General features: G+C 47.6%; 1 protein-coding gene across 11 annotated transcripts; it reads right to left on the bottom strand.

Moving 5' to 3' along the window:
• Positions 1–5,928: 5,928 nt before the first annotated feature.
• On the bottom strand, positions 5,929–93,126 carry TNRC18 (trinucleotide repeat containing 18). 11 transcript variants are annotated; one of them, XM_032767774.2, is made up of 30 exons: positions 92,662–93,126; positions 90,312–90,643; positions 64,630–64,785; positions 60,180–60,305; positions 57,028–58,809; positions 48,534–48,636; positions 47,570–47,775; positions 47,090–47,236; positions 45,600–45,784; positions 44,189–44,612; positions 42,703–43,653; positions 41,864–42,036; positions 40,296–40,432; positions 39,817–39,945; positions 37,561–37,735; positions 36,175–36,538; positions 32,114–32,386; positions 23,532–23,750; positions 19,861–20,303; positions 18,669–18,833; positions 17,431–17,572; positions 16,421–16,538; positions 15,838–15,913; positions 15,185–15,293; positions 13,957–14,073; positions 13,323–13,487; positions 10,877–12,141; positions 9,807–10,043; positions 9,105–9,179; positions 5,929–8,450 (listed from the first exon to the last, which is right to left on the bottom strand). In XM_032767774.2, exons 2-30 carry the CDS (start codon positions 90,514–90,516, stop codon positions 8,244–8,246), a joined length of 8,874 nt encoding a protein of 2,957 aa, XP_032623665.1. In that variant the 5' UTR covers positions 90,517–90,643; positions 92,662–93,126; the 3' UTR covers positions 5,929–8,243. The 11 variants fall into 11 exon arrangements, with proteins under 11 accessions (XP_032623665.1, XP_032623662.1, XP_032623664.1 ...); XM_032767771.2 differs by having other exon boundaries at positions 41,864–42,039; positions 92,662–93,078; XM_032767773.2 differs by having other exon boundaries at positions 18,669–18,830; positions 41,864–42,039; positions 92,662–93,078.
• Between the last annotated feature and the right edge of the window lie 27,116 nt (positions 93,127–120,242).

Here is a 120,242-nt window from a genome sequence, read left to right as displayed (position 1 = left end):
CCCAGCCAGTGTGATGTCAGACAAAGGCCTCTCTTCATGCGCCCACCACGAGGCCTTTCCAAACAATCTGCTCAGGGGGCAGGAGCTGAGCAGACCCCGCCCTTCCTACCTGCAGCATATTCCTCTCAAGGGAGAGGTGGGCTCTGGGCAGAAGCCTGCTGCTTCTTTGCTACATCACAGCCGGAGCCAGCCAGACTTTGCCACTTCGAGAGGTGTTAGCAGCTTGCTAAGAGCCTAAATATGCCTCTGAAATAGCCTTCCATGGCAAGTGCCACCACAGATGCAGAGCATTCTCCTCGGGCTGAGCTCAGCCTGGAGCGAGGTGGGATATTGCTTTCCTTTGGCATTCACCAACAATGAAAGCCATCCATGATGCAGCAGCAGCCCCGCCCTGCCTCAGGGACGCCACAGATTGTGTTGGCCCATTGAGTCCAGGGGATGCCTGGGAGCTGGGGAAAGGGGCATCCGTTGCCTTTAGGAAGTCATCATCTGAAAACTAGCATTCAGTGCCTGTGCCACAGGACACCTGCACAACCGCCACACAACCAGGCCCAGGCAGGAGGTGAATGGTTATTAGGCTGTCTCCTGTCAAAGCCAAGTGCTAAAACACACCCAAGCACTAAATCATCAAGCCTCCTTCCGCAGAGCCTAGGTCTGAATGAAGGAGGTGGGGTTGTGGCACAAGGAAAATGGGAGTCTTGACCTCACTCTGCTGAGTTCTAACTCAGTGCCTTTGTGTAAGCCTGAACATGTTGGCTAAGCTCTCAGAGAAAAATACAACACTGTGAATTTAAACTGATTTAGTTAGACCTGCAGGAACCTCATTTCGCTCTAAGAGCAGTCTAGCATGGCTGAGTTTACACCTCTTCCGCATTTAGTTAAAATAAACCAGATTAGGAGTGTCCACACACGGGCTTTGCACCAGTGTAACTAAATCCATTTAATGGTACAATTTTCTCATTGGCTCAAAGCTCAGGCGGCTCAGGTGTGGGAAGGTGGCCAGGCAGGGAATAAGATGCAGCGCAGTGCACCGTAGAACCACAGATGGTCTATTGCCTTTGCTAGTGGCTGCACTCCAAAGTCCAAATTAATGAGCACAGTGGGTGCACGGCCATCCTGAAAGTCAGGTGTCTAGCATCAGCCATTCTACATCCAAGGTAGCCCCAAGTAGAGGCCCTTTTTAAGTTGTCTCCAGCAGGACCTCGGAGGCCGGTGATGGATTTGTTTGGAAGCTTACCTGACCCAAGAGAAAAACCTAGTGCTGTGAGACAAGGGCTCGAGGCTAAGCTCCAGGTGACCAGGTTCCTGGCACAGCTAGGTTAGCTTGTTTGAATCCCACATCCCCTGAAACAGGAACAGGTGTCTTAGCCAAACTGATGGGCATTCCCTGGGACATGGGAGTGAAACGCCATGGCTTAGCTGAGCTGGCCAGAGCAGCAGGGGTGGGAAGCAGGGCTGCTTACATGCTGCAGGCTGCCAACATTTAACCAGGGGAAATGGCCAGTCTCATTTTAACAGATGTCTCCTGTCCTTGTCCCTTCACCCCCTCCAGCCACTGCCCTGTCCTGTCTCATTCTAGGCTGCATGAGACTCACCCCATCCATGCAGTGCTGGCTGTTACTTGCAGCTTCTGATAGACGGCTACATCTGGCTCCTGTTAGGAAGTTACTGTGCTAATGGTTCTTTTCCCATGCTGAACTGCTACAAGGCCATTGTCCTTACTGGGAAAGCCAGGAGACAGTGAGGTGCAGCCACCCTGTGTCATCACAGGTACTGAAAATACATGTACCTTGGCCAAGGGGTAGGTGGGCCTAGCAGGGGTGCATTGGTCTCCATCAGCACCACTGCTTTCCCCAGCTTTCTGGTAGAAGAGTGTCCAGCACAATCCACCCTTAAAGTTTCTGCAGGAACAGCCCAGGCAGCAGACACCCCAGCCCAGACTGGAGGCAGTGCAGGACCAATGCACATTTCCCCAAAACCCCTTTCACCTTGTTCCCTCTGCCCAGTGCAGAGGCTCCAAGCAAGCGAAATGTTAGCTTGAGGGCTCAGCCTGGTCTTTCCTGGACCTGTTAACTCACTCCTTTCCCCACCTGGGGTCAAGGCAGCTGGGCCTGAAGGTCACTCTTGTTCCCTTTGCTCCAGCCACCATCTCCTCGGCTGCAGAGGTGCCCTGGATTACTCCTCTGGCTGAGAACAACCAAGGAAGATGGTTCCATCAGGAGCCTGGCACTAATGCTCCTGCAGTGGCCCACACCCCATTCATTGCACTGCTCCTTCTGCTGCATTGCAGGCATCTACCTGCCGCCCCCAAAACTCGCACGTGCCTCCTCTCTGCTCCCCACCCTGGGAGTGTTCCAGACGCAGGGCAGAGCATTCATCAGACTTGTGCTTAGAGCCAGGTTTGTCGGGTGCTGTATAATTAGACCATTGCACCCCTATGGATGCCCTAGTAAGGGCCACTCAGAGAGGATGTCAGACTCAATCACCTAAATCTGGCTGTCACAAATCCACAACGGATCTGTTCAGCCGTTCTCAGCTAACCCACCATCAGGGTGGACCAAAGCTTGACGGCACACTTAATAGACAGCATCAACTGAACCCAGGACCATTAGCACTAAGACTGCGTCTCTCCGAGAAACCTGAGCCATTGGCAACTGAAGCAGTAGGATAGCAGCGTACGGAGTAACAGCACCATGTGTGATAGTATCCTAACCATGCCATAGCAGGGGCAGTTCTGCCCTGTGTCCATCGTTGGGCTATGCTGCACCCTTGAAGGTACACTGTGCTCTAGGTATCTCACTTCATAGTGCAGCTCCTTGATAGGGTGGCTTCTGGGAGCCCAGGGGAACGGGAGATCAGTGTGGTGTGTCTTACTGCTTCTAGAAAACATTCGTTCTGAGTCCCAGAAGCCACTGCCCATTGGCCTACCCTCATTGTTGGAAAGAGCAGAATAGCAGAATGCCGCCCCGTTCTATTGGGACTCATCGACTGCTGAACCAAGATTGTGGTGGAAACAGGGCTAGTTCATTAAACTTCCATGTACCACCTTTCACCTCTGGCAATGGTGACAGAACCCAAGTGGTGGCCCAAGAGGCTACCTCGAGGTGCTGCACTGAGCAACAGTGACAGGACGACATAGGGGAGGAACCTGCATTAGGATCGTAAGATACTGAAGGAGGAGGATCCCTGGTAGAGGCCTGCAACAGAACGACAACTTTCATTTCATCCTCCAGACCCAAACAGAGTTGGACACCCTGGTCTGTGCTGAGACACAGGGAAAAATCCAGCCCTCCTCTCCAACAAGCTAGTGCTGCAGAACAGTTGCTAAGAGCAACCTCTCATCTTTGAGAACACTGGGGATGAAGTAGTAGTGTGGGGGCCAGGGGCGCAAGGCAGGGAGGGAATCCATAATGTTCTCTCCCTTCCCCCATAAATTATACGCAGAACACACTGGCAACACTGGCTTTCCATGTGCAGAAAAAGAAAATCCAATTTGGCAAGTTGCTATAGATTTCCACATGCCACAGCCATCAAGACACTGTTCACGGCAAGGGGGTGAAGCCTGGTAGCTTGTCCAGTAGCATTTGGAGATGCAGAGGAGAGAGGAAGCTGACCAAGACCCTGGTCGCATGGGTTCTCTATGGTCCTATTTTCACTCAGAGGTGTTTGAGATGGCTGAGTCCAGCGAGAGGCACCTGACTGATGGCAGCTACCTGCGACAAGCAGCCAACACTTGGCATGAGGAGTAAGGGCTGGGGATGGAATGCCAATGGCAGAGCAAAAATCTTCCATAAGAGGAGCTCATCGCAAAGGGTCCTGGACAACTTTTCCCATTCACCAGCCAGAGCATGGCCCTTCCCAAGCACATGGGGCCAGGCTGGGAGCAGCCCAAGTTCCATTGTCAGAGTGCAGACTGCATAGATGCCTTAGGGCACAGCTCAGAATCTGCGTTAGGAGGGGTGCATATGAGAGTCTCGAGCAGGTCCAATACAGGTATTCACACCAGTGTTTAGGAACCACTTGCTCTATTGGCTGCTCCTTGGTAAATCTTAGTGCACAAGCAAATACACGGACCTGGAGTCAACGAGCACAATTTTAGCCATCTTGATGGGAACGCCGTCTCCATCAAGCAAAGCAACTTGTGTTGGTCCCTCGGTGGCTGTTAAAAGCAGAGTTCTACACTGAGAAGTGACTTAGTAAAAATGGCACTTCTCACTCAGCAGGCCTGGCCTCCTGTGTGCACTGGAGTCAGCAAGTATAACTGACGCCTTTGTGCTTTACTGATTCAGAGCATAAACTAACTTCCTGCTGCCTCTTGCCTCTGCACAGCCAACACCGCTTGGAAGCAGCTGAGGATTCTATTCCATATTGAAATGTAGGGACCAGTTAGACTGGTGCAGAGTCCGTCACACTTGTGCAGAGGCATGGGCTGGCTGCAACTCTTGGCAGGATTTGGCCCACAGGACCTTTATGAATGGCGTTTATAGGAGAAGGAAAGAGTGCAGCTGGGCTGAGATCTTAGGCTGAGTTTGCAGTTGGAAGAGACCGCTCCCTGCTCACAAAGACTGAGGAAAGCACTTAAACATGCGCTTAGTTTTCATGGAAGCCCATGGGACTTAAGCACATACATAAAGGATTTTCCTAAACAGGGATGGATTCAAATATATGTGTGCGCGCTTCCTTGGAGTGGCACCAAACGGAGCACATGGGACCAAGAAGTCAGAGACAAGCAATCAGGCCAAGGGTATCATTGCTCAGAGCAGGAGAGCTTTCACTGCATTGACAAGTTGTGACTCCCACAGGGGGGTGGAGGGGGCACAATCTAAAGAGGAGGATGCGTGACCACCCCATGCATCTCTTCTACCCAGTGACACCCCCACCCCCACCCTGTGCCCAGTCTGGGGCTGCTGCGTTCTGCCCACCCCATGTTACCTGTGGGGGGAGGAGGGGCTCTGTCCTTCTGCTGTGCCTGCCTCCCCCACCACATGTTCGGCTGCTCTCCCAGGCTCAAGCTGGCTGCTCAGGGTCACTGTTCTGTGCGGCACAGCAGCTGCCTGAGAGAGCCTGGCTGGGGAGGTGACAGCAGCAACCTGCTGCCTGCCTGGGCTCAGCTGCTGGTGATGGGGCCAAGCATGTAGGGGTGTGGGGGGGTGCACTCTTGCTCCCTCTGCCCCTTTCTCAGGCAGTCAGGCAGGGAATCGTAGATCATTAGGGTTGGAAGGGACCTCAAGAGATCATCTAGTCCAACCCCCTGCTCAAAGCAAGACCAATTCCCAAATCCCTAAATGGCCCCCCTCAAGGACTGAACTCACAACCCTCGGTTTAGCAGGCCAATGCTCAAACCACTGAGCTATCCCTCTCCCCCACAGAAGTGGAAGGGACCTCGAGAGGTCATTTAGTTCAGTCCCCTGCACTCAAGGCAGGACTAAGTATTATCTAGACCATCCCTGACAGGTGTTTGTCCAACCTGCTCTTAAAAATCCCCAATGATGGAGATTCTGCAACCTCCCTAGGCAATTTATTCCAGTGCTTAACCACTCTGACAGTTAGGAAATTTTTCCTAATGTCCAACCTAAACCTCCCTTGCTGCAGTTTAAGCCCATTGCTTCTTGTCCTGTCCTCAGAGGTGAAGAACAATTTTTCTCCCTCCTCCTTGTAACAACCTTTTATGTACTTAGTGGTCCGCTGCTGCCACCTCCCCAGCCAGGCTCTCTCAGGTACCTGCTGCAACAGAGCAGTGACCAAGTGGCCAGTCCCACCCCTTCCACTCTCCACCAGGGCCTGACTGCCAGTTGGGGCTGGGGGAGAGGGAGGCAGGCACTTGACCCCATATGGCCCTGGTACGCATCGCCAATCTGCAGACGATAGGTGACCACGACGACAAAAAAAACCAAACACAACTCTAAAAAACAGGACAAAGAAAGATGCTTTGTTTTTTCCAATAGACTTTTTTCTTTTTTATGAAAAACGGTCACACGGAATTCTCCAACAAACATAATACCAAAAAAAAAAATTAAAAACAAAAACAGAAAACAAAAGACAAAAACCTGGCTCTCCTTTCCTCTCGATTGTCTGAAAAATCCTTGTGTTCCATAGAAGGCATCGGGCAGTAAGTGCTTTCTATTTAACATTAGCATAAAATCTCTCTCTCTCTCTTTAAAATTTGCTCACACAATTTGCTTCTACAAGTACAGTACACTTTCTGTGTGGCTGTTTGTGTGTACCTGTTCCCAGATCATTTACATTCACAATCCAACTGGAAATAAAAAATAATATTCTAAACGTCAGACTGTGTTCTTTATAATTTCATAATTTTTTCACAGTTTTAAAAAGTTTATATTTTTATATATATATATTTATATTTATAATTAAAAAGTCGAATCCATTTAAAGACTTATAATACAGAAGGGTTTAAAGAGTCTTTTGGTACATTAAAACTGTACAGTTTAGAAACATTAATATCCACCAAGTCTTGGTGAGCCGCGGGCTGGAGCAGAGGTGGCGGAGTTCAGCACCATTGTGGTTCTTTTAAAGTATGAGGGATCATCTTTTAGGGGGTGCCCCTCTGCTCTTCCCATCGAGGCTGCAAGTCTCTAGTACTCAGATAGTCTATCTACCATGGCAGATAGCTAAAAATCTGTCCTTGTAAGTATCTCTCCCCTGGAGCTCTGGGTGGGTCACTCTGCTCCCATCCACACTGGAACAATCTCAGTGCCCTAGAAATATGTAGTGCGAATCGGTTAGCTGCAAAGATCAGTGCATCTCGTGAGATTTCAGTTAAGTGCAAGGACATTGCGCCATGGTCTTGTTCTGCTCTACTCCCCATGCTCCCTGCATGCTGCCCGGAGAGCCGGGGCTGTGTATTGGTGTTCCCGGGTTGCAAACCTGGCTCCCTGAAGCAGCTGCTTGAAGGCAAGTGGCCAAAACTGAAGGCTCAGGCCTGTGAGAGATCAACAAGGTGGGTGGGGCGGCTGCTTGGAGGAGGGAGACTGACTGGTCTCAATGAGCCCCGGGGCTGACTGTCCACATGAATCCATTAAGCTGAATGGCCGCTCCCGATGACAGCTTGGTTCTGGCTCCCACTGTGGATATGCAGCATGTGTCTCCTGCACGGACACTCCTGGGGGCAGTTCTCATCTCATCCCTTTCGAGCAGGGAGCTGTGTGTCCTTCTGCCTGAACTGCAGGAGCCTCACACCCAGGGAGAGTGCAGCCCCTCAGCTTCACGTGAAAGCTGAGGGGCTGCACCTGTGTGAAAAAGCAGTGATGGGCTATGGCCTCCTTCGAGCTGGAAGAAGGGACTTCGTTGTTTGTAAGCAGGTTGCAGCAACTTCCCCATTCATTTCACCTCCTGAAGGGAGATTTTTGTTCGTTACACTCTACCCTGTACCCTCCCTCATGGATTACAGCCCTCTCCCTTCCCTTCCTCCCTACCCACCATCGCAGACATTTTTTTGGATGAATCTACTGAGTTAATCGATTTGTTCAATGAGAGATTCTGTTCTCTCCTTCTACCCAACTCCTCATAACCCAGAAGGGACATTGTCAACGGCTCTGTGTCCAAGTGACTCTGTGTCCATTCCTCCTTGGCTGTCCACTCGCATTAGCTCTCCATTAGATCCCAGACAGCAGACTTAGGAAGGGAAGCTGATTAAAGGTGCGCCTGCTATTTGAGCTGAGGCTCTTAGAGAGACACTGCTCCTTTCTCTTCCACCTCATACTTTCCAGAAAGTCATGTGCAGTTAACAAGGAAGGAGCTATAAAGGAAGGAGGCATAGATACCCTGAAGGCTAGTGGGTGTTCTTCCAGACAAGGTCATCCTCTGAGTTTTTCAGGGGGTCAAGCAACACAAAAGAAGCCTCCTCTGTTTTGATGTTATTCTGCTGGTGCAGGGATCTGAGAATCATTGACACTCCAAGAGCAGAAGGGGGAAGGAAGAAGCTGGTTAATTTTCTCTTAATTAAAACCATCCTGTTCATCCAAAAAAATGATGGGCTCCAATCTCCAATGCTATCCCAAAGGCATCTTCAGAAAGTCCAATGGTTGCTTCCTCCCCACCCTAACTTTCTCTCTTCTCCTTTTGAAGACCTGTCCATAGTGCGACACAGAAGTCATGAGCAGGAAAGAAATAAATCATGTTGTCTGAACAACATGTACTCAGATTCGCCACGCTCCTCTTCCAAAGGAATATCGGAACTCTCCAGGCAGATGGCACATGTCCCTGAATTCCCTCTTCCTAGACAGTCAGCAGATGACTGGGACGCCATCTGTATTGAAAATCATGCCTGTCGTGGGCTCGTACGTCCCTGCTAGGTAGTACAGATCCTCACTGTCCTGGTATTTCTTAGTCTTTAGCATCTGCTCATACTGGTCCAGACCAACCACCAGACACTTATGAGAAATGGTCTGGACATCATTTTCATCCACGTGGGAGGACTGGTACAGTGCTCGCTGCATTAGAGGAATGGGGAGGGGGGGAATAGAGAGGAAACGAGTCATTAGCGGACACTTCACATCACTTAGAACACACCCTTCCCTACAGATTAGGTGCCCCAGGCCACAGAAGGACCTGAGAGCTACACACACGGAGTGACAATGGTGGGACGCAGAAGGTTTATTTAATAAACCTTGAGGTTTATTTGCTGCATCCCCACAGTGAGACAGGCCATCAAATGGAACTTTGTGAAGGCTTTTACAGTTTGATATTTCCCCCAGTTTCAGTCAAATCTGGAAACTTGGTCAGCATCTTGCATGTTTCTCAGCCTCTCTGTAAACCTCAGATCAGTCTGGTGACATTTTGTCAGAATTTAAATGAAGTAAAACAAAGATGAGCCTGAATGACAGGCTGGTGCCAAACACCATGGAAATCTGGGGATGTTCACATATAGATCTTTGCAGGCTACCTTCCCCCCCCAGTAAGACGCTCGGCCAAAACCATGGACTTGGGGCTGACACTCATCTCAGCATAGAATTGGACCAGACCAGACCAGATGGCCTTTACCTCATTAACACTTGTTGCTCTGCTTATAAAATCAGAGCAGTCAACAATACATCACAAAACCTTCTCCAAGGCCTGGCCTTCTGCCATCCGCACCCTCATCTTACCTCCATGAAGTCCTTCCTCTGGCTGGATGCCTGCAGAGTGGTAGATAGGCTCCTCCCAGATTTCTGATCCCAACGCTATGCCGAGAAGAGTCAGCCAGGAAAAATGGAGAGGGAGAAAAGTTAAAGCAGGCAAGTTAGTACCTTTCAAAGGCGCCTCCCTCACTGAATAAAGATGTGCATTCCCACAGCCTACATCTTGACCTTGAGTCATCAGCTCAAACAGAGCCCGATTTTTAGAGCGACCGAGCAGCTGCAGCTCCCAGTGATGTCAATGGGAGCTGTGGGTGCTTGGCACCTCTGAACATCAGGCCCACACAGCCTGCCCCTACACCAAGGGCTTCCTCTCATTCTTCACATGTCAGACGGCAGGAATAAATCACTTTGCTCTGTGCACCCCGGGGTCAAACAGAAGTTTGATGGACTCAAGGCTGCTCGCTATGTTTCCAAGCTGTGTCTTAGAAGTATAAAAACCACCTCCCTCTCTCAAGTGGCTTTAGAAACCCCAGGCATGTCCATCCACTAATGACTTTGATCGTACAAAATCTCCATGTTCACCCTTTACTGGTCACAAATGGAACCAAAATTATATTTTGCACTTAGTTAAAAACTATGAAAGTCACCCGACCCCCGCCAGGATGAAGGTGTGAAGGAAGTTTTGCAGCGTGGCCATTAAATAAGGCGGGCAGCATTCGGTCAACATACCTTGCCTTCGTTGAGCTTTTTTCCAGGGTTGGTTTCTTCTGGGTGGTAAAACCACTTGACCCTGACTACCATGTTGTTCCCCCAGGACTCCCACATGCTCTGGATCCGGCCGATGTAGGGTAGGTTGGGCCGGCCAGCTGACAAGAAGACCGCGCAGTCTCCGATCCGGATGATCTCCTTGCCACGGACAATGGCCTTGTAGAACAATTTCCTGGCCTTCCCTTTCATTCCTCGTCTCTGTGAAATTAGGAGCGCAAAGCTGAGTGAACAGAATATCAGGTACAAACCAGTCTCACTCATCCCCCCAGCTCTGGGATAGCTTGCGAGCCCTGCCTGCATCCCACTACGGATAACTAGAGCACCAACCGTTACGCCCTCTTGTTGGGTCAGCCCAGTGGTATGGCAAAGCAACCCTAGGATACCTCAACAGTGAGTGGGTCCAGATGAAGCATGTTACCTTGGAAGATATGGCGAGTTGCCCCCTTTTAAGCACCCCCTGCTGGCTAACAGGGAGAACAGCAATGATGGGAGGCATTTATCCCTTTCTGGCTAGAGGGCCAGTGATACAGCCGCAAACGTCACAAATGAAATCGAATGGTTAAAGGGTGATCGGAGAACCCCTAGTGAGAAGGGAGTGGGGAGTATAGAGTGACCTGATTTCAGTGGGGTGTCTGCTCCAGCAGAAACAAACCGACAACACCTCAACACACCTAAAGATAATGTATCTGTTTATGGTTTCAGTACAGCTAGGAGCCAATGCTCATGGACAGAGGAGCCAGGCAGTCTCAACAGATGGATTGCAGCTGCTGCTGGAGGGTTTCTCCGGATGTCTGCTGTAAATCTGCCTGAAACATTTTTGATCTTCTTCCTTCCCGCCTGGAGTAACCCCAGTAACAAATCAGTTGGGAACGCACCAAATCTCACCACGGGGGGATGCCTTCGCCAGCCAGGAATAGGGTGGGGATGAAACTGCTGGCTTGGCAGGGGAGGAGGCAGAGCAGAAAGGTGACAGGGATTATGAAAACAAAAGGTCAAGAGCCAAAAAGAACTAGCCACAGTGCTATGCTCACCTGGGTGGGTTTGCCAAACCACTTCCAAAGCTGCCGTGCAGGGAGGAAGGCAGCGATCTTGGGTCTGTTTTCTACCGAAGGCAGCCTCTGCCGTTTGGCAAGCTCTTTGGTTGTGGGTAGATGGATCCCCTCCCGCTTTTTGGGCCTGCTCTTGTTGCTGCTCGGAGGTTGCTTCTGCTGTGGCTGCTGTTGCTGCTGCGGTGGCTTCTGGCCTTGAGGGTGAGAAGACAAGCGGGATTTTCCTGCCTGCTTGGTCTGCTTTGGAGTGAGAGCCTGCTGGACTGAGGAGCTTGGCTGGGCGTCAGCCACCTCCTCATCTGAGCTACAAGAGGAGTCTTCATCTGTGGTGGAAGAGGAAGAGGAACTGGAGCTTGATGAAGATGAGGTGGATGATGCTGATGACGAGGATGAGGAAGAGGATGAAGAAGAGCTGCTACTGCTGGAAGAGGAGGAGGAGGAGGAATTAGATGAAGACAGAGGTGTCGAAGCTCTGGAGCTGCTTGAGCTGCTGTCCTGAGCTTCACCTCTGTTCTTCTCGGCTTCCTCTTCACCCTCGGACTCCGAGCTACTGCCGCTGCTGTTGCTTTCAGTCTCCTCCGCGGCCGTTGCTGGAGTGGTTTTGACTTCTTGATCCTTGCCTCCAAAATTAGAAGCTGAAGATTCCCCCTCTGCTGCTTTAGCCCTTGATGATTTCTGCTTGGCTTCACTGCCCAATGCAGCAGGGTAGCTCAGCCCCAGGACACTCTTGCCATCCCTCCTGCTGGTTAGGTTTGACCCCTCCAGCATCCTCATGGCCTCCTTTGTTTTCTTGGTCTTTGGAGACATCACTCCTTCATGGTCCAGCTTGATGAGGATTTCATTGTCTAGTTGCTTTCTCTGAGCCTTGGCTGCCGAACCAAACTCCTGCGACTCCTCAGCAGGCCTTCCCTTCTTGGTTTTGGTTTTCCCGGAGGGGTTGTCATTGGAGCTGAAGGATCCCAGCGCCCCTGAGAGCTCACTGTAGGGTTCCGTTCCAAGAACATTGCTGAATGCAGGAGGCTGAAAAGAAGGGGGAGGTGGGCTATGGAGTTTAGCAGAGATCTTCATTTTGCCGGCTTTATTCCGTTTTTCCTCTGCAGGTGGGGGAGATCCTCCTGCTGGATTCTGCTGGCTTTTCCTTGACCCCTTCACACTTTGCTTGCTGAGGCAGATTGTCTTCTCTGGAGCAGAAGGAATGTTTGCTGAAGAATCTCCCTGGTCTGTCTCTTCCGGCAAGACTGCTTCTTCTGGAAAGGAACAGAAAGCAGATAGACTGAGACTTGCAAATATCACCCATATGACATTTTCAATAAGCCAGGATGGACTCCTTCAAGTCACAATAGTCGCTGAATATTCCCTGCACGTAACTCAGGCGCTGAGGCCCTGGGTGGGGAGAGGGATTTAAAGATTTCTGCCGTTCCTTCATGGCTTGCTTTTTTATCATATTGTCCACTCCAGCCAGTGACCACCTTAGCAAGGCCCTTTTTGAGGACTTAATAAATAGTACAGGCCAGTATGTCTGAGGCTAACACTAATGAACTGCTGACCGCTATATAGAGAACACGCTATGAGTTTCCTCTATCACAAACCAAGCTGAGAAAGCACAATCTAGATCTCTCCGATCTGTGCTATACTTACTGCTGCCCAGATACCGTGCCTTGAAATACAAGGTGAGATGGTGGCTCATTCAGTAGCATAATAGAAACCAAGGGTGCCTTAGCATGAGCCATCCTCCTGACACTTCTCATGCCAGCCATGTCTGGTGAGCAGTGCTGAGGGCAGCCTTAGCCTCTGGAGGGTACAGCAGGCCTCACCTCAGCCACGAGTTGCAGACACAGTAGGAGGCTGCTTGCTTTCCTAGCTGCAGGGAAAGTGCTGCATCCATAGGGTGGTGGAGCAGCTGCAATGTCAAAGCTGCTTTCCCTCCCTCTGCAAGCTCAGCCATTGAAACTGTTCCACCTCCCTACGAGTGCAGCGCTCTCCCTGAAACTAGGAAAGGGAGCAGCCTCCCAGTGCGTCTGCAATTCATGGCTGAGGCTTATGCCCATGGGAAAACAGAGTGGAGTTTCCAAATCTTGTTTGCAGCACTGAATTCAATAACCCCAGCTGGTAAATAACTAGCTCTCTAACCCAACCAAATCCCATGGACAAACTCCTGCAAGAAGGAGAGAAACTCAGTAGCTGCTCAACACTTTCCCTGAACTTTGGGTTATAGTGCTGGATGGAAGCTGTCTTCGAGGGAAGGATGAGGATTAGGAAGTTTAGCAGCAAAGACCAGATGCAGACCTGCACTAGTGCAGGTTGGGTGTTTGCAGAACCACCTAGGCAAAGGGATGCTACTCTAGAAAAGAAATGCTACATTACCGGATTAAACAGTTGGCACAAGGACTCACTGAATTGCACGTTAAAACAGGGTGAATCAACCTACCAGCTTTCAGCTTGATACTTGGCTTTCTCCCACGACCTTTGCCCTTGGCCACTGGCTCGTCTGACCCTAGTGTACTGCCCTCTTTTGCTTCCCCAGCATCCTTGCTGGACTTCCGGCTGCGGCGCTTGGTACTGGGCACCAAGAGGGCAGGGGAGGGCTCCGCACCTGTAACATCAAGTCACACCAATGAGCAATGCTGGTGCATGCCTGCCCACTAGTCAAACCAACCAGTACCACACCGCGCCAAAACTGCACGTCTGAATTTTTAAGCAGCAGCCGTTAAAAAGAAGCTTATTGCTGTCCCCAGATTTTTGCTGGCATTACACAATGCCTATGAGGGATGCGTGTTAAGTGCTATTGGGAAATTGCCACCTACTAACACCAGGCAGACAGGGATTCACCCCATCACTCCACAATGGGTTCTCCTTCCAACACCCAGCCCTAGAAAACTCAGTCCTGATCCACATAGCTTAGGACACACTCCTGGAACAAAAACAGCGGCGAATTATCCCTGGAATCTTACAGGATAGTTCCCTAGCATGGGAAATCTCCCTTTTGAGTAGGTTTAAAAGGCGGCTGCTCATGGGCCCTGGGGGAACCTCACGCAAGACCCAATTCAGGAGTCCAGACTTACACTGGATCTTGTAGTCAGGTGGTAGAAGCCGAATATGAGACAGGGGGATCCGGCCAGTGTCCCCATCATCAAATTCCACCGTTATCAGATCCCCGTCCTCCTCCAGATCAAGGGCCCCTGTGGTTTGAGGGGAAACCATTAGAAAGAGAGGACTGGGAACACACACAGCTGGAGCAGTAGAGTGGAAATGGGACAGACCCTGGCACTTGGAAGTTATGACGGATGGAGGCAGGGCCAGTTTCAGAACCTGCTACTAAGCCAGACCCATTTGGGGCGAACAACCTGTGATCCAATTACACACCCCGTCCTCAAGCGCAAATCTACTCTTTCAACACAGTCATCCCGATAGCTTAACCACATGATTCCATCTCATCTCTTCTCACGCCTATTCACTTTTCGTTTGCACTGACGTCCCTTCATTATGGCCTGTCCAATAGCCTCAGATCCATCTCTGACTGGATTTTGCCGCCACCTTTCGCTATCGTAAGCCACCGCTTATTCATCTTCCCTCCCAGATAGAGAATCACTGTTTCATCCCTCTCTCCTTGTATCAGTCTCCCCAGTCTGTTAGTCATGTGCAATCCCCTCTTACGCTCTCTTCAGCTAGTGCATCTTGCACTCCAAGGGCTGCATCCCAACTGGCAGCTTCTTCATTTATGGACACTTTCCCGGCCAGTCAACATCAAACCACGTGACCAGGGCATTGTGGGGAAGCAGGAAGTGCTTTGCAGTCAGCTCACAGCCCTTCCTACTGCTCTCTTTACAGGCACTTTTTATGGCTCAGATTTCCAAAGAGGCCAAATGGAGTCAGAAACTCAGGGTACGATTTTCATAAGTGCCTATGTGACTTAGGCGCCTATGCCCCATTGAAAGTCAGCTGGACTTAGGCTCCTATCTCACTTATGGGATTTTGAAATTTATCATCTCCCCCTCCTAGGCTTCTGTTAAATTTCAATGGTATTTAAGCACCTAACTCCCTTAGGCCTCTGTGAAAATCCCAGCATAAGTGAACAGTAATATTGGCCCGCGAGGCAGCTGTGATGATTACATACCACAATGGGGCTCTTTGCAGAGTCGGGCACTACTCCAAGTAAGGAATCTGGCCTGGCAGGGCTATCACAACAGACTTTGGGGCTGCACTGTACTATTCCTCTGATTCTCCTGAAGTTTTGTGCTAAGATACTCCTGGCTTGCGAGTGTAAGAGGGGCAGCCATGATATGCTCTTACCTCTGACCACGGTCCCTGGGTAGAGGCAGCGATACTGCTGGCTCCAGTAGGCGGCAATTCTTGTTCCTTCAGGCAGGAACCTCACTGAGGGCGGCTTCACGTCAATAATCTGTTTGGGGTGAGACAGCAAGTTACTAACACGCCTGAGGCCTCTATGATCTTTTGTCCTCCACACTAGTGTTCCTGGAGACTGACTGTCCATGGACACTGCTGAGACCTCCCCAGGGATGACTTCCTGGACTTCCTCCTCTTCAAAAGTGCCTCTGCTGAAGGCTGCAGAGCAGGAGAAGGGTGACCGCTATAGGAAAGGGTCACATTCCTCCATGTAATACAATGCAGTACAGCTTGGAAGACTCAAAGTCCTACAGTCTCTGGCAGGACAGGGTTAAGCCCTTGGCCCTAGTGTGTGTTCGCCCAATGCCAGCGATGGGAAACTGAATCCACAATGCCAGGAAGGGAATTACATTTGCCGAGGCACATAAAGCAATCTGTCTGGGACCTGCTCCATGCTGATGGGGCATCCGGGGCAGGACTGGGGGCACCGCTGCAAGATGCAACTACCCACCAGACAAGGAGAGATTTTCCTTTTGCCTCCCCCATCCCTGATACGAAAATCACATTGCACATGTGGAGAGTAAAATGGCCCAACTTACAGCTTCCTGCAGAAGCTGCTCCAGACAGTAGATATGGGGACGATTTCCCCTCTCCCCTTCCACCATGACTCGGTATCTGAAAACACAAGACCCCACGGCATCATAAGATATCAGAGCTTAACAAGAAGGACCTGCTGTGCCCCAATAACCTTTCTCTGGGCTTAGTTCCAATGTCCTACCTTCTCCAAGCCCTATCATCTTCCACCTCAAAATCCCCAGTTTAGCCAAGGCTGCATTCTTCCAGCTGAGGAATTCACTGGTAAACTAGGGTAGCTCATTATGATAAATTCCTCCTCCCAGCCAAACACAGCTACTGCCCCCAGCTTTGCAGCTCTCAAGAAACATCTGCAGCTCATCAGTATCCAGCTTGCTTGGCACAGAATCAGCTGTGCTGGATCACACACCAGGTGCTAAAAAGACACCCCCCCCCGCTGGGTCTCTGGCGGAGCTGGGGCTAAAACCCCACTGTGCACGAAGGACAGGGCAGCAATACTGTGTGTACATGCCCACGGGAGCCCCCAAAGCATGCGCTATCCCCCCGCCATAACAGGGTCGATCAGGGAGAGGCTGCCATTTTACTCACATGTCAGGTGAGTGCACGGTCTTCACGTGTCCGGCATAGAGCAGCTTGTCATCCATGGGAATGAGGACACGCAGCCCGTCCTTCAGTTCATCTTTGTCAATGATACAGGAGCGGGGGGCTGCAGGATCACGTAGCAAGACACAGAGTTAGCGGCTTCATCCAACACAACTGGAAGGGACAGATCCCATTGCACAGGGGTCTGCTAAGAACCAAAATAGGCCATTCCACAGCTTCCGACAATACCCGCCATTCCCACTGGCCTCAGTTACACTGTCAGCTGTTTGGGGCAAGGGCTGTCTTTCTTTGTACAGCTCCTAGCACAATGGGCCCCTATTCTCAGCGGGCCCCTAGGCACTTTGGTGATACAATAATAATACCAACAGGCCAGACAAAACCCAGCACCTCGTAGAGATGTAGAAACTGGTAGGGGGGCTTTCAAGGAGCAAGTGGGCGGCTCTTTACTGGCTCATAGTTCCTAACGAGGGGCTAACGCACAGACCAAAACCAGTCATCACTGGGCTCTTGTCGGGTGAAGGGTAAAGGCAGATCATGCAAATCCCTTTCTCTGGGTTATCATCCTATTGCTCCCAGGTGAACACAGAGCAGATACCCTGCCTGATTCTCCAGGCAACCCCGGCTTTGCAGCTGCCCTGACTGAGGCACAAGGAAGGTCAAGGGACTTGCTGGGGGCCAAAATCCTAGTCAGTGGTTCAAATGGGGATTAGAACTCATAGCCCTCTTGGGACCCAGTCCTTGTTCCAACTGCTTGTGAGCACAGCCCACCCCAATGACTGCTGGCACGCTCCTGCGACTGTTGGCCAAGTGGGGGATTCAGGGCACACCGAATGAGAGCTGTGCTCCTCATCAAAGCGGAGCAGCATCCCCTGGGCACGCTGCTCTTTATCCAGCTGGGGAAAGCTCATCCAACTCTCCCAGCCATTGCTGCCGAAACACCAGGCGTGTTTAGAAAAGCTTCCCCTCCCCCGACAGCGACAGCCTCCGGCTCTCACCTGGGGTAGGCGCCCGCTCTACAAGCATGCTCAGGGGGAGATTCTCGTCCTCTGAGAAGCTACTGTCTTGATTGGGCTCAAAGTCCTCTTCGGCTGCCATGCTTTCCATCAGCTTGCTGACTGCGCCGCCCTTCCCTCGGTTCTGGAGAAGGAAACAAAAGAGCACATCAGAAACTTCGGCCACATCTGGGATCGAGCCTCAGGGCTCAGGAGCCATTTTAAAAACCCTCCTTCTCTAGCTCTGCAGTTTCCTTTCTAAGTGATCCCCATTAGACGTGGAAGGTTCCATGCCGGAGGCCAAGATGCAACATCCCTGCAGCAGCCCTGACTCTACGCCTGCCATTCTCCCTCCCGGAGTAGGTAACCTGGCCATCCAGGACACAGTGCAATTAGGATGCAGACTGCCTCAGCATGAACCACCGCAGTCAACAGGCCCTGCCAATGCCGTACCCAAAGTGATAGTTGCCTTTTGGTAGCTCATTGAGTTCTTTGCTTTGTTTATTTGCTGTGTTTATCCCCCACTGCTGTCGTCAGCTGAACGAGGGCTCCGAGAGCCCTTTCATACGTTCGAGCTGCATTTCTTGACCTGCCTGGACATTAAAAGAAATGTTGACGTGCTGGGTCCCTCAGAACAGAACCAGGCAGCCGTGGGACTGGCCTGCGATACTTGTGATGAGAACCAGAAAGAACAGTGTTTCGGCTGCTGTTGCAGAGTCCGACTGTGTCCCTTATAACCTGGACCTGGTGAAGAGGGACTCTCTGGGGAAGGTGGTAGTTCAGTCACCACTCCCATTCAAGGGGTCTTGAACTCTTGCCCACTGGGCCAGCAACATCCCTCAATGCTGCTCTAACGTGGCCACGTTCTTCCGGGGCACAAAGTGGAATTTGGTTGGCAAGTCCTGAGCTCCCTGAACTGTCATCTGGATGTACCTTCCCTCGGGCCTGAGAAAAGTCACTAGATGGTGGTGTTCTACATTCATCTGCATCTTTAGGCTTCCTGACAAGAGGAGAACTTGAAAGAAATAAAGTCTGTCTTGCCTGTAAGGGTGTTTCCGTACAACCCTTCCTGCCCCAGTGTCGTTAGCGAGAACATTTTATAGTGCTACCAACATCCCAGCTCCCAAAAGGGCGTGTCTGTCTGTCTGTCTTCCCCCCTCACAATGCAATATGGCAGGAAGGAAGCAAAGACCCAGCTGTCTTGCTACAACCTGACATCAATTTGTGCAATCAACCCTCACCTCTTTCTTCACCTCCTTTGCTTTCACCTTGGCTTTACTCTTCTTGTTGGAGCTCAGGGAGTTGGCCAGGCTGACCCGAGCATCGGAGGGGGAGCTGGAGATGCCAGGGGGAGACATGGAAGAGGAGGAGGAGCAGCAAGGGGCCTCTTTACCCTTCTTCCTCTGCTAAAAGCAAATACAAAAACAAGCCCCGCCCATAACAAGGCTTGATCAGTAACACTCACTAGCCAGTTACAGAGGAAAGATGGAGCAAAGGGGAGCACAGCAGTTCGTATTCAAACAGAGCTACGAGTAAAGACTCCAGCCACGACAGGGCAGAGCCCAAGCAGGCAGCTTGCCAGACTCTTGCGTTATTGAGGCTCTCACTGCCTCTCTGGCACTCGGCACTCAGCATCGACATTCCAGCGAGAGCTTTTCATTATCCCAACCTGCACCCCCCCCCCGCTGACGAATTCTTCCTCCAGAACTTCTGGAAAAGGACCCCACCTGATGTCGTGTCACAACTTGTCTAATTCTTCCCATAATCCAGTCTCCCCAGTAAGCTGTGAATAGGCCAAATTGGAGCCAAAGGAACCTAATGCTTCAGCAGACTCGTTAGCACGTGATTGGAAAGGGAGCACTGCTATTCCCCGAGAACGTGGGATCTAGGAGGTCACTGGGCTAAAGGCAAAGCGCCTCGAAGGCCATGTGATGGGCGAGGGAGGCAGAGGGGACCAGACCTGGGGAGACCTGGGGCGAGACAGGAGTTTTCCCTCTGACTGTAGTACAGGGTTTCCGTGGTGGAGACAGAGCAAATTTTCCAGTCCCCAGTTTTACAATGGGGTAGAAAAAGGATTGCACGGCTAGCCTAGGGGTTACATCCTGCCCCATTGAAGTCAATGGGAGTTTAACCACCACTTCAGCAGGGACAAGACTTCCCCCAGAATCCCTAAACCAAGGTCCGGTATAGTCAGGCAAGAGCAGTTAGCCTGGTCCAACGTTAAACTGGGCAGTAGTGGATAACAGGGAGCTCCTTTATGGGCAGTGGGGAGGGTGTTTCCATGCAGCAGCGATGAGCTGCTGAGATGAGATGGTCATTAAACTCACCTCCTTCCAAGTGCCAGGATCAACAGGATTAATCTCCCAGCCCCACTCCCCTGCAAGTCAGTCACGCCCCCTGCTCTGTGCCCCACCCCAGCAAAGCAGCTCCTACCTTGCTTAGCTCTTTCCTTTCCTTCCCTTTGCTCCCCTCCTTTTTGGGACTTAGCGGCGCCCCCTTCCCGCAGCGGCTGGGCTTGGAAACAGGGGTGGATCTCGTTGGCGTGCTGGGCGTCGGCCCAGATGAGGAAGTGCTGGCGTCGTGGAGGAAGATGCGCTCGCTCCGGCGCCGATTCCACAGGTCGTCGTCACTCGCCTCCAGCCCGAACTCGAAGCTCAGTTCCTTGGTGGATTTGAATTTTTTCAGCTTCCGGCCTTTCTCTGCCCCCATTTTGGCTTTGTCAGCGCTCCCAGGGCTGGGGTCCATGCTGCTGGATGCCTGGACGGGGGTGGCACTGCCTTGTTCCATCAGCCCCTTTTTCCCACGCAGCAGCCCAGAGGGAGATTTCTTCCGGATCTTTATCTCACTCTCCGAGTCAGTGTATTCAAACTCAGTTCCTAAATACAAGGAGGTTGAACCGTCAATGACCGACTTCAATAGGGGTGGGCTGGGTCTGACCCAGCCTCCTCTGGCTTTGATGCCAGACTTTACCCTTGCTCCACAGAGCATGGCCAAAAATCCCCAAGAAAATCCACCCTAGTTCATTGCACGGTGCCACGCCAGGAAATGGAAGTGAACTCCCCAGAGGGGACAGGGGGCAAGAGGAGATCTCTCCTTCTCCAGTTGTTCCCCCTGAGCACGCTGTAACCAGTGAAGAGTACGGAACAACCCCCACAGCACCCACCAAGGCAGCATCGCTCAGAATTAATGACCATTCCCATCACTTCCCCCTTCCTTACCTCCCAAGAGCCACATCAATCCATGTTTCCCAGCCTGCTGCCTGTGGGGTATGCCTCGCCACCCTTAACTTCTCCCCGCAGCCACAGAAAAGCCTGCACTCATTTTAACAAGTTACAGACAGGGCTCAGTATGAAAGGGTTTGGTGGCTGACAGAAAACAGAAACTCCTCCTGTGAGGCAAAGGCTGACTCCCTTAATGGCTGGGCTCCTCACACAGATCCACTTGGCTATGTTGGCTTAGGATGAAATGTTTTATTAATTAAAACCCCCAGCTTCAAGCGATGCTTTCTGATTGGTCAGTGAGAGCAGAGAGGCCCTTCTATTGGCTCAAGTAGTCACTGTAAAGTTCAGAAGAGGTAAATGATCTCTTGCACTTAGCAAGTGGAAATCCCCTCCTGCTGTCCTCTTCCCTGTACCACAGCAGAGACCTGAGACAGTATGTGGCTGAGGTCCTTTCTGGCCCCCATTACGGCAGTATCCGAACACCTCATGATCTTTGAGGCATTCATCCCCCTGTGACATAAGGCAGTGCTATTATCCCCATTGTACAGATGGCAAACTGAGGCACAGAGACACTATGGTGACTGGCTCAAGGTCACACAGGAAGGCTGTGGCAGAGCAGGGAATTGACCCCAGGTTTCCTGTGCCCTGAGATAACATCCTAATCTTGAGACTACTGTTTCTCCCCTTCCGGACACTAACAGTTCAACCCTACCTCTAGTCCTTGTGAAGTGTCACCAATTCTTCCAGTTCTCCTTCTCTGACAAACACATGAACAATGAATGGAGATGCTCCAAGGCATGAAATTGGGATCAAAGTTACCCCATGTTTGTGTGAGTGAGAGAATGTCATACGCACACTCTCTCTCTCCAATGTTTTGCCTCCTCCTCTCCCTCACTGAGACATTTCAAACACGCTTAGGAAGAGTGCAAGGCAAAGTCAGCGAAAAAAGACACTGGCTGAAACAAAGGACCCATTCATAGTTATGATATTAACCCTCCTTTTTATTAATACAAACTAGACAAGTTCTAGACACTCTGGGTTTTAAGAGGGACAGGTTATGAGAAGCAGTTGTTATAAATTCTTCATGGAGGCTACTGGAACAAGTTGGCAAAAGCCTAATCTAGCATGGAAATGGTGCTAAAATAAGCGGGGCTCCCGGGGAAGACATCATTTTCCATTCTGAAGCATGCCATAAATTCCATTATCATTTAATAAATATTAATAAAGAGTTTATAAATGGAACCTTTCTAGATCTGGCTGCCTGAGAAAGATGTCACCCTGGGGTACATTTGGCAGCATGGTGCATGGGGCGGAAAAGACAAATGTGGAAGACAGAGACTGCAGCAGACAGACAGACATAGGGACAGAGAGACACAGGAGCAATCTGAGTGCACAACATAGTGTAAGGAGCTCTGGAGTTCCAGTCTCATAACGACTCTCTCTATGGCTTTGGACAAATCACATAACTTCTCTGCCTCAGTTTCCTCATCTATAAAATGGCCTTGTTTCATTTTTCCTCTTTTTAGTCCCCCCCTCGCCCTCCTTTCTTGTTTTGTGGCTCTCCCCCCACTACACCGCAGGCCAGGAAAGTGCCAGGAGAGAGCTCAAGGAGACGGGCTCTCTGGACAACACATGTTCTCATGGCTGAGCTGGGCATCGGAAAGCAGAAGAGGAGAGAGCCTTTGGCTGGTGGGACGCAGCCCTATTTGTGAGCTGCTCCCACGCTGACTGTGTTCAGAGCTTCCCTGAGAACAGAGAGGGAAGGCAGGGAGGAAGTGAACTGGGGCTCAGCACTTTTCCTTGTTCCAACGTCCCCTCTGCCCTGTACCAGTCTTGCACACTCCCTGCGCCCTGAAGGACCCACTATACACGAAATGCTGCCTAGATAGTCTGCTGCCACCATGGAGCTTCCTTCAGCTGCCTTTGCTGCTTGCCCAGGGAGGTGGCGCTTTGGGCTCAAAAGTTAGTGGAGTAGCATGTGTGCATCTGAACGGGGAAGCCCTGCATTGTGATCCCACAGCCATGCCGGGAGCCCGGTCTCTGCGGACCTGCTCTCCACAACCCCTGGAAGTCAAGAGGAGCCTTTCCATTGACTTCAATAGACTACAGATCAGTATAGGTACCATGGCATGTCCAGCAGGCACAAACTCAGCTCCTTGCCACGCGCACTCTGCAGGAAACCTCACCGACCCATCCTTAATTACAGCCACATGGGCTTCCACTCCTCTGCTCCCTCGCGCTGTCATACAAAGGGGCAAGGGGCTGTCAGAATGTAACACCATTTCACTCATGTGTTCAGCACAGAGATGGGGGGTAAGGGTGGGGCGGGGGGGAAGAGGATGACAATCCAACACACCCTGGGGCCCCAACAAAGAGAAGCCAGCCAGGCAGTGTCAGTTTAGAAGCCCCAAGGAAAGCCACTGATGCAGGCAACCAGCAGCAAACAACCGGATGCACTTTGCCAGGCAATATGAGGTTTACTCTTGACCACAGGGGGTCGCTATCCCTCTCTGCTGGTGCTCCCCCTGCAGAGCCATGACGTCTGGGCCCACTGAGCCAGCAGCCACCACCAGATGGACTGGAGCCCACCCACCTCTCCAGAGGCAAGTGGCCCTGGAAGACAACCCCAGTATCCTCAACATGGGTGCTTCAGGATTGGCCTAAAATGGGGGAGAGATGCAGAAGTGAGGAGTTGGGAGAGTGGGGGGAGGGGGGGAAGGGTTCTGCTCCCTCTCTTTGAAAGCCATCACTGAATGAAAACCTTGAGCCAATATTTCCATCCGTGCTCCTCAGGTCCCCCACACCTTCAGCACAGGTGGGACCCTCCACTCCCATGAATTCTCTCCATCTTGTACCCAACAGCTCCCTCCCCATGGGACTTACCCATCAGACTCTGCCGCTCTTCTTTCTTCTTAGCTTTTTGCTTGGCCTCCAGCTGGATGATGGAAAGAGGAGGGGGGACAATGGGGCTCGGCATAGCACTAGCAGCAAACCTCGCTAGCAGTCCCAAACCACTCTCATCCAGAGCCGGAGATGAAAGCCTGTTGTTGCTGTCCATCCCATAGTCCTCTGCTTCCTCCTCTTCTTCCTCAGAGCTAGAATCTAGCACGCAGAAAAAAGGAAGCCCATTACAAATCTAATCAGGTTTCCACTGTCCATCCTTCAGCCCTGGTGCATCAGATTGCAGCTTCTCAGCAAACAGAGCACCAGGGTTTCTACCACTGTAAGCCTGCGGTGTCCTCCCTCGCGCTGCAGAGCCACCCAAAACTGAGCTAGACACCTTAGGCCACAGAAAACAAGAAAGTGCTTGTAGTCACGGAGCGTATAACTCCTCACCTACTAAGACTTGCCTGGTAATACCAGCCTTGTTCAAACAGGTGCACACGGTAGCGTGCGGTCAAAAAAACAACAACAGGGAAATCCCCACAACTGAACCCATATGAGGCAAAGGAGGGAAAGAGAGACTTAGGCAAAGATTTTCAGATTTTATTATTACTTTTTGCCTCTCCCTCTTCATAATGAAATCCTTTGCTTTGTGACTGCAATGGAATGGCTCTGTAACGGCAACAGAGCTCTCCTTCACTGAAGGGGAATACCCGAAATCAGCACGTGCCCTGGCAGGGAGGGAAGACAGAGACAGAGACAGAGATGGCAAGACGGAGGAAGGGATGGGGGTGGGGTTTCAAGAGCAATGAAATTTGAATGCTTAAGACAAATAATTGCAGATGGAGAGAGGCATAAGGGAAGAGAATGGCAGTTCCCAAGGGGTAATATTTTCAGCAGATTGCTTTGGAGCTGGGTCATGAGGTGTGTTCCACTAACACACGGCATAAAACTTTCAAAATATGCCCCTTCAGGCCCAGCCCAGTAATGCAGGAGCAGTTGCAGATGGGCATGAGTCCAACTTTAACAGGACAAATCCTTATCCTGTTGGTATCCAGGAAGTGGGTGAAGCCTGCCCACTGCTAAAGGACCTCCCCCCAGCCTAAGGGGAGGATCCACAGATCTGTGATACCAAATAATTACGTGGGACAACCAATGAAAAAAACAGGATTGGGAGTGAAGTCATAGGGCTAAACGAAGGGAACCTGATAGAGATGGACCACCTGGTCTGATACAGATGGAGGGCATTTTGCTTTGATCTTTTACTCGATGGGGTGCGTGTTGGGGGGGAATTAGGGGAGGCTTGCACACTCTGAAGCGTGCATCACTCTCTTCCCTGTAGCACATCCTTGCTAGTTAGTCGGTAAAGCAGCTTGAGGGTGATTAGTTACTGAATGTGTGATTCAGTAGGTACTGGTTAGAAAGGAATCTCTCTGTATAGTTAATTGCAACAAAATGGACCTGGGAAACCTATTTAAGAGCTCTAGTTCAAAAGGAGACATGAACTGGGATCCTCAAGAATGCCCAGTTTCCTTCAGTAGTAGGAATGTTATTTGCATCAGTGTCTAGCTCTCAGTTCCCTACAGGCTAAGGTCTTTGCATTCTGAAAGACTACCAACCTAGAAATCAAACCATAATCCCCTTTCAAAGATGAACTGAACAGGAAAACATTTTTCCTTCCACTTGTGCCCTCTATGATATAAACAAAAACAGTCTCAATGTCCCCCTCCTCCCCAAACTCCCCCCCCAAAAAACCAAAAGGCTATTTCCCTCTCCGCCTCGACTTGCTTTTTAACCTTAGAAACAACAGGAATCCAGAAAACAATTGTGCCTTCCCTGGTTTTACTGGAATCCCGTCACTCACCAGTGGAATGTGCCCGATGAATTTTTCACAAAAAGAGCATGTGTTAGGAGTTAAGAGTTAAATGGCTACTAACAAACCAAAGAATTTTAGATCACTAAAAATTCCTTCCCCCTTTCAGTTGCTCAGTCTTGTTTCTTGGGGTGTCAAAAATCTCACTAGCTCTACAGTCCTCCAGCAAAAACAGGGAAATCCGGACCTCATATTTCTGACATTAACATCACAAAAGGTAAAGACAATAAAAAAAAAGGGGGGGGAGGGAGAAAGGGGGTTAAATAAGAACACTTCCTAGTTTTATTTCTTACTCAGAAACAAGCAGAAAGAGGCACTACTTCTATTCCTCTGCAGTATAACTTTTAAATTAAAATGTATCCAGATCAGTGAGACATAAAGAGAGCCAGCAAGTTGACTTGCATTAGAGACATTCCCATTAATATGGTGCAGAAGGACACAGTCATAAATCCTGACACTGACCAGCAATCTCAACTCCTCTTCATCAACTGAGATCTGCCCTCCTTACAAAAGTTCCCACAGACTAAATGCCAGCCTGCAGGTCCCATGATATTTTCATGGGCTATAAAAGAAATGCAGAGATCAAAGATATGTCAACTAGAGATGCCCCTTCCGCACCTCCCGCCCCCCTCCACACTACACACTGTTTAGTACATTGGCCAATGGCCCATCTACCACCGAAACTCACATAGTGGAGTTTTGACCTCGCTTTTGTAGAGTCATATCACCAACCGTCTAGTGCTTTAGGCCCATGCGATGGGGAGATTTCCGTTAAAATGGCTGCAATGCTGATGCCCCCCTGACTGTTGGATTTCCTTAAATCAGGGAGACTGGTGTTTGTCCCTGCTTCATTTCATAGCCTGCCTACCTTGCTTTTCCCTCTTACACAATCCATGGGAGCGACAAAGATACAGGATTTTCCTCAAAGGTTTAACGTTAGCTAATTCACAAGCAGAATTTGATTAAAAGTAGTCTCCTGACCCTACCTCTAAATCTACAGCATTGAACCAGTGACGAAGTACTAGCCCAAGAGGTTGGGAAAAACGAAGAAATATTTCAATATATTCCCAAGAGTCTGTCCTGTCTGATCCATAGCTCATTTCCAGGTGGACACTGCACAGTAGGTTGGTTATCGGGGCTGTACCTGTTGTGTTTACACACTTATTTGCCAAGAGGCTACGATGGATCATTCACGCTATCAGTTTCAGAGTCTTGGCTCTAACAACTCTTCCTGGCAGGAGTGGTGGAGAATATTTCAGCACTGGACAAGAAACACCCACCAACAGTTAGCCACTGGTAAGTGTGCCTCAAAGGTGCCTGCTATGCCTGATCTGTGGTGGATATGAATCTGGTACACCTTATGAATCTGGAACACAGCTTGAGAGCTCTCGCTCAAGCCGTAGCAGCTCATTCTTTTAAATCTGCAGATCCCCACTTCAATCTCCAGTGAGTTGGCCAAGATGGCAGCCATCAGACTATCATTCTAGTGAAGCCTGCACATTTAAAACAGGAAGTCAATCAGCTGCACCCAAACTAACAGAACCTAGCAGGATGAATAAGGTAGGATGAATACACCAGGTTCTGCTGTACAGAGCTGGTTGATGAGGAGGGGAGGGAGAATGCCCACCACCAGCATGAAATCATAAAAAGAAACTAGTCGTTCTGCTGGGCTAGGGGCACACCTTTCATTTAACACTTAAGCTCCTCTTTCAGCAAGCCCAGCAATTCATTTAGCATACGCTAGTCCATGAAATGTTTCAAACACCTACAGTATTTCAAATGCACTAAAGTAAAACAGATTTAAAAGCCATGACGAAACTGATCATTATCCCTGCTACTGAAAATACAGGATATAACAATAGACCTGGCAACCAGGTAATCTACTTCAAATATATTTTGTCATACAGTGGAAAGACTATGGCAGATATGTACCCAACGCATTTTAAAAGATCACCCATATTTAACCCCCAGAGACTCAATCTTCAGAACACAAAATATGTTTTAAAATGTTCACAGCCTTCACCATCACCACTTTCCCCTACTCCCACCACTCATACAATTTATTTCTTTGCTACATATCCATCCCTCTCTCACAACCTGCATACTCTCTCGCCTCTCACTTTTTCCATGAACAAGAAAGAATTAAAAGTATATTTAACTACTCTCAGAACTCAAACACTTCAAAGCTAAAAACAAAGGTTGCTTTACGATTAAATACTGAGCATGTCGCCTGGGTCTACATGCTGCTATGGTGGCCCACAGCAGCCAGATTAATGTAGCTTGCACATTTAGGCTCTGTTGCTCTCACGCATGAAGTGTGTTAAATGTTCCCATTGAACTTAATGGGACTACTTAAAGTAAAGCAAGTACATAAGCTGTTGCAGGATCAGGGCCTTAAAACATTTTGGAAAAAAATGATCTCTGGTCAAAGATAGAAAAAAACAGTTTCAAAAAACATTATACTTTTTCTCAAACATCATTAACCAACCAATACTTTGCAAAGGAAAGACAAGCATGTACCCAAGACCAAAACTCTTTACCTATAATTTTTAAGTATACATATACACACACACAGATGCATATACACACACACAAATTTATGTTTAAATGTTATCAAACAGCAAATAAACTAGAGCCACCAAATACTTTACCGACAAAATTTCAACCTGGGTCCCCAAATTTTTTATTTTTTTTTTTAAAAAGAGAATAATTGAAAACTCTCTTTGTTCTTTAGTCTTTCAAAATGACAGAGTTAGCATGGGGTTTTGTTACTATTTATTTATTATTTATATTAGCCTGGCTTCTTCTTGTTAGGAGAGCAGTAAGTGAATAGGTTTTGTTAATGATGGACAGAAATTGGTTAAGTTATTTAGTTTGCAGAGATTGATGTAACAGGATAGATTTGGAAGAGGGTAGAGAGGATGGGCAGAGGAGAAAGGGGAGTAAAACTACACAACAATTCATTTCACACTGAAAAAAATAGCATGTTTTTGTCATAACGTCGAGCAGGCCTACAGCGTACAAAGCAGGCTAAGTGCAGGCAGACTTTAGACAGCTGTTGGGTCCATCACATTCAGATTGGATTGAACTGTCCTATTCTGGACATTATTTTTAAAATTTTCCCTCATCAGATTGCACATAGTTTGTCAAACACAATCTCCCATTCTTTTAAGATTTTTTTCCTCCCCCCAAGTGTTCTGCTGCTGACTCCAGAAATAATTTGAATCACCAAAAACATTATCCATTTCCTTAGAGTCAACTTCAGAGGAAGGTGATTAAATCCTACTGGTTTATTATGGGGTAAAAACTTCTCCAGCTGAAAGGGAAGAATAGGAAAAAAGAGAGATGATCTTTTTATAAGGAAAACAAAAATCATAAAGGATGGGGAAATGGGGGTCTTTGGTGCTGGAAAGTTCACCGTGTTACCATCTTGACAGTCTGCAAAGTTCTTACATGGTTGTTACCGAATGATGATTTTCTCACAATGTCAGATTTGCTCACATCAGAATATAGTGACACTGTTTACTCTCCAAGAAAAAAGAATCCCTCCCCTTCCCCCCCACCCCCCTGACCACAAGTGGAAGGCTAAAGAAAAACCATGGCTTTCTGTGGTCAACTTTCTACAACCAGGTAAAACCTTGCAAGCCATCAAGATGATAATACTGTGAACTTTCCAGAACCAAAGACCCACATTTCCCCACCCTCTATGATTTTCTTTTTTTTTAAATCATCTCTTTTTTCCCTATTCTTCCCTCTCAGCTGGAGAAGTTTATCCCATAATAAACCAGTGAGATTTAATCACCTACCTCTGAAGTTGATCCTAAGGAATTGGTATAATTTGTTTTGGTAATGAATCAGTGGGTTCTAGATTATGGCCCCAGGAATTTCTTTTAAGACAAGGGCAGTACCATTATAGGAAGTAGCATAGGTTCCTATATTGGGTACACCCTGCCTCTTTAGTCCTTCCCTTTGCTTGGGAGAAGGAGATTGCCCATAAGGAAGTTTTACAACTGTAAGGCTTTTCTGGAGTCCTCAGCAAACATACACATTCATGCAAAGCTTCCTTGCAAGATTCTTCATAACAGAGAAATCAAAGTGGACATTGTTCATCTTCAAATTAAAATAACCCAGAAAATGCAAATGTTTACGTGTTATTATTAATGGGGTTAACAGCGAAATGTCTCAGGTTTACAGATGACGTAAAGAAAAGGTATTTTGCCTACCTACATAACAATGGTCAAGGTTCAGGTTCATGGTTAGTGACCCCTCGCTGAGCAGTGTCTGCCCTACTCCCAGCCAATCACTTTGCTTCTTTAGTGCAGCGTGAGAGCAAATGCAAGAGACCGATACAGACATTCAAAGCATCATGGATAGGGGTCAGGGGTGAAGGGATTGGCCAAGCAGCTGCAAGAAGAAAGCGAGCACTTCCAGAAAAGCTGAGGTTATTAATCGTTTTAGTATCAGGGAAAGCCATTAGAAACCCTATTACCCAAATATCCCTTAAAGAAATGCTTCAGAGAAAAGATTCATTTGCAGGAATCCCAAAATCAACCCCTCCTCCCTGCCCCACCAAACTTCCCTTCCCCTCCCCAATATTTTACATTTTGTCTCCCCGCCACTAAATGACACCAGAGAATGATTTTTTTTTTGTTATTAAATGCATTTCCTCCCCACCCTTATTCCAGATTTCCCTGCCCTCTCTGAAATCGGGATCTTAAACATTTTAAACATATAAATTGCTTGAAATATTCCCACAGCCAGTTTGAGTTCTTAAATCTCTGGACAAGTTATCTATCTACTTTTTCTGGAAAAAGTTGGGTAGATAAACCTCAAGAACTTGGAGTCTAAAAGGGATTGATATCCTCAAAATTTCCAACAGCAGCAGCAGCAGCAGCAAAAAAAAAAATAAAAAAAAATAAAAAAAAGAAGCGGGTGGGGGAAGGAAAGGACGTAAAACTGAATGGAAGCTAAATCCGATTCTTCAGGGAAAACACAGAGCCCGTGCCCTTAAAGGCAATCCACCAACACTGGATCATTTCAGGTTCTCTAAGAAATAAAACGTCTCTTCTCTGAAACATTCGTTCTTTCTTATGGGTTTTCTTTTTGTTAAATGCATCAGCAAGCTCATTTCAGAACCGAATTAATGTTCTCTAGCTTTTACGTTGTATTCTGATTCTTAAAAATGAGTAACTTGTTTTTGTTGGGAAGGTGGGTCTAGGGGAGAGAAGAGAGGAGAGGTTAGGATAATCAGATCAAAAGCTTAAAAAACCCAAACAAAATGCTAACAATCAGCAGCTCTCTGACACAAACTAACAGCTACAAGGATTTTGCTACACTATGTTCAAATTTACAACTACATTTCCCTTACTTAACGGTATAGATGAGCTATCTTCTTGTGGGAGTTGAGCTTCAAAATTCCAGGGCTCATTAAAATGACTGTGCCCCCCGTGATTATTACTTAATGAGTGTGTTCTAAAAGAGAAACCACCTTGTGTCTCTTGAGGAAAAGTTTTGCGGGACCTCTTTTCCCACTTAAGAGCTAACGGCAGGCAGACAATAAGCCAAATATTTTGAAGTTGGGGGTGGGGACGAGAACTTTCCCCCAGAGGAATCAAATTCAGTGCACTAATTTCCAAATACTTGAGCATTTGTGGGTTAAAGTACAGGATCTGAAAAATTTATAACCCATAAAGATTTTTTTCCCTGAAAATGTGCTCTGTGTGTGTGTAAATATTTATTTTTTAAATAGAAAAAAAAAATCTGAGTTTGAAATATTGTAGACCATACACTAAGCCACCCTTTTGAAGCAGAAAGATAAATAATATCAATAAATAAATTATTAATATTGTAGTGTCTGCCTCAAAAGATTCTATTAGGAAAAAAATAGAATGAACAACCTATGCAAAATATAAATGAAATTAAAAGCGGGGTGGTGGTGGGGGACAGAACAAGATATGTCTGTTTCATCCTGGAAAATTTAGCAAATGCCAATGAAATCAGGGATATTTGAATAATAGAGCGCGCCCAAGACTATGTTAATTCCAGTTCTACTCGGTGGGAGTGGGGAAAGGGGTAGGCAGAGCGGGATGAAGTGGAAGCGGCATTCTAAATCGCCTAATAAGAGACACAGCAAGAGAGACAAGGTACACAGGTTTAGTTAAAAATGAACTCGATATGTTTAATAAAGCTTGGTATACCAAATCGCAGTACAAACATCACGTCACACACCCACACAACAGAATCCCATTGTAAACCAAACCAAACTGCTCCTTCCAAACCTCTACAAGGCCCAGGCCAATAAAAATAATATAAATTTTTTTAAAAAATAATATCATGGTGGCGGCAGTGGCAGCAAGGAAAAGAGGGAAGGGAGAACGGAAGGGAGGAAGGGTAAGCGGAGAGCTGGGGAAAGGTGGAGCCTAAAATCCAGTTGATATAAAAGCTCTAAAAGAGCCAGCCAATAATAATATCACAATGATACAAGTATAAAAAAAAATAAAAAATAAATGATGGTGATAAAGCAGCCTACGCTGCCAAGGACAAAGATGGCCACCCCTACTTCGACCATCAAAGATGGCGGACCTCAGTGTTGCCATCTCTCTCGCTCTCTCTCACACATACACGCATACACTCTCTCACTCTCTCATTCACTCTGCAAACATGGAAGATAAGTGTTGTTTTTGTTTTGTGTTTGTTATAATCTAGTAACCTTGATCGAATGAGTCCTCCGAAGAGTCACTGAATGAAGATCCAGTCTCCCGAAGCAGCAAGCAAAACTGCTGCTTGCTGCTTACGGCCTGTTTAGATTTCAGAGTTCTAGTGGTAGGCATGCCCCTCTTGGCTGGCTTGAGACCTCCACCTTGCTTGCTGCTCTTTTTGGCCCCTATGCTGTAGAGACTAGGTGGCCTCGCTTTGGAGCCAGATGGAGACTGCAAAGGCCACTCGTCCTTCAGGGATTCATCATCTTCTTCTGAGTCCGTATCTGCAGTCAAAGTAGTTTTTAAATAACATTAAGTCAATTAACTTTCTTGTTGCTTTTTTTTTTTTTATTGTCTTAAATTGTGACAGTTCAGCGCCCATGAAAACGAGAGACAGAAAACGCTTGCCAAAGTGGATCGGATGCTGTGTGGAGCCAATGCTGCGCAAGCTTCCCTTCAATGGCTCTGATGATGCACCTCGATACTAGCTGCCTATTGCAGTCCTAAGCCATCATTACTTTGTGATTTGGTATGCATGAACCGACATAAAATAAATAATAATAATAATAATAATTAATAATAATTTAACAGTGCCTCTACACAGACCTTTCGGAAGTCAGCACTCTCTGTCCAGGACAAACTTTATAGATATTTCCTTATTTTAAGCTAGAAGTTTTGAGCTGTTTTAGATTTAATCTAGGAATGGAAAAAAAACTCATTACATTTGTGAGAGCTAACCTTTTCTCAAAATTTCATCCAATTAAGAGTATGCTGTACAGCAGACTCATTGTGTGCTGGGCAAAGGGGGTTCTGAAAAGCTCCAACCTTCTTAAAGCATTCAGCTTTGACAAATGCCAATGCCCAACTGCATAATGTTGGAAATTGGGGGAGGGAAACCTTCTTAAATCACAAAGGGATTGGTTAGTGGTATTCTGCTGCTGACACTCGTACTATGGCATCCCTATTCCTTAGCAAAGAAATCTGCAAAAGAAGCAAAGATATTCGTCCCCCAAACTGCTTCTGGAACTCCCCACCAATGTAAAAATCCAGTTTGATATTTGTAAAAACAACAAAAAAATCTCCAGTGCATACATCCATTCAAAACTGACTGGTGCCAAGAGTCAGACAGGATGCAATAGTCTGTACTACAGGGTGATGAATATACCTAGCCCCGATCCTTATTTGTACATGAATCCAGACCCCATGCAGGTATTTTGACATAGCGAACCAGGAAACAATAGGGACAGCACACACCACATCTGCTGATTGGTGGATTGATTGATCAGTCATTGTTCAAACTGCATGGTGCAATACTTGGAGCGAGGCCTCCATTGTGAGCTATGTTGGAGTGACACCAAAGGGAGCGGCGCTTCTGGAGTTCTTCCTCAGTCTCCACGATAAACTCTACTTTGGCTGAATTACTATGTTTTACACAGCTGACATTTTCCCATGGGCACCTAATGCCGAGATGTTGTCTAATATTTCCACACAGTATCTGATGAGTGGAGCAACAAAGTATTTGGTACCCAATGGAGTCAATAAAAGTGGATTTGAACCCTTACATCCCTACTCATGAATGCACCATTAATTCCAAAGTGTAATGAACGCTATAGTGAGGACAGTTCCAACTGGTTAGAATCAGCATCTGCTTTCCACTCACAGTCCTGCTCATGCATCATTCTTCATTTTAGGGTGTGGGGATATCTAGGGGTCTTGAGTCTTTTTAAGACTATAGGTAATGGTCCATTACCACTTATCCTTCTCTGAGATAAGAAACTTACCAACCTCCTTGGTTACAGGCCAGTCTCTGACACACAGCAAAAGACACCTATCTACACTCATCCTGCCTTCAAATCTGGGTCATACTGAAGTGCAAAAATCTGGTGTGCAGTCCCTTGTTAAGGGGGAGATCACACTCTTTCCCTCAATATGGGGCTTCTGTGTCACTGCAGCAGAAGAATTCTATGCCCTGAATATAGCCACTGAATGTGGAACCATTTCACTCAGTGGGTGCTTAATTAATCACCGTGTTCCCCACACCGATTTAGAAAGGACACGAATTGACATGCACCGTCATGTGAGTCTGCGTGCAATGAACGTTTAGCAGACAGGAGGAGATACAGGCAAATGCTTCCCTGGAGTGCTGGTTTATAATTCCATGGGAAGGAATTTCAGTACCCAGCACTGGTGCAACTAGAGCAGACTATCTGCCTCACCTCTCCAGGCCAAGAGCCAAACTCCTCAGATATAACAATGCCATCTGCTCAAGCTCCTACTTCCATCAACTCATTACGCCTAATTCGGGGGAACCACTGGGATATTCCTGGCTCAGTAACATATTCCAGGGAAAACAAGCAGCTCAGTGGATAGTGCATCATTGTCAGCAGGAGGCTGTAAGAGGCATTACCTTCTAGATGCTATATAGCTGCTACCCGTTTACTTTGCCACCTCAATGGCCAATTTTATTTAACATGCTTATTTCGTTAGAGAACTGTTAGAATCCTTCTCCATTAGTGGGATCTCTAGCTACTGGTGTACCGGGATATACATCTGTCATGCACATTCAACCCTACAAGGGTTTTAACACAGGACTTTGGTAGCTGCGTAACAGTAAAATAAATTTACTTTCAAACCTTAAAAAATTAAGCACACATGATTTTTACTGGCTCCCTAAGAAGTCCCCCAAACCTAGGAGGCTTCTGCCCCGCATCCCACCCAGACTTCTGTCTGAGCCATTAGAGACAGTGTCCCACCCTAGCTTTTCTTATTTTTGGTAACATCTTTTCCCCTCTTCCAACGGCACCAGGTAGCAAGCAAAGGAAATTGAGAGCTGGTTGCTTTTCCAAACACTCTGCCCACCTCCCCTTTTCTCTAGCCCCGTGATGACTACTTTTGCTTCTTATCCAACATAAAGGTGGACAGCAGACAGACAATTAAGACTAGCAGCAAGACAGTGAAGTCCTTGCCAGGGAATGACCTGAAAGGGGAGGATTTATGAGAGTCTGGTGGCTAGACTGGTTCCACCCTCATAGCTGACAGCACCCTGTCCCCTTTGGGCAGCAACGTTTGGCATGAGCATAGAACGTTGTTCACAGATACACCTACGGCTAGCCCTGTGCATTTATTCCCCAGGCAATTAACTAGTGCTGCCCGCCTCCTCCAAGCAGTTTTCTCACTCGTTGTTCCCTTTCTCCCACCAACCCAACCCCGTCTTCAGTCTGTGGCCTTTTGTCTTCCAAAGGGTATCCCTAGCTACTCTTAGTTATATGCATGAGGAAACTTCCTTCCCAAAGCCAGAATCTTTTGCATCAGCTGCAGCACTGCTTCAAAAAGGGGGAGCTGCAGACAACATAATAGATTTTGGGGTACAAATGAGACCTGATGATGCCTGAGGCAGACAGCTAGGCAGGAACACGGAAATGTGTTTAGAGGAGACCGGGGACCAAGTGGCCAGAAGGGACAAGCTTGTTAATGACTATAGTATTCTCAGTGCTATCCCAGCACCATCTTATATACGTTACCTGACAGCTGCCTCCTTACCATACACCTACAGTCAACTCTACATTACCCCCTAAAAACAAGGTGATAAGTCAAATACTAGTCAACCCCTGGAGCAGAAACCCTGAAGACTGGTCCAGCAGATGGACGGAGAGCACATAACAGCAAAGAAAGCAGGGATATGTGGCAGGTGTAGCCCAAAGGAAGAGGAACATTCAGGACTTAGACAGTCCACAGCTCCAGATGCAAATAGTGTATTTCCCTGCTTTATAAAGTCAGCTGAACCCAATATAGGCAGAATAGCCAGCACAAGACGTGCAATACGCTCTCAGTGTTCACTGCCTTTGGAACCAACGACACCTCATCCTCCCCACCACGATGCAAACTCACTCAAAACAAGCACCAAGAGTCTGCTCAGTCAGCTATACAGTCAGCTAAGGAGGAGGTGACTTTTTCACAGGAAAGCAAAATTAGATCCATCTCCAATCTACCTGAGATGCTGTCACTTAAAGGCTAAAAGCTCCCACAAAGCCCAAGAACCATTCACAATAGAGAGGAACCAGAGGTTACTTACTATAGGAGTAGCTGCTAACTTCCGATATTGCTGGTGAATGGGAAACCTTCAGCTGACCTTTGACCTTTAACCCCACCTCCATCTTCTTCATTTTGGTGGCCATTTTGTTTTTACCTTCCTTGACACTTTTCAGCGCCAGGCTCAGGCTCTTGGCCAGGTTTCTCTTCTCATCCTTGCCTGGCAGGTGCTCGTGGGGAGACATATATCTGCTGCCACCTCCACTAGTTTTCTGTTTCCCTCCAGAAAAGTCTGCAAACTTGAAGGGGGATTTGAGCTTGTCCTGTTTGGTGAGAGACAGGGCCTTGTCAAGCTTGCTTGCCAGCTGCTCCTGATCTGACGCCACCTTCTTCTTCTTCATCTTCAGCTGCAGAGGAGGGAGAGAGAATGGCCACATATGAATACCCCCGAGCCTTGACTCTCCTGATGAGCCTAACTTCAGTTCATTGGGCACTCCAAAACAAGGCCTAGAAAGGGACGACTTAACCCCTTTGTTGTCGTAGCCGGATGTGGCCTCCGCTGTCTCCTTCTCCCTCCGCACAGTCTCCTTAGGGTTGATGTTCCAAGGGCATTTCCATGGGGATGTGCCATACACAGGGGGGTACAGAAAGTATGCTTTGCCCTGTTGTACCTAGCACCAGGCATACCAAAATCTGAATTTTGAAGCATCAAGGTACACTCAGGGCACGTATCCAAGCTTTATTCGACAGGCATGAGGGCCAAAATCTTACTTATTTTTTTAAAATGACAGCTGAGAATCTTGGGTAATCACATGACTCCAGAATCTGGGGCTTTAAAAAAAACACCAAATATCATGAGACTCATGATGCAATTGTGAGAGCTGGCAATGCTGTTATATTTTAACCATGCCTGTATTGCCTTACTACTTCAAAAGATTTTTAATTTAGTCAATTAATAGCAGTACTAATTCAAGTAACTGTGTAGGCAGCGATATTATACTGATTAGGTGTAATGGACTTTGCATTCGGCCTTGAGGAACACATCGTTCCAACAGGAACACAAAGAACCTCTTGACAGTGGTGCATACTCATATTATTTAGACAGGAGCACCTACAAGCTTCAGTTGAGATTGGGGACGCCTTTTGCTAGGTCCACATGCACATAGTCTGAGACGGCCCGTGCCTCGAAGAGCATCCAATCTACACAGGCAAGACAGGCCAAGGGTGGAAGAGGAAATGGTGGCTCAGGGAGGTGAAGTGATATCCCCAATATCATACAACAAGGCAGGAGCAGAGCTAGGAACAGACTCCCAAAAGTCTCCAGAATTCCAAGCCAATGCCCTATCCATGAGACCATGCTGCCTCTTCCTTTAGAACACAGCTTCCCCCCCACACACACCCCAAACACACACATCACAAGAGTACTGACCTCATTTGAAAAGCTCGCTGCTGCATCATGTTCATCCCAGCTCTGGTTCCTCCCTTTCATTTTCCCACCACTGCTGTCTGCATCCTCGTCCTCCTCAGGGAGAGCCCCTTTGTGCCTCTTCTTCATCCCCTCGCCAGTCTCAGAGTCTTCGGACAGCAGCAAGGACTTGCTCAGTCTGCAAGCCAGGCAAAGGATTGGTCATTGAGATCGCCCTTCCCTCCTTGCACACCACTAGCAAACACTGAAGTGTGGTCCACTCCCCCGTTAAAGGCACTCATGGGTCACCTGGGGCTATATCCTCAGCTTGGGTAAATCCACTGGCTTCAATGGAGCTACCTCAACCTACCCCCGCTGAGAATCCGTCCCATTGTCTGTTTAACAGACGTGCCAGTGAGCTCTCTTTGCATTCTCTGGAATATCAGCACAAGTCAGAGATCCGTATGCCTGTGAAGGGTAGAACCCACTCACTGGGCTGGATAATGCGCTGGAAAAAGCTGCAGAGAATCATCTGCTCTGGTTAGGACCAGGAGGGGAAGAATGGGTGAGACAACCATTTGGTCTTTTCCCACCTCTAATTTTTAAGATTCTGTAGATCTAAGGAGACTCCCATTTCACAGGACTTGAAAGGTATTGTACTGACTGCATCCAGATTGAAATGCTGGCTCTTGAGCACGTGGAAGATGAACATTTTAGCAAGGAGTAGACAGCTAAGCAGAGATAAAAACTAACTTAAAAGGGGGGGTGGGGGATGTCTCAGGCAGAGAGACTAACTAGTATACAGAATCGTTAATCCACTTTTCCTAGACTGTCCTTCTCTAAAAGTAACTTGCAGTCTGATTCTTCAATCTCTTTACAAGCTCTGGGGGGGAAGGAGAGGGGAAAGAGTAGGTGAGACAAGAAGGACAGGTCTCATTGCTCCCCATCTGGTTTCAGCAGTTAGCTGATGAATGGAGATGGAGAGGTGAGTAAATGGTTAAAGAGTCACTGCCTAGCCTTCATGAAACTACCCTGCATGCTGTCTGTAGTTCCCTATCATTGCCAATTACCACCTAAAGATTAAGAGGCAAAAAAACCTGCCTCCTTCCTACTAAGCCAGCTGATCCAGCTCATGGCTGCCATGTCTGTGAAATCACTGATGCCGCAGAGCACCCTCATTTCCCAGAAGTAGTAAACAGCAGCTTTTTCCCCACCTCACTTCCCTTGCTAACCCCAACCCAAAACCAAACCAACACCACTTTCCAGGATCAGGCTAGCTGAAGCCAGTTGCATGCATGGCTTAGCTTCCAGGGCAAGGCTTCCACACAGTTCCCATGACAACTGGCCCCAATGGAAATGCACCCACAAGAAAATTCCAGACACCTGTGGACACCCCAAGCCTTTCCAACCATCAAAGCCCAGAAGCAAAACACTAAGGAGGCAGATTTTCAAAGGCATGTGAAAGTCGATGGGAGTTAGGCACCTGACACCCCTTTGTGCCTTTGAAATTACCTTCTTAAGACAACGCAGAGCTTGGGAAGCCAGCTCATGCCGAGCCACCACTGTGAGAGACTCAACCAGCGACAACAGGTGGGGCAGAGAAATATGGTCAATGGGGCTTTGCGCAAGGTGTCCAAATAAACCTGTTGGGCTTGCAAAGAGTGGGCACCACAGGAGAGGGTGATTCTGACACCAGGAAAGAGAACGCCCAGGCCAAACCATTTCCCACTGACTAGGGGCCAAGGAAGACAGCAGAAGCCCAGGAGAAAAGCCCCAGGAAGCGAATGCCGCAGAACAGAAGTCATTCGGATTCGTGAAAATCATTTGCGTCACTATAGATTGACATTCATTGGATTGCAGTGGCGCCTGAATGGCCACAGGTGCTAGTCACTGTACAGCATACAAAGACACAGCCCCTGCCTCGGGCAGCTCCTCTCACTGTCCGCCTGCCCCACTCTTCACCTGGCTCAGCGTTCCACAGAACCCTTCCATCGCCTGCTCGCTCTGCGCCATCAGGCGTCTCCTCCCCGAGCGGCACCAGACACACACTACCAACGTGACGCCGGGCCAGCCCTCCTGCTACAGCGACAGGCGCACGCCGCCACAGGGGGCTAGATACACACTTCTACCACAACGCCACACAGTGACCCTGCTGCCACAGATGCGCCCTGCCAGCACAACATCATGCAGGGACCCCCCGCTGCGTCCGAAACGCCGTCCCCGGGTCGGACGTGGTGCAACAACCTTGACATTCCCATCTTCCCCGCGTTCCAGCCTTACTTTCCGCTCTTGCTGTCACTCTTCCCTCTCTCCTTAGGGGGCAACAGAGTGCTTGATCCATGCTTCCTCTTCCTGGGCCTTCCAGGGCCTCGTCTTGTCAAGCTTCTATTTTTCTCGTCATGCTTTTCCCTTTAAAAAAACCACACGCTTGACTGTTAGCCGAGGCAACAGCAAAATAAAACGAAATCCATTACACCACCAAAAGCCAACCCAGAACCGTTGTCTAGCACCAAACTGCTAAGCTGAGCCGTGAAATCCAAGGTTCACTAACAGGGTCGCCCACCGACCACCAGTACCCTAGACTCCAACCATGCCCAGCTGCATTCATCAGCGGTTGGTTTGCCATTTTACTAGCCTAGGAGCGCTTTGCAAAGCTTTGGCAGATGCATCGTTGGAGGGGAGGTGGGGGAAAGAGAATGTTCTCCTGGACCCGGAGGCAGAGAAATTGCCCAGCCAAAAAAAAGCTCTGTGTGACTTACTCGGAGTCTCTGCGCCGCTGCAGCTTTACCAGCTCCCTCTGCTTCTCCTTGTAGCGCCGCTGCAGCTCTGCCAGCCTCATCCTGTAGTCCAGCTCCATAGCATCCATGTTCTCAATGGCAGACTTGATGGAATACATCTAGGGAAGGCGAGACAGGCAGAGGTGGTAAGGGGAATCAGGGATTCAGATGCCAGCCACAAGACTAGAACAGGTGTGTCATTGCTTCCCAATCCAACGGCTCATCAACGGACAAGATGTCCCACTGGTACAATCATTTAGACAGCTAGTGGCATATTACCTGCAGAAGGGAAGAGATCTACCTCATTTTATCACTGGCAGGAGAGTCACATTTCAAACGGAGGTTGCATACTAACCTTCGATGGAAGGAGCTTTAACAAGCTATCTGGCTGGCCAGGTTGCTTCGTAGCAGTGCTCTGTACTATCATGTGGAGACACTGGTGAAGTTCCTACTCTCCAGGTGAGTAGGAGCTGCAAGCCTGGCAGAGGCAGTTTGGCCAGCCCCTGGAAGGAAGGGGTCACCACTGCTGAGCAGCGAGTCCCTCCCAGATGATAAAGGGGCAGAATAGACAGGATCTAAACTGAGCCACTTCTCCATCCTCCTTGGTTGGAAAGGTGCTGAGTGCAATATAGGGCCTGGAAGTGGGGTGCCTTCCTCCGCTCCAGGGCACAACTCTAGAGTCATTCCAAACCAGTTGATTTGTGTGTGTGTGTGTGTGTGTGTGTGTGTGTGTGTGTGTGTGTGTGTGTGTGTGTGTGTGTGTGTGTGTGTGTGTGTGTGTGTGTGTGTGGTTTAATATAATAATATTAAATGTTTCAGGGCAGATGAATAAGCGACTTCAGAAAAGTGACCCTAAGGTCAAGCCTCTCAGCTAGGGTGGGATTTGCAGGTCAGGTACGAGTGCAAAGGTTCAGACACATTCAGCAATTTCTCACTTTGTGCCGCAGATTTCAGGCTCCTGTTCTACTAGGAGACATTGTGGCACCAATGACAGCCTCTATTTTTTTTTTAAATTCTTAAGTGAGAAGGCCAGAGGGCTGGATAAACCAATGAACTCTTTCTCCTCTATGTCAGATTGAAATACGGCTCAAAACACAACCAACCTTAAAGCATGTAGCTACCATTTGCTGGTGAAATGCCCTTGGGCGTTCTGCCTCTAACCCTAACCTTTTGGGTGCTAAAGAATCTGCAACTCCATCTCCAGGGAAGGGAAGCCTGCCACCATCTTTGTTTATCCCCACAGCCAAAGAAATAGCATAAGAGCTTCTCCTGCTGGTTCTGTATTACAAATACTGTCTCCAAAACTGTGTCCCTCCCTGCTGAGATCAATGATGCTGACACACAAACAAGGAATGAAATTAAATCATGCCACATTGACTTTTGCTCAGCTACAAACACAGGAGGGTTGGGGGGAAGATTGAGGTTTGCCAGACTGAGAAGGAGAATGCCAATAGGGAAATACAACATTACGTGAATGACGAGTGGCGAGAGGAAGAACATTTAGGTAGGTTCACAATGTCCTGTCAAGCTAGGCAGAAAGAGCTACTTACTGGTTCATCTTTTTTTTGCATCCAGCTGTACTTTTTGTTGGGATTCAATTCTCGAGGCAACCGGATGGTTTTCAGACTCTCCATAAAGGGGACTGACAGAACCTCCATTAGCACATGGGTGCTGGCAGCTAGCAAGCTCTCCAGCGTCGGTCGGACCAGGTAGCTCTCTGGACCTGCTTAGGAGAAAGTTCAGGATTTAGCATTCAGCGAGGGCAAGTGCACATCTCCCATAGGCATCAAAGAGACCAACAACCTCTTCTCTGCCTTAGCACTTCTTTAGCTGTCTCACTGCCACCCTGACCTACCCCTGAGATCTAGCCTATTACAACCCACTCGCAGGATACTCCAAAAGGAGGCTCAGTTTCCCCTCTCCCTGGAAGCTACAGGAGGCAAGATCCCCTCAAGATCCACTGGAATCTCTCTGCAACGAGCCCACTATGCAGAAGACTGAATGGCTGCAGAATCCGTTGCTGCCAATAGGATGCTAATCTGGCAGCACCGAGAGCATATGGGTGAAGTGCACCTTCACTTTTATACCATGTAGTCTCCATATTGTAACCTGTGCAGATACAGGGAAGAACAGTGCACACACCACCCACATCTGAGCCTCTTGAAGCAGGACTCCCAACTCAGTCTGGAGCATCAACAATAAAGGAAGCTCATGCCAGGAACATTGTGGAGTTGCTAGCCATGGCACCACAGTTAAGGCTGAGGACAGATATACATCACACGCCTACCCAGAGGAGATTCTGTGTATGGAGGCAGCACTAGCTGCTCTGGCAGACCCAGGTCCCCAGCCTCTGCATGGATAGGAGACAAAATGCACTTTCCAAACTCACTTTGAATTTCCTGCTTCCTCTTCTCCAGTTCCAGCTCTGCTATTTCACTCAGCAGAGTGATCCCCTGCAGAAAGGAGTGCTCCAGGGACAGGCCGGGCGACACCTCCAGGTTTACCTGGGTTTGCGTTATACCATTGCCAGTTGTCAACAAGGAACAAGCCTGAGGCAGCTCTGTGGCAGCCACTAAGGCATTCATGCCAGCCAGTGGGTCATCTGGCTTGATGTCCAGAGCTGGGATTTGACAGGATATCGCCTCATCTGTGTACGAGGAGACCTCCGACCTCTGCCGCCCCTCATCCGAAGGCAGGCTAGGAAACTCTCCCCCCTGGGGCAAGTCACTGTTCTGCAGTTCCATGGTTAGAGAAGGCTCCTCTCTCTGGGGTGCCAGGTCCAGCCCAGGCTGCTCAATATCTGGGTGTGGTACTGAGTCATCGTAGTCCATATGCACAGAACAGGTTTCCACCCCGCTCCCAGCTTCAGCTGCAGTCTCCGTTTCTGCAGGGCAGGCTGCAACCTGGTATGCTTGTTGACAGTTCTGGAGGGCCTCTTGCTCCTGTTCCAAAGCTCTCAGAGCTTCACCCTGGTGCAACAGGAGGTTGCAACTGTTCATATTTTGTCCTGGGACAGCACTGGAGGCGGCTGCATTCAAAGCCTCTATGTCCTGCTCACAGAGAGCTCCCTGGCTTTCATCCAGTTCTACTTCCGTTTTCACCCGGTCTTCCAAGGACTCCTGTTCTGCCGTAGCCTGAATAGGCTCTAGCATTTTGGATGGAGACAGGCGGATGGGCTTGACCTCTGGAGAAAGCTCAATGTGTTCAGACCCTTCTGCAGGCAGTGGGACATCAGGAGCCAGGCCATCCGCGTCAGACGCTGCGGTGGGCTGAAGGAGGTAGGGATAATGTCGTCCGAAGGAGGCAGGAAGGGACTGGAATGGATATCCCGGTGGAATCTCTGCAAGAGACCCAAAGGAATACGATACACAGTGACTGGTGCCAATGGGGCTCATCCCCCGGGGCAGGTTCTCGATTACTCAACTTCACCCTTGCCAACCCCTATCCCTTCTCAGTGGCTGCTGCTTGCTGAACTTTCCTTCTGCCCAAGATGTCACCCTCCACCCAGGATGCAAGACCAAAAGATTCACCTAACCCACTCCTGGGGCGAGAGGTGACTTCAGCCTTCACTCCGTCCATGCTGGGATCCTCCCTACTGTTCCCCCAATAGACTGCAACCTTGAGGAACTAACCCCTCCCAAGGAAAGACGAGAACACAGGATACAGGACCACGGCTCAAGGCTTCGCCACAGTGCCGTGTCACACATCAGTCCTAGCACCACATTTGGTCCTTTCACATTAGTCCTTCCTTTAAAAAGGCCCTACCTGGTCTTGTCTTGGGGAGGATTTGCGGCAGGAAAGAGCCAAGGAGAGGAGGAAAGAAAGCGAGCCAGGCACAAACAGAAGGAAGCGCTTCCAAAGCAGGCCTCTCTTACCTGGGAACAAAGCCTGGAAAGGACTGGGAGCCGCTTTTTCCAGTTCCAAGTCTTTCTTCTCCACGTTCTCAGGTACCTCTTCTTTTGGAGGAATGGCAGGGGCAGGGGGTGGAGAGGCAGGGGGCGGGCTGGAAGGGTGGGAGCTTGGGGTGGCAGGATAAGAGTAAGCCGGCTGCGTAGGTGGTTCCTCCATCTTTTTGATAACCTCAGCTTTGAGCACAGATACAGGCGAGGCCCTGGGAGACAGGGGAGGTGGACTCACGGCCTTGCTGTAGGAAGTGGAGGCGCTAGGAGACAGAACAGGTGGCTTTCGGTGCAGCAGCCCTGAGGTGGACGAGGAAAGGCCTGATTTTGCATTGTCCAGGCTCCGTTTAGTAACCTTCTCTTCCATGTCTGCTCGCTGCTCATTTACTTTTAATCTCTCCTGTTGCAAAAAACAGAGACGGGTGTCAAGAGAGGATGTTTCTTAGGGTATAAGGTTAGAATCTACAAAGCAAAAAGGTCCTACAAGACTAAACAAGACCAGAAGCAAGATTTCCTATAAAAGCAAGCCTGCACAGTCAGAGATGGAGATGCAAGAACAGGACCTGGGAATGGTTCTCTGCAAAAGGCAGGTGGAAGGTCTGGCAGGAGATACTTGCAGGGACCAGAGGTAAATGCTTTAACAGGAAGAGGTTTTTAGGAGAGGCCAGGCAGCAGGTCTGTGTTGCCAGCTCTTGTGATTTTTATCATGAACCTTGTGACATGTTTTTCTTAAAGCGCCTGTAGTGACGCAAATATGTGAGAATCTCAGCTTTCATTTAAAAACGAAAAGGAAGTTTCTATCGTTAAAAAGTCTTAATTTGGAAAACATGCACCGTAAAAGTTCAAAAACAAGGAGGAAACTAAAAAAAGCCCCCAAGCATATTTTTTATAAAAATCTCATGACTTATAAGCCAATCTTATGACTTCTGGGGCCTGACTCGTGATTTTTGAACCCTTTGGGTTGGCAATACTGGTCCTGAATCTCAGGAAGGAACTATCCAGTCTATGAAAGCCTTGTTTAGAGCACAGCCAACACTGGCGCATTTTGTAAGACGACAATCTGAACTTCTGTTGCTGCTAGAAGCAGTACTGGCTGGTGAGCTGACTCCTGGCTTACATGGCCCCAACCCAAAACCCTGCATCCAAACGCCTCCACCTTCAGGGGTGTTCAAAAGCTGAACTTGGCTATTTAGAACATACCAAATGCCCTCAGAACTTGAGGTTTCCTTAGGGACTGGGAACTACTACGGAGATCTCTTCCTCTGAATGCTTGGGGGACACACACAAAGCAGTCAGGTCGCTGATGTTTGCTCTCCCAAGAATATACAGGTTGATCCACTTTAAAACAGGGGAGTGCCCCCTGCTTGCCATAGCCCTTAGAACATACCACCAGCTGCGCATTCCTCTGCAGCTCCATGGCATGGGCAGCTTGCTGCTGCAGGATGTACAACTCGTGCTGCCGGAGAAGTTGCTGATGAGACAGCAGCTGGAGCTGGTGAGCATGCTGGAGGGTGCTTCTTGTAGAAGGGTACATCGCAGGCCAGAGAGGGGGCGTTCGGTCCATCAGTTCAGCTAGGGAAGACACAAAGGCAATCACAACCATGCTGTTAAAACACACAGAACCTGAATGCATGGAGCAGTGATAGAGGTGGGTTTAATATTTGCTGTAGATTTACATTGTACTCCCTTCCCAGATTGCATGGTGATTAATTTAATAGCACACAGAAATGCAAGTAACTCCCCCTCTTTAATTCTCCCCTCACACACGCTACTCTGCACCCCACCACATCTAGGCAATGCCCAACAAGAGGGTGTTGGCCCTGCCGGAAAGGCCAGCAAACCTAGTCTGGGTTGGACCCGTGGGGCAAAGGAAGTTCCATAGTTGAGCCTCCTACTCTTGAAGGCTGCATGGTGCCATCACACTTGAATTTAAATCTAGCAACTGTTAGCTTGAATGTCTCCAGCTGACCTCAGCTATAGTCTCTCAGACAACCAGGCCCCAAGTCTCACAGGGCTTTACAAGAGATAAGGAAGCCAGTGTTGCAGCTGAAGAACTGGTGTAACATATTTGCAACTGTTGAAATAATTTAACAAGCAGACAGCTGAATCTCAACCTGGCTGCAGCTTTACAGCCTCTACAGAACACTGCCAGACGCAGCACTGGTGGCAATTCTTTTCCCAGGCTCTGCAGCAGCTTCTGGGACAGGTATTTTTCCCAGTTCCCAAGCTATTATCAAGGGAGCTTGTGGAATCCCCATCATCATTGGAAGTTTTTAAGAGCAGGTTGGACAAACACCTGTCAGGGATGGTCTAGGTATACTTGATCCAGCCTCAGTGCAGAGGGCTGGACTAGATGACCTCTTGAGGTCCCTTTCAGCCCTACATTTCTATTATTCTATGGTCCACAGATCTCCTACAGCCTGCAAAGCCCATCCTGCTTGGCCACAGAATGGACCATTTTCAGAACTGAGCAACAGGAGACTGTCAAGCTGGGAAAGGAGATGGTCTACAAGGCTTGCACAAAGCTGTCCAAAGAACTAATAGCTGGAGAACTACCTCCGCACTGCCCACCAACATACCAGTGCCACGCGGCTTCACCACCAGTGCCCCTGCCTCAACAAAAACACATATCTTGCCCTAGAATTTTATTCTTGAAAAACTTACTATGGGGAGGTGCCAGGGAGCACCTTCTGGACAGACATCTACCATCTGAGCCTTGAGTGAAGGTTCTAAACTCCAGTATCTCTTACTAGATACTGGACGTGTACACTCATGGTCTGTTACCATGGATAGACCACATCCCTTGTTCTATCCCTTGAGCTTTGGGTTATTTTCCTTCAAGACAGGACCCCTGAATCATCCTCTTTATGTGCTTACCGAAGTGTGGCAGGTGCTCACTGGGGATCACAACTAGCTGCCCAGACTGAGGATCTCTGGCAAACTGGTAGGCAGAAGGGATAGCACCCCCCATGCTAGGGGGGAAGCCTGGAGTCATGCCTTGATGCAAGGATGGGTGGCCTAGTCCTAGAAGGAGAATCATCATCAAAACTTAGGTCAGACAATCAACGAGGGCTCTTGTAGACATTCATGTACTGGATATCATCAAATGAGGGGACAGGGAGAGAGAAGAGAGACATTGGACTATCCAGCTGCCCACAGGGACTCAGATGTATAGCACCTACAGGTGCACTCGATACTGCAGGTTATTTTCAGAGGGGTCTTTTAAAAAAAAACATCCCTCTTGAAATCAGGGCGGTGCCACTAATCACCATGGTCAGTCACAGCAACCCTGTTCCTCTTACTCTTATGGGTAAATCAAGAGCTTCACACAACCCTCCCTCTCCCAGAAAGACTCACCATAGGGATGGCCAGCTAGCCACATGGAAGGGCTGCCTGTCCTGGGTAGCCACGGGTGAGCTGCCAAATGTGAAGCGGGGTCGGCAGACCAGCGCCCTGAGCCAGTCAGGGCTGGCCCCCCTGTCACCATGAGGTTGGAGTTCAAACCGTTTGTGGCACAGCTGGAGGGATGCAGCCGGGCAAAGTCTGCCAGCTCCTTGCTTTCTCTGGTCATTGGGGGGTAAAAACAGAAGAGTTAGAGTCAATCTTCATGCTGGGCATGTTGCTAAAGGAACAGACTGAGAAGCACAAGGGATGTCAATTAGCGATGAACCAGAGCACTGGGGAAGGAGGAGGAGAGTGGATCTGGAGATTACTGGAACCCCCAAGAATCGGTCTTCAAAGTATGGATGAGAGATGCAAAGAGAGACCAGTAGGACACATACGGTGCCCAGGGGTCCCTTAGAATAAAGAGGAAGGTTAATAGCAGGCTCAGCCTGCATTCCCCATGCTGGTCCTGTTCCTCTGTCAACCCAGAGCTGTCTCTCTCCACCTTGCCTCTCATTTGCAGCAGCTATGGGTTTGCACCAAGGTCTGGTGGAGTTTCAGTCCTTGCAGGGCAGTTTGAAAGGATTGTTCTGTGTGCAGATTTGGGCAGCTCTGGACACACACCCAATGCCTGCAGGTTTGGATGCACTCTAAGTCCCCCCTCCACACTCCCAATTTCCAGCCTTCTCAAGGTCTGGTCTTTGTCCTTGGGGTCCTAAAGTCCAATGCTCCCTGCTGAACCAGGGGGGAGCTGCACCAGAAGGGCTGACTCCACTCAAACGTGGGTACCTGCCACACTGCTGGTTAAATCCGTGATTTCACTCAAGAGGGTACATGCCAAGGCACTCAAGCACGATTCCCTAGGTGCATCCCCAAGCCCATGTGCTCCGCAAGACGGCCTAGTTCACACCTGAAGGAGCAAAACACAGAACCTCACCTGAGTAGCTTCTCCTGATCTCGCTCCAAACGCCCTGCCAGGAAGTGACTGTCCCTCTGGCGGGTGCGGTCATCCCCGCAGTCCTCATCTGAGCGGCCATGCCCTAAGACACAAACCATCAGCAATTAACACAGGTGCTGTCCCTGAAAAGACAAGCAGCTCTCTTCCGGTCTGAGACGTGCCAAGTAGTCTCCCCTCTGCACCTGTGTTTCAAGGGCTATCGTCCCCATCTAGTATCTCCAAAGGGCTGCAGCTCTAAGCCCTCCAAGTAGTTCATAAAATCAGCTAGAGTGATGGGACTGGGAGCAGGGACTTAGAGTATCTTGATCATGTCTCTGATCAACAGACACATTTATCTAAATGGGGAGTCTGGGGCTTGGGGATTATTTTCTCATACTATTCCTGTCCCAGTCCTGTGTGGTTTGAAATATGTACTTTCAAGCAACTGAATTTAGCAAAGTTTGTCCCCAGAGCTCTCCTGCTATAATCGTCTGCCAAGGTAAACGAGAAGGGAGGTAAGACCAAGAAGAATTGATTCTTAAAGACAAAGTCTAGACTGCATTTCATTCTATACGATCTGCACAAAGCCCACAACATCTGTGTGAACTACAGCCGCCATCCTGGGGTCAGGTTCTTTGGCCTGTCCTGTACAGGCGTTCACACCAGATGATCCTAATGGTCCGCTTTGCCCTTACAGTCTATAAATCTGTGACCTTACGCACGCACTCACTCTAATAAAAGCAGTCTGTGCCCAACACCATGGACTGTGGGAGAGAGCTAGGACACAGATACTCTAGAAAAGAAAAAAGGCATCAGAGAAGCAACAGCCTTGATCTGTTAGCATAGAGCTCTCGTCTCTGCACAGAATCCAAGTGACATGAAAGGGACTCTGCCCAGACCAGGGCCGGCTCTACTGTTTTTGCCACCCCAAGCAGTGCGCTGAACTGCTGCTGTGGATGGCGGGGGCAGTCTGTGTGCTGTTAGAGCGGCTCACGCGTTTCTGTGGAGGCTGAAGACAGAAGCTGCGCCAACACCGGACAGCTAGACATAGAAGCTGCCGCCGAATTGCCGCCGCCGCGGAAACGCGCGTGCCGCTCTAACGGCATAGGGATTGCTCCCACCATCTGCAGCAGCAATTCACGTGCTGCTTGGGGGCAAAAATACAGAGACTGCCGCTCCTTGCAGATTGGTGCCTGGAGCCAGCTCTGGCCCAGACACAGGAAGGTGTTGCAGCACTAGGGCCTAGGATAAGACAGCAAGATCCAATGAGGGACTGGGCACTTACACAGATACCAAGAGTACCCAGTGTTCAAACTGCAAGTGCAAACAAATTGCTAGAGAAAGATAACCACCCCCTGCTTCAGGGCATTCGACAATCTGTGTTATGGATTAGGACGAGACCTTCATGGGGAGCAGACTATCCTGCTCTACTGTGGGGATTCTTGCACCTTCTTCTGACAGAGATAGGAAACTAGACGGATCTCGGGGGTGATCCAGTCTGGCAATTCCTGTGTCCCAAGGGTATTTTCAGCTCAGGTTGCCTTATATTTTCCTCACTGTTTTCTAAAGCCTTTGCCTAGGCCTCTTATCCCCACCCCCACTCTGCGCTCTCGCAAACACACTTCATTATTGCCCTTGCCTAGTACTTTTGGGGGGGAGGGTTGGGGGGGGAGTGGGGGACAGCTAATAAAGCCTATCCCTGTTCCCAGTAAATCAATGGCACAGGAAGATTTAGTTGGTGTTGGTCCTGCTTTGAGCAGGGGATTGGACTAGACGACCTCCTGAGGTCTCTTCGAACCCTAATCTTCTATGATGCCTCCTTGTTCCCCTGACCAGATACAGGCAGGTCCCCTTTAGCAGGCCCAGCCTCAGTCTTGGTGAGGCCCCACTCACAGCAGCGATCCAAATTCCTAATAGCTGCCTCCCTTGGTACAAGGCGGCTTGCAGCCATGCTGCCCTGTCTCACAGAGCCGCACCTTTGTTCATTTGCATCCCTTTCCCAAGGCCCTTCTAGATAGCACTGGTGCACCAGGAAGCATCTCTTAACATTAAGTCTACTCTGCTGACAAGGATCCTTTCAAGGCAAGGCTCTGCTGTGTATTTCAGCAGACCTGGACAGGCTGTGTTTTTTAGCTGTCAAGACTCCAATTCCCTCAGCTTCTACTGTCAGGAAGAATATTGTAGTGAAACAACATCTTCCCCACCTCCTCCCCCTGCTTGCTTCCAGTGGGCATCAAGTGGAAAGGCGAACGGCCGATTCTCGAGCATCTCAACCAGCCTTCTCAAGGGGCTTTACATGGTGCCAGCATACACCTCGAAGCCTGGCTGGACACTGCACTTTATGGACACTAGCTTCCACAGGCCGCGGCTTCCTTGAGCAGGCAGATCAAACTGGATGACAGTTTCTGGCACCCCTTAGCTAATCCTTTCCTAGTTTTAATGGCTTCTCAAAGTCCGGCCCTGGAACTGTGCCGCCCCAAGCATGTGCTTGGTTTGCTGGTGCCTAGAGCTGGTCCTGGGTGGCAGCCTCATGCCCCAGTGAAGAGAGCAGCATCCTCTTTGCCACCCCTGTGAGTGACTTCTCAGAGGACAGAGACAGGACCCCTCTGAGGTCGAATCCCTCAGGAGCACAGCTTGAGAGCACAGGCCCTGTTCAGACGGGCTGGGCATTTGGATCCTCTCTCTGGCATGTAAAAAGCTACACTCCAGTGGCATTCTGTGCTGAACCGCTTCATGCCCTCATGCTTTTCCCTGCTATCCTGGGAGACCCATCACTCCTCCCCCTGTTCAAACAGGCAGCACCAAGGGGATCGTCTGTGCTCTTTGAAGGCAGAGCAGAGGGAAAGGAGAGGAGAGGAGATGGATTTTTCCAGGGACAGCCAGCAAGTTAGCTAGCAGCATGGGTCGAGTGGGGAAGTGTACAGCAAACCCACCCTAAGTGTGGCTTCTGCTCATCTACAACCAAACACTGTGCTGTGATCCAACGCCAACTGATCTCGGGGTTGGGAATATTTTAAGAGCTTGCTAATGTAGCCAACGTACATATACCCGCAGCCCAACCACCCAGGTTTTTCCATTCAGAGCCCTTTTGATTTATTTAGCTTTCATCAAGGCCTGGCTGTCTCTTTGGCAGCTGAAATTGGAATAGCTCTTTGGCTAAAGGCCTCATGGGCTGTTTCACCAGCCTTTCTATTTGCAGAGCTTATTTTATTTTATTTATTTATTTGCCATCTATATTATTTCAGATCTACTATTTATAGCTGGGCTTTTATTTTTTAAACCAACCCCCACCTCCCCCCATTCGTTCTTGCTTACAGAATTCTCCCTCCCATAAAAGGGATGGTCCCTTTTCTGTACAAACCAGCGATTGTCCCTGTCTGTGAATGCCCATTTTGTCCGTCTATATGAACATGACGCATGGAGCGCATACCAAATTCAATCACTTATGCACAGAGGAAAAGCTTAGGCCTGTTTCCTTAGCAACCAATGCCCAGTACTAAATACCTGCATTTTACTTGCCAAATACTACAGATTAGCCAACTAAAGCCTGCTTTCTCTTTCTTCAAAGGTCTAAACATTCACGCACCGTCCACTCAGCGCAAGCAAGCTAATGTTATTAGTAGAATCTCTCTTGGCGCACAAGGGGAAAGGACGGTAGAGAAAGAAAAAGAACGGCCTTATTTTCTGTATGAAAGCCAGTTCCATCACTTAGCAACAGACCCGGAGGCCTGTTAGAATTCAACCTTTGTTTGCAGCCTTTTAGTTCGGCTCCGTAAATTACATTTAACGCAGGCTGGGAGGGTCTGGGTGCCTGAATGGCTTAACAAACAGCCCCCCGTGTTGGCTATGAGGCCTTCTGATGGCTCAAGCCACAGTAGAAGAGAGCGTGGAAAGACCCAAGGGGTCTATGGGAATGGGATAGGGGATGTTACAGGGGAGGAGGCTGCTAAGAGAGAGAAAAATGACTCTCCAAACAAAGGTTTGGGCTGGGATGTGATGGCCGGGGTGATGAATCTCTGCCCCTCTGGCGAAGTAAAAAGATAAGATGAATGAACATGTTTGTCTCACTCAGTCTCCCTCAGCACTGCCAATCAATCAATCCCGGCTCAGACAGGAGGTCTGACAGAGAGTACAGGCAAGGCAGTGGGCTGACAGAGGAGAGGTGCCAGTAGGAGGAATGGGGAGAAGTGGTGACAAGGTCAGGGGACCTGGCATTTCAGGAACACAGGGTGACCAGGTCTGACTGGTGGGTTCAGAGGTGCTCACAGCTGGGAACTGCCAGGAGGTTACTCCCTCGAGCTTGGAATTTCTGCATCTCTGCCATATATTCTGAGACCCAAACTGCAAATCCCATCACTTTCCTCCCTCTGCTCTGGAGTACTGAGGCCCTCCCTCGACCAAGACACATCAGCTCGATAGCCCGCACCCCTTCGGCACGCTGAGCTTCTTCGGCACGCTGAGCTTGGCCGCTGGGCCTTGGCTGTGTTAATGGGGCTGACACAGATCAGAACACAGTCAGTTCAGTTGGCAAAGGAGTAGTGTGGCTTTATAACCCAGACGTTTCAGCCTCTCAACAAAGCAGGAATGGGTTCAAAAAGATGTTAATTTCCTCCTTAGCTGAATTCCCACCTACATATCCTGAGCCCCAACTCTCCCTGCTAGGCTCTTGGACCCATTCCCATCTGAACCAGGCGTTCTTTCAGCAGAAATCCTGACAGCCCCACGCTTGTTACCACTTGTTGACTGCACTCCCTTGGGTCTGTTTTTGTTGCAATGAGGGCGGGGTGGAGGAGTTATTACACTATTGGGAGCATCTCGTTAGAAGTGTATTTTAATGTAAGATGCAGCGCCCAGGGACCCTGGAAACACAAGGTCATTTATCCCCTCTGACCCCTCTATTCAACTGCAGGAGGACTGACTCCAGTGCTGTTCCCCTGCACTGACTGTGTGTTTACTCTATTGGGAGCATGCGTCTCAGAGATGCCTCAGTGCTACTCTAAAATGCACTTGGAGAGCAGGATGGTACAGTCAAAGGCATCCACAGACACCAGGGAAACAACAGAGCAGAAAAGAGAGGTTCATTATAAATAAGATCCCTAACACGACAACATCCTTAGGAAGCCAGGTAAGGGCAGTCGTGGCCACTCTACATGATATTGCATCAGCTTAATTTACATTGTTTTTCAAACTGATTTAGTTAAACTGGTGCAAGCCACTTCTTCACCGCAGTAGATGCTCTGATTTTGGTTTGTGTAGGTTTAGGTTAATCTGCTTTTTTTAAAACCAGATACAACTAAAATCAAACTGAACTAAAAAAAAAAAAGACTTGCACCAGCTTAACTAAAGTGATTTGAAAAAAAGAAAAAAAGATCCTTATACCTTCATTTAAATCAATTCAAGTTTATGTGATGAGAAGGGCCTGTGAATGGATGCGCCCCCAACCCTCAACCTGGTCCCCTTACTTTGGAAACACAAGTAAATGCCATCATTAGAGCTGCTGAGGGGGATTTCTTTTTCCTTACAAAAAATTTTCAGAAAAGGACCCCACTTTTTTGTAAAAAGTTTTCATAAAAAAAGCCCAATAACTCTTGGATTTCTGGTCTTCAGCAGCTGAAAACAAACATTCAGGGCACAAATTATTTGGTTGCACTGAAAATCCTGCCCCCGCCCCCCCATCCACACCTGCTGAAATTTGTCTGTTTTTGGTGACTGACAGTCCAAAAATATTTTTGTCAAAAACGTACATTTCCCAGAGAAATTTCTGTTCGGATGAAAAATTCATTTTTTGTCACAAAGATTTCAAATGAAAACTCTAGACCAGCTCTAATCATAGCAGACCAGTAAGGGTACAGGCCTGCCAGATACCACTGAATTCACTGGGAAGACTGGTATTGACTTGATCAGGCTTGGGACAAGGCCTTATTTGAGCAGCCTAAACGTTCCTGCTGGCCCCTGCCAGAGTCAGACTTGAGTTGCTCTTTGCTTACTGATGAGCCTTTGGGGGTAGCAATGGTTCATTTTCCCTCTGGGCTCTATCCCATTGCTCCTCCTGTCTGACGTGCACAAGAGGCTGTTGGCCGTGACAGCGACAGCATGGGGTCTCCAGCACCAGGAAGCTCTCGGTGGTTTTGTCTTATCTGGAAGAAGGTCTTCATCCAGATAAAACTGGGGTAATGTTGGTAGGTAGAGAAGCAGTTGGCCAAAGTGGCAGAGAGGATCTCAGCCCCTCCACTGGAGCTGATGACACTATGGTTTTCAGTCTGGGGGTCCTTTTGGATCCCTCGCTACTTTCTGGATGTCCACGCAGTGGCCGGGAGTGTTAGAGTGCCAATTATCTGTCCATATCAAGAGCTGCAGCCTTTTATTCTGGGCGTTACGGGAATCCTCATGATGGCTACCAGTGCCTTTGCCATGCAGAGTGGATTTCTACAACATACTTGACAGGGGGCAGCTCCTCAAAGGCATTCAGAGGCTGGGCCCCAAAATGGCTCTCAGTCCAGGCCATCTTTTGCAAAGGGTGAATCACACGTCCATAAGCTACGCTTGGCCTCAGGCTTGTTTTCAGGTGCCATTGGATGGGCTGGTTTCAAGCAGCTAAACCCTAAAGGAGCTGGGGGCTTGTTGACCACCTTTCTCTCAACGTGACACTGCAGAAGGCAAGGTCAGCCAATGCACCACCAGAGCAGACAGCTCACCAGGGTTTTCCATCAGGAGAGTGACCCGTTCTGCGGAGCAGGTGGCAGCTTGTACACAAACCCCAGCTCTAACCTACACCAGTGACCCCCTCATTTTCATGGGCACTCAGACTGATCCCAAAGCATAACCAACTCCCTTCCCGCTACCCTTCCAAAACTGAGCCCATTAGCTTCAGGAAGGGATTTGTCATTTGTTTCAGGCTGCACACACCAACAGGTGTGCTTCCCAGCCTTATCTGTGTTGCACAGCAGCGGCATCCAGTGGTCAGTTAGACCAATTGCAAGTATGAGTTTTCAGAGGTTTGCTCTTAAAATGCCTTGCTTCTATTTAAAACAAGGACCAAAGTGTGAACTCAGTCAGACAGCAGCCCCCTCGGGTGATCTCTGCACCTTGGAAAGGTGAAAGGCAGTGAAAATCAAATAAGCGGGGTGCTAGATTTAAAAGGAAACCTGTTAAAAATGATCAGAGAAAGTGTGTGTGTTTCTGTGTAGTGCAGGGTCAGAGTGGGCACATCACAACCAGGATGCAGGACAGAATGAACATAAGAAGCCTGGTATAAAAAGAAACTCTACAAGTTAAATGAAGAATCCAATGGCAGGTTTGCAGCCCTCTGGCTTTAAAGCCGTGCAGCTCCATGTCTGTCCATCAGGCCTTCTGACTAACACCAAACAGCCAACAAGAGCCTGGCAGATGACTGCATTTAGCTCCCAATCTTGGGAGAATCTATTCTCTATTTGATGCATGGGGGGAGTTACATATGCAAACTCTCCCTGACCACCTTTAGTCTAGCTCAGGGGTTCTCAAACAGGATGTCGTGACCCCTCAGGGGGTTGCAAGATTATTACCTAGGGGGTCAACCTCCACCCGAAAGCCAGCTTCACCTCCAGCATTTATAATAGTGTTTTTAATTTATGGGGGGGGGTAGCCCTCCGAGGCTTGCTGTGTGAAAGGGGTCACCACTACAAAAGTTTGAGAACCACTGGTCTAGCTGAATAGTTACTTGAATTCAGTCCCGTCTGGCTTGACTAATGCAATGGAGCAATTCGGTCTTAGCAGACAATAGCGACGTTCAATGTAGTCTCTTCCCTGAGCAAGGGCTGAATTTGGTCCTACTCCATTTAAACCCATTGTAAATCCTAGATTAAATAATGGGTACGGGGTGCACCCATTATTATTGGGGAGTTGGAACATCCAGCCTGTAAGACTCATTGGAACCAGGTGCAGGCGTCTGCTGGCCTAGGACAAGGAGGTGGGATCCTAAGAATGGGAACCGCTCAGGCAGCTGCAGCGCAATCTGTCCCTGCACCTCACTCTGCCAAGGCCTTGGAGGCATGAGAGGGGAGGATTCCCAATGCCCCTTCAATCCCTGGCCTCCTGCAGAGGCTGCTCCCAAGGGGAAGTTGGCAAGTGTCCCTGGTAGCGCGAGACTTTTGGCTTGTGGTACACGGGGAAGCAGACTGAGGCTACTGAACTCAGCTCCTGCGGTAGAGCCAGCAGAGGCCGGCTCTCGCTACCGTGCTGGCTGACTTCCTGATACTGGAGAGGAAAGGCTCCCGGGGCCCTAACCAAGCTCCTGAGCCAACCAGATCCCCCCAGCCAAGCAGCATCTAGGTTTTAGCTTCCCCTGCCCCCATCCTGTTCTCATTCACCCTCGCTCCACTAAGGCAGCCTAGAGAGGGGAGCCCAGATCAACCTCGGCATCTCAATACATCCTTCCCCTCTGGGCACACCCCAGCATGGCAGAGTTCAGTCCCACGAGAGGGAGCTCAAGGCTGTCAGACGCACGCCATGGTCCTACCTTTTATGCTGCTCAGGGAGAGGGAGCGATCCCGGTCAGCAAGGCTGGGCCCCACTTTGCTGCCGCTGTTGTCCTTTTGCCGAGCAACCGCCACCGCGATGCCCACGGGCAGGTGCCTGACCTCCACCTCGCCCTGTGACCCAATGCTCTCTCGGCCAAAGGACTTGGCACTTTCTGGTCTCTCCAGGTCTCTCTTCAACTGTTTCCCGGCTTGCTGGGACAGCAGCTGCTGGATCTTGGAGGTGCCCAGCTGGGCGGAGTCCAGCTTCATGTTGCCAAGCCCGCCGAAGGGGCTCTTCTTGCCGTTGCTTTGCCGAGCGGTCGTCTCCTTGGCAAAGCTGCCGCTGTACTTTATGAGGCTCTGCATGGCAGACCCTTCGCTGTGGGAGGTGGGGTGCAGAACGTCAGATGTGCCCCGGGACCCTACCGCTGAAGACCTCTGCAGGCCACTGGGGTCGAGGTACGCCTTCTTGACTTCCTCCTCCACCTGGCTGACGTGGTGGTGCTGGGCGGCCAGCACAGCCATCTGGGTGGTGGCAAAGTTGCCCATTTCAAAGGGCTTCCACTTATGCTCGGGTGGCTTCAGCTGCCGGTGGTCCAGATGTTGCCTGGAGGAGTCCAACGTGCCATATATCTTAGCTGCCTCTTTGGAGCCGGCCCTTTGGAAGCGGTCTCGTTCGCAGGAGCGGTGTTCTGGCTCCAGGCACGGCCTCAGCAAGCCCTTGGCAGCTAGGAACTCCCTGCTTTCCGGAGAGCCCAACCCGGGCCGGTTCAGAAAGGGTTCCGAAGCCACTTGCCTCTTCAGCACCATGGAGTTGGCCCTGATCACGGACCCCTTCTCCCTCAGGGCCTCCATCCTTTTGGCATCATTGTGGCAAGAGAAGTCCTGGGACAAGAGCGTGCGAGAGGTGTCGGTGTGACCCCGCTCCGTGGGCGACTGCAACACACCCACTTTGTCCTTCGCTTTGTTGTCCCGGGCCTGGGAAGCGATCTGGATGGGCCCATTCCTCTCATTGTAGGCCTCAACCGAAGGCACGAAGGTGGGGGCAACCACTTTGTGCTCCCTCCCGGGCTCCTTGGCCGGCGGGAAGATGGTGTACATGCTGGAATGGACAGACTGGGGAGGGAACGCAGAGGAGGGCGTCATTTTCCCTGGCTGGGAGGGGTGCGGGGAGGGGCAACTGCAGGAGATGTGCAACGCGCCTCCTGGGGTCATGGCAGAGTCGCCCCTTTTCAGCCTGTCCGAGTGGGCATGAGCAGAAGGCCTCATGTTCTCGTCATGGCGGTTGGGGTCCTTGGCACAGCGGTCCTGCTCGCTCCCGAGCGCTTTCAACATGGGGTCCCCACCACCATTGCAGTTGTTGAGCGAAGAGGTCTGCAGCGGATTCTTGGACTTTGGTTCTCCACTGCCGGCCCCCCGGTTTGGCATGTGCTCGGCTAGGAATGGGGACAGCCGCTCCCTTGCCTTCACTGGCTTCTCCAAGCCAGTCCCTTTCCGGTCGCTGTCGGGTTTGGCTTCCTGGGTGAGATCCACCACGCTGCGAGGCCGGGGCTCCTCTTTCGACTTGCCATCTTTCTTGGGGAAGTGTAGGGAGAGGTCACCCCGACAGGCCCGCTCCTTTCCAGGGGCGTCTTTCAGGCCCTCCTTGGAGCTCTTGTGCAGGTGCCCGAGGTCCTTCTCACAGTGCAGGGTGCTTGGCGCGTGGTTGGCCGCTGTCCTCGAGACAGGGGCTTGGGGGTGCAAGGCAGACTGTCCTGCGTGGCCGGATAAGTAAAACCCATCTGCAAAATGAAATGGAACAAGATTACCTTGGTTTCTCTCCACTGCAAACTCCCAACTGCAACTGCTCCCATCACAAGCCCAAAAACTCTAGTCTGTGACTCACGAACATGGGAAAAATGGGGTCAGACCAACGTGGGACGAGCATTTAGATGCTCTTGGCAAGGGGGCAGCACAAATCCCAGACTTTTACTCCTTAGCATTAGCAGAGAGCCAGGATTCTAATGGGGTTCCCAGAATAAGTCCATACCCCACCAAATCAGATTGAAAGGGAGAAGGATCTTGCCAAGAATCCCCCCTCGATCACAGTACCTCTGTCAAAGACAGGCCCCCGGGTCCTCTGCACAGCAGTGATGCAATGGAGAAACTGCCTGAGCCTTTAAGGGAGGTACACACGAGCCTCTCTTCTTCTGAAGGGTAGGGCATCAACCCAAGAACCTGCTGCCACAGAGTGTCTGGCTCATACGGAGCCTGGGCGAAGGGGCTGAGATTGGTTAACTACACTTGTGGAGGGTTAATGATGCTCACTTGATTGGTCAAGATTCTTCTGGGGTCTCAAGGTACTTTTCAAAATCAGCGTCTTGGCCTCCTTCCAGGCTCAGCTCTCAGAGCATCACCCAGCCGCCAGCTATGGTTCTGCATTTTAACTCCAGACTGAGCTCAGCTTGGACCCCTCCTGTCACCCATCATCAGACAGTACAACCCCCTTAACCCTTTGGGGACTGGGACAAAGTTCCAATTGTTTAATGGCTGGCAAGTAGCCTGGTAAGGGGTCACGGGGGACGATCTAAGGCGATGGCTGCCAGGGCTGAGGTCTCTCCCTTCTAGGGAGCAGGGGAAGGGAAGGAATCAGCACAACCTAAGGGCTGATTCTCTCTGGCTGTTGGACAGAGGATATCTGGACACGGAAGAGCGTGCTGGTGAAATTGGATGGCCACCACGGGAATCTGCCCTAATTAGAGCTACCGATGACCGGCCACCCAGGGGAAGCCCCCGTAAGCTGTAATTTGCATTGCAACAGCTAACCTCCATTTCCAGCAGTGGTTGTTCCACTTGTGCGCAGAGCATTTGACCTGTCGGTGCTGGTGGTTCGCACTGGTGCAGCTACACTGGCGGCTGGACACCAATGTTAAAAAGCAGGGCAATGCCTCAGTGCAGCCACAGTCTTTAATAAAATCCCCACCATCTCCCAGGGAGCACCCTGCCAGGCTTGGGCCCCCATGCAGGGAGCGGTAAGGAGGGTGGATGGAGAGGTCTGTCAGAGGATGGGAATGGGGAAGGACCGGTGAGGACAGAGAGGAAGAGCCCGTGCCAGTTGTGCAGAGAGGGACAACAACGCTGGTTCCAAACACACTGATGCAAGCACACTGACCTTTCTGTGACTCAAAGAGGCTATGCTGACCCAGATGGGCCAGGAGGGGGCTACCGCTGCGGGGGGGCTCGAGGTGGCTCAGGGGAATGTACGACGGGTAGAGCCCATTGGGCAGATGGGAGAAGCCTGAAAAACAGAAGAAGAAACATGTTTCAGAACAGCCGACTCCTTGTGTTGGAACAAACCCCGCAGAGCTACAGACTGTTATGGCTGGCAACACCCCTTTCCCACACCAGAGGAGGCGGCTTTGCTTGAACAACTTATTGCGTCATGCCAAGCTGCAGGGTGCTGAGAGTCAGACTCATAGCCTAGGGCTCTGGAGCACCATGTAGATCCTCCCACCAGAGGGCGCTGCCTGCTGCCCCAATATTCCCTCAAAGTCGGGAACTTCTGTGGCTACAGATCACATGGCATTACTGCACCAGCTGGGATGTAAGCACTGCCCCAGTCTGCAGGCAGCTGCAGGGAGCGATCAACATGTCAAGATTTGCAACAAAACTCCCCATTGCAGCAATCCCACTGTTGCGGCAGCGATATTGTTGAGAGAATCCATAAAACTGATTTAAAGAGCCACAACAGAATCTGAATGGAGACAGACAATAACTGTAGCCTGTGCTCAGAGCAGCATCTTGACGATATAGTTAATATTTCAAATTATTTAGATGCTATTCATGATCTTTTGCTATGTATGTATATATTTACGTAAAGCACACTGATGAATTTGGTTATGTGCACCATTGCCACCTACTGGATGGAATCAGAACGGCTTAATTTTTGTGTTATAACTTGTTTTTCAGGGTTTATTAGTTTCATTTTTGGTTTTGGTTTTCTTTTAACAATTTTTGAGTTCTACGTAGATGTCAAAAAATTAGCTTTGTCTTTTATACATGAAGTACTGTTTCAAACAGCACTACATTAAAGCACACTAGAGCACCTTTAGTGCACACCTGTAGGGTCTACACAGATCAATGAATGTGCAACACATTACTGTGCTTTAGAAATCACACCCCCAGAGTCCACATTACTGCTCAGTGTAAACAAGCTGTTAGAGACAAGCCTGGGATCAGGAACATCACCTATGCAAACAAACTGCACTGGGAAAGGAGTGAAGTCAACATAAATTGAGTAACTATTTCTGGTATTTTTCTGGTGCATATTGGATGAACAACAACAATTTCATTTATTTTGAACTGGGAGTGTTTTACTAGTATTTGCTGGTTAAAACCCAAAACCCCAAGCCCTGGTTATAACCTCTATATGGCTCACTCCTAATGGAAATCTTTCTTTGGCCCAAGCTCTTTTCGGAGCAGGATGACCAGAGCTTTATCCTAGCTGTCACTGTGACTTTCCAACTGCCTGAAGTGCAGAGCAAAGAGACAATTGCTAAATCCCAGCCAGGTAGGACAGATTTGCTACAGTTCTATGTATAATTATATAAAAACATTTCACGTACACCCTTCGCAAGCCATGAAGTGCTCACCCAGGGACATTCAGACTATGCGTGGACAGTGAAATGTGCCTTTTTATTCCTTGGGCTGGAGAAAGTTGCATAACTCCTGAACACTAGTACAACTAGGAGATTTATTCTAGCTTAGGGACCAGTATGTTCATCTAGATCATGCCACCTTGTCAGGAACTGGGGTAAGGAACAAGCCAACCCTGGGAACAAATTACAGCTAACTTAGATGGGATTGAAAGTGTCCCATCTGGCAGGGCCCATTGTTATAGTAAGGGGAGAAGACCCAAACCCATTTCCCTCATGACCTACTGCTTGAGTCTCAGTTCCACAGCTGCTGTGTGCAAAAACCAGCTGAAGACCGTGGGAGTTCTGCACACAGAGCATGAGAACACGGACATTTTTCAGAGCGCAAATCAAGTGAAAGTTTGGCAACACATGGGAGCAATTACTCTCCGAGCATGTGCTCCAAAGTGGTAAGCTCTCAACTTCACGGCTGACCTAGCTGTCCGCACTAGGCGCTTCCTCAGGCCTTTGGGGTCGGGGGGAGGAGGGAGAGACACAGGATCTAATATTTGGAGAGGTGAATCAGCATGGGAATGGTGCGAAGAATGTGTTGCAGAAGCAGCTACTCTTAAGGGGTTACATGCAGGGCACCGTTCCATGACCCACTGTTTCATTTTCTTTACTGCCCACGGTCACCTCTACACAAGGGCCTTATCTGGGCTTCTTTCCTGAAGATCTCCCATTTGATGCAGCTCCACCCATGCAGGATTTTCCACACTGGTGACTTCACCAGAACTCCCCCTAGTGGCAGGCATGGTAGGAAATTAAGAAAAAAAGCTAGTGTGGAACCTCAGGAACCCCAAGACCTGACACCTGATGTCAAACACAGATCTCGCTGCAACCCTGGAGAGGAATATAATTTAGCTGCTGGCATGGACAGGATCAAACTGTCTTCAAAGCCCAAGTGTGTGTGATTGAAGCCTGGTTCTAACAAGGGCTGGGGATGTTTTCTGCACTGGCTGTTGAACATGGCTAGTTTTTTAGCACAGATCGGCCCTACAGGGTCACATCAATCCAGACTGTAGAACTGAATGAGGGCAGTGGCCCAGAGAAGGCTACTTCATCTTGATCCCCCTTTCCATGCTGCGGCTGCAGAGGCAGTTTCAAGGGCATAAGGCATAAGCAGCACCTGGAATCAGTTTGCTACTCGCTAGCTACTTGTTGAATTTCCTGAATCACACATATCAATTCCCCCTCCCTCTACATAAAACAAAAAACATAACATCTTATGCCGTCACTGCATCCCAACTCCTCCCGCCCAGTTCTCTCAGTTCAATGGCTTTGTCAAGCCAGCTGATTGAAGCACTGGAGGGGTTGGCCAGAGGATCAGGGGGAGGGCAATCGAGTGTGGGTGCAAGGTCACAGGTCAGGTGAAGGCACCTTTCAGTCACTCCCTCTCCCCAGACAGATGGAGGTTGTTACTGATGTTTTACAGCCGCTGTCACGGTCACCGAAGCAAAGAGCAGAGTGGCTGACAAACCAGTCTCCTGTGCACGTTCAGCACCCAGGAAGCATCTCCAGGCTCTGGTGCATTGTAGGAAAAACTCCTACGAGGGGCTCCGGGGCCGGGGGACAAGCCTAGGACTCAGCTGGAACAGCACTCGGGAGCCCAGAGGGCCAGCACCTCACATCAGGTCAGAACAAGGGAGGAGATGGGCACACAAGGTGGGGATCTACTCGGGAAGGAGTTCAGGTTACCAGAACAATTCACAGGCAGTAAGATCTCCCCTGTGCCCTGACTTTATAAGGGGAATCCATGCACACACACCAGCCAGGGGGTACCTGGCCCAGGCCAGAACACGGGGCTCACACAGCAAGGAGGGGCTGCAACGGGACCCCCACTCCAAATGCTCCGAATGTCGGGGTGCTTGAAGCCGGAACCAGGCTCTGAATTTTGCTGATTGGCCCCTATCTTTATAAAGGACCAATGTAAACCCCAGATCCAAACAACCTCAAAGTGCACACAAGACCCAGATCCCAACTCTGCCACTTGAAGCCCTCTCCAATGTCTCTAGAGCTCGGGTAACCCTAAGCACACCTGTGAGACAGGTGTGCATGATGCTCAGGCCAGAAGGCAGGGGGCAGATGACCCGCCCAAGGCCAGAGGCAGCCTTGGCACTGGGTTCAGACCCCAGGAGGAGCACCTAGCTCCCAGGCCTGGGAACACACCACTCAGCCAGGCTCCTCTCGCTCTCACATTTGTGGAGGATCCCACTGAACTGCTGGGCACAGCCAGCCTAGTGATCTGGGAAACATTCCCCTCCTCCCCTTTGCCAGGCATGGAGAAGTCCCAAATCCTGCCCAATCAAGTCAGATCACAGCACAGGGTTACATCAGCAGCAGCCAATGGCGAAAATGGAGAACGAGCACATGGCGAGAGAACTCTCTTTGGGAAGGGGGATGCATCCATTGCACACCCGTGTACGTACACACACACACAGCTTCTCACTGAACCCCAACACCAACCACAAGAGAAGACACAAGGAGGGATCTAGAGGTCGAACGACTGCTTAACACACGTTGCTTCTTTTGCCGGCCATGGCAACATACAGCTTACCCCAGCCACGGGCTTCTGCATGGGAAGGGGGCAACCCACAGCCATCTCCCTGTGGTGTCACCAGAGTGGAAAGCTTTGCAATCCAGCACAATGTCCTGGGCCAATCGACACCCCAATAGTCCCAATCAGCTCTGCCTTGCTGCTCCTCCAGCTGATCGCTCAGCCCTAGCCCGCGGCAGCAGGGGCACTGCCAGCTTGCACAGGGGCAAAAAGCTATTACTGAGCACCTATGGCCACCAGGTGGCCTAACCTCGTCTCCCAACTAAAGGATGCTCTGAAAGCAACGCTCCCCTCTACCTGGCTGGGAGAGGGGGCCACCCCAACAATCAGCCACTGCCATCAGCATTCAGGTTCTCTCTCTCTCTCTTTACCTTCATGGGAGTGAGCAGCCCAGAGTTGCACCATCTGTAGGTCGGCGGGGGTAGGTGACCTGAAGGACAGGTCAGAGGGTAAAGGGGTAGGGCTTCCATGGGGCGTGGAGGAGGTCCCTAGTCCGCTGGCCATATACCCACCCAGGAAGGCCTCACCTGAATGGGAGGATGGAGAAGAAAGTCAGGGTTAGGTACCAGCTTTAAAGCAGAGGTTCTTTCCAGCTTGCACCCCTCCCACTGCCATCTGCCATGCCCCTGCACCCACTCCCTTACTGCCCGCTAGGCGGCCTAATGAGAAAACACTGCAAGATGAGCAAGTCCCTGGCTTAGGAGCATGTTCCCCCTTGGTTCCCACTGACCACAAACCCTTGTGATCTGTAGCGAGAAGGAGTGCCTGGGCCCGTGCAGGGGGAGCAGGGCTGGTAGGCAGCAGCTAGGCTCTAGTTCCCATCCCCAGCTCTCGTGCTGATTCCCTGGGCAAGACGGCTTCCCCTCAGTGTCCCTCGCTGTCACATGGGGGCAAGGAAATGGATCTGCCTGGCAGGGGCGTTGCGAGGACGAGCACTGGTAGGACGTAAACCAAGCCAAGGGCGGTTAGCACAGGAACTTGGTGGATGCAGCTGTGTCAGCCCAGCCGAAAATCCCTTCGTGTTTGCTCTGCTTTCTAAACTGTAGGGGGGAGGGCTTGGCCCGGGGACTCACCAACGAGAGGGGATGCGACCGATCAGCCGATTAAACACAACCAACCACACAAACCACACGCACAACGGGGGCAAGGGTTGCTCTTTGCTCTGAGGGTGCGGCGGGGATGTCGGGGGAGGCAGACATGCCCAGCCAGATCTGGTTTGGGTTAAAAGTCCCCAGAAGAAAGTCTTCAGCAAAGATCGCTCAGAATCTATGCAGATCCCCAGCAAAGCCATCTCCACCAGGATGGGTGGTGAAAGATCCAACTGGCCCCTTTGGTTGCATATTTCAAACCCGCTGAGAGTGGGGCAGCTTCTGAGTTTTGTCCTGCAGGTTATTTCCGCCAGCAAATGTAGACCCATCCCGGAACATTCAGCATAGGTGCTAAGTGAAATGATGGCAGAGGAAAAGAAAACATTTGCAAGCTCCCCCAGCGCTTGGAAGAGGCCAGAGCCTCCCCAGGCAGGTGGCTACAGGGTCCAAGTCAGACTATGCACCACACACGGCTGGCGTGCGCCCGCCTAAGAGGAACTCCTCCACCCAAGCACTGATGTGCGCAGCTGTAGCCCAGCACTTCGAGGAATCCCACACTCGCCGCAGCACAACTTCCCCCCCATCAGAGAGAGGCTGCCATAAGGGCAGACTATCAGGGCACTGCCAACCAGCTCCCCGTGATAGGAAATGTTGGTAGAAGAGTGAAAGACCTTTAAAAAAAAAAAAAAAGAAGAAGAAAGGGCACCGACGCAGAGATAAAGCCTAGAGGCAGATGTGAGAGAAACTGGACATCAGTGAGGGTCACTCATCCCCCACCACTCTGGGCAATCAAGCCTGTCAGCCCGGCGCTCCATTCCACACAGGCTCCTTGCTAGTGACCCAAACCACAAGCCACCAGCATGACATGACCATGCAAGGCGGAAGTAGCACTCAGGATGCACAAGCCATGGCTCACCAGATCTGGTGCAGGACGGGGCTCCTGGAACCAGCTGGGAGGCAGTATGCTAGCCTAGATATCCCTGGTTTTGGGCGGGGGAGTGGGGGGGAGCAGCGGGCAGAGCCAGCCACAGAGCCAGTGCAGGGAACCCACAGATGGAACAGCTCATGCACGGAGAGAGTGTGGGGAGACACCACCATGTGCTCCAGCGATCCCTTCCCCTCAGAAGCCAGAGACTCTTTGCCGGAAGCTTGGTGGCCTCCGAGCCTGTGCAGGAGATTAAGTAACTTTCCTCCTGCTCCGCACGTGTGCACATGCCGCCGGTTGGCCAGTTATGGGGTTTCTGTCTCTTATGAAATACTGCTAACGGACGATGCCGCACCGGCCTCTCGAGCAGCACTTCTGATGGATGGACATGGAGGGAAGTGGGGAGATCAGATTGAGAAGTGGCGCAGGCCCGAGTCAAGGCCTGCAAGGAGCAGATGTGCCCATGCCACGAGAGCACCACTGAGGAAAGGACCTGTCCCAAAGCTCCATCTTCCCGAGGCCACTGCACCTTCCCCCGTAGCGCTGCCACTGAAGAATTACAGCAACGTCCAGAGAGGGGCTTGAATCGGCAACTTGGCCTCTGAGAAACCCTAACGCCCAGAGAGCAGCAGTTCTATCTGCTAGCGCATTGCTGGATGAAGCTAGAATGGCTCCACAGGGTGTCCTAGGGCAGGCCTGACAGCAGATTTGCAGATCAAGCAGTCAGAGAGTCTGCGGTTTTACAGTGAGAGGACCCAAGATCTATCCCTGCTGTCGCTGTAAAGTTTCCGACATTCACAATGTGCAGCAGAGAGAGCCAGGACACTCCACATAGCCAGGGACACGTCCCCTCCCTCTCCCCCAGTGAAGGCTTCCCTCTCCCCTAGATCGCTGTAAACAGCAACTGGCATGCGAGATAGTGACACAAACAACTCACTGGGCTGGATGACCAGTTACATGCTAAAAAGCTTCATTTCCCAGCTGAGGAAAAAAGAGAGAGGAATCCCAAGTGCACTAAATACATAGCCTGCGGGTCCAGGCTGCGAGGTGTACTAAAGGCCAGGGTTTGTCATGAGCCACGAGTGGTGCTGAGCTCTAGAACTGGTTACATGCAGTCACCTGCCAGCCTAAGGTCCTGCGCTACTTCCATTTCTGGTCTCACACTCCGAGTTAGCAAGGGACCAGGCATCTCTTATCCCCCGAACCATCAAGGTTACTGGGACTCAGGTTTAGCACAGTTTGGATCCAGCTGGGGTGGGTTCAGGTACCTGAGAGTTGCATTCAGACCTATCTCTTGTTATGAGCTAACAGAAAAGGATCCATCCACCTTCTACAAACTTCCTGCCATTATGTGCTGAAAGATTCTGCATCAAAAGGGCTCACAAAGGATTCTAGGGAGCACTGCATGGACCATAAGGTAATGGGGGAGGGGGGATCCTGCATTAGCAGACCCTTTGCTTCCCCTCATTCCAATCTGCCACCTCAACATTTCCAGAGGGCTGCTCCTCTCTGGGTTTCCAGACTCCAGATTTTCTCTCAGAGAAAATGGTGGTTTCAGTGCACAGTGCAAAGGAGCTCAGGCCACCTGGAGTCAACCGAACCAGCTCAGGGGAGCTGCTTGGCATTTCCACTTCCATCATCTCTCATGGTGCTAAAAGGCTAGGATGGGTAATGGAGGAGCAAGGTGCCACAGCGCGTCCTCAGAGCATGGAGACATGAATGGGGAAATATACAGCCTTGCAGTTAGCCAGCATTCAGAGCTGCAGCCCAAGAGAGAATCTGAGGCTCTACCAAACTGCAAAAAAAATATAGCACTCATCTATCAGCAAACACACATCCATAATTCATATCTACCCCCTACCCCTCTTGCATGCAGGGTGCAGAGCATGCAGCTCTTGGGCCAGGCGGTGATAAGGACAGGGCATTCCTTATACACTCTAGTATAACCCCCTCCCTTCCCAGCTTGGGACATGCACCTCAATGAAATGCCTCCCCTCTTTGCCCCCTCCCCCCCAGCAAAGTAGCTCCCACACTTTCACTATTTTTACAGAGTCTAGTGAGGCACAGAGAGAGCCACACATTGCCAGTTGCGGCTGTGCAAAGAGTATGTGGGCATCCTTCTATCCAGCCCCGCAACGCCCCTGGCTCTGCTACCCCAGCTCCTACCCCCTCCAGGGCAGAGACTGTAAGTTGTGCCACCATATTGGAGAACGCTAGAGATGCAACAAGTGTCTTCTAGGGATGAGCAGGGGTTTCAGCCAAAGGTCTAGAAAATGGCAGCCCCCAGGCTGAGTTCCCTCTAAGCTGCACCACCGCACAGCAGCCTATTAAGCACCATGCAGGCGATCAGGGCTGCTGCAAGGAGAGATGCCTCTTGCACAGCCCTGGACCTTCCGCGGCCGGGGGAGAAGAGCCCCTCCCCACCAGCCCCAGCCCAGCCGTGGCAGGGAGAGAGGCACCTCACTAATGTATCCCCATCCTTCCTGAAATGCAGCGCCCAGAACTGGACACAATACTCCAGTTGAGGCCTAATCAGCGCAAATGGGTTCCTTGGATGGTAGTATGGAAGCTTACTGTTTCTTCCTGGACTGCCAGCCACCCATCTGACACCCATCTCTGAAGGGTCACACCCATCCCAATGTGCCCTTTTCCTCCCAACCCACTTGTCTGTTTCTGTCCTCAGGAAGAGCCAGGTGAGTGGGGTTGAGCTGGGAGTAGAAAGGAAGCAGCAAGCTTATTTCTGCAAGGCTCGCATGGGACAAAAACGCGTTACACCATGCCTGAAATCCGGCCTCCCAACTGGCAGGCCCAACAGCAGAGCAAGTACAGGCCAATAACAGAACCCATATAAAGCATTTGCAGAGAGAGCGCAAGACCCCCAGCGACAGAGAGTCTAGAAATGGGCAGCTGAATAATTAGCGTGTCCATAGATCACTTTACCGAAAAGCAGATTCTTTGGGCAGATTACCTAATAGAAACCATTTCCCCTTCCCTGCCTCTGCTCTGGGATATACTGGCTTGCAGCACTGCAGAGCTCAGAACAGCAGCTACTTCACACTCCCACCATAATGGCTCCAAACAGCTGAGAGACAGATTGCAGGACAGTGTAAATCTTTGCCACCTCGTCCTTTGTCTCTCAGGTCAGTTCTAGTTATGCTTTAGGTCCCGAGAATGTCTGACTCCATGCCATACACGAGGCAACAGCGCATTCAAGGCTGAACTAAAGCCCATCTGATCAGCTCATTGCTGGGGACTGCTCCTGCATCCTTTGCACTTTGGTACCAGTCTGCTTCCACATGGCTTTTCCAATAGCTCCTGCCAAAGCTCTTCCTTAGAAGTGCCACAAGTTCACCAGCCTTTGCATGCAAAAGTCCTCCCCTAAAGTCTCGCTTCATCTAATGCTGGCTTATTATCAGCCTATGTCCCATGGCTAACAATGGCGTCAAAGAGTTAACTTGTGGCATTGATCCTGCATCTCCCCTGGAGCATAGTGACAGTTTCAATCACAGCCTGGAGACCAATTTAACTCAATGTTTCATCTTCCGAGGGTTCTGGAGACTGCCGAGATCTTCCCGACAAACGAATTGCATGGCTGAGCAGGAGGTCTCACGTTCTTAGTCTTTGGTGCTTTGAGCTTTCGTCCCTTTGCCACCAAATCGCCACCTGATGAGCTGGTGCAAGTTAACAGCCCTGCATGGACTCCTGCCTCGAATACACTGGGGAGTCTGGACCTAGGCCTTTTAAAAATTCATCTTGCTCAGTATGGACTATTGTCTTCACCTGCCATGGTATGGAAACAGCAAGTCCCTTAGTCAGTGGGTGGAGAGGTGGCTTTGTTACCCAGCATGCTCTGCAAGTACTTCTGCATCAGTTATCCCTTGCTGAATGCTATGCAGTGACTTCTTACAACACTCTCCCCCGGTGACCCACCGCAGATACCCCTGAGCCTCGTACGCCCAAAGTCTAGGGAAAGGCAGAGGGGGATTCCGTGGACAACAAAAATCAGGTTTTTGCTACATAAAAGCTCCAGCCTTCTCGCCCCACAACTGACACCACTAATGAGACTCCCGTGATACTGTGCTGGTTCCCTAGTGGGAGGGGAAGCCAGACACACCATTGACATTGAGGAGGAGAGGAAGAATGATCAGGTGGGTAGGAATGCTAGCCCCTGACCTGGGTTCAGTTCCTCACCTGGGACACGGGGATAACAGGGCTACAGCACGGCCCTACCTCACTGAGCTGCTGGGAGAATAGAGGCCTTATAGACTGGGAGGTGGTCAGAGACTGACAATGGGGGCCACATAAGTACCACAGCTAGAAGTCTGCTGTGCACTAGTACGGCACCTCCCTTTTGAGGCTCTTGATGTGGCCACATATGGTAACAAACCCGTGGCCACGGAGGACTACAGACTCATCACTACAGACACCATGGCATGGCAGTGAAAACACGAAGAGAACCCAGATCCTCATGGCCTCAGTGAGAATTGCCATTCACCACTAGCAGAATGGTGCCTCCGATAACCAGCTGAGCAGTGTCTGATTCCCTCCCGTCAGGGCAGTGATGTGTGCATACGCACAAGCACATTAGCCAGTTCATTAGAGTGTGATGCCCATTTTACAGATACAGAAACGGAACGCAAGTGGTTAAGGGTCTGATTTCCACAAGTGTGGAGCATCCCCAGAAGTAGTAGTCAGGCCTTGCCCAAGGTCCCATAGGGAAGCCCATGGCAGAATTGGGATGACAACGCAGCTCTCCCAAAGCCTAGGCTTTACCCAGCAGACTATTGCTCCCCTAAAAGGAAAGATTCTGTTAGTGTAAAGAAGGGATCCTAACATGCAAGAAGCTAGCTGTGAGGCCTGGGCCAAGAAGAGGGTCCTTGGAGGGAACATGAAGACAGGAGCAAACGAGGAGCGGGAGGAGAAAAAGCAGCCAAGCCAGGCATCAACATGTGCTTCTCAGGCAGGATGGAACTGGGACCTAACATTCCATGGCCTTGGTGAAGGCCTAATTGAGCAACCCAGGAAATTAAAAACAGCTGAACCAGCCTCCCTGCAATCTGCGGAGGGCTTCTGTACCTTCCAACTCACCACCACTTCCCCATTCTTCAGTTCTCCATTCTGCCCGCAGCCAGCCGTTTGGACACAGGTCAAGGAAAGAGAAGACTGGGGCAGGCTCGGGGCGGGTCTATCAGCGCCTGCATCTGCACTGAGAACTTGCAAGCTAGAAACACTCAGCTGCCTCTCCTTGCTCAGTGGCCCAATTACTTGAGTTGCCAGTAAATCTCTTTGGTAGTGGATGGCTTTCCGTGAGCCGCTCCAGATTTACAACACTCTCAGTCTGACTTTTGTCTCGCTCCTCCTTTTCTGTAGGAAGCAAGAGTTTTAACTAACGTCCCAAGACTCATCCCCTGACCTAGCCTTCCTGCCTCAGTTTCTCAGTTTACTCCACAGGCAGTGGGAGCTGTCAGTATCTCATGCCAGCTGTGAGCCAATTCCCTAGACTCTCTTTGGCCCCAAAAGAGGAATTGGGGCATAATTCTAAGGCTAGCAATCTGGATTGGAGATGGGCACTCTGGCCTCCTTTTGGGAGCCATGAAATAGACAGCAAAGGTTTCAATTTAGTATGACAGAATTTCCCGGCTGCCGTCCCCCAACTCTCTTTCCAAACCACAAAGTGGCTGACAAAGCCAGCATCTGAAAGATGCTTTGTTGCTTTGATTGATCAGATTCCTTTTGCCTATGATGCTCATGTAGCCAACAATGGCATCACACTTAGTGGCTAACAGCCAATCCCATGGAGGCACATTCAGGGGCAGCAGAGGAGGGCGAGAGAACCAGATGACTGATTAATGCCCATTGTTGACAGGGGCACAAGACTTATGCCAACCGACAGAGCCCAGTGATTGTAAAGTGGCTGCTCCTACAAAACACTCCCTTCCTCCATGGCAAACAATCAGCAGCTTGAACTGTTTCTCCTCATCCCTGCAGCTTTGTGAGCCTAAAGACCCTGACAAAGCCTGTTTGCGCTCTCAGCGAAGCTTGCTATGGATGACTGCAATAGAAATCTTATTCCAAAGTCCTGGGATCAGCGGGTTTTCTTTCACCTAGTTCTTCTTCAGCTTTAAAAATTCACCCTTGGCTGCAAAATCTCAGCTTTTTTCTTTCTTTTTTGGGGGGGGGTGGGGTGGGGGGGAGTGACTAGTCTTTATGGTTGTGAAGAAAACCTTGAATACGTGAAACGTGGTTAAGTGGGGTCTCCCGAGTGTCACGGTCCTCTTTGAAAAATGACAAACCACAGACACAAACAAGCTTGAGCTTCAACCTTGTCTCCTTTGTTTGCCAGAGACCACACACTGTCTAGAACTCTATGCAGCATGGAGGCATCTAGTGGCCAAATCGCATACTGCACTGAGTGTGCCAACAGCCTGAAACAATAGCTCAAAGAGGTGTGAACCACCCACATTCATCTCAGTTGGATGTTAACTCTAAAATATAAAGATGATAAAGTCAATTGTTGACACTGACAATCTCATTCCTGATGATTTTGCTAAAATTATCTAGTTAGGACTTGTCTATTCATGCAAATTAATCCCATACAAAGTAGGGGATGAATTTAAAGCAGATAAACTATTTCTGATTAACTCCATGTGTTGATGTTCTTATTCTGGAATAATTCTACGTGTAGACAAGCCCAAAAAGAATCTAGCTCACAATCCCAATTCATCTACAAAACCTTTCCAAGTGCCCAATGCCCCAATTGTCTCCTATCTCAGAGCTCAAACTTCCAGCTTCTCCCCTGACAACTTCACAGTTTAGTTTAAATAGCCTTGGGGTTACTGAGCTGACTGCATCCTTCAATCTCGTATTTAATTCAACAAGACCTTCTATTTTTATTTAATCCTAACTGTCCCAGAATTTCCACCGGAGTGCTGCAGAATCCAGAGGCCTTGCCTTGAATTTAGGTCCAGCCTGCCACAGCCTTGCTCTGAAAAACCACAAGGGGGTGCCCAAGGACGCACACCAATAGCAAGAAAGATTTCTTTACATAAGACCCATTCTTATATAGGACTTCAAATGCAAAAACCCCATACACCAAATAACATTTATTCTCTCCTTATGCGCCAAGGTTCCATGTGCAAAGAGATGCATCCAGCGCAAACAATAAAAAATAAATTAAAGTCACAACCACTACACCAGATGTCACCGATTACAGAGAACGCTGCTGGAACACTGAACCAACTAATGGTTGTTCAAATGCGTTCCTATTCTTTCAGACATGCCATGATTCTCAAAGATTTGGTGGGACTGGAAGGGAAAGCTTTTATGTGCTGAATGTTCTTCTTTGCTGAACATCCTTCTAGCCAAATGCATAGCGAGGGATGGAATTTTAAAAGATTCACTTAAGGATGCATGGACTATATAGCTAGTGACAACTCTCTGCAAGTATCAGGAAAACAGAAACCTTCCAAGGGAGAAGGGAATTTTGAGAATGGCCCTAGAGCTAATGGGATAAAATTAAGGCAATTCACATTTTAGTCTGAATATTGTTGCTTCGATTCCTGACACCAGTGTCACCCTTCTGCCAAGCAGTAGCGTATGTCCAAGGCCTTGCAGGTTGGCTTCCCAACTGGACGAGAAATCAAGGAAGTGGAGCCTGATTATATTCTAAAGTGTAACTTGTTTTATTTATATATACACAAAAATGTACCAATCCTGGAAGAGAAGTGGTCAAACAGCATGCAGGGCAATCTCTTCTCCCAGGAATTTCAGCCTAACACCAACGCCCAAGTTCTCAGAGAGCAAATCAGCCTCAAGAAGCGACTCTAATCAGAGCTAAAGGCAAAGAGCAAAACTCTTCTGCTGGTCTCACTGCTCCCATGCCATAGGCCACTGGATCTAGTAACACCACAACCATATGTCTTCCCAAGACTGAACATATTTTTGCTCAGACACACCAGGGGGTGGGAGGGGAGAGGGGGGCCCTGAGAAAACTATGTGTAACAGCACCACCTACTGACACCTGCCAGAACAATATATTCAAGGAGAATCCTACACTAGCAGCAAGATTTAGACAGAGGGGACCTACCTGATCTTTTCCACCTCTCTAATCTGAATTTCTGTGATCTATTATTTCTATCCTCTGGTGCCTTCTTCCCTCTGCTGAGGCTGCAGTAACAATCAGCCACCAAACCCTATCTGCAGAGCTAAGCAGACTCTGATGGTGAGTGGACATGAAAGTAAACCAAACAGCTGTGCATGGGATTTAACTTTTGAGATGATCCTTCAGCAGATCCCCTTTAAAGATGGGCCATGTACCTCAGAGAGTACAGTACCTCATTATTATTTGTTACACGGAGTCTAGGAGACCTAGTCACAGACCAGGACCCCACTGTGCTTGGAGCTGTACAGACACAGAACAAAAAGCTAGTGCCTGCCTCAAGAACCTTTAATACCTAGCTTGGCACAGTGCTTTTCATCAGTAGATCTCACAGTGTTTTAAAAAGAATGCCACTGTCACTATCCCCATGTTACAGATAGGGAAACTGAAGTATAGAGCAGGGAGGTGACTTGCCTAAAGTCACCCAACAGGCTCAGATGGGAACAGAACCCTGGTCTCCTTAGCCCACAGCAATGCTTTAACCACTAGACCATGCTGCCATACAAGCACCCAGACAGGTAGAGATCTCATGCTGACACTACTATCTGTATGTCTGCAGCATCACTAAAAAATTAAACACTTTTTAAAAACCTGCCTGTTATTTCCTGCTCAACCCAGGGCAAAGCCCACCCTTTCCTCTACACCCACAGAAGGCCCAAAGGCAGTGGAATCCATGCTTGCAGTTGACAAGTTTGAGGAAGAGTCACAGCTTCTGGGTGCCCAAGCCCTAGGAGGTTCACTGCACATCCCCACAGTCAGGTTTGGGGGGCAGCCCCAGGAATCTGTTGTGATGTAGGTTCACCTACCATTTCCCCAGCAGAGCAGTGCCCTCTGCAGCATCAAGGCTAAAGCCGCTGTTCGGAACAGCTTTGCTGCATGGAGAAGGAAAAGGCCTGGGGGTTAATGAGGATCAGTTTCTGTCCACACGAAGGGCCAAGAGCTATTTGACCTCACGCTAGTTAACATATTTTCTAGCACAGTTTATTTTCCCAGCAAAGAAAAGCTGTACACATGCACGCATTCGTCCTCAGACTTTGCCATTGCCACCAGGAGTAGATGGCAGTGAGTGACTTGGCCCACAGTTCATTAGAATAATCATTCATGCTAATCAATAATCACCAATCATGTTTATTATAGTAGTGCCTAAGGACCAGCCGACAACAGAGCCTCATTGTGCTGTTCAAACACATAGTCCCTGTTCCGATGAGCTTACAATTTAAAAGGACCAGGCAGACACAGGGCAGGAGAAGGGGTGAACAAGGTGATCAACAAATGGCACGTTAGTTCCAGGATATATTTTTTAAAAATCAAAATTGCAAAGAGATTGGAAGAAAAGCCCACGGCACCAAATTCATTTGATTGTTCAGAGCCCTGTCCACCCACTTAATGTGCAGCTGAAGTAGGCTAACCCTGCACCCAAACTATGTGACAATGTCCCTTTAATTAAAAAGGGAGCACCACCTTAGCTGCCTTTTCCCAGCAAAGGCTACAAACATTTGGGGCGTGTTTATTATGGGATGGCCCAGGTGTTGGTCCCAAGATCACCTGTGCCAAGTTTCTAGCAGCAACAATTAAGTCAGCCTTCAGAGGCCAAATCCAGCCTTCCCAGAGTCATCAGCCATGCCCTGAGGAGAACAGAGTCTATTTTCAGACATGATGACTTCAGACCAGGTCACCAGCAGGTTAAATTAAACTATGCAGCATTATCTTCCTCCCCTCCCATTGAGAAATGAAATACTCCTGCCTGATGGGCACTAGCCAACCCTGAGTACTCACAGCAGGGTGTCTGAAAGGAAAACGGAGGAGGCAGCTGAGTTCGGAAAGGTAAATACCATCTGCCCTCTCCTCCCTTTCTGCTGCAGTTCTTTGAACAGGGCTGTATCTGCAGTGAATTATGGGAGAGCTCTCCTCTTTTCTTGCTTTGTAATATATTCTTGCGTAATCTTATCACTCTCCTCTGCGTTGCATCCCTCCAGCCTTCATCTGTCATTGTCTATTCAGGCCCTGATCCTGCAAACTTGATGTGCACAGGTGATGCTGAATTTGAGAGGCTTGTTTTCACCAAAGAGTTAACTTGGGCATTGCCTCGTTCCCATCCACACACAAAATCCTCTCTCTCAGTGTAGCTAGAGTCCAAGTGCTGCTTACATTTGGGCTGGAAACCCATCCACTTTGCAATGAGGACACAGGCTACACCAGTGGTTCTCAACCAGCAGTACATGTACCCCGGGGGTACGCAGAGGTCTTCCAGGGGGTACAACTCATCTAGATATTTGCCTAGTTTTACAATAAGCTATCAAAAAAAAAAAAAAAAAGCACTAGCGAAATCAGTACAAACTAAATTTCATACAGACAACGACTTGCCTGTACTGCTCTATATACTATACACTGAAATTTAAGTACGATCTTGATATTCCAATTGATTGATTTTATTATATGGTAAAAATGAGAAAGTGAGCAATTTTCCAGTACTAGTGAGCTGTGCCACTTTTGTATTTTCATGTCTGATTTTGTAAGCAAGTAGTTTTTAAATGAGGTGAAAACCAGACTCCTGAAAGGGGGTACAGTAGTCTGGAAAGGTTGACAGCCACTGAGCTACGCCATTCAAGTAATTGATCTTCAGTGCCTTCCCACAATTTCCACCCCACCTCCCACCAGAAGAATAGACAAGTTCTCCCACAATTCATGGAGAAAGAATCAGAGAATGTCTCAGCTTACTGCAGAGCTAGGAACCATGGGACATGCCTCCATGGGACACACTCGAGCGTGTACAGCACCAGTAGACACAGCTGAGTGGGAGCAAACAGAACTTTGCAATGTGGTTGTTCACACCTGGGCTAGACCAGCCCGAACTCCAATCCGCAGTTACCTCTGCACTGAGGACACACTCCAAAAAGGACACCACAGAGGTGCAGGGTCCACCAGTTCCTTTGACTGGAAGCTCTTAGGGGAAAGGACTGTATCTTCAGACTCATCTGCGAGACACCTAGCTCACCAGCTCTGAGTATATAGATAGTATCTAAACCCACAACAGTGAAAATATCAGCATGGCCCAAAATGGGAGATACTTTCTGCATCTTCTCCATTGATGTTTCCTGTCCTCCTGCGGGCAAGGAACTTTCAGTATGCAAACTAGCCTGCTTACTGGGGCTGCAACAAAACATACCAACAACAAGTGGCACCAGAAGGTGCCATCTCCTCCTCCCCCTAGCAGGTTTTAGGTATCCATTATTGTACATAGCCAAAACAACAAACACCCAAACCCCATCATTAAAATTAGGTTATAAGGTGGCAGCTGGATCTGGATTTGTTTTGACTCTAAGGACCATGCCAAAAGAACAACAAAAAAGGAGAAGCCAGATAGAGCTGGCATGAGCAGCTATGACTCAAAGTTACAGTAGACGTGGCTTTCTCAATTGCTTATTTTTAAACCTGGTGTCTAAGCTTTCAGAGGAATAGTATCTAGCTCTGATATTGGGCTTTTCAACAGCAGACCTCAAAGCACTTTACAAGGGAAATCAGCATCATTTTACATATAGGGAAACTGAGGGACAGGGAAAGAAAGACCTAAAAAACCTCTTCTTCCTTAGAGGTTTTTAAGGCCCGGCTTGACAAAGCCCTGGCTGGGATGATTTAGTTGGGAATTGGTCCTGCTTTGAGCAGGGGGTTGGACTAGATGACCTCCTGAGGTCCCTTCCAACCCTGATAGTCTATGATTCTATGAAAGAGGCTTGGCCAAGGTCACACAGCCAGTCAGGGCAGAGCTGGGAACAGAACCAAAATGTCCCCCAATATCCAAAATGCCCCTATTATCAGAAATCCCCTTCCTAATGAGCTGCCAGTTTGACTCCTTAGCAACTGCAATTCTCAGGCACTTTAAATGGGGTGGGGTGGAGTGGGATGTCTTATATTTAAGCTGTGAAACTTGCAATTTTCTTACAGCAGAGAAGACACAGAACGTGGCTGTGAGGAACCTCTACAAAGACTTGGAGTCAATGGGGCTACTCTCAGTGCATAAAGTCCAGCATGTGCATCAGTCTTTGCAGGATCAGGGCCCCAAAGCCCATTGAAATCAATGGGAGTCTTTGGATCTGGCACACAAAAGGAGCCCCCACCACTGTCCCATTGAGGGGCCCAGACCATAAACAGACCCCAGGTCACACACTTCAGAATTCAGAGGGATAGCAAAACTGAACAAGAGGGCTGCAGAAGAGAAGACCTCTGCACAGCTTCTCATAGGTGGAAGCTACTCCCACCTTCTTAAGAGCTTTTAAATTCATTTGGACTTCTGCAAGCCATTTCTCTCCTGTAGCAATGGCACCGAGTGCTCAAACCATAAACTAATGACTCAAAGAAAGCCTAGTTCTGAAATCAACCACTCCACGCTGAAGTATTCCATGAGAGGGGGGGAAGGATGGCCAAGTGGTGAAGGCCCTAAGCTGGAGTCAGGAGATCCAGGTTCCATTCCCTACATGGCCACAGACTTCCAATATGAGACGGAGCAAGCCACACTATGCCTCAGTTTCCCACTGTAATTAGGAACAGTACCTCCCTACATCACACTAATGACTGTGAGGTGCTCAGACACTGTGGTAATAAAGGGCTTTCGAGTAGTTTTAATACCATCCTACCCAAAAAAGCTGGAACCATAAGTTTGCGTAGCCAGCAGGACCCGTTCTAGGCACCAAGAAACCAAGCACGTGCTTGGGGCGGCACAATTTCAGGGGCTGCATTCCAGGAGGTTGGCTTTTTTTTTTTTTTGCACTTGAGGCAGCAAAAACGCTAGAGCCAGCCCTGGTAGCAAGAGGGGGTGGAAGAATATTAATGGCTAGATGCAGTGGGGCAGCACAGAGCTGGGCTGACTAACCCCCACTTCCAGACGATGGCACAACATGGACTCTTTAGAGCTAAGTGTCTGAATCGCTTTTTCTGCCCCTAAACTAGCCTAACTCCAGTGTCGCTTCAAATGGGACACACTCATGTGGACTATCACTACCCCTTCAAGAGCATCCAGATGAGGCATTTGTACTGGTTTAATGAGCTAGATTTCTAAGCTGATTTAAACTGGTTGTCTACACTAGACAAGATCAAGATTCCACCATCTCCCAGTTCTCTACTGTCTCCTTCAAAATACCTGAATAAGGCCAAATACCACATGCCTTACTCACGTGAGGAGTCTCCTCGACTTCATAATTTCATTGGGACTGCTCACACAAGCCAGGCGTGTGGTATTTGACCACTAGCTCATGCACAATTCTCCTTCATGCTTTCTACCTCCTCTCATCTCGGCTTCCCTCACTTCCTCCTTTACAGTCTTCCTAAACTCCAACACTTAAAATCGCAGAAGCCAGAGAGAACAGAAGCCTCCCATTCTCCTGCCAATGTTCCCTACATTGCTTTGTCCTCTTCATATAGGTCATCTGCAACTGAAGTGGCTTCCACCACTTCTCCTGTGAGACTAGTCAACAACCTATGGACTTGTCTATATTAGGGATTTCTGTGCCGATATAGGATACAAGCTCCAGTGCAAATGCTCTATACAGGTGTAAAGCATGGCCTTACACTGGTGTGTTTTACCCTGGTCCTGAAACATACAGAGATCTATACCAAGGACTGATATTGTCCCTAATTTAGGCAAACCAGAATAGACCATGACATCTGTAAGATAGCTTCCCTGGTATTTGCCCTAAATAATTCTCCTCTTAATCTCAACCCACTTATTCTTTGAACAATTCTGAATGTGTCTCTGTCCTTGGGCCTTTACCCCTCCAAATGCTAAAGTTGCAGTCCCCACAGATGGGTTTTTTTCAGCTAAGCTATTCAGATTTTAGTCCTCTAATCTTTCCTCCTTAGTCAAACTGTCCGTCCCATGGGATGGAGGTGCACAGAAAGCCACATGCAATTCTCAATGCTGTCTCACCAGGGTGGTTTCGAGAGGCACTACTCACCTCTCTGGTCTGTGTTGGATGCCTCTCTATTTACAGTTCACTAGCATCCCACGTCTCTTGCAACACTACGCCTTTCCACGGCTCTCGCTCCCACCTATTCTGTGTTTGGGATGGTTCTCTCCCTCCCCAGATTGAGTACCATAAGCTTTTTGACAGGTTGAATCTCATATTACCTTCTGCCGGTGGGCCATAATACGCCATCCATTTGTAAGCAGAAAGCCCCATTAACAACAATGGTATGACCAGACCCCACAATTCTACCCCCTTTCATCCTCTCCCCAACACCTTCCAGTGAGTGCCATCAGCTCTCCCTGTCCTCTCAAACTCCACCACCCCATCCTTGTCTCATCACTCTGGGGAGCAGAACCTTTCCGCCTGCTACCAGCACCATCTGCAATTGTATCCCTATTTCTCTTTGCACCTTGTTTCTACCACCTGCCCTGGCATTCCCAATCATCCCTTTAATGAAATAAACACACTACACCATTCTGCTTGAAATGTCACCCCATATCAAGGATGTTCAGTAGTTGCCCCCCTAAAAAGTAGCCCTTTGCTTACATCTCCCTGCCGTTAGAAAGATGGCATAACTGGAAATGGCCATGTTTTTACTACTGGCAAAAGAAATCAAAACAAGCGCTTTCTAAGTCGCTGATCAAAGGAGATAAAAGTATAAGCAAATATTATGGTTGTGTGCCTTAATTCTTAGTAAATTATGCAAATATATATTCAAATTAAAATACAGCCCATGGGCTCTTGACAAATTGCCAGCACGGCCCCTGACGTTGCAAAGTTCAGCCACCCAGCAACAGATGCTACTTGTGTGGAGAATTGTCATCTACGGGATGTCACTTATACTTCTACCTATAGGCATGAAACGTTTGTCTAAATGATACAAGAGATGGTTTTATTATTCTCAGAACTATATTTAACTGGCCAGGAAAAGGCAGAGAGCTTTCTTGTGCCAGACAAGATGGAGGCAGTTCAGTTATGTGGAGAGATTTAGAGAAGAAAATAAGGTAAAACTAACTTTAACAAAGGCGGTGGGGGAGGGGGTGGGGGGGAGTATTACAATGCTTGTTACCAACACAAAACGTCTTGTGAGGGGAGTGAGAATTTGTCCAAAAAGTGTACAGAGAGCTGTCTGATGGAAGTAGGAATTTCCGATCCACACAAACCAGAAAACATTAAAAGAAGAGAAAATCGCTGCTTTGTGCTACTAATCTCATTATGGAAGGCTCTGCTGTGCAGTGGGATAGTGAGGAAACCCTGAGTGTAACACAGGATTGAATGATGTGTGGTGTATAGTAGCTACGACATAAAAAGGAGAAAAGTGTTTTGGTATTTCACCAAACCAAGAACGGGGGGGGGGGGGGGGGGGGGCTGATAATACAACACACACAGATGTTTATCGCCTTGAATAGAATAGAACTTGATTAGCTCATAGACTTATAGGTCAGAAGCCGCATGATCACTATGTCCTAATTCGTTCCATAATGTATATTGACATAGACAATCTGATATGAAACAGAGAATACATAATGGTACATACACAGTACATGGAGGGAATGCCATGTGTTATGCTTTCTAGTTATTACACACACACAGACTTTAAATTCCACTGATTGTGACTCACCAGAGTAATATTCTTCACAAAAAAAAAAAAAAAAAGGAGTTCTTAACACAGGTTAGCTAACCCAATTTAGCTAATGCAGGTTAAAATGGCAGCAAAGACCTGGCAACTCAGTTAACCTAGATGAGTTCAACAGCAGGCTCCCCTACAGACTTTAACCTAAATTAAAAGCTGAGTTGTCAGGTCTTCACTGCTGTTTTAACCTGACTGGGCGAAGTGGAGTTAAGAACACACTCTTTTCTGCAGTGAAGATATATGCAAAGCATATATGCAAACCTCACCTGCCAAGCATGTCTGACATTTAAATGATTTTCATAATTAAAATCAATTAAAACCAAATATATTAAAAGTACATTCAAAACCAAGGGGAATTCAGCTTAAAGACCAATGATAAGAGGCTGAACAGAACATAGTGGGGAGGAGAAAAGCAGTAGTACACAGGAGGTAAGAATATATAACTCTCAAGAATAAAAATAGTATCTAACATTTAATAACATACCAGGATAAAAAAAGATGGCTAGATATATGGAACTGTGACCCTTTTTGAAGGTATCAGGCATACAGATCTAGAAAGGAGGTCCAAAATCTCCTTAAAATTCTCCCTCAGTCATTTCTCTAACACCACCATATCTCTTCCAGACTTGCCACATCACTCATTTCATTGTCCCAGTCCCACAATCTTCAGCCGGTTTGTCAATTTTCCAATTCCCTTAAAATGATTCTTTTGGCCACTACTGATGCTTGTAATAAAAATTGTTCCCAAGGTCACCTATATCTTTTATCAACATTTCAACTCTTGCCACATGAAAATACTAAAATTCTTCAGGTCCCCAGCAATGTCCGTTTAGAATCATCCTTCATCTCCTAGTTTTTTCCTCAATGTGCCCCTGATTTAGAGTGATACCAAAATGATCACCTTTTGTTTCCCATAATCATCATCTAAAACAGTGGGAAAGGAAAACAGAAGCATACTGCATATGCAATAGCTGATCATTTGTGACACTAAGGAAAGAGAGCCAAACTTTCACTGCTACACCGCCCTTGGAAGCTTGTCTACATTAGGGATTTTTTTCACCACTCTTACTCCCCCAGTGCACTTGTGACGTACTAGTGTAAAAAGGTTTCAGAGTAGCAGCCGTGTTAGTCTGTATCCGCCAAAGGAACAGGAGTACTTGTGTGACCTTAGAGACTAACAAATTTATTTGAACATCAAATAAATTTGTTAGTCTCTAAGGTCACACAAGTACTCCTGTTCTTTTAGTGTAAAAAGGGGTTTGTACTGGTGAAAAATCTGGAGACTGGAGAAAAATCACAAGGAGTCTTGATCCCACAATTGCTAGGTGCAGAAAATCTCATGCCCACACAGATCCAGCCACAGCACCAGAGGGTTAGAATTTATAAAAGGGTAGTTTTGATACACTTAAAAATAAATATTAAATGTTGCATTGAAATCTACACAACAAAAATCTCTCCTAATTCTGCCTCAACAACAGAAAAAAAGAGAAAAATGGTGAGGATGAGAATTATGGGCTGGATGATCTTAGGAAGATCTCTGCAAATTTTACTGCACTGAGCAGTATTCCTGCAATTCTAGACCTGCCTGAATTTCTTTAAAGGGCCCCCCATCCCTATTGGTAAGATGCAGCAATCACTATGCAAACAGATGACAGGCTGCTCTGACAAGCCACCTCTTCAGAGCACTGTTTTCAGACAAACCATAGCAGAAAAGATTCTCTCTCTCTCTGCTCGTATCTCATTCATCTCAGTGAGGTGTGAACTTTACAATCTAATTGGGACCCCTTAAATGTTACCATCATTAAGTGCAGATATTTGCCCCCCCACACTCCTTGCATCCTACCCTCTTTTATTAAAAAGATACATGGCCAAACTGAGTTAAAGTTTTACAATTAAAATAAAAGCAAAAACGCAAGGGTTCTTACAATAATATTAACTCAGCAAGCTCACACATTCCTTATATTTTAGGGTACACATTGTATGACAGTGCTAGGTTAAGCCATGCATTTAAGCCAGACACTGGTACAACCAACACATGGTTGTATTGTTAGACTGAGCTAGCTAACACCTCCTAAAACTGGACAAAAAACTCTGCAAATTGTACTTCAGCACCTGCCAAACTAGGCAAGTCAAAATTTGGAGCGTGGAGCACCCAGGCTGTAACTGGACAAGTTTAGTATTTGCTCAGGCACAACTTGTCTTGACTAGAGCTAGGTGTTGGATCCCATTAGCTAGCTAATTCTACCATCACACCTTTAAATGCTAGTCCAGACCAAGCCACAAAGTGCAACATGCTATGTTAATATTGTTGGAGGAACCTTAAATTAATTTCCTTAAATAACCGCTATTATAATTATAAACCAACAAGAACTCCAGTGGTAGTTGCAATGATGTTGACAGGGATCAGGGGGTCACCAGCAACACCTGGAGTTGGTGTGAACAGGTTTAGATAACACAGTGACATACATGCTGGTGCCCTTTCTATGCAGATGGTCTAGAACAGGTCAATTTGCCCTGGGAAAACTACACGTGTAGTTTAAAAAACAAGACTGTTGCACCTACAGGAGGGGTCCCACTAGTGTTCTGTACTGGTGTTTGTTACATCAGTTCAAGTCTCTTTCATGTAGACTTGGTTTCACAATGACTGTCACCAGGGTCACTGCACTGGAAGAAGTGCTGCACCCACGGGACAGTCACAGAAATGAAGACTAGTGCAGGAACAGAGAAGCCAATTCTTCACATTCTCTGGCTTTGCAAGCTTTGAAGTTATCTCAGTTTAAGTTAGTGGAAAAATTGGTAGTGGAGGGAAGGAAGGTCAGGGAATCTCAATCCCTTCCCGTCCTTCTTAGGTACAAAACAGTTATTCTTCTTGCACCGTAATTTACCAATGTATGCTCTAAATATTTCTAAAAAGCCTACTAGGGGACAAAATACATGGCCTAACTACCATATTCACAACTTCCCTTTGGGGTGAATAGATACAGAACTGTCACTGTTGGAAGGGACATCAGGAGGTCACCTAATCCTGCCCCCTGCTCAAAGCAGGACTAATCCCCAATTTTTGTCCCAGCTCCCTAAATGCCCCCTCAAGGATTGAACTCGCAACCCTGGGTTTAGCAGCGAGGGCAGCACATGACTGGTTCGAGCATGAACCCCGTTCAGCGTGGATCTAGATCATGGTGATCTGGAGCTCTTTTTGCACAAGTGCCTCTCTCCACCACTGCTATTGGGGGGACTGCACTGGTAAGTTTATGTCAAAAATGCCTAGTTTAGACAAGGGAGGGGCATGTGAGGGAGTAATACAACCTCTGGCAGGTCTCTAGTCAGCTAACATTCCTTCTTGTTTTACACTACAAGCCAGCACTTCACAGTACCAGACCCACCAGGCTACCCAGAGGGGAAGTGTGATTTCAAGGACCATTGAACACAATGAAATTTTCCCCATTGAACACAATGAAATTTTCCCAGAACGTATCATAATTACAAAAATACCTGTGCTGAACCACTAAGCTGATCAGTTGACTTTACAGCACTGGATAACTTTAGAGTTCACATTCCAATCCTAGCTTGCGGCAGGCTGGCATAGAGGTTACAGGTTATTATTTCTTACCATTTGTCTCGCACTAAACAGTGTGATAGGCAGTTTACAGACAGAGAAGACTACAGGCCAGGTCTGCATTTGTAACAGATGCTACGCCAGCAAAGCACTCTTTATATGGACACAGCTTATATCAGCAAAACTGCACTTTTGCCAGTATAACTGCAGTTCCGTGGGGCTTTTGCTGGCCCGGCTATATCAGATGAGAGGTTTTGGGGGGGGGGTTTAACCCACGCTCCTAACCAATGTAGCTATGCTGGCAAAAATTATCAATTTTATGCAGGCCCAAGTCTTATACTCAGTAAATACGTGCAACAGACTTTCTTGCCAATCGCTGCAATGGTGCACATAGGATCAGTTTCCGATCCATTTTAAAATTCTCACACTTCCTACATCTGGACACAGATACTTAACGAGGAAATATAAAAGCATCTCTTCCCTCAATCTGGGCCCTTTTTCTTTGGCTGGCAAGCTTGCAAGTTTTATTTAATATTGAACTTCTCTTGCCATTAAGATTTAAGTCCCTTTTTGTGGATTAAGGAAGCCTTAGTGGAACACGCTAGAAAATCGAGTTCCTCAGACCAGAATGTAGCAATACCTACAAAGACCATTCATCAGATATACAAAATAATAATGCTAACACTGGGGGAAAAGCAGGTTTTTGTTTTGTTTTTCAGGGAGGTTGGTACATTTTGGTATAGTCAGGTGCTGGGCAAGTTTCTCTCAACATGGCCCTGCATCGGCCCGTGCTGTTCAGTCTCAGACTTTTCCTATGCTGAGATTACCAACAGTAACACACTAACTCTGGGTTTTGTGCTGGAACTAAAATTGCTCTGTGGATTAAGCCAAGACCACTAAACTCATTTCACTTGTGACCTAGGGCAAAAACCAATAATAACCCACTAGATTTTGAACCCAGGTCTCCAGAGATGAAAAGCTAGCGTATTAATGGACTCTGCAATCTGGCATCATTGATGGCAATTACCTTCTCTTTTATTTAAAGGACACCTCCTCTTTCTTGCCAAACTCCTTTGCTGCTGTGGATGAGATCCCATCACATAACGTCACCTTCCTAACTCTTTTCATGGACATTTAGCAGGATCCTTAGGAAGGCATCACGCTACCTCCTGGCTGGCATGGACATCCTGTCCTCTGCCACCCAAAAGTCACACGAATGATCTGCCTATCTCCAACAAGCCAAAAATCAAAGACATGCAGAACCCCTAGGAACTGCTTGTTGCCAGCCCCAGGTCTGAGATGGCAGAGAAGCCAGACCTACCTTCTCACTGCCCCTACCTAGTAAGTATCCCCTCCCCATAACTGCAACAACCCACACTGTACTGCATCAGACAGTAGACTTCTGTCCCCACTTCCCCCCAAAAAATCTTCAATGGATTAGGATTATTGGCAAATTCACATGAAAAATGCATACATAAGAGAAGAGACAGCTGCCAGCAACTCTCTGCTGAGCCAGAGCACAGGGTCCTTCAGATCCGTGTTTTCTAGCGAAGAAAGGCTACACAGCAAAGAATTTTTAAATCAGCGGGCTAAAAGGACTAGATCTGGAAGTATGGTAAATTACGCTATTTTTAAAGGGATGAATTGAGTTTAAGATGACTTGGGGAGGGATTCAGCAGTCACTTTCTTTAGCCCTCCATTATTCATTGACTGGTTTTAAGATGCTCTGTTAAAATGCTACCCCTCCCTCATTCAACACCTTAAAATGACAGCCTAAAAAAAAAAAAAAAAAAAAAAAAAAAGAAAAGGCTCTAAATAGCAGGAAGCAATCATCATTTAAAATGAAATTGTTAAAGCCGTAAAATATCCCTGTCTACCAACTGCCACGGCATAATGGAAGTTTAAACTGTTAATTGTACATATCTTTTTAATGCAATTTAGCCTGTCTGGGAATTACCACTCCCTACTGTAGCCAACCTGGACGAGAGAGCTTTGTTAACAGTAATAGAGGGTAGAGAGTTGGTGAGGGAGTGCAGGGAAACCGATTGTGGAAGGCTGATGAGGGAGTTATCTTGGAAGTGGCTTAGGTGGCAAATCCGAATTTGAGGAAAAGAGAAGATTAAATTCCTTTAAATAAGGACCAGATCCCTCCACTGGCTTACCAGCCCCAAGGGACGTTCTACCTGAACCCTCTTTCAAAGGACAGTGTTTGCACCTCAGAGCCACAAGATTTATAGACGCTTCTGGGATCAGCCAGAGGAAAACGGAGTAAACATCAAGCAATTATTTCATGAGATAGCCCACGCAAGGGGAGCTTCTATTAATACAAGTTGGAAAGGCAATTGCAATCATCCTCGCTAGCAAAGAGTTACATGTCTGTATGGCTTTTAAAAATAAAGGAAACTGAATACTGGTACACTAGGCTCAACCTGTTTGTCTAGGCAGGGAGATCAATTTTAGAGAGATTACATTTTGCCTTACCAGGAGGTGGTGGAAAATGAGGTGTTTGCCCATGTGCTTCGTTTTATTGCTCTTCATTTTACACCTCTTGTTTTAGCACCTGGAAAATTGGCAGTGCCACCTATTCTAAAACCAATAAATCTTTCCCTCGATGCTGGACTGCTTCCTTCTTTGCAGATGTTGGCAATCAGGTTTGTAAATTTCAAAGTCATTCATTCCATGAGGCCGTGGAGAAAAGCAGGTTTTTTATTGCAAAGCTTGTCCCCTACCAACGCCTAAAGTAAACTCAGAGTCACCTTTCCACACCCAGAAAAAAAGAAATTTAAATTGAAGAAATATTTGAGTGTTGGACTGCAAGCAACCGCCTTTCAGTCCACAAACACAAACACGAAGTAGCTGAAAAAGCAACATTTTAAAATGTGCAATGAAAGAAAAATAAACAGTTGGCTGGCACGTGTGCAGACCGATTCCCAGCTATATTGACTTATAAGAATTTAAACACACACACAAAAAACCCTATCTAAAAGAGGCAGGCACTTGAGAGTAGGTTTTATGTATTAATAAGAAATAGCCCCAAAGCACTTTAGAAATTGCATCCATCAGGCTGGTAAAGGATTGATTCTTTAAAGGAGCGTAAACCGTAAAAACCCCTTCACACCACAGTTTTCGATCTACAGTTTTAAAAAGAAAAACACTTCCAGCTACTCAGCTTTTTAACGGAGTCACACACACAACCACAAAAAATGCAGCCTCAGTTAATGTGCAAAAGTTGGACATTCTGCTAGCCCCAGGGATTCACAGTGCGGTGTGTGTGTGTTTGTGTTATTTCTGACTGCCTCCCCTTCCCCCACTCCCTCCCCTATGCGGACCACTCTCCCTCCAAGGAATAAGGGGAGGTTTGAGAGCAGGGAATTTCTGAGAACACTAAAACTTTTCATCTGCCTTGACTCACCCCCAAAGCAACCGACTACCGCTGTAGCTCAAAACCAGGACAATAAATTACTGAGGGAGGGGGAAAGAGAGGAAGGCTCGAGCTGACATTCTTAGCTTGCATTCCTTGTGTGTACACACACCCCTCCGCCATGCAATCAAAGAAATAAGGCTGCTAAAATTAAACAACGTTGGCTTCATACGGTACATTGGGGGTATTTATAGGCGATGCATTCCCAAAGAGCAAGTCTTTCTCCTCTTTTCCTCCCAGGCAGTTTCCTTGCTTTTTAAAATCCAGCTGGTGTCTATTAAACAATTTACTTTCGAGGTTGTTGAATCCCCCTGCCTCCTCCCCCCCAAAAATCCTGCCTTACTTAACGAACTTCCCAGGACGCCACGAAGACGCTGGGGAATGAAAGCAGAGAGAGCTCTCAAGCGCTAACACAAACAGACTTTAGCAAAACAAAGCGTGTTCCGACTCTGTAACTGCCCTACTTAGAAACTGGGGGTGCAAACCCGTCCTGTCTCCCACCCCTGCGTTAGCACCTCTTTTGCCATTCAGCTGAAAAGCACAGGTTTGGTAGTTTTGGGGGTTTTTTTAAACAAGATTCTCAGTCACTGAAATGATCATCTACAAGACAAGAAAACCAGAGAGCGATCTTGTCTTGAAATTAGGATTCAGACTTTTTTTTTAAATCCTGTTCCCGACAGGAGATTTAAATCCGATGCTAAAAAAAATGTGATGAATTGTTACATGTTGGGAGAGGCAGTATTTAGACTAGAAACCTGGTAATCCTTTGGTTTAAACAAAAATCCGGACCAGGAAAAAGCGAAGATTTCTCCCTTGTCCCAGTTTTATATAAAAAGTTTTTTGGGGGGAAAGTGTAATCGAGCAAGTTAAAAAAAATAAAGGGGGGGGCAAGGACTCGAGGAAGGTGGGAGAAATCTTGGGGTTGTTTAAAGTAAAGAGACCACGAGACAAGTTTCAAAGGTTTCAATACAAAATGTTATCAGCCGGGAGAACATTTTAGAAGATCATGGAACGCGTTTCAGGTCAGTTTCTTCGAGGGGGGAGAAAGTAAAAAGCCCCCCCAGACACTGAAATGCCTCCCTAGACTTCCCACCGCACGCGCCAGCCTTCCTCCTCCTCGGGAAAAGGAAACGTTTTGGGGAGAGAAAAATAATGGGATCGGATCTATTTCTTCCCGCGTCAGGGCGAGCTAGAGCCCCCGAACCGGGACCCACCCTTCCCGGGCGCTGCAAGGAGCTGGGGGATTTTCCTTTCCAGCTCAGACTCGGAGATTTAAATCATACACCGCCAGAGGGGCCGCAAAGCGCCTTACCCGGGTGGGAATGGATGTTGATGCCCGATGCGAGGTATTTTCCAGGTGCCAGAGGGGCCGGGAGCCCCGCAGCCATGTGGCCGGCGGATGGAGCGATGCGCCCGGCTGCGCTGGCGGGTCCGACTCGGTGACTCTCCATGGCCAGCCCGGACAGCAGAGGAGGGGGAAAAGATCGGGGAAGCCCAAAATCTCTGCCATCCATCATCCACTCGCGGACTCCGAGTTGACTTTATCTCCCCCCCTCCCCCCCCAGTTCAGATGTTTTTTAAAACTAAGGTGTGAAAGCGTCCCATGGCGCGGTGGGGTGCTGGGGTCCTGGCGAGGCGAGCGCCCTGCAGGGGAGAGACAGACACAAACACGGGGCTGGGGCGGGGGGTTTACCGTCCCTCCAGTGAATTCACCCTCACAGCCAAACCTCACACACGCGATTAGTCATTTTGTTTGCAAACGGAGGCTAAATGATTTATACACAGCTCACCCAAAAGTTGGGCTGTTTTTTTCCCCCTCCAAACAACCGATATAAATCATATTTTAAAAAATTCCTCGCCTTCAAGGGGACAAGGAGAGGGCTTGACAGATAGAGGACCTCAGTGTTGCAACAAAAAAATCGGATTCTCCCAAGCAACAACAGCAGAGAGAATTCAGTTTAATTAAAAGAACCTTCCTCTCTGCGCCCCCCACCCAAAAAACCAAGAGGGAGTTCACCCAGCCCCGACAGATCGGGTTAAAATAATTTTTGACAAATAATAAAAATCTAACTCCAGCATTCCAGACTCTCCTGCCCCGCGAATCTGGTTGAAACCAGCCACCGCAGTATATATTCTTCTCCACAATCACCAACTTCGGGTTCCAAAACCGCGAAACCTCCCCTTCCCACAAATTAAAATGTCCCACTATACATTTACCCATTATCTTATCCGGAAAGTATTTAATATTTAACTTTTTAGCCCTTGAGGACTGCAGTAGGTACACGCAGCTAGGGATTTTAAAATTATTTTTTGGCTTTTAAACTGGTGTTCCTTAATCCACTTAAAATCACACTTTTGTGTGAAAGTGGATTTATTACTGAACACACGATTAAAAAAACAACGATATAATTTTAATTCGCAGATTACCTAGAGATGGGACTGCATCTTGGCACAGTCTTATTAGAAACAGTATTATCCTCAATTTCATTTTCAGTTACTGGTTTACTAAGGAATAAATACTCTTACATATTTTCTAAATCGAGGCTTGTTTGCCAGTGAAATTAGTCATTAAAAAAATGCTTAATTCGAGAACCCTCTTTTGCTTCGTAAATACTCATCACCTTTCAGTTAAAATGTTAAGATAGCTAGAATTTACTCAGGGAAAACGGGCGGTAGAGGGAAGCAGAATATTTTAAATCTGCCCCCCCCCAAAAATATTTATTTTCAATACCATGCAATCATTCCCTTATATATATATATATGTGTTAAAGGGTACTCAAGCTGTCTAGTGAGCATTGGTTCCCAGATCAAGTGAAGAAGTCTCATGTATTCCATGTTTTCTCTCGAAAGCAAATACTCAGAATTATCAGAAATAAATTTCAATTATTTCTACCCCTCTTTAACCGACACAGAATTTAAAGAGGGAATCCACTGCCCAGAACACTCAAACGCCATTTAACATGAGTTTTCTTTCCAGCTTCGTTTCTTATTTTTAGCCTGGTTTTAGTTACACTTTATTAAGCAGTGGCTCTTTCCTTCCTCTGGTTACCAGATGAAAAATGTACTTATGTTTAAAAAAAAAAATACTGGACATCCTTAGCTACATGCTTTCCATTTTAAGCAGGGGGTGTTGCTGCATATTTTTTTTTTTTTTTAAAAAAGCCCTCCTCTTAATGGTCTATTTTACGGTGGAATGAAAATAACATTATGACAAAATGGACAAGTTGAGCTGATCCTTTTGATTCTAGCTTCTTTTTTTTGGAGGGGGGTTAATGTATCTCTTCCAATTTCAAAACCTTACTTTTCCTTCCTCTTAAACGCAGTTAAAATGGCTGCATTCCTGCTTTTAATTAAAAACAGCCCATAACCATAACATGTCTCTCTCTTACCTCCTTTCCAAGCCTGTAGCAGCAAAGGAGAAGTTGAGTTGCTTTGGAAACCTTAATTTTAATTTCGATTTGTGTGTGTCGGGGGAAGGGGTGGAGAAAGGAGAGGGGCTTTTAAGTAATGAAACTGGGGTGAAATCAAAGCGAACTAGACTACGGGAAGGGTTTTGGAGGATGACGGGGGAGCGGATCCCATGGGAAACCTATTCACCAAAAACGCAGACAAAACCTAGTGAACTTACTGCAACAAATAACAATCAATTCGGAGAATTCTACCTTTCCAGCCCCGAAGAATCCGCCTCTCTCCTCTATGCAACTCTCTTCTTTGGCATTCTTCAGCTCTTTGCCTTTGCTTTCCTCCCGACTCCGAAATTAGATCCAAGCTAGAACAGTACTTTTTGCCCGCCTTGCCTTTTTTTGGTATAAAAATGTCCTTTTAGTCCATAAGTCGGTCTCACCCTCTCCTCCACCCTGAAAGAAAAAGGAGCACAGGCACCGAGCTCTCTGCTTTCCTTTAAAATCCAGCTTTCCTGCTCCAGAGGTCTCTGCTTTTTAATAAAATCCAGGTAGCGCTGGTTTAGAGAATTCAGAATCTCCATATACAGCCCGCGATTGGAAAAGGTACATTACACAAACCCCCTTTCAAGTTCCTCTCGCTCGATCTTAAAAAAAAAAAACAAAAAAAAAAAAACCCTCTTTAGCAATGAAACAAGCATTGTTCCTCCCGTCCCACCCCCCTCCAAGCTGGCCAGCCAAAATTTCATAGTAAGTCTCCCATTGGCTGCTCGCACTGCCACTCACCCGCATGTAAACACTTTGGCCCTCAGCCATTCCTATAAAACCAATTACGGACCAAGGACTCGACCGGTTTCTAGGCTCCCCTAACAGGGCTGAATGATCAAAACTGCTGGTGAGAATTTTTGGAGGCCGTTTCAAGGCTGCCCTCGCCCTCCCCCGCCCCCTTCCCCAGTCTGGGCTGACTGATCAAAATAGAAGGTGATTGTAGCTGGAGCTCGGCTCTTTTCATTTCGCTCCATTTCGTGAAAATGTTGCATTTAGCGAACGTCCCCTATTTTCAGGGATCGGGGGCCGGGGCTCTGATTGAAAAATAAGCTTGCAGCATCCAGGGCAAATAATGCAGGATTGAGGGGGGGGGTTTGTCCCCCCCCCCCTTCTTTCTGCAGTTGCTAGCTAGGGCTTTACTCAGATCTACTGGGAAATATTTCCCAGCTTGTTCCTTTTATTTTTTAAACACCCCCTTTATCATTTCAAACAGAGCTTTAATGGATTCCCAGAGACAGCGTTGTTCTTAACGGGACTGGGAGGAGGGGGGACAGAGCCGGAGTTTGGGGCTGTTTGCTGCAGGGATCAGGGGGGGTAGGAGGCTACTGGGTTGGGGGAGAAAGGACCGAATCCTTCACTAGCCCGTAATCGAAGGCAGCTACTCTTTAATATTTTCGAGAGGCCGGTGAGTGTGTGTATAACCTTTTCAACAGAGGTTCCTATAGAAACGTAGGTAATAAGAACCAACTGCAGCCTGGCTGGTTAAAATAATCCCAGAATAAATGCACGTTAGAGGAGAGTCAATAGTCCCTTTACATAGCTCCTTTGAAGGCAAACAACCCCCCCCCCCAACAAAAAAAAACCGAGCTGAAAACACAATTAAAGAGCAATGAGCTGTGGTCAAAAATCCCAACTGACATTTCATTTCATTTGCATTTCACTGTAGGGCTCCTACGAGACCCTTCTCCCTCCCCGTTTTAATAAAAAATCTGGCTCTGTTTTTTTCACCTCGTGGTGAGTTTCAAAGGCGGTATTTCCCTCCCCATGAGAAATCTGCTTAGGTGGGAGAAACCCGGCGCTGCAGAGACGTACTCCGCTAGCTGCAGCGGGGCGACGAGAGAGTAACCAAACGACTCTGCATTTGAGATTACAATGCCTCTTTCAGCACAATCCGTTTGCACACTGCCTTATTGGCGTGTTGTTGTTTTCCCCGCCTGGGAAGATGAACATACCTTGTTCTAGGGAGGCACGCACACACACACACGGCCCCGTGTAAACAGAGACCCTGTCTCAAAATTCAGCTGCCTTACTCTTGAAAAAGCGTGTAAACTATTTTTAACAGCAAGCGAGACCTGCCTCCTTTTAACCTTCAGATGCGATCTGGAAGGCTCTGATACTGTAATGGTTAACCAATGCTGCGCGTTAGCGAGAGACATTGCAAACAGCTTTGGTTTTTTACCCCGGTTTTGGATTCACTGCTCCACGGTTTGATTTGATTTTAATTTTATTTTATTTTTTTAAGCCTTAGATTTAACCGATTAGGCGTTTAAATCAGTCGAACCACCTCTTCTCCTCTAACCAAGAAGTCCTGAAATTCCTCAAGAAGTTAGAAACTCTCCCTCCCCCCACAACTTCGGTATTTAAAGGGGGAAGGGAAATCGGATTTAATTCCAGTATAAATTAAAAAAAAAACAAACGTCGAGTCCTGTAGGATAGTTTCAAGTTGCCCATAGTCAAACCGTAGCGAGCAGGTTTCTAGGCTGCCCTCTTTTGGAAGCAGAAGAGCAGTGGAGAGGCGAGGGAGGAAGCGGGGGGGAAACCCAAACCTAAAATAGTCATGAGCCAAGAGGAAAGAAAGCAATTCTGTATGTTAAAGCAAAGAAGATCTCATCCAAATATCACCCCGGCGCCTTCTGAAACCCCAGTGAAAGGACGGCAATTTCTGCAGGACTCATCAACAGTGGATTGATCCCAAATTAGCCAAACGATCAACAAGAAGAAACGGGGGGAGGCCGGGAGAGCAGAGAGAGCGGCCTGGTGGGAGGGGGAAGAGGAGGCGATTGCAAAGAAAATTAATGCAAGTCCGTGGCTTATGGCTGCCTGAACAGAATGCGGGGAGATTTTGAATGATCATTGGAGCAGCAATGAGTGACAGCTTCCCTCTGAGTTTACGCCTTATTTTCTTTTAAATAGCGCTTTATTCCTCGAAAAGCTTGCAAATTCTCAATGCAATTTAAACAAACAAAAAAAATCCACCGCTAATAAATACCCTAACGATCAAGGCAGGAGCCATCCAAACCATCCTCTTTGGACTTCTCAACTCCGGGATTCGGAATGTTTCATTTTTTGTTCTCCTTTAGCAGACCAAAGGGGGAGGGGGAATGGCTTAATCGCTTTGATGTGGCTTTAAACGCATATTGTATAAATGTTTAATGTTTTCACACCCGGATCCAACAAGACGCTGTAATTGTGACGGTGGGGTATGTATGCAATAAATCATTTAGTTGCTAATAAAAAATTCTGCCTATTTATCCTTAGGTTGCCAATGGCGCTTGCATTTTTCAAGTGTGTTTCTCATCAGTGGGGAAGGGAATCTGCATTTCATTAAAGCTGCGATTTCTCTGTTGATCAATCTTTCTCTCTCCCCTTCACTCCCCGCTTCGTCAGCCACCCAAACCCCCCAAAAGCTTTAAGCGAGCAAAATGTGCTAGCTCAACTCTCAACGCAAGAAGAGCCTTGGAGCTATTTTTAATAGCATTATATGTAAGCAAATGGTTACCCGGACTAGGCTTTGGAGATGTTGTTATGGAGGGAAAAATGCAAAGCAAATCCCATAACGCAGGCTGCTTTCCGCTGTGAACAATACTAGGTGGGTTATTTTTCCTTCCCCCCTCGGAAAAAAAACAATTAAATACGAGCTAGCTTTCCATCGCCAACTGCAACCTTATCCTGTAGCAAATATTTAATTGCCTCGATCTTTGCCACTGCTAGCGAAATCGTGGATTTCTCCCTCCCCCCTTTGGTGCAGCCGGGCTGATAGATACCAGCTGGGTGGGAGCCATCTTGTAGGCTGGGTGGAGTACCAGGGGAGAAAACACCATTCTGTAAAAGCCTGTTAGCCTCCTCTCTGAAACTTTTCTCCCCCAATATATAAGAGCCCGTGGGCAATCAGCCGCCTGCCAGGTTGGTATTTAATCCCTTTCAATAAAGTTACCTTTGCGGAAAGCTGCGGGAGAAGATTCCAAACTCTCTTCTAAAGAGCGATGTTTTAAACCCCTGCTTTTCCGAGTAACCCTTTGCTTTCCTCTACCGTCCTGTGTGGCTGTGACCTGGTTTTCCTGCCTAAATATTTAAACCCCAGAAATCCATGATTCGAATCAGGCGGAGGGAGGGAGCCATTTTCTCTGCGGCCTCCCCACTCCCCCTTTCGGTTTCTTTCAAACCAGAAAAATAAGGTCTGGGTTTCTCTTACTTTCAGATCTATGCAACCCACCAAACCCAACATTTCCCCTCTTTTCCCACCTCCCTTCGGTTTTGAGTTCTGCTAGTCAACTTTTTTTTTTTTTTTTCCTGAACTGAGTGTACAGAAACTCAACGGAGCTTATCCGGTCCATTTCTTTTCACGTAGCAGCAGTCATGGGCTCCTGTCTCTGCCAAAGGCACCTATGCCCTTCAAACCAGCCGACCGGCTCCGTATTTGTATTTGCAAAATACACCGAACTGAATTAAAGCGCATTAAGGGATCCCCCGCCCCTTCATTGTTCTAGGCGGCGTTAATTAGATTAGACTTTCTTTTGTTTTGCTATTGTTTGTTCTGTACCGTTGAAATCTTTTTGAGGCACTGTACAATAAACACACCATTATTCCCAGCTGGGCTGACAAAATACTTTTTCTTATCAAAGGACACTCCAACCTTGAAGCAGCCTTTACGCTGTTTTCCCACAAAAGCCAAACCCGTTTGCCTTCAGAGGCACCTCCTTTGTCTTCGTTTCCCTCCCCAGATGCTGGGATATGATACTGATCTCTAGCTACCTCTTTGGGGCTATTTTAATCAGCTTTTATGAAAGAATTCCTGGCAGAAACCTAATCGCTTACCCCAGTTGTAAATACAAATTAGAAAGACCAGCGTTCGTTTGAATACTATCCTTTGTAGTTTATCTATAGGTAGGAGGGAGTGTGTGTATATTTAACTACATTTCTGTTCACACTCACCTTAGAACACAGTAGTGGTTGGGATCAGGTGGAAAAGAATCCCTTCCCCAAGCTTTTTCTAAACTGGAGTTTATTTACTGTGCTCAAACCAGTGGGACACTAGCAATGTGCCAGCCTGGATCTTCAGAAACTTTTCTTTTTGATAGTTTTAGAACTATTTACTCCTTTTTATTTTAGCGATTCATAGTCATAAGAAACCTTTGAAATCTACCAACTAGTAGCACCTCCTTCGTGTAGAAACGTTACAGTATATAAAAGGCTTAAGCGAAGCACTCCTCTCCTGCTTTAAAAAAATGATAAAGCTTTCATCTATAAGATCAAAGGCTCTCCCCCCCTTGTTTTTTTGCTTGTAAGGTTGAGAATTTGAACCCGAGCGCTAGTTACAATGATTTTAGTTCTTATAGAATTTTCTCCCCCACTGTGATCCTGGTCATTTGCTCAAAATATATATGGCCTGGGGTTTATTTTTCTTTGTTTGTTTCCTTCTGAAATTTGAGTCTAATTTTTTTCTAAACTGAGTTTGGTTCATTGTCGCTCAGCGCCTTTGGTAAATGATCAGCATTTATTCTTCGGAATTGCTAATTAACTGGGATCTCAATAGGTTTTGCTATAAAGACTGGTGTCTGAATAAGAGGAAGTAATTTTCCCCTGTCCCCCTCAACTAAAGCCTTCCATGAAACAAAATGTAACTCAGCAAAAAAACAAAACCTCATGTTTCTAGCAAGTCTAACAGTCATTCTTGAGCTAAATTTAGGTTGGCTAGTAAGCAGAACTCAGCAGTAAATACTTGCAGATAGAAGAATTTAATGTTACAGTGGTGCCTAGCGTCAGATATATAAAAGATAATGGATATCTTGCCCAATTCCCTTTTTTCTATGCAAGGTTTTTTGCAGTCCAGTTTCTAGCTGGCTTGTGAACACAGTTCTGCATTTGAATTGGAAAGGAATGAAATGAGCTCTCTGAAATTTCCAGCCATAAATCTTCTGTTTGCTAATGGTTCTCTTCTCCCCCTTTCCTCCCTCCCCCTGAAATTAAAGTATAGGAGTAGGGCCTTTGAAGGGTTACCCTACCCCCTACTCCCCACCTCTTCTCCAGCCTCATTTACTTTAAGTCAGCCCCTAAGTTGTGGCGGAGGAGGGGAGAATACAAAATAAGGGGATACTACGTGACTGAGTCGGCCAGTCCCTGACAGAGTGAGTTTGATTTGCCAGGAGAGCAGTTGTTCACAAATGTATTTCTCTCGTTTACCCCTGGCAGGATTTATCAGAACACGTGGCAAAAAACAAAAAAAATCCTGGAAAAAAAAAAAAGAGATAAATGTAAGATGGGAATGTTTTTGTTACCTGCCACATGATTTCTTAAGTAGCACCTAAATGTGGGGAGGACCTTGGCTTTCACATACCAAAAAAACTCTAAGATGGTTCATCTGTTTACATGGTGCCTGGGTACATACACTTCCACCACCTCCTGTTTGTTTGCTCCTCCGCTGGATCGCGCAGTGGCTGGCAACTGGGCAAGTGTTAATAGGACTCAATCACTTACCGTAGGGTGTTGGGGGTGGGGGGAGATAGATCTGCAATAGCTGCCCCGTGTCTGATTAGAAATTCCGGAGTGTGTCTGGAAAATCTCCTCTGGCGGGAGCTGTCTAGGGAGGACAGTGTGTGTCGATCAGAAAACCCAGGGACGGGTGGTTAGGCAGACATACACTTTGCACACCTTTAATGACTGCTCAGGTACGTTGCAGAACGGCCAGGTGCTTCCACCAAACCTCTGTGGGGTTTTAACACCTACTTCCATGCATGGCTGAAAATCATGTCAGGCTGCCCTCTGCCTGAGTTCTGGGAATGAGAGGATTGTGTCCCAGACAATACCACTGGGGTCATTCACTTACAATTTTTAGGAAACTTAACTGCCAGCTGATGAGATCACCCTGGATAGACTATTCACGTAGGCCCTCGTTCTCCCTAGCTGTCTCAGGATAGTTTTTGAACGTTGCCAAGGCAGCCCTAACAGTTGGGGTGTGGTTCGGTTGTATTTCAGGATAACCCCATTTTTAAAAATGACCTCCTTAGCCTCTGAAACCCGCAGAAGCTAACCTCGCTGGCATTTATTTTGCCCCTTCCCAGCTCTCTCTTTCTACCCCCTGTCCGCATCCATAGCCTCTTTTCCTCCGAGATCTCTACCTTTTGCTGGGAACAGAACGTACTGTCACCGCATCTGCCATCAGCTGAGTGTATTTATCTAGCACTGAGTCCCTCTTCTTCCTCTAACCAAGTCTCTGCACTCTCATTTCCAGAAGTGTCGGATGCTGTGCATGCATTTCACGATGCATTTTTAACGTGCTTACTCCACCTTTCCAGAGTGTTTTGAATTGCCAATCTATATTTAAAGTGTAGAGTCGGTGACTTTATATAGAAAACCTGACACAAATATAGAGGGAGCATAACCTACCCCCATCGCCAAAGCTAGGCTATCTTGTCCCGGCTTTGACCGTCGCTCAAAAATGAAGGGATTACACAAGCCTGGGACTGTCAAGACCAGCGAGGAGAGGGGTGGAGGAAGAGTGCTGGAGCTGGGCTCCTGTGGAAGCTTCCCTAATGCACCGGTTGATTACACAATTTATAAACAAACTATACAAAATGGAAACAAAAGGTCTAAGAGGCATGACAAATACACACCAAGCGGAGCCTGGCCCGTGGATGGAAGCTGACTTTAAGCAGCAGAATGGCAGCTTTCAGAAAGAGCAATTACCTGAAACTGCAGCATGCAGGGAAGTGCCTTACCTTTCAGCCCCTTTGGAAGGAAAGGAGAATGGTGCCTGCCCTCCTCAAGAAAACAAAAAACCCAGACGGGGAATTAAAATCTTACAACCCCTCCCCCCACCTTGTAGAAATTAATCCAGCAAAGCAATTGTTTCCTCCCCTAACAAATCATCCCCAAAGGTGTGAAATAAAGCTGCAAAGTTGATGCTGATTTGAAAAGGGAGCGAGAATGGTAAGGCCCTTCCGGAAATGTATTAATAGGTGCAATTTGGGAGATGGGAGACGTGTCCCTACTGCTGATTGCCCTTCAGATTTCTCTTGGGCAGCTGGCTTGCACAGAAGCACAACGTTCAAACCCCAGTCAAGCTCGCTTCACCCGCAGAGCCCCCCAACACACACACACACACACACACACACTCTCTCTCTCTCTCACGAGAGGCCACTTCCTAATTTGTAAGAAGAAACCCGCTAACCACCTTGCTGACAACGGGTGAAAAATTTATAGCAAAACTTAAAATGCACACCAGTGAGGCGGGGGCGGGTATGCAGGTAGTTAACAAGACACTTTGGAAATCTATCGGCTTTATGTCTTTTGCATAGGAAAGTATCCCTGTTATATTAAGATTAATGGCAAAAGGCTCTTTTTTTCTTCATAAATACTGGCTGACTAAACCCAGCACCTTTCCCCTCTTGGCCCCGCGTGGCTACCGCGCTAGGCGAGGATGAATAGGCTGTATGTATTAGAAGGAGAAGTTAGTGATGAGTACAGATGGAAAGGTAGCAAGAGCAGGCTGGAAAAATAAACACAAGTGCATTAAGAAACCCTAAAATAATACTAATTAAAAACTAAACTATTCAAGCTGATGGGAACCTCACAAAACAGCAGGACGAGTTCCCCTTTAGGGAAGCTTCCTGACCAGAGTGATCAGTTAGAAAAAGGAAAGGGGGTAACTTGAAAGAGGCTGGTGTCATATTTAAAATGCCCTCTGGACTCTTTATTCTAAATTCAAGGTGCGGCAATGCCTCAATTAAGCGATGTGATGCAGCGTCCATGTCAGCATAAGGTCCTGTTGATGGGAACCTTTTGGCAGGATTCAAGGAGGATTAATGGTCTGCAGAGCATAACAAGCTTGCCTTTAAAAGTGTTGGTTTATGGCTTAGATCAACTGTTCCAGGTTCCTTCATCAACATCTAACAATTCTATCAACATGGCCAGTTTGCAAATCTGAGTTTGCTTTTAATATTTGCTTTAAAATACCACACACACCCCCGCCGCCACCACACACACAGGTGTTCCCTCGGGCACCCATAGAAAAACCTTTACTATTTGTAATATGTATGTTCGTTAGTTTAAATCCTATCCTGTCAAACTAATTTTTAATGGCTTTGGTTGGAACACTTAAAATAGATTTTAACTACATAAAATGTGTTAAACAGTTTTACTTTTTGTGATACTTAATATACAAAGAACACTGTGTCACAGGTGCTGGAGCTAGAGGTGCTGACTTGAAGTAGCAATAACAACCCAAATACACGGTTCCTGCCTTTCATCACTCCACACTAAAAAAAATTGTTCCAGCACCACTGGACAGCAAATCTGAAAAATCGGGACAGGGGTGGGGTATTAGCAGCCTATATAAGAAAAAGACCCCAAAATCGGGACGTCTGGTCACCCTAACTGCACTGTTACGGACACATTCGTCCACACCTCGTGTTCTTTATACATGATGGCTGAGCTCTACCGTTATCTCGGAGTTCATGCTGGCTAAGATGTGAGAACTTACCATTTATACATGTACCATGGGAGGGAACACTTAATGTCATTCTCTCTAGTGATGAGAAAGGTCAGAAGTGAGCTCACCGATCCAGGTGTCTTTTTATAGGTACCTATGTTTATATAGAGAATAAAGTGCACTTTCATGGGCAGATACTGTTGTGTTTTTATTGAAAGTTGCTGGGGCCATAATCCATGGCCACACAATCTCTGCCCAACAGATAAAGTATCAGCCTTCTAATAAGCACACTTTATGTGTATGTCAGAGTTGTCCTTTAAATCTATAATCCCCCAACTACAATTATATTGGATATCAAGTTTAAAAACTGTACCCAGACAATCACTACACTTTCCAGTGATCTCACACACAAAAAAATGATTTAAAAAAGCCCTCCATACAGGGGCGGCTGTAGGCATTTTGCTGCCCCAAGCACAGCAGGCAGGCTGCCTTTGGTGGCTTGCCTGCAGGAGGTCCCCAGTCCCGCGAATTCAGCAGCACCCTCCGCAAGCATGCCGCAGGCTGCCTACCGCCCCCGTGGCTCCCTGCCCCAAGCACACGCTTGGCGTGTTGGCGCCTGGAGCCACCACTGCCTCCGTATCACTTAGGGGTGAAAACTTTTCACAGAGTGATAGCTCCATATCTGACCAATCAGTCCTCATCCTCCAATGAACCTGGACAACACCTTCAAAAGACAAGCCTGGGAGCTTAAATTCATAATTATGCTAGACAGACTCTAAAACTCATGGATTTAAAGACACTGGATTTATGGCTTATTACAAACAATCTGTAACCCACTCACCCCCTTTTCTTTGGAAGAGGTGTTAACTGGTCACTTCACCTTGAATCGTCTCTTCCAGTGAGTGTTAACTACTCATGATAAACAATCTCTTCCACCTGGTGCTGTGACAGTCTGATCACCTTTCCCAGCCCTGAAGAAGCTTGAAAGCTTGTCTGTTTCACCAACACAAGTTGGTCCAATGAAAGATTGGCCTAGTCATTTAGGTCTCTCTGCCTTTTCTAATCTGCTCTGTGGCTCTTTGATCAGGCACTTTTGCAGATATGCTGCTGACGTTTAGAGTTTCCAATTTGGGTTAAACTTTTGAACTTGAGTCTGGCATCATCTTCTGAAACAATATAGTGTTTTGTTACAGTGGAGGATATCACAGTGTAAAATACAAGGGGTAAAAAGCCTGTAATGGAGAAGCATCTTTTCCTACACAGTACACATAGGATTTGTACACATATATTTGTTATTTTCCAAACAAAAATGAAATGTTCACCTAATGTCAGAAAAAAAATATAGACTATTAGCCAACTGTGAATTCCAAGACTAAAATTACTGCTTGGAGTCTTAGGATATTGACATAGCTCATCTATTTTTAAAACCTGTCTAATACAAGGAGAATGCAATTACGCCTGTCACTGGGAAACACCTTCTTTTAGCAGAGAAATGTAAAACATTTAGAATCCAAATTTTCAGTCTCTATAGAACTCAGGGTTATGATAGGGCTCAATATGATAGTTTAACACAATTGTATGTCCAGGCAAATGGGAATTCTCACTCCTGAATGGCAAGATTTTTATGTCATCACAGTGAATTAGATATTTTTTCTTGAACTGCCTGTCAGTTAAGCCAAGAGTATGTATGTTCCTGGGGGAGGAGAGGGTATGTGAGTGAGAGAGACCACAAGTGTTACATAAAGATTTTATATAAAATATATCTAGTTTGCTTTAAACTCCTTTCTCCCCCATCCCCAACCCCACAACAGCTGCAGGTATTTTAATATGCATACAAAACTGATTTTAAAATGGAAAAAAAATATTCACAACTGCTCTTGCCATTTGGATGGTGGGGAACCTTAGCAGGGCATGTTAAATGAGACATTAAGAGCAGTGCTTGGGAGATCATACAGCATTTAATCAGCAAGGAACACAGAGAAAGAAGTTTAGAAGTTAGCTGCACTGTTCTGTGTCTTTGCTCTAGCCTTCTTAAAATTCACTTCTCCTATCTGGTGCTATTTAAACAACCCAAACACTCTACCAGCTGGAAAATCCAGATTTGCAACATCACCCTGAGAAAGCAGCCTTCCTAAAAATATATATATATACACACATACACAGTGTCTGCCCAAGGTTAAATTCCAGCATGCACATTTTTACAGAAAATCAAAGATAGTATGTCTCAAAATAAAGAGCTTTGTGGAAATGAATAAGTGCCTATTTACCTGAAAATGTACTCTCTGAAGCCTGATCAGTAACTTTGGGGCACTTGAATTTTGGTCCCTGCCTAGAGCAAAAGCCTGAAAGAAAGGGTTAAACCAGAACGGTCCATGGAACAGTTCACATATGGTCATAAATAAAACATACTGGAAGTGCCCAGGGGACTGGGTGAATTCAAGTCACCAGTTTCAACATCCTTTTGGAGCACACACTGCATGTTTTGCTTTTGTGCCGGAGAGAAACTCCAAGAAGGTTCAGAGCCAGCTCTAGGTACCTACAGACGGCAGCACTGCATCCAGACTGGGCTTCAGAACAGCCTAATGGCTACCTTCTTGGCAGAGGGAAGCCAATTAGATAATATCCATATGAATAAGCAAGTCACTGACTCTGAGACTCCTTGGATAAGGGCTGACTAACAAACTGGTGACTGGAGTTTAATGTGATAGGGAGCAAGTTTGGCCTAGTGGTTCCAGCAGGAAACTCCTGTGTTCTGGCCCCCAGCTCTGCCACTGAGTTGCTGTGTGACCTGGTGTAACTTATCCTCCCTGGGGACAAACAGGCAAACATTGCCTTCAATGCTACTACTCTGGGTGATAACCTTTGCACTCTGTAGTGTTTGAAAGATCAAGCCCATTGTGCCTCAGTTTCCCCATCTTAAAATAGGAATAATACTGCCTACCTTCCCAGGAGCATTGTGATTATTGATTTAATACTTGTAAATGTACTTTGAATCGCTAGATAAAAGGCACTATATAAGCACAGAGTATTAATAATATAAAATAGCTTAAGCTTTAAACAGCTGCTAATGGCCATTAAAACAAAGCGTCTGTAGCTTTATTTTTAATAGAATTGGAATTTCCATTCTACTCTGTGTATTTCAAAGCCTGCACACACAATATAAATTCACTAGCTTTGGGCCGGTCATGACAAGATGTAATCAATAAATCATGCACCAGTGGAGGCTATTCTGTATGTCAAGTCGGATTTCTACATGTGGGTATCCAGTCTATGTAGGTGCCTTTCCAGCTCCCTAGCACAGCTTTAAGAGTCGTTATGCTGGGCTTGTAGAAATTCCAAGAAAATCAGATCCTGCATCTGCCAAAGGAAAGGAACAAGGGGCTCAGTAGAAAACTGTTGCTTGCAAGGAAACTGTCCTAATGGAGGAAGTATGCTATCCTGGCTTGAAAACCGCTTGTTAAATGCTGATCGTGCCAACTAACCAGTCTGAAAAATCAAAGCCACTAACAGATTACCATGAATGTTTGTCTGGAGCATGGCACATCCTGATAGGTTCAGTAATGAATGGACTACTTTTATTACAAGAACAATCCTAATCAAAGCAGATGCTCTTCTGCTTCTTTCTAGGCTGCTCCAGAAGTAATTTCTATAACCAGTCACCTTAGTTGAGATTTCAGTAGTTTTCCCACTAAATCCCTTAAACAGTTCATCTCTACACTTCATATTTTAAAAGACAGGGAGGCAAGCACAACTCCTATTCTGGCTCTAGGTGGTCTTCTGCAGAAGGATGCTTTCCTGTTTCTATATTTATAGTTCCCTTTTGCATACATTGATCCAAAATTTATTTGCGTTCCTTTAACTCTTTGCCAAATGTTCCCTAACAACTGCCACCATTAAGGGGCCTCCTCCTCCCCCTCACTATGTACAGTAGAAGGCAGTTGAAACTGCATGATAAGATCATGCTGAAGGGATGGAGGTGATATGCAGGACGGAAAAGGCCAGTAAGCCGATAGCACCCCCTACTGAATAGCCACCAACAGCCCCTTCAGCCTAACTCCAGATTTTTGAATACAGAGAGTGTTAAGGGATAACCTGGCTGGAGGGATGCTCCAGCTACTCCACACAACCCATACCCCCAGACCCTTGGCACCCTTGGTGTGGTAAATTGCCGTGTGGATAACTGCAGATGGGGCCCAGCCAGTGGCCATGTGGCATTTCTGGGGTGTCTTTACAGTCACCAAGAGTGTAGTGATAACCAGATGTACGGTGCAGACTTGATTATTCAGCCATCCTGGGGAAATCGCTGAGTAACTTTAACTAATCAAGATTTTAGATAACAGAGAGACCTGGCACTTCACAGATGTCAGGGGACGGGTCTCTGTTGTGGAGAAGAGGGATTTGGGCTGAAAAGGTGCTCAAATCATCCCGCCTGAACAAAAGATAGATTATTTCAAAGAAGATACCTCAAAACAGACCACCAAGCGGGCCTTGTGATTATTGGTGACACATCGCAGGCATATTGCCATTAGAAAAAGGGTACCACAATAGTAAAAATAGCTATTAGAAAAGTTTCAGATAAATATCTCCCAGCCACTATACTGCAAAACAAATCTTTAGTGAGACATGTGGTGGTGGGGGAGCTCCCCTTGTGTCAGATAATTGCTTATCTGTTGGGGAGGGGTGCTCACATGCATCCAGTTTCCAACATGTGCAAGAGAGACCAACCTGAAATTTCAGCTAACCCCCTCCCCACTGATTGATCCGTGCCTTGAAAAATGTGTGCATGCTGCAGCTGCTTATTGCAAGAAAGACCCTCTTCTCACCTAGTAACACGTCATGTCCTCCCTGCTCAAAGCTGCTTTTGACTAATGCTTCCTCCTCTCTATGAATCAGAACTACACTGGGAGCCTTGGCCCAATGAATTCTACTACTGAAATTGTCACCACGGCTGCATAAACAAACAAGGCGCATTGTCTACGCCCTTCCGTCTGTATTGTTCCAGCACCGGTTCCCCATGACAGTGCTTTATTCATTTTCCCTCTCTTTTCATACAGTATCCAGCTCATTTGTTAGCCCTGGCTAACAGTCTTTTTAAACTAGTTGCTTTGCCAGTCCAGCCGACAGTGGGCGAAGAAGGCAGCCATGCTTGCAATACAATAAGAATAGTAACTAATCAGTGGCACTGCTGTTTAGGAGAACATGCAGATACCTGCCTCAGTTCAGGGCACAGTGCATCTCTTACTGACAATTCATCTGCAGGTCTATGAATCTGGATGTAAGGAGGTGACCCTGTTCAAAGGCTTTCTTGAAATGCAGGAGAAACTGTCTGGAAAAATAGACTATGAGGCATAATCTCCATTTCCATGGGAGCCTCAATCTCCTCTGATCCTTCAAGGACATAAAGGTAGTTCTTTCTGCAACAGCTTGTGTTGGCTTGCAAAGGGTTCTTGCATTAAATGATGGGGGGTGGGGGGACAAACTATTTCACTGTCTTCTTGAGGGATTTCGGAGTTTGCAGGAAGATGCTCTGTTTCACCCCTTCCTCCTCTCACCCTTCTTGCTTTTTATTATTCTCCTGCATTTGCTTTTATGCAGGAACCAGGGGGAAAAAAGGCATAATTTCCCATGCTTAATTCTTTGAAATAATTCCCCCTCTTTTTCATCTCTCCAATCCTTTTCTGCATGTGTCTCAGTCTCTAAACACAAACACAGAGCGAGAAAATCCTGTGACTAGAAATCAGTCTCGATTTCCCTGCCCTTCACCCCACCTTCCTTTTATCTCAGGCATATACATTTTCTGCGCAGAACAAAGTTAAAGCCAGAGTCCCCATCCAATTTCCTGCAATGTTTGTTTTGCTCTTGATTTTTTTAAAATCGCGTCCTCATGATAAATAGAACAACAATCACCTAGGAGTCTAATTCCAGCAAATGGACACTGTGGCCACCAGCTGCGCAGATAACGATTAAATCCTGGATACCTGCACAGATTTTTCTTTTTTAATATTTCCTGTTTTAAGTATTGGGAAGGATTATCTAAAACCTCATGTTTCAAGGCTTAAACCAGTCTCTAGCTCTTATGAGTTAGGGGGCGGTTTCTACAGGGGAAAGATTATCCCACACCTTGCACCTCCCTCTGAAGCATCTGCTGCTAGCCACTTTACTATTTGCAGGACTGGGACAGGCGGGTCTAGTTAGGGTTGCCAATTTTGGTTGGACGTATTCCTGGAGGTTGCGTTGCATAACATAATCTTTAATTAATCTTTAATTCCTGGATGGTTGGCAACCATAGATCTAGGCCTTCCCAAAACTAAAGGCCTCCTCAACTAATGGGAAGGAACCACTAGCTTAGGTTGCAGTTGAATAAGTGAGACAATGGAAGAAAAACATGAATGGGAGTGAGGTCAAAGGTGGAGAATGAGGGAGCCAGAGGGGCAGCACACAACAGAGAACCCAGGACAGTGTCCACTGCCCCTCAAAGGCATCCCAGAAGTCAGTGGACAATGGTTAGAGGAACTCTGCCCAGAGGCATGACTTGTTAAGGGACTGGAGATAGGCCCCTCGGTCGCAGAGCAGTGCCCCTATCCAGCTTCCTCCTCCGACTATGATGGATGGGCATCTTGGCTCTGGCCTCTGCAGGAAACAGGCTACTGGACTAGATCCACGGGTCTGATCCAGTCTGGCAGTTCTGTGTTTAATAGCGTGAAGTCCCTGTCTGGAGTTAATGTTTATCAGCTGGTGTTTTCCCTTTTTGATTGTTAGTGATTGCCATCCATAACATCAATCATTGTTATTGATTGGCTTCAATCCAGACACTTGCATTTATAAACTATGATCAGAGTTGCAAGGTTTGATTAGCATAGACCATAAGGAGGAGTGGGAGTGGGGGGTGTTGGAGAACAGTTCAGCAAGCTCTGCTTGGCAATGCTTTTCAGACACCAGCATTTGCCTTTTAATTATTATTTCCTTAAAGACAAGGAGAGCAGCTATAGACAAAAAGGCCCTTCTTGTAGCAAGCTGGAATTTGATGTCATAACAACTGTTTTTGTACCATGCCTGTTAGAAGAAAGAGCTCTGCGGGAAGGGGAAGGAAAGATTTAATTATAGAGCAGCATTGTGATTTTGCACACATACCTGGCGGTTGTAATCAGGTTACAAGTGTATCTGATTTTCTGTTTTCTTTCTTTCTTTCTTTCTTTCTTTTTTTTTTTTTGTGGTCCAAATTAGTTGCGTATGTTTGGGTGTCTCTGAGACAAGCTGTTATTTGGCTTCTCTGAAGGAGATTTTGATCAAGTGAACAACATTTCAGAAAAGAAACCGTTACAGCCTTTTGCCTGGGAAACAAATGCATGCCAGGGTTATGCAGAAATCGGACAGTTGCATATAGATCTAAAAGGTTAGGGTGAGTTTGGATTCCCCATCCTTCTCTTTTCTGGTAGTGCTTCCCCTGCAAGTCTGCATGAAAAAGAAATGGGAAAAATATTTCTTCCCTCATACTCAACCTTAGGAACCCAACTCCAGCATATTTACTTAGATTTCCCCCTTAAATATCCATGAAAGATTTGGATGGTTAGGAGTTTGATTTCCTTCTGTTGGGAATGGGGAAACAAATATTAAGAAGGGACTTGATATTTTCCCCAGACCATGTGAGCTATGCTTCACTTAGTTTTTGTACAGGTTGTTCATTTAGAAATCCATTGTTGTCCATTCACATTCTTTTTTACATTTCAAATAACAAGATTATTTCCCCAGGGGGTAATATGCTGTAATTTGAACACAATAATGGGAATAGATTAGTTACTTAGAACTAATAACAACAGCCTGATTCTAATATATATAGGAACTGTAACAGCTTTGGTTAGTTAAAATGTAATTGTGTCAACAGATGACATTTTCTTTCAAAGGAATCTGAATGACTAAATTAAATTTGTTGGGGGTGGGGAAAGAGAAAAAAAAGAGAGAGAAGATTTTTGTAGATTGGGTTGTTATTTGCTTTATGGCTGGGGCAAGGACTAAGGGAAAGAGAACTGGTGACACATTTCAGGGCAGACTTCCCTATCTCATTGTATTTTCACAATGTTCCTGCATTGCCAAGCCAGACACAATGCAGAAAAAAATCTAACGAAACTAGAGCTGTTTGAAACTAGTTAGAATCAATTGCTAACTTATTTTTAAGGTGACTTGGAGCAGGATGCAAAAAATCCTTTTTGGTCATATTCCAATTTAGGCCCCAATCAGGCAAGTCTGTTGTTCCAATAATTATTCTGGTGGGAACAACAGAACACGGTTGACTCTTCCAAGGTGAATAGTCCTGGGGGTATGTAGAGGGGAGAGGTACCGATGAAAGTGTAGAGTATTATTAGATATTTCATTTTATGGACACTTCAGATTGTGAGCTTACCAGGATGTGGGTCATATATTTTTTTCTGTTTAAAAATGTATGGCCCAGTATGGCTGCTACCAGAAATAAATAAATTAATCAATCAGATTTGGGGCAGTGGGGGAAATGTTTGCTCGGCCCTCTCACTCCACAGCACCCACAGTGCAGCAAACTAGTGGCGGCTGGTAGCGGTAGCAGGGCATACAGCTGTTGCCGTGCTGACCTCATAAGCACGAGGAGAAACTGCGGTTGACAACCCTCCAGGAGTCTCCTGGAGTCTCCAGGAATTGAAGTTGAATGAAAGATTATAGCATGTGATGAAACCTCCAGGAATAGATCCAACCAAAATTGGCAACCTTAGGAGAAACCTCAGTCCAAGAAGGTCCAGTTGTTTTCCCAACCAACCTAACCTGGACCCAACACTTGCAGGGCTCTGCTAGGCGCTGTACGAAACATAGAACAGACGAACAAAAAATAGGCCCTGCCCCTAAACGTGCACTGCAAACCCTAACCCTCTCCCAGCCACACACAAAGCCCTCTCATCAGAGCTGGATGCTGCTTTCAACGCAGGCTGGTAACTCACCCACTTCACACTGAGAATAAATCACACAGGCATGGATAGTCCTCCAATGCCTTCCCACAATTCCCTGTCTCCCTGAAGGACAGACACAACAGAACTCCCTGAAGTTCTTCCACAATTCCCAGGGAAAGATTCAGACTGGCTCAGCTTACTGCAACGCAAAGAACCATGAGACGTGCCCCAGAAGTCTTAGCAATGCGCACAGCAGGGAGTGTGGCACAAGTGAGGACTCAGGCATGACATTGCAGTGGCATTGCTCACACAGGCTAGGCCAGGGGTAGGCAACCTATGGCATGTGTGCCAAAGGCAGCACGGAAGCTGATTTTCAGTGGCAGTCACGCTGCCCGGGTCCTTTCTAAAAATGTTAAAATGTATTACTGGCACGTGAAACCTTAAATTAGAGTGAATAAACGAAGACTCGACACGGTACTTCTGAAAGGTTGTCAACCCCTGGGCTAGGCTCACCCTGCTGCTGATCACCTGCGTTAACTCCGCAGTGAAGACATCGCCCAGGAGTTTACAACAAAGCTGGTTATATGCCTTCCTGGGCCAGGTAATTGTTTAGTTAGACAAGCACAATGTTAGTTATTATATCTTCTTTAGCTCCTTCCATGCCTGGTACTGACGTTTATTTGGTACTGTTGTTTATTTGGTACTGTTCATCCTTGTCTAATGTTAATGCATTTTTAAAAAAAACCCTTTATTCAGCACCTCCCCGCTCTCACCCCCCAGCAAATTCACCCCTGCTTCAGTTTGCAGCAAGCCTACAATAACCTTTCACTCTGTTTCAGTTTAAGAGATTTTAAAAGATAATGATGGGTTGTTCTTCCTACTGTCCTCAGAGGCCTACAATCTTGTCTTGTATTTTTTGCTTAGGAAATTGTTTTTATTATATACCCTAGAGAATTTCTTGAACTTAGCCTTCATTTCTTCCTCTGCCTCCTCTCCATGCCAGTCCCCGGCTCTGCCTGTATGTGTAAAGACTTTCAAAGCATACTAGTGTAAACAGGGGAATGGTCCCGCTATTATGGGGAACTTTCCTGGCTTCTGCACTACCCCGGTGAAGTGAGCTGGCGAAAGGATCTGAGTCCTCGCTCCCACTTCCTTTACCCAGAGGCCTCCCTGCCCTTGAGGACTCCCCTTCCACTCTTCTGTGTGGCAGAGTCCTCGTAACCTCAACAGGGCTGGGCGCAGGATTCCTGGGGGGCTTGACCCCCAACCCTGCTGTAGTCACCCAGGACAGGGGCTAGGGTGTCCCCACTCTGGGGTGCTCTCTTTGCACTGCGCACCTCCCTGACCCACTGATCACATCTTTACAATTTAAAGCAAATACAAGTTAATTAAATAACAATTAATTTAAAAAACAAAAACAAAGAAAAATGGGAAAGGTTAAAGGAAAACACATCACCCTGCTCTGTGGCAGGGAACATCACAAACAGTGTCTCTGGAATGTCAGGGCAGTTCACAGTCTGTTCCTTGTAGGTCCCAGGCCTCCTTCTCAGGCCCTGGCTGTGCTGCAGGGATGCTGCGGGTTGGGCACTTGCTCTGGCGGTGGCCACACTCTCTCAGGCTCTGGGTGGCAGGACGCTTCTCCCCAGTGTCACCCCCACCCTATCAGAGTTACAATCCCCCTCCAAGTCTGGCCTGCAGGTCCTCTTGGCTGAGGTGTCTCCCTGCGCTGGGCCCACTGCCCAGGGTCCCCCTCGCTCTCCCCAGCTGCTCACCGCACCCAGCTCCGGACTGCTCCAGCCCCAGCTCCACACTGCCTCAGCTCAGCTGCTGCTGCTGCTCTGCCTTCAGCTCCCTGGGCTGCTTCTCTGGCCTCTCTGGCTCCAGTTGTTACAGCTCTGCTCCCAGGGCAGGGCTGCTCTGCAGGCTGCTTCTGTGGCTCTACTCTCAGCTCTCACCTGCTTCCTGGGCTGCGTGTCTGGCCCCTCTGGCTCTGGTTGCTGCAGCTCTGCTCCCAGGGCAGGTCTGCTCTCTCTGGGCTGTGCTCTGGCTTTATGGGCTGCAGCTCTGCTTCCATCAGTTTAGCTCGGCCCCACTTCATCTGACTCAGACAATTCCAGCTCACAGGGAGGGGTCTCCTGACTTCTTGATTAGCCTGTCAATCAGGCTGACCTGGAGCATTAGCCTCTCCACATTGTTCCTGGAGACTGTCAGTCTCATGCTCCTGATTTCCCATCGACCCCTCCCTTTTTAGTGATGGGAGCTAGCAACCAACCCCCCCAATGAATGTTAGTAAGGGGGCAACAGTCCCCTTACATTAGCAGCACTGTTATGGAACCCACTTGAAGAGAATCCAGCGCGTCTCCACGGTGCCCCTTGCTTTTGCTATGACAATGATTGGGTTTAATCTCTCTGGACACCACACCTTTTTATTTGTTTCCCCAAAGATTCACACAGTAAAATATTTTCTTGACGCCCTTTGTCCGTCCATCAAGAGACCAGGCCACCATGTCATAATTGCTACAGATCTCCAACCATTTAGTGGAATCAGCAGTAATTAGAGTCCCAATCCTGCAGTTCCATGCAAATGGTCCGACTGAAGTCTCAGTGGGATGATTCCCATGAGCAAGGGTGATTGGATCAGGCCCTCTCCCCCTTACCGGCACTCTGAAATGGCTTTCCTAAGAACTCAAAAAGCCCCTGGCTGTTGGGTTAGTAACATGTCCTGCTGCCCACTGATTGCTACATTTAAAAAAGTCTAAAAACATTTCTTTTAAAACACACTTTTCAGCCTCGGTACATTAAAAGCAAGTTTCCTGCTACAAAATATTTCTAGTATTAGCTTCTAGCTGGGTGACTGCAGGCAGTCTCAGCCTTCTCCAGAACTCATTTTTCCTTGTTTATCTTAAAAATATTTCTGTGCTGAGGTCCCACCCAGTGACAGGGAGCCTTTAGAAGCCAGCTTCAGCCTGACACACATGCTGTTGTTTATCTAGAGAGCTTTACAAATGGCTTATTAAGCCCAAAGTCCTGTTTACTTCTCTGAAGAGCCCTATAGGAAAACATAGCAAAGCACCCAGCCCTCCGGCAGCTTCCATTGGCCTTAGCAGAGTCACTCTTTATGCTTTACCCAGAGACTGTGTTTTCAAAGTATCCTGTGTTTTCACCCTTTGCCTCATCTGGCTATATGTATCAATATAATTAAGACCCCTCTAGAGCCAGATCACAGAATCCGTTAGCTGTTACTAAGTTTTCAAGTATGCTTTAAGCATGAAGACATTTATGGTACCAGCATGTGTTATCTATCTTCTTATGGCACCCATCACTAAGTCAATGCCTCCAGGTTGCCAACTCTTAATCACGTGATTACATGCGACTCTCCATCTTTTTTTAAAACAAATTTCTAACCAACCTGGTTGCAGAGAAAAAGCTTGAAAATGTGACTTGAGAGTAACCTAAAGGTCAGATTGCAGAAGGCAAAGAAAGAGAATGACACTTTTTTTTTAAAAGAGTCTCATGATTTTTTGCGGTCTAACTTGGGATTTTTGAATGTTTAGGATAAGCAACCGAGCAGATATGAATAAAATTAGCCTAACATCCCTTGGGAGTTGGCAAGTTTTATTCCAGTTTCTACACAAGTGGAACTGAAGCACGAAGATTAAATTACTTGCCCAAAGTTACATACAAAATTTGTAGCAGATCTGGGAATTGCATTCAGATCTCCCAAGTGAGAAAGGCTGCCTGCATCTATCCACCTTTAAATTTAAATACTATACAAGTGTTGTTTATTCAGCCTAGTGATTGTTGCTTTTTAAAAATACACACTATTAATTCAAGGAAGTTCTGTGGCCAGTCTAATATAGGAGATCAGACTAGACACTTAACAGTGGTCCTGTCTGGCCTTGTAAACTATTGTTTTAGTAACAAATGTACTATTTTAACATAGGGCCCTAAACAATGAATGAAAGCCATCCCACATAAGAGAAAATGAAATACTGGTAACAAGCCATAAACATCATAACCCAGGTGGGTTTGGTTGTGGATGTATCATTCGTCTGAGCCATTTCTTTTTTCCAGTGCACATGTTTTTAAAAAGCCAGTGTTTTGTTTTGTTTTCAAGAAGATACTGCCTAACTGTGCATCACTGCTTTATTTTATTTTATTTATTTAAAGATTTGGGCCATCTGCATATAAACAGCTGTGTGGGTGTGGCATGGTCACAGACAACATACACACAGCTTGGCTTGGCTTACATTTTGGATTTACAATAAGTGCACTGATTTGTTCCTAAATTATTAATATACAGAATGACTCTCCCCCTCCCTTCCCCAGTACTCTCTCCAGTCTCAAAAACAAAGCCCACTCGCAATGGTAATATCCTGTACATGTTTGAAAGGGAGGTTAGATGTGGGGCCTCTGGCCCTTGATAAAGTCCCTTTAAGGTAATCTCCACACATCTGTGTATTACATTGCTTAGGAGATTGATGTTAATGGAAATGTGCAACTCTGTCATGTAATATAAAGCATGTCTAAACTCAGTGATGGATGAGGATGTGTAAGTAGAGCATTAGCATATCTGATGTTATTGCTTTACTATAATCTCAAGCAGACACACTGGATGGGGCTCAGAAGGCCACACAATGAGTAGGGTAGGGGGAGGAGAAAGGAGAGCGCCATGGGTGAGGAGCAAACGGGACCATCAATGTTGATTTTCAATAAGTCTTGCACGCTGGGGAAGTTCCAGAAGAAAGCTATTGTTGTGCCAATTTTTAAAAAGGGTAAATGGGACGACTCGGGTAATTATAGACCTGTCAGCCTGACATCGATTCCAGGTAAGATAATGGAGCATCTAATATGGGACTCGTTTAATCAAGATCTAACGGAGGGTAATATAACTAATGCAAATCAACATGGGCTTATAGAAAATAGATCCTGTCCAACTTACGTGCTCTCTTTTTTTGATTAGATTGTATGGTTGGTTGATAACAGTCATAGCGCTGATGCAGAACACATAGACTTCTGGAAGGCATTTGACTTGGTACCACATAACATTCTAACAAAAAAATGACAACGATATAAAATTACTGTGGCAAACATTAAATGGATGAAAACTGACTAATTGATAGGTCTCACAATGTAACTGTAAACAGGGAAGCATTATCGATCGAGTCTGTTTCCAGTGGAGTCCTGCAGGGATCAGTTCTTGTCCCTACGCTATTTAACATCTGTATCAATGACCTGGAAGAAAACATAAAACCATCACAGCTAAAGTTTGCAGATGACACCGGCATTGGGGGAGTGGTAAATAATGAAGAGGACAGATCACTGATACAGAGTGATCTGGTAAACTGGGCTCAAGGAAACAATATTTGTTTTAATATGGCTAAATATACATAAGATAAGATAATACAAGAATGACCATACCAATGGTCCAGCTAGCCCAGTATCCTGTCTTCTGACAGTGGCCAGTGCCAGATACTTCAGAGGGAATGAACAGAACAGAATAATTTTGAGTGATATACTGTCGTCCAGTCCCAACTTCTGGCAGAGGTTTAGGAACACCTAGAACATGGGGTTGCATCTCTGATCATCATGGCTAATAGCTATTGATGGACTTATCCTCCATGAACTCTTCTTATTCTTTTTTGAACCCTGTTATACATTTGGTCTTCACAACATCCCCAGGCAATGAGTTCCACAGGTTGACTGTGCACTGTGTGAAGAATTACTTCCTTATGTTTGTTTTAAACCTGCTGACCATTAATTTCATTGGGTGACCCCTGGTTATTTTGTTATGTGAAGGGGTATTGAACACTTCCCTATTCACTTTCTCCCACCAGTCACAATTTTACAGACACTCCCTCCCTCTCCCATTAGCCATCTATTTTCTAAGATTAACTGTCTCAGTCTTTTAATCTCACCTCATATGGAAGCTGTTCCATATCCTTAATCATTTTTGTTGCCCTTCTCTGTATCTTTTCCAATTCTTTTTTGAGAGGGAGTGACCAGAACTCACCCCAAGCTTATTCTTGATTCACTCTGGTGAAAGTGAAATCAAAATCAAGTTTGCTGTCTAGCAAGAGGCACCTCATCATCACAATCACCAATGGGGTCATATTGCCAGTGGCCAGTTCAACACCTGCAATGGTGCCAAACACCACAGCCTGCAAAGAGCAAGGGGTGCTAGATGTGGAGCTGCTCTGTAATCATTTAGGAACACTATGTTGAGCTGGTTATTAGGATGTTTACCGTATGAATATGTTGGTTTAGATTAATTAGGGCTGGAAGGGAGACTAGCAGGAAGGAATCAAAATGGCTTTCGAGAAGCCATTTCTCTGCAACCACTTGAGGGTTGTTAAGAGACAATGTCATTACGGGCCACGCCTGGGAACCAGAAAAATAAAAGGACTGAAGTAGTTTAAAAAAAGACCTTGCTTTCAAGACAACAGAACTCAGCCTGACACAGATACCTGCAGGGGAGGTCTGAAGTTAGGCCTGCCTAGCTTACTGGCAGGGGATGTTAAGACAGACATGTGTAGACTTGTTTTAAAATCCTTTTTCCTTTAAGTGCTTAGATTCTACTGTTAAATAAGCACTACTTTTGTTTAAGAAGGCTGTCCGATCACTCTATTCACCATTGCTCATGCAGGTTCCTCAGGGGAAGAGCCACAAGCGTCTGACTTCAGTTAGACGTGCTGGGTAAGAAGGGTGATACGCAGAATTCTACCTCATGGGGGCAAAGGCAGGATGTGTGAGACCTGAGGGAGGGCCACAGAGACACCTGAGAGGGGACAGAGACCTCTAACCATGACACAAGTGTATGTCTAAAAGTGCTCTCCTTCCCTCAGATGAGAGAGCCCTTGTGCCTAGTCCTGTCTGGAGCTGAGTGGCGAGCCCTCAGAACTTTGTTATCAGGGTAAGTGGTGCAAGCTTTCTATGTAGCATGAGAGCATCTGATACAGCCTTCTGAATTACAGACTTCTACAAGTGTTGAGCCTCATCCCACAGCCCTTACTCACGTGAGGAGTCACTTAACATACCGGGACTACTCCCGCATAAGGGCAGCAGGATCAGTTCCTTACCAGGATCTCTGTTTACAGACTAGGGAGCGAGGCAGTGTATTGCCCAGTCATACCCTGACTCACATTGCTACGCCAGGAATTGAATACAGGGGCCTCAAGTCCATAGCCTCTTCTCTAACCACTAGGCAGACTCCCATAACAGTTCTCTTTCTCCAGCGTCAGGGTCACACACAGGAGCGGCGCCAGGGTTTCTGGTGCCCTAGACAGAATTCAGGGGGGCAGCATTTTGTGTGCTCCCCATAGGGCACGTGGGAGCTTCCGGTTCCACTCCCATTGCGCCGCCAAAGAAGGACCCTCCGCCAAAATGCCACAGGTGACAGCGGCAGTCATTGAGCTGCTCAATTGCCTGCTGCTGTTTTCCGTGGCACGTCAGCAGAAGGTCCTTCTTCAGCGGCGCGACGGGAGCGGAACTGGAAGCTCCCGTGAGCCCCGTGGGGAGCGCACAAAATGCCGCTTCCCGAATCCTGGCACCCTAGGCGACCGCCTAGAGTCGCCTAATGGAAGCGCCGGTCCTGGTCACACACTTTTAAACCTTGGGCAGTTAGGTTAGCTGCTCTGACGTGTTCATTTAGGGCCAGCAGGACCAGGACTTGAAGTCGGAGGGAGCAGTTACACAAATAGACTGCTCCCAGAGTGATACATACACAGGGAGGAGAGGGTGTGTTATGCATCAGAGGAGATACTCTGCGGCCTTGCTCCTGCTTCCAGCAATGCCCTTGTGCCACTCTGCTTTCTTTGATTTGCAAAGCATGTAGCAGCCCATTTCTTCTACATTAAACTGCAGCTCGGATCAGCACAATGAATTTAAACAAGGGGGAGGGTGGGCCAGTTGCATGCCAAGAATGTAAAAGCCTTCTCCCTACCCCCCATTTGTCTTTAAAAATAAGATGCTATGTTCACAGCTCTCTCATTAGTGAGCGGTGGATAAAAAGGGACGTTAGGGCCCAAGAATTATTTACTTATGGTGTTTTAGGAACAGATTGTCTTGTGGCATTTACCAAGCAAATGAACAAATCTGTGGTTTCAGCGCAACCCCGGGTCACTGAAGCTTCCAGTTGACTCCTGTGGCTGCACTGCTTTCATGTGCAGCATGCTTCGGATGTTTTTGTATTCGCCACGTACATCTGTAGCCAAAGAACTTACAGCACAAGTGCAGCAAGCCAGAGGAGTTACCATAGCGGAGCCTCTTCACTGTCATGTTGGAAGGTGGCAACAGACTCCAAAGTACCATGGGACCCACCAAAATTGGAAGAAAGAGTCACCAAAACTTTACTCTACAGGCAGCTGTTCCGCCAGTGCCCTTCTACCCTGCCTCCCTACAGCCAGAGCTGCTCTCTGTGCTCATTTTGCTCTGTCCCAAGATGGTGTATCCTCTTGGAACTCTTCCATTGCTTCGCTGGGGACAGACGATTGGCTAGCCCAATCTGGGACACGGATTGGGCATTTTCTCAGACCCCGGGGCCTTATTGGTGGGTGCCAGAGGGAACCAGGAGAAGATTGGCTGCAATCCTGTTGTGCAGGCTGTCAGCAAAGGGGATGGGAGGATACGCTCTCCCCCTCCCGCACATTTGAGATGGCTTCCTCCTGGCACCAGTGAATCGTCTGACTCTAACTTGAAATATTCACAGAATTTGATGCATAATTTCTCCCTTCTCTGGAAGTATTTAAAAGGTTCTTCTCCCTCCAGATCAGAATCTCTGGCTAGAGGCCCAACTCATATCTGCCATTCTTTCGGCTGTACATGCTCGAAGCCACAAACCTGCCTCCTCCATTGTTTTGGGAGCAACCACCTTCTTCCAAGCCCCATCCTGCCATGGCCTAAGGTGGGGCTTGCTTCTTGCATGGGCTGCATTAATTACGGCTCTCCTCCCCAGCATCGAAGGCTTTGCCTGTGAGTGGCGAAGCTTCCGGAGGTCAGTTAGGAAGAATGGGAGCTGATGTGAAGGAGAGTGGTTGCGTGAAACTGGAGCTGATCTGAGGTCATTCACTTGGAAAACTGGGTAGTAGAGTTTGGTCCTGTTTGACCCTGCTTCTCCTGCACAGGGCCCAGCGGTGCCTACTGCTGGTTGCACCTGGCTTATATCAGCCTGGCAGTTGCTCTGTTGTGAATCACTACAGGCCTGGGTCACCCTTTGACATTCTGGTGTGTATCACATTATGTTCTAGCCATTAACAGAAATCACGCTCCCAAACTTCCAGCAGTTCGGAGTTAAGCCTTCTGCTGAAACCAGTCCCATTTTAGGATCCAAATTTCTGCCCAGCCCATAGAAACTTGATATTCTTAGATCTTTAAAATAATTTGGAGGGGGGAAAGGGTGGGGCAACTGGACTCCTGGAGAGAATCTGCAAGTCTTTTGTTTGGCCATCTGGGGTGAATTT

The sequence above is a fragment of the Chelonoidis abingdonii genome, chromosome 9 (assembly GCF_003597395.2).
Source record: "Chelonoidis abingdonii isolate Lonesome George chromosome 9, CheloAbing_2.0, whole genome shotgun sequence".
NCBI lineage: Eukaryota > Metazoa > Chordata > Testudines > Testudinidae > Chelonoidis > Chelonoidis abingdonii.
Note: the sequence above shows the minus strand (reverse complement) of the source record. Positions and strands in the feature narration are given on the sequence as shown.

What these genes read in the sequence shown, in the direction of transcription:
- TNRC18 (XM_032767771.2), bottom strand. Translation starts at nt 90,516, where the DNA reads ATGATGGATGGCAGAGATTTTGGGCTTCCCCGATCTTTTCCCCCTCCT. An exon ending in GGCTGCTCACTCCCATGAAG is followed by an intron (nt 60,306 to 64,629) that starts GTAAAGAGAGAG and finishes TCTGTTTTTCAG; the next exon opens with GCTTCTCCCATCTGCCCAAT. An exon ending in AGCAGCTTCTGCAGGAAGCT is followed by an intron (nt 15,294 to 15,837) that starts GTAAGTTGGGCC and finishes CACCCCAAACAG; the next exon opens with ATTATTGACGTGAAGCCGCC.